The sequence below is a fragment of the Triticum urartu genome, chromosome 6A (genome assembly GCF_056163025.1).
Source record: "Triticum urartu cultivar PI428250 chromosome 6A, HENAU_Tu73, whole genome shotgun sequence".
Lineage (NCBI taxonomy): Eukaryota > Viridiplantae > Streptophyta > Magnoliopsida > Poales > Poaceae > Triticum > Triticum urartu.
In genome coordinates, this window is record NC_141878.1 from 61,241,260 (window position 1) to 61,385,438 (window position 144,179).

The 144,179-nt window shown below is 45.4% G+C and overlaps 7 protein-coding genes and 1 pseudogene across 13 annotated transcripts; 4 read left to right on the plus strand and 4 right to left on the minus strand.

Moving 5' to 3' along the window:
* Positions 1–43,824: 43,824 nt before the first annotated feature.
* Positions 43,825–46,603, minus strand: EIF2 (eukaryotic translation initiation factor 2). The gene is made up of 6 exons (XM_048695304.2): positions 46,226–46,603; positions 45,983–46,062; positions 45,072–45,301; positions 44,482–44,603; positions 44,283–44,396; positions 43,825–44,198 (listed from the first exon to the last, which is right to left on the minus strand). The coding sequence occupies exons 1-6, from the start codon at positions 46,466–46,468 to the stop codon at positions 44,109–44,111; spliced, it is 879 nt and encodes a 292-aa protein (XP_048551261.1). The 5' UTR covers positions 46,469–46,603; the 3' UTR covers positions 43,825–44,108.
* A 3,782-nt stretch (positions 46,604–50,385) lies between these two features.
* On the minus strand, positions 50,386–53,202 carry LOC147963925 (uncharacterized). Its single transcript, XM_087526557.1, has 5 exons — positions 52,957–53,202; positions 51,741–51,805; positions 51,405–51,449; positions 50,820–50,917; positions 50,386–50,719 (listed from the first exon to the last, which is right to left on the minus strand). Exons 2-5 carry the CDS (start codon positions 51,792–51,794, stop codon positions 50,647–50,649), a joined length of 270 nt encoding a protein of 89 aa, XP_087382683.1. The 5' UTR covers positions 51,795–51,805; positions 52,957–53,202; the 3' UTR covers positions 50,386–50,646.
* A 2,132-nt stretch (positions 53,203–55,334) lies between these two features.
* Positions 55,335–58,441, minus strand: LOC125530888 (uncharacterized). The gene is made up of 4 exons (XM_048695306.2): positions 58,117–58,441; positions 56,401–56,496; positions 56,059–56,216; positions 55,335–55,964 (listed from the first exon to the last, which is right to left on the minus strand). Exons 2-4 carry the CDS (start codon positions 56,473–56,475, stop codon positions 55,868–55,870), a joined length of 330 nt encoding a protein of 109 aa, XP_048551263.1. The 5' UTR covers positions 56,476–56,496; positions 58,117–58,441; the 3' UTR covers positions 55,335–55,867.
* Positions 58,442–65,067: 6,626 nt separating this feature from the next.
* LOC125516094 (putative F-box/LRR-repeat protein 9) lies at positions 65,068–67,182 on the plus strand. The gene is made up of 2 exons (XM_048681576.2): positions 65,068–65,546; positions 65,864–67,182. The coding sequence occupies exons 1-2, from the start codon at positions 65,125–65,127 to the stop codon at positions 66,501–66,503; spliced, it is 1,062 nt and encodes a 353-aa protein (XP_048537533.2). The 5' UTR covers positions 65,068–65,124; the 3' UTR covers positions 66,504–67,182.
* A 2,816-nt stretch (positions 67,183–69,998) lies between these two features.
* LOC147963926 (uncharacterized) lies at positions 69,999–70,875 on the plus strand. The gene is made up of 2 exons (XM_087526733.1): positions 69,999–70,218; positions 70,298–70,875. Exons 1-2 carry the CDS (start codon positions 70,113–70,115, stop codon positions 70,858–70,860), a joined length of 669 nt encoding a protein of 222 aa, XP_087382859.1. The 5' UTR covers positions 69,999–70,112; the 3' UTR covers positions 70,861–70,875.
* Positions 70,876–83,032: 12,157 nt separating this feature from the next.
* LOC125516011 (uncharacterized) lies at positions 83,033–100,479 on the minus strand. 6 transcript variants are annotated; one of them, XR_015607201.1, is made up of 6 exons: positions 100,335–100,479; positions 100,025–100,244; positions 96,734–97,425; positions 96,146–96,615; positions 95,760–96,066; positions 94,898–95,684 (listed from the first exon to the last, which is right to left on the minus strand). XR_015607201.1 is itself a non-coding variant. In XM_048681496.2 (3 exons), the coding sequence occupies exons 1-3, from the start codon at positions 100,393–100,395 to the stop codon at positions 83,253–83,255; spliced, it is 324 nt and encodes a 107-aa protein (XP_048537453.1). In that variant the 5' UTR covers positions 100,396–100,479; the 3' UTR covers positions 83,033–83,252. The 6 variants fall into 6 exon arrangements, 1 of the variants encoding a protein (XP_048537453.1); XR_007287205.2 differs by having other exon boundaries at positions 94,899–96,066; XR_015607202.1 differs by lacking the exon at positions 96,734–97,425 and having other exon boundaries at positions 94,900–96,066.
* Positions 100,480–106,235: 5,756 nt separating this feature from the next.
* LOC125513659 (uncharacterized) lies at positions 106,236–108,226 on the plus strand. The gene is made up of 3 exons (XM_048678825.2): positions 106,236–106,480; positions 106,564–106,920; positions 107,843–108,226. Exons 1-3 carry the CDS (start codon positions 106,440–106,442, stop codon positions 108,027–108,029), a joined length of 585 nt encoding a protein of 194 aa, XP_048534782.2. The 5' UTR covers positions 106,236–106,439; the 3' UTR covers positions 108,030–108,226.
* Positions 108,227–122,631: 14,405 nt separating this feature from the next.
* Positions 122,632–124,049, plus strand: LOC147963927 (F-box protein SKIP19-like; annotated as a pseudogene). The gene is made up of 2 exons (XR_015608437.1): positions 122,632–123,034; positions 123,314–124,049. The product of XR_015608437.1 is annotated as an F-box protein SKIP19-like (transcript).
* Positions 124,050–144,179: the final 20,130 nt, after the last annotated feature.

The following is a 144,179-nucleotide window of genomic DNA, read 5'->3' on the forward strand; positions in this document are numbered from 1 at the left end:
AACACTACTATCAGTGTTCGTCTTCCTCTTGAAGATCCATTTATTATCAATGGCTTGCCGATCATCGGGCAAGTCCATCAAAGTCCATACTTTGTTCTCATACATGGATCATATCTCAGATTTCATGGCCTCAAACCATTTCGCGGAATCTGGGCTCATCATCACTTCCTCATAGTTCGCAAGTTTGTCATGGTCTAGTAACATGACTTCCAGAATAGGATTACCGTACCACACTGATGCGGATCTCACTCTGGTTTACCTACGAGATTCGGTAGTAACTTGATCTGAAGTTTACATGATCATCATCATTAGCTTCCTCACTAATTGGTGTAGTAGTCACAAGAACAAATTTCTATGATGAACTACTTTCCAATAAGGGAGAAGGTACAATTACCTTATCAAGGTTTCTACTTTCCTCCCACTCACTTCTTTCGAGAGAAACTACTTCTCTAGAAAGGATCCATTCTTAGCAACGAATGTCTTTCCTTCGGATCTGTGATAGAAGGTGTACCCGACAGTCTCCTTTGGGTATCCTATGAATACATATTTCTCCGATTTGGGTTTGAGCTTATCAGGATGAAACTTTTTCATATAAGCATCACGATCCCAAACTTTAAGAAATGACAACTTTGGTTTCTTGCCAAACCACAGTTCAGATTGTGTCGTCTCAACGGACTTAGATGGTGCCCCTTTTCAACGTGAATGCAGTTGTCGTTAATGCATAACCCCTAAAACTATAGTGGTAAATCGGTAAGAAACATCATAGATTGTACTATATCCAATAAAGTACGGTTATGACGTTCGGACACACCATTATGCTGTGGTGTTCCAAGTGGCACGAATTTGTGAAACTATTCCACATTGTTTTAATTGAAGACCAAACTCGTAACTCAAATATTTGTCTCCGCGATCAGATCGTAGAAACTTTATTTTCTTGTTACGATGATTTTCCACTTCACTCTGAAATTCTTTGAGATTTTCAAATGTTTCAGACTTATGTTTCATCAAGTAGATATACCCATATCTGCTCAAATCATCTGTGAAGGTCGGAAAATAACGATACCCGCCACGAGCCTTAACACTCATCGGATCGCATACATCAGTATGTATTATTTCCAATAAGTCAGTTGCTCGCTCCATTGTTCCGGAGAACGGAGTCTTAGTCATCTTGCCCATGAGGCATGGTTCGCAAGTATCAAGTGATTCATAATCAAGTGATTCCAAAAGCCCATCAGCATGGAGTTTCTTCATGCGCTTTACACCATTATGACCTAAACAACAGTGCCACAAATAAGTTGCACTATCATTATTAACTTTGCACCTTTTGGTTTCAATATTATGAATATGTGTATCACTATGATCGAGATCCAACGAACCATTTTCATTGGGTGTGTAACCATATAAGGTTTTATTCATGTAAACAGAACAACAATTTATTTTCTTACTTAAATGAATAACCGTATTGCAATAAACATGATCAAATCATATTCATGCTTAACACCAAATAACACTTATTTAGGTTCCACACTAATCCCGAAGGTATAGGGAGTGTGCGACGATGATCATATCAATCTTGGAACCACTTCCAACTCTCATTGTCACTTCACCCTTAACTAGTCTCTGTTTATTCTGCAACTCCCGTTTCGAGTTACTAATCTTAGCAACTGAACTAGTACCAAATACTGAGGGGTTGCTATGAACACTAGTAAAGTACACATCAATAACATGTATATCAAATATACCTTTGTTTACTTTGCCATCCTTTCTTATCCACCAAATACTTGGGGTAGTTCCGCTTCCAGTGACCAATCCCTTTGCAGTAGAAGCACTTAGTCTCAGGCTTAGGACCAGACTTGGGCTTCTTCACTTGAGCAGCAACTTGCTTGTTGTTCTTCTTGAAGTTCCCCTTCTTCCCTTTGCCCCTTTTCTTGAAACTAGTGGTCTTGTTAACCATCAACACTTGATGTTTTTCTTGATTTCTACCTTCGTCGATTTCAGCATCACGAAGAGCTTGGGAATTGTTTCTGCTATCCCTTGCATATTATAGTTCATCACGAAGTTCTACTAACTTGGTGATGGTGACTAGAGAATTCTGTCAATCACTATTTTATCTGGAAGATTAACTCCCACTTGATTCAAGCGATTGTAGTACCTAGACAATCTAAGCACATGCTCACTAGTTGAGCGATTCTCCTCCATCTTTTAGCTATAGAACTTGTTGGAGACTTCATATCTCTCAACTCGGGTATTTGCTTGAAATATTAACTTCAACTCCTGGAACATCTCATATGGTCCATGACGTTCAAAACGTCTTTGAAGTCCCGATTCTAAGCCGTTAAGCATGGTGCACTAAACTATCAAGTAGTCATCATATTTAGCTAGCCAAACGTTCATAACGTCAGCATCTGCTCCTACAATAGGTCTGTCACCTAGCGGTGCATCAAGGACATAATTCCTCTGTGCAGCAATGAGGATAAACCTCAGATCACGGATCCAATCCGCATCATTGCTACTAACATCTTTCAACACAATTTTCTCTAGGAACATATCAAAATAAACACAGGGAAGCAACAACGCGAGCTATTGATCTACAACATAATTTGCAAAATACTACCAGGACTAAGTTCATGATAAATTTAAGTTCAATTAATCATATTACTTAAAGAACTCCCACTTAGATAGACATCCCTCTAATCCTCTAAGTGATCACGTGATCCAAATCAACTAAACCATGTCCGATCATCACGTGAGATGGAGTAGTTTCATTGGTGAACATCACTATGTTGATCATATCTACTATATGATTCACGCTCGACCTTTCGGTCTCCGTGTTCCGAGGTCATATCTGTATATGCTTGGCTCGTCAAGTATAACCTGAGTATTCCGCGTGTGCAACTATTTTGCACCCATTGTATTTGAACATAGAGCCTATCACACCCGATCATCACGTGGTGTCTCAGCACGAAGAACTTTCGCAACGGTGCATACTCAGGGAGAACACTTCTTGATAATTTAGTGAGAGATCATCTTATAATGCTACCATCAATCAAAGCAAGATAAGATGCATAAAAGATAAACATCACATGCAATCAATATAAGTGATATGATATGGCCATCATCATCTTGTGCCTGTGATCTCCATCTCCGAAGCACCGTCATGATCACCATCGTCACCGGCGCGATACCTTGATCTCCATCGTAGCATCGTTGTCATCTCGCCAATCTTATGCTTGCACGACTATCGCTACCGCTTAGTGATAAAGTAAAGCATTACAGCGCGATTGCATTGCATACAATAAAGCGACAACCATATGGCTCCTGCCAGTTGCCGATAACTCGGTTACAAAACATGATCATCTCATACAATAAAATTCAGCATCATGTCTTGACCATATCACATCACAACATGCCCTGCAAAAACAAGTAAGACGTCCTCTACTTTGTTGTTGCAAGTCTTAAGCAAGAACCAATCTTACCTACGCATCAAAACCACAACGATAGTTTGTCAAGTTGGTGCTGTTTTAACCTTCGCAAGGACCGGGCGTAGCCACACTCGGTTCAACTGAAGTTGGAGAAACTGTCACCCGCAAGCCACCTATGTGCAAAGCACGTCGGGAGAACCGGTCTCGCATAAGCGTACGCGTAATGTCGGTCCGGGCCGCTTCATCCAACAATATCGCCGAACCAAAGTATGACATGCTGGTAAGCAGTATGACTTATATCGCCCACAACGCACTTGTTTTCTACTCGTGCATATAACATCAACACATAAAACCTAGGCTCTGATACCACTGTTGGGGACGTACTAATTTCAAAAAAATTCCTACACACACGCAAGATCATGGTGATGCATAGCAACGAGAGGGGAGAGTGTGATCTACATACCCTTGTAGATCGACAACGGAAGCATTTGGTTGATGTAGTCGTACGTCTCCACGGCCCGACCGGTCAAGCACCAAAACTACGGCACCTCCGAGTTCTAGCACACGTTCAGCTCGATGACGATCCCCGAACTCCGATCCAGCAAAGTGTCGGGGAAGAGTTCCGTCAGCACGACGGCGTGGTGACGATCTTGATGTACTACTGTCGCAGGGCTTCGCCTAAGCACCGCTACAATATTATCGAGGACTATGGTGGCAGGGGGCACCGCACACGGCTAAGAATATGATCACGTGGATCAACTTGTGTTCCTCTGGGGTGCCCCTGCCTCCGTATATAAAGGCTCAAGGGGGGGGGTGCGGCCGGCCAAGGAGAGGCGCACCAGGAGGAGTCCTACTCCCTCCGGGAGTAGGACTCCCCCCCCCCCAATCCTAGTTGGAATAGGATTCGTGAGGTGGAAAAGAGAGAGAGAGAGAAGGAGGGGGGCGCCGGCCCCCTCTCTCCTTGTCCTATTCCTACTAGGGGGGAGGGGCGCGCGGCCCAGCCCTGGTTGCCTCTCCTCTTCTTCCACTAAGGCCCACTAAGTCCCATATAGCTCCCGGGGGGTTCCGGTAACCTCCCGGTACTCCGGTAAAATCTCGATTTCACCCGGAACACTTCCGATATCCAAACATAGGCTTCCAATATATCAATCTTTATGTCTCGACCATTTCGAGACTCCTTGTCATGTCCGTGATCACATCCGGGACTCCGAACAACCTTCGGTACATTAAAACATATAAACTCATAATGTAACTGTCATCGAAACCTTAAGCGTTCGGACCCTACGGGTTCGAGAACAATGTAGACATGACCGAGACATGTCTCCGGTCAATAACCAATAGCGGGACCTGGATGCCCATATTGGTTCCTACATATTCTACGAAGATCTTTATCGGTCAGACCGCATAACAACATACGTTGTTCCCTTTGTCATCGTTATGTTACTTGCCCGAGATTCGATCGTCGGTATCCAATACCTAGTTCAATCTCGTTACCGGCAAGTCTCTTTACTCGTTTCGTAATATATCATCCCGCAACTAACTCATTAGTTGCAATGCTTGCAAGGCTTAAGTGATGTGCATTACCGAGAGGGCCCAGAGATACCTCTCCGATGATCGGAGTGACAAATCCTAATCTCGAAATACGTCAACCCAACATGTACCTTTGGAGACACCTGTAGAGCACCTTTATAATCACCCAGTTACGTTGTAAAGTTTGGTATCACACAAAGTGTTCCTCCGGCACACGGGAGTTACATAATCTCATAGTCATAGGAACATGTATAAGTCATGAAGAAAGCAATAGCAACATACTAAACGATCGGGTGCTAAGCTAATGGAATGGGTCATGTCAATCAGATCATTCAACTAATGATGTGATCCCGTTTAATCAAATGACAACTCTTTGTCCATGGTTAGGAAACATAACCATCTTTGATTAACGAGCTAGTCAAGTAGAGGCATACTAGTGACACTCTGTTTGTCTATGTATTCACACATGTATTATGTTTCCGGTTAATACAATTCTAGCATGAATAATAAACATTTATCATGATATAAGGAAATAAATAATAACTTTATTATTGCCTCTAGGGCATATTTCCTTCAGCAAGCTCCAGCGATCCATTTATGGACTGGTGGAAGCCTCTCGGAGTTGGAATAAGCGCTTTGATAGTGTGATGAAAGCATTTGGTTTTATACAGACTTTCGGAGAAGCCTGTATTTACAAGAAAGTGAGTGGGAGCTCTGTAGCATTTCTGATATTATATGTGGATGACATATTACTGATTGGAAATGATATAGAATTTCTGGATAGCATAAAGGGATACTTGAATAAGAGTTTTTCAATGAAAGACCTCGGAGAAGCTGCTCACATATTAGGCATAAAGATCTATAGGGATAGATCAAGACGCTTAATTGGACTTTCACAAAGCAGATACCTTGACAAGATTTTGAAGAAGTTCAAAATGGATCAAGCAAAGAAAGGGTTCTTGCCTGTGTTACAAGGTGTGAAGTTGAGTCAGACTCAATGCCCGACCACTGCAGAAGATAGAGAGAAAATGAAAGATGTTCCCTATGCTTCAGCCATAGGCTCTATCATTTATGCAATGATGTGTACCAGACCTGATGTGTGCCTTGCTATAAGTTTAGCAGGGAGGTACCAAAGTAATCCAGGAGTGGATCACTGGACAGCGGTCAAGAACATCCTGAAGTACCTGAAAAGGACTAAGGATATGTTTCTCGTATATGGAGGTGACAAAGAGCTCATTGTAAACGGTTACGTTGATGCAAGCTTTGACACTGATCCGGATGATTCTAAATCGCAAACCGGATACATGTTTACATTAAACGGTGGAGCTGTCAGTTGGTGCAGTTCAAAACAAAGCGTCGTGGCAGGATCTACATGTGAAGCGGAGTACATAGCTGCTTCGGAAGCAGCAAACGAAGGAGTCTGGATGAAGGAGTTCATATCCAATCTAGGTGTCATACCTAGTGCATCGGGTCCAATGAAATCTTTTGTGACAATACTGGTGCAATTGCCTTGGCAAAGGAATCCAGATTTCACAAGAGAACCAAGCACATCAAGAGACGCTTCAATTCCATCCGGGATCTAGTCCAGGTGGGAGACATAGAGATTTGCAAGATACATACGGAGCTGAATGTAGCAGACCCGTTGACTAAGCCTCTTCCACGAACAAAACATGATCAGCACCAAAGCTCCATGGGTGTTAGAATCATTACTGTGTAATCTAGATTATTGACTCTAGTGCAAGTGGGAGACTGAAGGAAATATGCCCTAGAGGCAATAATAAAGTTATTATTTATTTCCTTATATCATGATAAAAGTTTATTATTCATGCTAGAATTGTATTAACCGGAAACATAATACATGTGTAAATACATAGACAAACAGAGTGTCACTAGTATGCCTCTACTTGACTAGCTCGTTAATCAAAGATGGTTATGTTTCCTAACCATGGACAAAGAGTTGTCATTTGATTAAACGGGATCACATCATTAGTTGAATGATCTGATTGACATGACTCATTCCATTAGCTTAGCACCCGATCGTTAGTATGTTGCTATTTCTTTCTTCATGACTTATACATGTTCCTATGACTATGAGATTATGTAACTCCCGTGTGCCGGAGGAACACTTTGTGTGCTACCAAACGTCACAACGTAACTGGGTGATTATAAAGGTGCTCTACAGGTGTCTCCAAAGGTACATGTTGGGTTGATGTATTTCGAGATTAGGATTTGTCACTCCGATCGTCGGAGAGGTATCTCTGGGCCCTCTCGGTAATGCACATCACTTAAGCCTTGCAAGCAATGCAACTAATGAGTTAGTTGCGAGATGATGTATTACGGAACGAGTAAAAAGACTTGCCGGTAACGAGATTGAACTAGGTATTGGATACCGACGATCGAATCTCGGGCAAGTAACATACCGATGACAAAGGGAACAACGTATGTTGTTATGCGGTCTGACCAATAAAGATCTTCGTAGAATATGTAGGAACCAATATGGGCATCCAGGTCCCGCTATTGGTTATTGACCGGAGACATGTCTCGGTCATGTCTACATTGTTCTCGAACCCGTAGGGTCCGCACGCTTAAGGTTTCGATGACAGTTATATTATGAGTTTATACGTTTTGATGTACCGAAGGTTGTTCGGAGTCCCGGATGTGATCACGGACATGACGAGGAGTCTTGAAATGGTCGAGACATAAAGATTGATATATTGGAAGCCTATGTTTGGATATCAGAAGTGTTCCGGGTGAAATCGGGATTTTACCGGAGTACCGGGAGGTTACCGGAACCCCCCGGGAGCTATATGGGCCTTAGTGGGCCTTAAGGGAAAATAGAAGAGGTGGCCTGAGATGGGCCGCGTGCCCCTCCCCTCCCTTGGTCCAAATAGGACAAGGAGAGGGGGCCGGCCCCCCTTTCTCTTTTCCCCCCTCCGCGAATCCTAATCCAACTAGGATTGGGGGGGATCCTACTCCCGGAGGGAGTAGGACTCCTCCTGGCGCGCCACCTCTAGGCCGGCCGCACCCCCCCCCCTTGAGCCTTTATATACCGAGGCAGGGGCACCCCAGAGACACACAAGTTGATCCACGTGATCATATTCTTAGCCGTGTGTGGCGCCCCCTGCCACCATAGTCCTCGATAATATTGTAGCGGTACTTACGCGAAGCCCTGCGACAGTAGTACATCAAGATTGTCACCACGCCGTCGTGCTGACGGAACTCTTCCCCGACACTTTGCTGGATCGAAGTCCGGGGATCGTCATCGAGCTGAACGTGTGCTAAAACTCGGAGGTGTCGTAGTTTCGGTGCTTGATCGGTCGGGCCGTGGAGACGTACGACTACATCAACCAAACGCTTCCGTTGTCGATCTACAAGGGTACGTAGATCACACTCTTCCCTCTCGTTGCTATGCATCACCATGATCTTGCGTGTGCGTAGGAAAATTTTGAAATTACTACGTTCCCCAACAACACCACCCCACAGACAAGACCGCCAGTCGTGCCGGCGCCAAGCCATGGCAAGAACGCTGCAACGCTACCGGACATGCGGGACATCCCTATGGCACAGGATCTGGACATGCATATGGCACAGGATCCGGACGACGACGACAACGACGATGGTACATTTACCAACGTCGATAAGTACTTTGCCGAACATGGGCGCGGTGACGAGTTCTGCGGGCCTCCTTCTCAAGAACCCAAACAAGACGACCGCGATCTAGCTGGTACGGCAGAGAAACCCAATTGCAACAGGCGTCGTCTGGCGTTCAGTTCTCAGGAGACGCCTCCAGCTGCCGCCTTCATTGAGCCTCAGATAGCGGAGGTGCCAAATATTATCAGCCCCAACATGCTCAAGAAGGCGGTCTGTGAGCAGAACTCGGTCCCATTACAGCAGATCAAGAAGAAGGGTCGGAAACGGCAGACTAAAAAGGGTGCCGGTGCGAGCCAGCCGGCACCGAGTACGATCCGTGCTCAGGACGGGCCACCTTCACCTAAGGATATCTCGAGGAGGGTGCATGTGGCGGGTAGGGCGATGCTACCAACAAATATGCTCAATGCTGCAACCGGTGTTATGCGGAGTCTGCACGACAATGTTCTTTCTTTGGAGAAGCGGCGTCTCAGAGAGAATGATGTGGCATACCCGATTTTCGTGGCCAATGTGCCAGAGGGCAAGGGCTTTGTGGATGGCGCCATCGGGGGTACGATCATCCTGCGGTTTGATGACATCTTTGCTATGTTCAACCTTCATCCGCTGCACTACACCTTCGTTCAGCTGTTTTCGCTGAGTATGGAGATGCGGATCATTAGAGACAAGACCCCGGACATCGTGATCGTCGACCCCTTCTACATGCGTGCCAAGCTCTTGAGCAACGCTGGGGACCGCCAAGTCGCGAGTTCACACCTCGAAGACGTCATTCTGGCAAACCCAGATAAGGATAACTTCCTTGTGGCTTACTTTCCCGAGTAAGTCATCCCTTAACCACCCCGTAACATATGATTTCTTAGATTTCGATCGTTCTTTTTTTCTAACATTCCGTGTTCTGTGCAGTGACACACATTGCACACTCATCCTCTTAAGCCCGAAATATTCCATGGCCACGTATTTCGACCCGAACCGTAACTCCAAGATAGACTACACAAATATCAAGAAAGTTCTTGATGATGTTCTCCCCGGCTACGCCAAATCTGGAGGCACCTTCACCAGGGCAGTTCGTAAGTACGGCAAGCACGTGTTCGCCCACAATACGACGTTCTGCTGCGTCAAGCAGCCGCCTGGCGGTCAGAAGGATGCCTACTACGCCCTCCATCACATGCGGGCGATCGTAAGGGACCATCATCACCTTCTGCTACCAAATAATCTCAAAGATTGGGCCGCGAGCTTGTCGGCAATCCAGGACGCGGACATCAGACAAGAATTCTTTCGCATCCAGTCGGAGTTTGCGGACATCATCCATCAAGATGTCCTTCATACCTCGGGGCAGTTCTTCCTCAGATATCAATCGTCCAACATTGAGATAGACGGAATGCTACAAATGCAGGCTGACAACGCCCGCGATTTCATGACCATCACAACAGATGGCGGCTTCATCCACGCTCCTGTCCATGAGTCGAGTCGAAAGTAGTGATGTGTAGTTCTGAAACATTGACTGGCTCATGTTGTAATTAAACTTTAATGAATTGTATGTCTCTTTGGTTTGGACAGTTGTTCAACTTAGATGTAATCGATACTATTTATTAGTAGGACCATGAATCGTGCTATTAATGTCTTGCTTTTCTCTTCCGATCCTTTTGTTGCATACTTATATATTGCTTATGTATGTATTGTCTGTTGTTTGGCTTGTGCATAGAGATGCCGTCGTATGTCGTGTACAAGGGTAAGGTTCCCGGAGTCTACGACGACTGGGAGGAGTGTCGGAGACAGGTTCACCATTTCAGCGGTAACAGTTACAAAGGGTACACCACTAGGGCGGAGGCAGAATCTAGATACGCCCGCTATCTAGCGGGAGAGAGGAGGGAGCATTGGAGGAACCGGATGAAGACCAGTTTCATCGCGATGATACTCATCGTGATGACCGCAGCTCTCTTCTATGTGATGGTAGTTTAGATGATCGATATCGACTTGTAATGTGAAGACAAACTCGATACTCGCGGTCTCGAGACTTGTAATGTTTTATCTTTGTTCGGTCTTTTGAATTCGGAGACTAATATGATGAATTGTATTCGGAGACTAATCGTCTATTGTATTCGATGAATCTGCTGTTGCTGTGTGCTACTGTCTATATTCTGCCAAATAATATATTTTGTAACCTGTGCAAAAATTAGAAAAGTAAAAAAAACCTAATATTCATACTAATGGCGCATCACTACAAAGTGCGCCATTAGTATGCCAAAGTATACTAATGGCGCATCACCAAAGAGTGCGCCATTAGTATGCCAACTATACTAATGGCGCATCCATCCGCAGCGCGCCATTAGTGCGCCAAAGCACATGGTTAAATATGGCCCCTGGGAGGCATACTAATGGCGCATGGTGTTATATACTAATGACGCACCAATGATGCGCCATTAGTAATAAATACTAGTGGCGTGATACTAATGGCGCACTAGTGATGCGCCATTAGTAGGCAAAACTGGTGCGCCATTAGTAGGCCTTTTCCTAGTAGCGAGAGCTTCAAAGTTCTGCGCAGCCATGTTTCCAGCTCTGACAAGTGTCTCACCTCCTGGGCTCTATCAAATCTCGCAATCAGCCAGTTTGCAATTTTCATGAGCATTTTGATATTCCCAGTCTTTTTCTGCCCCCCAAGCTTGCAGGTAGGAAGCCGTGTTTCTGAACAGCGCATCCAGCCTTTTGAACGGATTGAAGATCTCATTGTTGCAAACCCAAGCCTCTCTAACAGCGTCTTCAAATCCCTCTAGCTTTGTCCAATGGAGCTTAAAGCGAAAGCGCTTTTTTACTCCAAATATGTTACTCGTAGAGAGATGAAGTGGTGCATGATCCGACGCACTTGTGGATAGTGCTTGCAAGAGATAATCCAGATGGGCCAGCTCCCACTCCACCGACACCAACAATCTGTCAATTTTGGTTAAGGTCGGAATGTTCCTCTCGTTCGACCAAGTGAACCTATGCCCATGCATGTATAGTTCCTTGAGGTCGTGGTCATCGACAAAGTTTTGAAATTTTGTCATCATCGCTCTGTTTAGGTTCTAATTGCTTTTCTCTGAACCACGGAGGATCATATTAAAGTCACCGAGGCACATACACGGACCGGGGCATAGCAGTCTACGGGCGTAAAGATTGTTGAGGAATTGAGTTTTAAGCTCATCTCCCTGAGGGGCATACACCACCGAGATCCACCACTCGTTACCATCCAGTTGTCTCACTTTGCCTGTTAGAAAATTAGTATCGATCTGTATGCTATCTACCTTCAGACTCGAGGAGTCCCAAGCAAGTAAAATACCTCCACGCGTTTCCACCGCAGGCAAATAAGAAAAACCATCAAAAGATGGCCCAATGCATTGCAAAACTAAAAGGCCACTGCTAGGCGCCGGCGCACCGGCCGAATTTTCGGCCGGTCAGACCCCAGCCGTAGGATTAGGCCACCTCCAGCCGTTGATTTCTCCTGTTATCCTCACGCATCTGATTCACATCTCGTCCGTGTTGACCAGCAGCTTGCGTCCATGGCGGACTCCGCGTTCTCCATCGCCTGCGCTCGTCCTTCGCTACTCGCGCTTGCCGACCAACAACGCCGCCGATGCTCGTTGCCCTGGTCGCCGGCCATCTGCTCTCGTCCCAGAACAGGTCTCCTTCGTTTGCCAGCAGTCCTGTTGTGTCCGATGCGACACGGAGATGTTGCCGTCCCAAGAATATTGCAGGCGTCGTAGTGTCATCGGTGTGGTCATGGCAACCTCCGCTTCCGGTTGTAGCATCCTGAGCTGCTCGTGGTAGCAACTCCGGTGGAGTCGTGTGGCCGTCTGAGGACCGTGCTGGTTCTAGCAAAAATCAATGCCGGATGTAGCAAAAACTCCCGCTAGATGCAGCTCCGTCACATGTCACCGCTTGTTGTAGCATTTGTTGTCGCAAAACACGCCGCTGCTTGAAGCTTTTTTGCTCGCAGGTTCCAACCTTTTCCGGCGCGTGGTCACCGCCCGTCGTAACAAAAATTTCTACACGTTGTAGCACTTTGGATCAGCGGTCGTAGCATATTTTGGTGCCGGTTGTAGCACCGCCAAATCGCTGGGTTGCCGGCTGACGGGGCCACACCTTAGCCTCAATGTAGCACTTGGTTTGCCGGTTCTAGCACACCATGAAGGTGGTTCCAGCATCTCTGGTCACGGATGCAACACCGCGCCAGGCCGGTCCTAGCACCGTAGCCGGCCGGTTCCAGCAAAAAACAATGCTGGTAGCAGCACCGCACGACGCCCGTTCCAGCAAATCCTGTTGCTGGTTGCAGCACTGCATCAAAGTGGTTATCCCTGCCCACCGGTGCTTCAGGTCTAGCAATAGCGGTGCGCGCGAAACACGGGCTGCAGCTCCTCCGGTCCTCACGTTGCAGTTTTTTGACATCTCGCCGCGGTGGCGCGCACAACGACGATGTTCTTCGCTAGGGGGAGTGCCCCTCGTACAATAGCTGGCTCTAGCTATGGAGTCTAACAGAGAAAAGAGGAGCGAGAGCATCAGCCATGGCGGGGAGGTGGAGAGGGAAAAGGGGACAAGATATGTGGACGGGATGTGTGGACAACAGCTCACTACAGAGTATAAGAAGAAAAAGTGGGGGCGGTGCACAGGACCCACTCGAATGACGTGGTCTTGTTTTGTGATCGCGATGCGTGATATTAGCGAGCGGACCGGCCGAAACTTCCGCCGGTCGACCGGATGTAAACGTTTATACCAAACTAAAATCTGATCCACAATGTTCAATTTGGTCTCCTGTGAACACACCACGTTGACTCTCAACGAGGCAATGAACTCTCTAACTACTTTCCTCTTAGCTGGATTGTTTAATCCTCTCACGTTCCAGCATAGAATTTGTGGGTTGTGATCCATGGGTGATCGACAACACCAACACCGAAGGGGAAGACTCAGCGCACTTCAATCGAAGCCTCGGGACCTCCAGCAAAGTCGACGTTGTTGGGGACGCACTTGCCGAACAGCGCGGCAATAACCCTGACGTGCTGCTCACGGAGTGGCGAATCGAACAGCTCCTGGAGCTCCTTTACGGCCTCGTCATCGACCACCATGTCTTCCGGGACCAAGCCGAGCGCACGCAGTAGCACATTCTCCACCTTGCCCGACTTGGAGGCGCCAGTCCCCACGGTTTTCTTGGATGACCGCGTGGTACGCTTGGGTGTGAAAGGCTCGGCGTCCGAACATAGGGTGGAAACTTCGCACAACAGGGGGGGAGGGGGGGCAAGAACTGTTGAGACGTGCGTAGGCGATGGCTTCCTGCGGGGTCATGCCTTCCGACGTACCCGTCTCCGGCAGGGCCTGGGGTTGAATCATTATAGCTGAGGCTGAAGCGATCGTAAGATCAGAAGCAGTGTGTGACTCAGTCTCATGTTTTCATGGCTCGTACTATATGAGATTAAGTCAAACCTGGGTAGGCCTCCACACGTGTGCCCTCTCTCTAGCTGTCTCCTTCACATGCGTGCATGGTAGAAATAAAATAAACAGTCTTTCTCCTCTTCCACACAACAAATCCATCCTTTTATTCAACTTATGCTAATTTAAATCCATCATATCTTTTAAATCATAATTTTGTTTCTGAAATATTATATATATTTAAACTTTTGGCATCAAGATCTTTAGAACAAGATCAATCTTGAATACATTCAAACATGTTTAAAATTAAATGTTTCCAATAAGTGAAATCAGTTTTATGAAATAAGCAAAGTAAGGGTTTTTTAATTAAGTGAAACCTTTTTTTATTTATTTCCATGTATATGAAACATATTTCAATGCAAAATATGCAAAAATTGTTATTTCCAAAATGTGGACCTAGTTATTTCAAACTTGTTTCATACACATGACACATATTTCAGTGTGAAATACGTGAAACTTGATATTTCAAATATACAAAACAGGTTTTTTTTAATATACGAAACATATTTCACTGTGCTTGTCAAGTTGTTTTTTCCAGTGTGTGAAATTAATATTTGAGAAATGTAACTGGAATTGAAATGTGGAAACTATAGAATGTAAAGTATTCAGAATATATCTAAGACCGGTCTTGTTTAAAAGTTCTGATTTTAATAACTGTGTGAAATTGAAATGGTTGTAATTGGTTCTGAAAGATAATTAAAATATGCTTCTCAAAAATAGTTGAAATTGGTTTTTAATGATTGAAACGAGTATTTCAAAGTGAGTGAAATTATATTCCTGAAATGACTAAAATTAGTTTTATGAAATAATATAAATCCACTTTTATAAATACATGAAATGGGTTATTTCAATATGCAAAATTAATCGTTTTATTGTGTGAAATGGATTATTTCAAATATATGAAACTGGTATTTTTCAAATATACAAAACACAATTCACTGTGTTTGTAGGTTACTTATTCCAGGCTGGGTAGAAGCAAGCCGGTAAATCAGCCTCAAGGTAGTAAAGATCGCATAACAATATATCCTCTCCTCTTCTGCATGTATGTCCTATCTAGCGGAGTACACAGTATAGTAATACTATCTCAAAAAGTATGCCCTAGTTTTCTAATAGCTTTTTTCCAATCTTTGATTGATCTAAGTTATGGGACGATGCATTTTCCATATATATTTTACACCAAGTGAAACAGAGTATCAACATTCGCTTCCCGGCTTTTATGTGCAAAACCACTCACATGCTTCCACCCAGCGTTTCTGTGTAGTCCAATCACTCATTAGAGGTCACTTGCTATCAGCTACTCCCAAATACAAAGTTGAGTCATCTATTTTGAAACAGAGGAAGTATGTGTGACCCGAATGTAGGTGCTCCATCCACCTCTGACTGGTTGGCTTTTGACCCATCAGCGGTAAACTATTAGCATCGCCGCTTGTAGTCACGGCTCACTCGAACCAGAGGAGATCAAAGAAAGAGCTTCTGATGGATGCCACAGCGATGAGCTACTCTCATTTGGTCCTGTTTGATGCCATGCAATGCTTAAAAACATTAATTGTTTGTCTGACAACAGACTAAGAAGGCATTCTAAATCTAAAATGAAGGTAGCATTAGTTGCCAAGTAGCAGATTTACATCATTCGGTAGGCATTACCCTCAAAATTCATTTTATCTGTACTTTTTATATTAAAAAATCAAAGCACTTGGCCATACTAGTAATGAAGCACCTGATGCAAGGATTAATGACTGCAAAACATGATGTAAAACTATCGGAAGAGCTCAACTAGTATTGTGGATCAGTTGCCCTGTCAAAATTTCAAATTTTAACACTCCTGGCACCTTCTAATTCAGCCTAATCAGTTAAGCGGGTAAACATTGCTCTGGTTTCTTAGTTTTGGCAGATCTGCACCTGGCATTTGTTTGTCTCTTGTCATGCAAGCTCGTTTTCCGCCTCTGCGAGTATATACAGTGTATTGCTTCTCTGTATGCAAGCTCGTTCGTTTTCCGCTTGTGCGAGTAGTATATACAGTGCGTTGCTTCTCTATGTTGGAACCAAAAGGAGCAATTGACAGCTGATCTAGATGTCCAACATGAAAAAAAATCATGCATATGTGTGAGCCCTCTATATCACCACCGCCGCTTTGCATTTTGCAAGTTTTTTTTTGAAACGATGCAAAAGACTCGCCAATTTTATTGATTAAGAATAGAGTGAGAATTTCTCGGTTAATTGGCGAAAAACCAAGCTAAAACCGATACAACCCAACCCACATAACATGGGCACCACCGGTCAATCTGACCACCAACATGGAACACCGAGCTAAAACAAAGAAGGGGTTTTATTAAGTTATGCCACCGGTTGTGTCCCACTACTCAGTTTTGCCACTAGAAATTTCAACTGCTCAAAAATGCCATCGCTTCATTAGACACATGCTCAAAAATGCCACTAAACACCATTATTGTGATCTCAAATCTCTTTTGCCATGTTATAATGACATAAATGTTGGAAATATGCCCTAGAGGCAATAATAAAATGGTTATTATTATATTTCCTTGTTCATGATAATTGTCTATTGTTCATGCTATAATTGTGTTATCCGGAAATCGTAATACATGTGTGAATATATAGACCACAACATGTCCCTAGTAAGCCTCTAGTTGACTAGCTCATTGATCAATAGATGGTTACGGTTTCCTGACCATGGACATTGGATGTCATTGATAACGGGATCACATCATTAGGAGAATGATGTGATGGACAAGACCCAATCCTAAGCATAGCACAAGATCGTGTAGTTCGTTTACTAGAGCTTTTCTAAGTGTCAAGTATCATTTCCTTAGACCATGAGATTGTGCAACTCCCGGATACCGTAGGAGTGCTTTGGGTGTGCCAAACGTCACAACGTAACTGGATGGCTATAAAGGTACACTATAGGTATCTCCGAAAGTGTCTGTTGGGTTGGCATGAATCGAGACTGGGATTTGTCACTCCGTATGACGGAGAGGTATCTCTGGGCCCACTCGGTAATACATCATCATAATAAGCTCAGTGTGACTAAGTAGTTGGTCACGGGATCATGCATTACGGCACGAGTAAAGTGACTTGCCGGTAACGAGATTGAACGAGCTATTGGGATACCGACGATCGAATCTCGGGCAAGTAACGTACCGATTGACAAAGGGAATTGAATACGAGATTGATTGAATCCTCGACATCGTGGTTCATCCGATAAGATCATCGTGGAATATGTGGGAGCCAACATGGGTATCCAGATCCCGCTGTTGGTTATTGGCCGGAGAGTTGTCTCGGTCATGTCTGCATGGTTCCCGAACCCGTAGGGTCTACACACTTAAGGTTCGGTGATGCTAGGGTTGTAGACATGTTAGTATGCGGTAACCCAAAAGTTGTTCAGAGTCCAGGATGAGATCCGGACGTCACGAGGAGTTCCGAAATGGTCCGGAGGTAAAGATTTATATATAGGAAGACCAGTTTTGACAACCGGGAAGGTTTCGGGGGTCACCGGTATTGTACCGGGACCACCGGAAGGGTCCCGGGGGTCCACCGGGTGGGGCCACCTATCCCGGAGGGCCCCATGGACTGAAGTGGGAAGGGAACCAGCCCCTGATGGGCTAGTGCGCCCCGCTTGGGCCTCCCCTGCGCCTAGGGTTAGAAACCCTAGGGGTGGGGGGAGCCTCCACTTGGCTTGGGGGCCAAGCCACCCCTTGGCCTCCCCCCTCCCCCCATCTAGATGGGATCTAGAGGGCCCCCCCCCCGGCCCCTATATATAGTGAAGGGGAGAGAGGGCAGCCGCACCCAAGTCCGTGGAGCCTCCCTCTCCCTCCGTGACACCTCTCCCTCTTGTTGGTGCTTGCCGAAACCCTGCCGAGATCCCGCTGCTTCCACCACCACGCCGTCGTGCTGCTGGATCTCCATCAACCTCTCCTCTCCCCTTGCTGGATCAAGAAGGAGGAGATGTCTCTCCCAACCGTACGTGTGTTGAACACGGAGGCGCCGTCCGTTCGGCGCTCGGTCATCGGTGATTTGGATCACGACGAGTATGACTCCATCAACCCCGTTCTCTTGAACGCTTCCGCTCGCGATCTACAAGGGTATGTAGATGCACTCCTATTCCCCTTGTTGCTAGATGACTCCATAGATTGATCTTAGTGATGCGTAGAAAAATTTTAAATTTCGGCTACGTTCCCCAACAATAAATACCTATGAACCAACATGCCAGCTCTCCCTCTATCTCACTACAATAAAGTATGGGGCTCACTAGATCCCAACAGCGTTCTTATTTTCCTATAAAATTATTCGCTTGGTTACTCCTGACAAGTGGGGCCACACATATCATTGTGAGATAGAGAGAACTGACATGTGGGTTGTAACGTCCTCGATGCGGCTATATCTCCCACGTGTCGAAGCACGACTTAGAGGCATAACCACATTGAAAGCAATGTCACAAGTGAGGTAATCTTCACACAACCCATGTAATACATAAGGGACAGAGATACATAGTTGGCTTACAATCACCACTTCACACAATTACATGAATAAAGCATTACATCAACCAGTTACAATCAAGGCCCGACTACGGAGCCAAAATAAAAGAAGAACCCCAAATGCGACAAGGTCCCCCGATCGACCCCAACTGGGCTCCACTACTGATCAACTAGAACGAAACAACACAAAGGACAAGATCTTCATCGAGCTCCTCCTGAGCTTGGTTGCGTCATCTGCACGGTCTCATCGGCACCTGCAAGCTGGTTTTGGAAGTATCTGTGAGCCACGGGGACTCAGCAATCTCGCACCCTCGCGATCAAGACTATTTAAGCTTATGGGTAAGGTAAAGGTATGAGGTGGAGCTGCAGCAAGCGACTAGCATATATGGTGGCTAACATACGCAAATGAGAGTGAGAAGAGAAGGCAAAGCACGGTCGATAAAAGTATGATCAAGAAGTGATCCTAGAACAACCTACATCAAACATAACTCCAACACCGTGTTCACTTCCCAGACTCCGCCGGAAAGAGACCATCACGGTTACACATGCGGTTGATGTATTTTAATTAAGGTCAACTTCAGGTTTTCTACAACCGGATATTAACAAATTCCCATCTGCCACAAACCGCGGTCACGGCTTTTGAAAGTTCAAATCCCTGCAGGGGAGTCCCAACTTAGCCCATGACAAGCTCTCACGGTCAACGAAGGATATTCCTTCTAGCGGGAAGACCCGATCAGACTCGGAATCCCGGTTACAAGACATTTCGACAATGGTAAAACAAGACCAGCAAAGCCACCCAGATGTGCCGACAAATCCCGATAGGAGCTGCACATATCTCGTTCTCAGGGCACACCGGATGAGGAAGACGTCGGGTAAGCCAGCCCAGAGTTGCCCCTGGTAGCCTCGGACATCGCTCAGTTGGACCAACACTCAGAGGAGCACTGGCCCGGGGGGTTAAAATAAAGATGACCCTTGAGTCTGCAGAACCCAAGGGAAAGAAAAGGCTAGGTGGCGAATGGTAAAACCAATGTTGGGCCTTGCTGGAGGAGTTTTATTCAAGGCGAACTGTCAAGGGGTTCCCATTATAACCCAACCGCGTAAGGAACGCAAAATCCGGGAACATAACACCGATATGACGGAAAACTAGGGCGGCAAGAGTGGAACAAAACACCAAGCATAAGGCCGAGCCTTCCACCCTTTACCAAGTATATAGATGCATTAATTAAATAAGAGATATTGTGATATCCCAACAAGAATATCCATGTTCCAAACATGGAACAAGCTTCAATCTTCACCTGCAACTAACAACGCTATAAGAGGGGCTGAGCAAAGCGGTAACATAGCCAAACAACGGTTTGCTAGGACAAGGTGGGTTAGAGGCTTGGTTCAATAATATGGGAGGCATGATAAGCAAGTGGTAGGTATCGCAGCATAGGCATAGCAAAAGAGCGAGCAACTAGCAAGCAAAGATAGAAGTGATTTCGAGGGTATGGTCATCTTGCCTGAAATCCCGCAAGGAAGAAGAACGAGTCCATGAAGAAGACAAACGGACATAGTCGAATGGTTCCTCACAAACGCGACGTTACCAGAATCAACCCGAAGAAGCAACACCGGAAAGAAGCAAACAACATAGTAAACAACCATCACATAAACATGGCATGATGCACAATCAAGTATGATGCATGTCTGGTTTAATGAAGCATGGCATGACAAAGTGCACAAGCAATCCTACAAATTAAATGGAGCTCAATATGCAACGAGTTGCATATTGACGAAACACCACATCAATTATTTAGTTCTCTCTCGGTTATGCACTAAACAATATTACATGTTGGTTAACATGGCAAGAGGTGAGGCATAACAAAACTACACCATCTAAACAATTTAAATGGGGCCCGATATAACAAACAACAAATCCGGTAAATCCCCATATGCATTAGTAATTTAATGCAACAACAATTTAAACATTTTAATTGTTGTTATCATGATGCAGATGACATGAACAAGTTTATGCAATTTTTATTAAAAGTTGACAAGAGCATTATGAAGCATTTGTCACTGTGGTGGAAAGGAAAGGGGTGCAACGGCAACGGTAACGAAAACGGTGCCACGGCAACGTTCCGGTTCCGGTAACTCGATTGAGATACCGATGCAAAGGAGAAGTGTGCGGATGCATGCAAAAGATGGTGGGGCGCTCCCGGATTCCGGGTGTCCCACGAGTTGGCGACAAGGAAACGAGTGACAAAGGACACGGTGCAGACACGAGCATCTCAAACATCACAAACATTCATTCACGGACGTCGTCTCGAGGTTATACCTTCGAAGCGTGCAGGCGGCACAGTTCAAGTTCGTAGCGGAAGTAGGCGTTCTCGCAACGGTAGAGGAAGTAGTGGTACACGTCTTGGAGAAGGACTTGACGCATTCGATGTTTCCGAGGGGACGGTAGGGGAACTTGGCGTTAGTGCTACACGGGTTTTCGGTGACGGTCGATGTACATGGCAAATGTAGAGGTACTATGCTTCGGTCGTCATGGTACTTGGCGATAGTAGTGGTACAAGGGTTGTAGCCGGCCTTGGCGGTTCATCGTGTAGTCGTAAACGTTCCATAGATGTTCATGTCGTCGTAGCCGTTCGGATCTTGGAGCGATGGTAGTCGTTCACTTGACGGTCTTGAAGGATTCGAAGGGATACTTGGCGGTCTGTCGTGGTACTTGGCGTTGTTCCCTGTTCAGTGGTCGTTGGACTTGGCGTCAAAAGCAACGACAATTGGAGGTGCATGATGACAGCGGTGCGTCGTGGTCCGGCACGATTGCAGGAGGCCGGGGCGGATGACGCGGATGGGCCTCGCTGGGGAGGTCCATGGCAGAGGCGAGCGCTGGTAGTGGATCGACCCTCTGCCTTCTTGAAGCAGGAACACGGCGGCGCGGCAGTAACTAGCGAGGCGTGAGGGAGGTCTAGCGCGGCACCGGAGATGGGGAACGGGTGCAGGAAGATGGACCCGGCCAGTCTTGAAGGAGATCGAGGCGCAGGAGGCAGCTCGAAGCAAAGGAGGCGGCATCCGGCGACCCACGGCCCTGGCGGCTCGATGTAGGGGCGCGAGGGCGTTCGAGGCAGGGCCGGAACCTGAGGGTGGCGACGTGAGAGGAACCGGGCGGAGGAGACCCGAGGCGGCGGGGCGCTCCAGTGGGGTAGGCAGGACGACGACGGCAGCCATGGGAGGTGGAGCTCGCGGCAGGAGGGAGCAAGATGGGGCTGCAGCGACGCGAGAACGGGGTTGCCGAGGACGGGGTCCGGTGTTGACCGGAGCAGGGGAAGAAGAGGGAGGAGCAGCGCTGCTATCTCTTCCTCTCTAGCGGCGCATCGAGGCAGGAGGGATTGAGCATGGGGCGTGCGCTGGAGGGAGATCGAGAGGGAGGTCAAGGAGAGGGCTACGAGCGCGTGCGTGGTTGGTGGCGGCGGAAAGGAAACGAGGAGGAGCCGATGGGATCGAGCAGAGGCCTTACCTGCGGCTAGGGTTAGCAAAGAGTGGGCCTTGGAGGCCCAGTGTGGAGGGCGCCAGCTGGGCCTTAGAAGGTCACGGATGGCTGCTAAGAGGCCCAGCTGGGCTCTCTCCCTCTCTCTCATCTTATTTTCTTTATCAGAAAACAAGAGAAGAAAAAGAAAGAAAGAGGGGGGTTAGGTAACGAAGTTGGACTCGTGGATAAATTTCCCGGACTCACAAAAATGAGTTTGACCCAATAAAAATAGAAACGACAAGATTGAAAGATATAAATTCAAACTCATTTGAATTTAATTCAAATGGGTTTGAACTGGGACTTGGTAAAAGGAAGGTCCAAAAATGTTCGGATTTTTGGAGGACCCCGGTAAAAGGGAAAAGAAATATTGGGCAAGGTTTGGAGATCAACTCGAAGCAGAGAAGTCATGGGGTTATATTTGCAAGTGTGTTCCGATGAATTCCAACAAATGGAATATTTAATATAGCTCCCTACTATCGGGAGGGTATGTTATAAAGAGAAGTCACCAGGTGAATTCCCTCGGTTTAAATGGATCAAAGGTCCATGCCATTTATTTAGTTGAGTTAAGAAAAGAAATGACATGATGGCATGATGACATGATGCAATTCACATGATGCAATGATGAATGCAAAGAACCAAACAAAACACACGACGAAACCCGGAAACCCTGAAAGGCATCTGCAGTTCCGGTCTTGGGGCGTCACAACGCTCCACCACTACGAGAGGATCTCGTCCCGAGATCTAGAATGGCACCGGAGGGAGAAAGGGAAGAGAAAGAGAAGAGGTAAGGCTAAGTTGCTTCTTTGACAAACGAATGAAACCAAAGAACCTTGAGAGGTTGAACAAATTGAAAGAAAGAATACAACAAAGATGAACGAGGTTGAAAACACTTCGTTAGAAAGGAGGAACATTGCGGGAATCTTGTGGGTTGAAAGACATAAGAAAAGGTTACAATGGACAAGAAGTAGATGCAAGCACTCCGATTGAAACAAGATGCAAGACTTTATAAGACGAAAAGAACTTGAGCAGATGACACAACACTCCGGTTAAAACAAGACAGAGAAGGCATAATAATGATATAATTTGGAGAGCACTCTGGTAGAAAAGAGAAGAAAGCTTGATAAGATGAAAAGAAATTGAAGGGATGACACAACAATCCGGTTGAATGAATTAGCAAAGGAAAGAACATGATCTTGACAAAACAAGATGATGGGTCGAAGAGAGATACATCACAATGCCTCCGGAACAAAAGTAAGAATGGAATGAACGAAGGGAAAAAACGAGAGCACGCTTACAACAAATGCTAGAACGGAGTTTTTGGGAAACCAACAATGAAAAGAATAAGATTGATATGGTCTTATGGAATACATATCAAATTATGAGGTGACAACCTGCCACTCATGGGAAAAAGAATTGGATTGATAAGAACAAGTAGACGAGAAGATATCTCACCGGGAGGATAAATGAAGAACTTGGATCATTGATAAACACCATAAGAGCGACAATCCTTAAAGGAAAGCTTTAGGTGAAATATAGCCCAAGATAACTCCAATGAAGAGATTGGTGGATTTAAAATACCTCATCTTGATAACTTGTGAAACACGAAGCACGAAGGGAAATTATCAAGAATGACATAACACCACCTCAAAAGATATGCGTGAAAGAATTGCACTCCGGATTGCAAGATGAAGAAAACTTGAGCTCCTCTGAAAAGAATCTTGATGAACACTTCTAGAAGGAATTAAATCCTTGATGAAACCATCATGTAGAACCTTCACGAAGAACTCCGGTAACAAAAGGATGATCAAGCGGAAGGAAAGAGAAGTTGAAAACACAAGGTGAATCCTTGCAATGATTAGATGGATCTTCGCGACGAGGTAAAATGGAAACTTGGAACTGCGGAAAAGAAAGATAAAGCATCTCGAACCGAGAATGTGATATGAAGAACCTCCGAAATAAGGAATTGAATTTACTCGATGAAACAAGAATAAGAATTACATTATGCTTATCCTTCACCAATTAAATTGATGACAATCAACGGATTTGAAATATTACTTATTCTCATAGAAAGGATTAAGAGAGATATAGCGCAACCTTGAGAAGGTCTTCAATGAACCACCTATATGATTGAAACAACGAATAAATTGATATGATAAACGAAGGAAGGGAAATCTTGAACGAACCACCGTAAGAATTGAAAATGAACGAAGTAAAGAGAAAGAAAACACCAGGAAGAATTAGCAAATTAACGAAGATGCTTGAGTGAATTTAGATCCATGAGAACGAATAGATCACAAGCTGATTAGAGGATATTTGGGTGATGCACTGGTAAGATTTTTTGAATGATAGCTGAAAGCTAACATGAATAATTTTGAGATGATGGGCTCCGGAGAAACAAACTGAGAAGACTCTTGAATTGCTCCGGATAGATGAAAAGAATCCTCGCAACAAAAACAATTATGAGAGGATGGCATCAAGCTAGAACTTAGAATCTTCACTTAAACGGATATGATTGAAGAGAAATTATTCCTCGGTCTTCAAATGTTGAGAACGATGATGAGAACCACCACTGAAATTTTTTGAGGCGCTCCAGGAAGAAAAATCGAAAAAGGTTGAGCCAACAATGAAAAGAATTTGAGAGATCTTAGAGAAATGCATTTGACTGATGATAACTCATTCTTACGTCAAACTTGAAAAAAGAATTTGAGAGTAACTCCGGTAAAATAAGAAGAGCCAGGTAAGATCCTGGAAAAGACCTGTGGGTTAGGGCCCACTCAAAATAAAACACCGTTGAATGATTTAGAAGATAGATTGCGCCAGTTGAAAAGTGATGGCTTGAATGATACTTGATCTTGCTGATGAAATGATCGGATCCACTTGAAGAGAAACACGCCGGTTGAAAGGATTGACATGACAATCTCGATGATCAAGAAGGATTAGTATTCGCATAGGAGTATGAGAACACCGCTTAGGAAAAGTATGGAATCAACATTTGACTTCGAAGCAACTCGAATACCGCAACTCAAAACAAAACAAAGGATTGGCTTGCAAAATAAGCCGGAACAAACATATGATAGAGATTTCGTCCGAAGTTTTCGTGGTGGGGCCTACACAGGCTCGATCGTACAGCACCATCATGTACAAGGCAGTGCACATGACATAAGAAGCGTCCCCGAGTCGGCATAGCCAAGGACTCTTTAAGACACAACAAGACCACTGTAAAACCAAGCGTGGATAGGCGGACCACTAAACGTCGAACCCCGATTTCATATCATACATCTGTCGGAAAGAAATCCTAAGAGCTACTTGAATTCCCACTTATAAACTCCCGAAACTTTCCCAGTTATGCAATCAGGTGTTGGGGATACAGGGGAAGCATAATATCTCATCCAAAACTAGCAAATCCTACATCCAGCTGTATCCATCCTTCAACACATAACCAAGAAACCTTCGGAAATCATCTACCTCAACCTTCGAAAAGCATCCGTTATACGAGTTATGGCAATACTCCCGAACTCCCGCCCCAGTACTGGGTGGCGTCGAGGTTATCTCACCAACAACTGCATAAAAGAAATTTTCGATGTCGGCGAAACTAAACTCAGGTATTCCAGAACTGCAACGATAAAATTGTGACGACAACACCTCGGAGCTCAACTCCCCGGGACACTGCCACAACCCCTAAATGTTAGGAGGCACCAAGAACAATGTTCTCGTCACAAAACTATCGGAACGATTCCAAGATACCCGCGTGATCCTAAAAAAAATTAGTGAAATTTGAGAAGAGAAGAGTCAAAACTCTACGTCAGGATGCCTTACCAGAGCGATGAGGGGACTGGGGAGTAAAAAGAATTCCTAAACTCTCCGATATATAATTCCTAAATGACTCAAAACATTTTTTTCTAGACTCAACAACGGCTGCTAAAAATGATCAAGCAGTGGGGGCTCCTAAGGTCGGGGAAGGCTCTGATACCAACTTGTAACGCCCTCGATGCGGCTATATCTCCCACGTGTCGAAGCACGACTTAGAGGCATAACCGCATTGAAAGCAATGTCGCAAGTGAGGTAATCTTCACACAACCCATGTAATACATAAGGGACAGAGATACATAGTTGGCTTACAATCGCCACTTCACACAATTACATGAATAAAGCATTACATCAACCAGTTACAATCAAGGCCCGACTACGGAGCCAAAATAAAATAAGAACCCCAAATGCGACAAGGTCCCCCGATCGACCCCAACTGGGCTCCACTACTGATCAACTAGAACGAAACAATACAAAGGACAAGATCTTCATCGAGCTCCTCCTGAGCTTGGTTGCGTCATCTGCACGGTCTCATCGGCACTTGCAAGCTGGTTTTGGAAGTATCTGTGAGCCACGGGGACTCAGCAATCTCGCACCCTCGCGATCAAGACTATTTAAGCTTATGGGTAAGGTAAAGGTATGAGGTGGAGCTGCAGCAAGCGACTAGCATATATGGTGGCTAACATACGCAAATGAGAGCGAGAAGAGAAGGCAAAGCACGGTCGATAAAAGTATGATCAAGAAGTGATCCTAGAACAACCTACGTCAAACATAACTCCAACACCGTGTTCACTTCCCGGACTCCGCCGGAAAGAGACCATCACGGTTACACACGCGGTTGATGTATTTTAATTAAGGTCAACTTCACGTTTTCTACAACCGGACATTAACAAATTCCCATCTGCCCATAACCGCGGGCACGGCTTTCGAAAGTTCAAATCCCTGCAGGGGAGTCCCAACTTAGCCCATGACAAGCTCTCACGGTCAACGAAGGATATTCCTTCTAGCGGGAAGACCCGATCAGACTCGAAATCCCGGTTACAAGACATTTCGACAATGGTAAAACAAGACCAGCAAAGCCACCCAGATGTGCCGACAAATCCCGATAGGAGCTGCACATATCTCGTTCTCAGGGCACACCGGATGAGCAAGACGTCGGGTAAGCCAGCCCAGAGTTGCCCCTGGTAGCCTCGGACATCGCTCAGTTGGACCAACACTCAGAGGAGCACTGGCCCGGGGGGGTTAAAATAAAGATGACCCTTGAGTCTGCAGAACCCAAGGGAAAGAAAAGGCTAGGTGGCGAATGGTAAAACCAATGTTGGGCCTTGCTGGAGGAGTTTTATTCAAGGCGAACTGTCAAGGGGTTCCCATTATAACCCAACCGCGTAAGGAACGCAAAATCCGGGAACATAACACCGATATGACGGAAAACTAGGGCGGCAAGAGTGGAACAAAACACCAAGCATAAGGCCGAGCCTTCCACCCTTTACCAAGTATATAGATGCATTAATTAAATAAGAGATATTGTGATATCCCAACAAGAATATCCATGTTCCAAACATGGAACAAGCTTCAATCTTCACCTGCAACTAACAACGCTATAAGAGGGGCTGAGCAAAGCGGTAACATAGCCAAACAACGGTTTGCTAGGACAAGGTGGGTTAGAGGCTTGGTTCAACAATATGGGAGGCATGATAAGCAAGCGGTAGGTATCGCAGCATAGGCATAGCAAAAGAGCGAGCAACTAGCAAGCAAAGATAGAAGTGATTTCGAGGGTATGGTCATCTTGCCTGAAATCCCGCAAGGAAGAAGAACGAGTCCATGAAGAAGACAAACGGACGTACTCGAACGGTTCCTCACAAACGCGACGTTACCGGAATCAGCCCGAAGAAGCAACACTGGAAAGAAGCAAACAACATAGTAAACAACCATCACATAAACATGGCATGATGCACAATCAAGTATGATGCATGTCCGGTTTAATGAAGCATGGCATGACAAAGTGCACAAGCAATCCTACAAATTAAATGGAGCTCAATATGCAACGAGTTGCATATGCAACGAGTTGCATATTGACGAAACACCACATCAATTATTTAGTTCTCTCTTGGTTATGCACTCAACAATATTACATGTTGGTTAACATGGCAAGAGGTGAGGCATAACAAAACTACACCATCTAAACAATTTAAATGGGGCCCGATATAACAAACAACAAATCCGGTAAATCCCCATATGCATTAGTAATTTAATGCAACAACAATTTAAACATTTTAATTTTTGTTATCATGATGCAGATGACATGAACAAGTTTATGCAATTTTTATTAAAAGTTGACAAGAGCATTATGAAGCATTTGTCACTTTGGTGGAAAGGAAAGGGGTGCAACGGGAACGGTAACGAAAATGGTGCCACGGCAACATTCCGGTTCCGGTAAATCGATTGAGATACCGATGCAAAGGAGAAGTGTGCGGATGCGTGCAAAAGATGGTGGGGCGCTCCCAGATTCCGGGTGTCCCACGAGTTGGCGACAAGGAAACGAGTGACAAAGGACACGGTGCAGACACGAGCATCTCAAACATCGCAAGCATTCATTCACGGACGTCGTCTCGAGGTTATACCTTCAAAGCATGCAAGCGGGACAGTTCAAGTTCGTAGCGGAAGTAGGCGTTCTCGCGACGGTAGAGGAAGTAGTGGTACACGTCTCAGAGAAGGACTTGACGCATTCGATGTTTCCGAGGGGACGGTAGGGGAACTTGGCGTTAGTGCTACACGGGTCTTCGGTGACGGTCGATGTACATGGCAAATGTAGAGGTACTATGCTTCGGTTGTCGTGGTACTTGGCGATAGTAGTGGTACAAGGGTTGTAGCCGGCCTTGGCGGTTCATCGTGTAGTCATAAACATTTCGTAGATGTTCATGTCGTCGTAGCCGTTCGGATCTTGGAGCGATGGTAGTCCTTCACTTGACGGTCTTGAAGGATTCGAAGGGGTACTTGGCGGTCTGTCGTGGTACTTGGCGTTGTTCCCTGTTCAGTGGTCGTTGGACTTGGCGTCAAAAGCAACGACAATTGGAGGTGCATGATGACAGCGGTGCGTCGTGGTCCGGCACGAGTGTAGGAGGCCGGGGCGGATGACGCAGATGGGCCTCGCTGGGGAGGTCCATGGCAGAGGCGAGCGCTGGTAGTGGATCGACCCTCTGCCTTCTTGAAGCAGGAACACGGCGGCGCAGCAGTAGCTAGCGAGGCATGAGGGAGGTCTAGCGCGGCGCCGGAGACGGGGAACGGGTGCAGGAAGATGGACCCGGCCAGTCTTGAAGGAGATCGAGGCGCGGGAGGCAGCTCGAAGCAAAGGAGGCGGCATCCGGCGACCCACGGCCCTGGCGGCTCGATGTAGGGGCGCGAGGGCGTTCGAGGCAGGGCCGGAACCTGCGGGTGGCGACGTGAGAGGAACCGGGCGGAGGAGACCCGAGGCGGCGGGGCGCTCTAGTGGGGTAGGCAGGACGGCGGCGGCAGCCATGGGAGGTGGAGCTCGCGGCAGGAGGGAGCAAGATGGGGCTGCAGCGGCGCGAGAACGGGGTTGCCGAGGACGGGGTCCGGTGTTGATCGGAGCAGGGGAAGAAGAGGGAGGAGCGGCGCTGCTATCTCTTCCTCTCTAGCGGCGCATCGAGGCAGGAGGGATTGAGCATGGGGCGTGCGCTGGAGGGAGATCGAGAGGGAGGTCGAGGAGAGGGCTGCGAGCGCGTGCGTGGTTGGTAGCGGCGGAAAGGAAACAAGGAGGAGCCGATTGGATCGAGCAGAGGCCTTACCTGCGGCTAGGGTTAGCAAAGAGTGGGCCTTGGAGGCCCAGTGTGGAGGGCGCCGGCTGGGCCTTAGAAGGTCACGGATGGCTGCTAAGAGGCCCAGCTGGGCTCTCTCCCTCTCATCTTATTTTCTTTATCAGAAAACAAGAGAAGAAAAAGAAAGAAAGAGGGGGGGTTAGGTAACGAAGTTGGACTCGCGGATAAATTTCCCGGACTCACAAAAATGAGTTTGACCCAATAAAAATAGAAACGACAAGATTGAAAGATATAAATTCAAACTCATTTGAATTTAATTCAAATGGGTTTGAACTGGGACTTGGTAAAAGGAAGGTCCAAAAATGTTCGGATTTTTGGAGGACCCCGGTAAAAGGGAAAAGAAATATTGGGCAAGGTTTGGAGATCAACTCGAAGCAGAGAAGTCATGGGGTTATATTTGCAAGTGTGTTCCGATGAATTCCAACAAATGGAATATTTAATATAGCTCCCTACTATCGGGAGGGTATGTTATAAAGAGAAGTCACCAGGTGAATTCCCTCGGTTTAAATGGATCAAAGGTCCATGCCATTTATTTAGTTGAGTTAAGAAAAGAAATGACATGATGGCATGATGACATGATGCAATGATGAATGCAAAGAACCAAACAAAACACACGACGAAACCCGGAAACCCTGGAAGGCATCTGCAGTTCCGGTCTTGGGGCGTCACATGGGTCTAGGCTTATTTTTGTCATAGAACATGGTCAACGGGTTTGACATAAAAATAACAATGTCTAATGACATTTTTGAGCAAACCTCTAACAGAATGATGGCATTTTTGAGATATCTAATGGCATTTTTGAGCAAGTATATCATGGATTGATGACATTTTTGAGCAGTTGTAACTTCTAATGGCAAAACTGAGTAGTGGGACACGACTAGTGGCATAAATGATAAAAACCCAAGGAAGAAAGATATCCACTGAGGAGTCGCAGGTGTCACCATCATCAGGGCCGTCCATGGGCCTGTGCGGGCTGTGCGACCGCACAGGGCCCGGAGCCAATGTATAGTATAATTTTTCGTTTTGGGCCTTTTTTCACAGCTAGCGCAGGCCCATGGCTCTCCCGAACTGGGCTAGTCCTCAATTTTCGGAATGAGCCTTTCCAGAGTCCTGATCGACACAACCTGTCTATCGATCGATCTATCAGCCCTAAAAAAAAGTCGATCGATCTACCGATCTTCCCGAGACGAACTTACCGAAGAGGGGCGCCGCCGCACAGAGACGGAGGCTAACGGCGTTGTCTCGATCGTTTCGTTTCCTGCCCGGAGGCACAACCCATAGCCCTGCTCGCATTAAGATTTTCCTTATGGCACAGCAAGTCGTCAGCACACTGCAGCGCAAGAAGGTGCCTTCTCTGATGCTCTAACCTTTTTTTTTGAAACAAGTGATGCTCTAACCTGATATAGCTCATGCTTTTGACTCTGGCCGTTCCCCGTTGAAATTATGCGGCGTTTCGGTCTTGGGAACAATTAGATTCGATGCACGGCTTTAGTCCTCTCTTCTGCTATTACAAGGGTCATGGTGACTCAATCTGGCATGTATCAAGTTTCGGCAGTGTAGGGCGTACCAGTTGTGACGGACTGCCCGTTCTTCTCTATAACACCATTCTGTAAATACTCTTTTTCATTCTTAATATATGACACGCAAATCTTTTGCATGTTCTGAAAAAAAATATGCATTTGTAGAAACAGCCGATGGCCGATGCCAATTTGAGGGCATCACCGATCTGTCCACCAGGTGTGCTTAAACCAGGTGCGGTCGACCAAATTTAGACTTTCTTGTTATATTGAATAACATATTGGTGAGTATATTGTGTGCATAGTTCATCGATCAAATTATTTAGGGAAGATAAATAGTAGGCCAGTTAATCAAGTTGTCACACACCAAGGTTTCCTATATAGTTGCTCATTTAAAATTGAGGTTCGGTCCTTTTTTTTGTTTTAGTACCTTGCAAGCCTATAATTTATGCAGTGTTTAAATTTATTCATTCTTCTTTTACAGAAAAACATGTATCCTATTAATTTTAGGATTCCAATTTGTATTTCACACTAGGGCCCCAAATTTTTGGAAACGGCCTTGGGCAAGGCCAATGGCCGAGCGTGGGGCGTGCCGAGAGGAGCAGCACAGGTGCCAGGAGGAAAGGCCGCACCTAATAGGCGACCAGGGAGCGAACCGGGCTCCATCCCCGCCACCGCAAGCCCTGCAGGAGATCATGAGTAGGAGCTCAACTGGGACAAGGACCCGATTACAATCTTTATTTTGCTTGTAGAGGGTTTTATGCTACTCCCTCCGTCTCGTAATATAAGATGTTTTTTGACACTATACTAGTGTAAAGAAACATCTTATATTATGGGATAGAGTAGTATTTTGCAAGGTTTTTATTTTGCTTATAGGAGGGTTTATACGGGATCTGTTGTGCCGATAAGCAAATCATACATTAAAAGTGTTTTGCGGTATTACCCTGAAATGATTTTTCAATACGAACTTTTACAGGATCCGTTGGAGCTGCTCTAACTGGTGATTTCATGGATATACACTGCGTGATGTAGGTGCTACATCCACCTCTGACTGGTGGGCTTGTGACATGTCAGCGGTAATCTATTAGTGTCATCGCTTGTATGTCACCATTGAAGCCCATTAGCGATCCCCCGCAAAAGAAAAAGCCCATTAGCGATGATCTGTACCATCGAAGAAAGAGCAACATAGTGGCATATGAGCGGCAACTTATACTATGAATCTCCACTCCCACATATTCTTTATGTTGGAGCAAACCAACCTGTTTTAGATGGTTAGAGGGGTTTAAGCCTGGTGCTCGCATTTATTTTTTAATTTATTTCAGAATTTTTGGCAATGCGCATTCAGTGGAGGGAAACATTCCCGTCGATGACGAGGTGCCTACGGTGACTTAGTAAATTCAAGATGATATGACGGCTCAGACTTTCAAAAGTGCTCATTGTGACGCCCTCAATTCAATCATACATTAATCATACACGCAAATGTGTACGATCAAGATCAAGGACTCACGGAAAGATATCACAACACAACTCTAGACACAAATTAAAATAATACAAGCTTTATATTACAAGCCAGGGGCCTCGAGGGCTCGAATACATAAGTTCGAATACACAAGAGTCAGCGGAAGCAACAATATCTGAGTACAGACATAAGTTAGACAAGATTACCTTAAGAAGGCTAGCACAAAAGCAATATCGATCGAAAAGGCAAGGCCTCCTGCCTGGGAGCCTCCTAACTACTCCTACTCGTCTGTGGTCTTCACGTAGTAGTAGGCATTCTCCGGGTAGTAGTAGTCATCAATGGCGTCGTCTGACTCCTAGGATCCGTCATCTGGTCGCAACAATCGGGTATGGGGGAAAAAGAAGTAGCAAAGCAACCGTGAGTACTCATCCAAAGTACTCACAAGACTTACATCAGATCTAAACTAAGTATGCATCTGTATCAAAGGAATGGGTTGTATCTGTGGACTAAACTGCAGAATGCCAGAAGAGAAGGAGAAAGCCTATCCAATCGAAGACTAGCATCTTCAAGTATCTTGCAGCATATAGAAGAGTACATATCAACATAATGTAAAGTAGGCAGTGTTATCAACCTCGGCCAGAGATCCTTTCTCGACTCCCTGCGAGAAAGCAATCCCAGAGCCATATTATCCATTTCTCATCACAATCAATTCCTCATCACCATCCATTTCTCATATCCATTCCTCATCTCAAGTATCCAGTTCTAGTTGTATCGATCGGGATACAACTCCAAGTGTCCGTTACCGTAGGACAGGCTATCGATAGATGTTTTCTTCTCTACAGGGGTGCACCAACTTACCCACCACGCTCGATTAACTCCGGTCGGACACACTTTCCTGGGTCATGCCCGGCCTCGGCCAAACAATATGCCGCAACCCGACCTAGGCTTAATAGAGAGGCCAGCACGCCGGACTAAACCTATGCCCCCAGGGGTCATGGGCCATCTCCCCGAGAACTCCTGCACGTTGCATACGCGGCCGGTGAGCAGACCTAGCTACCTCCTTCAACAAGGCAGGAGCTTACGCAGTCCAACCCGGCGCGCGCCGCTCAGTCGCTGACGTCTATTAAGCTTCAGCTGATGTATACGACGCAGAATGCCCATACTATGCCCACGTGATGGTTAGTGCTATCAGGCCAAAGGCCCCTCGGATCAAATATCCAAACCGTAGTGGATTAGGAGCACGCGGTAACGAGTAGAGACTCACGATCGATGTGACCCCGTCGCCCTGTCTCGAGTACTTGCGGCAAGGGATAAGAATGCCCGGCCACGCCTCGTAAGTATCTCGCGGGCACCTTCCAAGTCAACCCGACTCCACATCACTCGCTATTAAGCTCGCGCGGGTACCCCTCAGGGCCGACCCGTCTTTAGTAACATGGTTCAGTGTAAAGTCATAGTAACCATAGTAACTGTGTGTCTAACACCAAGGGGAAAACCCGAGGAATCACCCCTCGGTGAATTCCGCTCGATGTTATCATCAAGGTGAACGTAAGAGGATTCACCCTCGAGGTTCACACTTGAGGGGTTGCACGACAGAGCGGTAACGAAAGTGGTTAAGGAGGAAATCACCCTCGATGACCTCGACCGTATAGCTACACTACAGAGATCTCATCAGGAGTGATGTAAGAGGTTCCACCCTCGGCACTCGATGGTAACTCTGCAGAGTTGTACAACTAGGGGGGTGATGTGCGGTGTCGAGGCCTGGACGTCGATCACGTTGATCGAGTCATCGAACATAAAGCGGGGCAACTGGGACAAGGTGGGGTCACTGATGGATCTCTAACCAACCTATACTAAGCAGTTTAGGATAAGCAGGTAAGGTATAAAAGCAGGTAACAACAACAGGCTATGCATCAGAGTAGGATCATATAGAAAGCAGTAGCAGTTCTAATGCAAGCATGAGAGGGAAAGAAATGGGCGATATCGAAATGCTCAAGGGGGGGGGGGGTTGCTTGCCTGGTTGCTCTGGCAAGGAGGGGTCGTCGTCGACGTAGTCGATCACAGGGGCAACATCGGTCTCGGGGTCTACCGGAGAGAAGAGGGGGAAGAAACAATAAATACAAAGCAAACAATGCATCACAAGGCATAACATGACGATAGGCAAAGCTAGGGTTGTCCTAACGTAGTACTACACATTGCAGACGGAGGGGATAAACATCCGAGGATGAATCCCCGGTGTTAGATGAATTCCAAAGAGAGGGGACGGTTCCATGTTCCGCATGCTAGGGGCGTATGACAGGTGAATGGACCGCGCATTCGGATTCGTGGGATTTTTCTGAGCAACTTTCATATAGAAAACATTTTCATCGGAGTTACGGTTTAATTTCTATGAATTTTCAAAGATTAAAGCATTTCCAGAAATTAGTTAAATTGACAGAAAAGGAAAAATGATGTCAGCATGACGTGTTGATGACGTCAGCAGTCAACAGACTCGCTGACCAGGTCAAACCTGACCTGTGGGTCCAGTAGGACCCACTGGTCAGTGAGAGTGGCTATAACAGTGAATTAACTAAACTAACTAAACTAGTTAGGGGTGCGGGGCCCATATGTCAGTGATACATTAGACTAATCTAATTACTTTAATTAAGAAAAATGTTTTAGTTAGTGCATTAAGTGGCGGGGCCCACACGTCAGCGTCACAGAGACGCCCAGTCAGCACAGTTGACCAGGTCAACTGGTCAACAGGGGGCCAGGGCCCATGGGTCAGTGACCTAGGTGGTGGCCCGGGGGTGGCCCACATGGCGCCAGCTCAGCGGAGCTGCCGGAGTGGCTCCTGCGAGCTCGTGTGCGGCGGCCGAACGCCGACGAGGTCGGAAATCGCCTATGGTTCACCATTTCGCGTGCCACGACTTGCGCTCGAAAGCTAGGAGGGAGCCGCGTCAGTTGGTGTTGCTAGACTACGCCGGGGAGGCCGGAAACGTCGCCGGCGTCGAGCTTGGCGGCGGTGGCTTTCGGGCGTGCTCGCGCTCGTCGCTGCAGGGCACGGCAAGGACCATGGAAGGTGGCGTTGGACTGCTGGGAGCGTGCTGAGCACGATGCCGTGCTCGTCCGAGCTGGACGGAGATTGTGAACACGACGACGAGTACGGCGGCGAAGGCGCGCTACGGCCAGGACGGTAGCTATGACTAGGAGCGCGGTGAGGCGAGGAAGGAGAGGGGAGAGGACGGAGTGGAGCTCATCGAGCGGTCAAGAAAGACCCTTGGTGGCTTAGGAGCAGCAGAGCTCGCCGGGGAGGAAGGGGATCGCTGGCGGCCGTCGAGGAAGAAGATGATGCGTGCGGCGACAGTGGAGCTCCCCGGCTCGCGTTCCTGGGCATAGAGGAAGTAGAGGACGGCGGGGCGTCTTCTGAGCAAGGTCTTGACGCGTGGGGAGGATGGTGGCCGCAGTGACGACGGAGGACGGCGGCGAGCCTGCTCGGAGGAGCTCGGGCGGAGGGGAAGAGAGAGCAAGGGAGAGGGAGAGCTAGGAGGTGGCTCTGGTGCAAGTGGAGGCGGGGATCGAGGAGCCGAGGAGGCGTAGACCTTATCCCCTCGCCCGGGCGTCGCCGGCGAGGCGGATCCGGCGAGGACGGCGCCTGTAGCGACTCGAGTCGTGGAACAGTGCGAGGTGGGGAGACAACCGGGGAAGGGGGATGGGCTGGCCAGCTGGAGTGGGCCGGTTGGGCCTGCCAGGCTGGTTGAGGCCCAGGGGCTGGGGGTTTCTCTCTCTCTCCCCCTGCCTTTCCTTTTCTTTTAGTTTTTCTTTTTTTTATTTTCAGCAACTTTTGCATTTTCCTTTTAGCCAAAAAATGACTTTGCAAAATTATGCCACTGGACAAAACAAATTCCTAGAATTAAAGTGCACTGCCACAAAAAGGTTGGGAGGCTTTTGGAATAGTTGCCGATTTTATAAATTAAAAAAAGCATTTAATTTATTGCTTAGGTCACTGTTTTAACTAGTTTAGGCCACTTAAACCCTTTGCAAAAATGTTGGTCCACCAGCAATATTAGTTATGGAATATTTGGCACACGATGAACATTTTAGTTTTCATGTTTGAGCATTTTGAATTTCACTCATAATTTGAAAATGAATTCAACTGGAATTTGAAAGAGAGAGGAGACAAAGATGATCAAACACTTGTTTAGGAAAATGATTAACTTAACCCCAGGGGTTACTGTAGCATCATTACACTGGGGTGTTACACTCATAAGGGTAGGGTGTGCGTGTGTGCGTTCATATGGGTGAGTGGGGAACGTATCTGATGCACCAAGGCAATTGGTGCTACCGGTGCACCGGACCCCGTAGCACATTCAAAAATGTTCAAAACAATCTAGAAAAAAATTGGTGTATCGATACAACATCAATGTATGTTGTCATAAAAATTCAAAACAATGCTCAAGATACAAAAATGACAAATTTGATGCCAATGTGCTAATGGACCAAAACTGAACCCCAACTTGTGTTATGTACTATTCAGTGTGAAATTTGTTATTTTTGTATCTCGGCCAATGTTTCGAATATTGATATGAATTTTTGTGACAATGTATATTCATATTGTGTCAATGCACTAATTTTTTTCTTGTTTTTGAACATTTTGAATGTGCAACGGGCGACAAATTGCTCCGGTGCACCAAATACATCCCTGGATGAGTGTATGCGCGTGTATACGAGCACTTGCGTCTGTACTGTGTTCAAAAATATTCTTTATGTTGGAAAACATGTTCATTGTGGACCAGATGACATAGTGATCTAGATATGCAAATGCAACACAGTGAAAATCAAACGTATGCATAAAAATGCTTTCTACCGCAGCTGACTCCAGCAAATTTGGATTTCCACTGCCTCCCAAGCTGTACCCATGAACATGCGAAGAACTACCTTTGGCCGCCTTTTCTAGTAGAAACCATTCCCCCACTTTAATGGCTGGTAACATTACCTCAAATTTAATTTTATCTGCATTATTTGTTATAAAAACATCAAAGTACTTGACCATGTTAATCTACGGAACATGGTCTACAAAACAGGGCGTAAATCTACGGAACAACTCTACTAGTACTATTGATCAGTTGCCCTATCAAACTTTCAGGTCTTAGCACTCATGGCACCTGCCAATTCAGCCTAATCAATTAAGCACGTAAATATTGTTAGTGGCCGATATGCACCTGACATTTATTAATGTCTCTTGTCTTGCAAGCTCATTTTCGGCTTCTGCAAGTATTTCCAGTGCCGCTACTTCTCAGAGTTGGAACCATAAGGACCAATCGATAGCTGATCTAAATGTCCAACACGAAAAAAATTACGCATGTGGGAAACCCCTCTGTATAATCACAGCTGGTTTGCTTTTGGCAAGTATCATTATGTATAACTAAATCTTTGATGGCGCGCGTTGTTGCGCCCGTCTATTTGGCACTTAGTTGTTAGGAATATAAGGCAACTTCTATACATTTGTTTATATCTCCACCCAAAAATTAAGTGTCGTGGTTTTAGTTCAAATTTGTACTAAAACCACTTATTTTGGGACGGCGGGAGTATACAGGATTTTCTCGCACAATTTTGCAATTTAAGTGATATGCTTCCATCTACGTTCATGCCATAAAGGTTTATGAAATATAAGTACATCATATAGAATAATAATCAAATCATATAACAATTGTTTTCATAGTTGCTTATCATGAAACATTTGTCCAAGAGTAATATTAACAATTTACCATTTTAGGCGAACTTAGAATTTTGCATTAATTCCTTTACACAGGAGAGGTTTAGATATTTTGCAATAATAAATGGATCACTACGCCTAAGAAATGAAGATATGTAATTCACCATATCAAGATTGAATCGTCAAGTTATAAAAAAGTTTGCCAATACGTAGATAGCTATGTAGACCCTAATCTTTAAATAACACATGCTAGTACAATTTTATTTTCCAAAAACAGAACCAATGTGCCCAGTTGCTCATAATGTAGAGAGATTTCTAATGTAGATGCCACGACATAGCCAAAATACAAAGTTACTGTAAGAATGGAGAAAGCCCACGCATTGGTACTACTGTTGTCAAAAATTTAATCATTTTCCATGTGCAGCAGCCCTTGTCTTCGATCAAGTAGACTGAGCACCACAAATCAGAAAGCTATCTAATTTTAGCAGTTAAACAAATCCGTAAATTCACCAAACCAAATACACACAGGATGGGATATAGCAGCAAACTTACAACTTGTGCATCAGAAAACGGGATCCAATGATCATACACGCGAATAATTTGAAGTTAGAAAACAGAAGTCATGAAGAGAAAATTAAATAGCATGTAAGGAGAGATCACCTGAGGCAAGCAGACACAAAATCACCTAGCCACCCAGGTACAAAATAGTTGAAATCATCATACCGGAGAAATTTCTCATGAGATACAGATCATCTTATTTTCTGACGATAACACAAAGGGATTGATCCCTCGAACTGGTCATCCATGTCCAATATGATCTCACGTTCTTGCCCAACCAGGGGTTGAAACCTGAAACATCATCTTATCAGATAAACTTATTCCTAGTCCATTGAAACAACCACAAAGCTACCAAAAATATAAGGAGAAACGACATCACTAAATCGCGCACAGTACAAACCAAGGATCAGAGGCAACTTACAGCCTAAATTAGAGGAGGAAGCACCTGATCAGTAGTTCAACTTCAACAACTCCTCATTCCTTCCTCCATGGTTGACGCATAGTAAAGAGGAAATTGGAGTTTCTGTTGGGGATGTTGTAAAACGTATGCATGTCTACATGTTAAATATGAAGACAACTTCTCCGTACATGTCAATTCAACGTCGGATGAAAGAGGTATCGTATACGCTACTAATACCACATAAGATAATTCGAAATTGAGCATGCATACTGTTCTATCACCAGTATAGTAAATAAGTTAAGATAGAGGAAGTCTCTCTGATCTGTCGGTGCAGCAAAGAGATTGCCACAAATTAGAAACTTCATGAATCACGAGCCATCTGGATTCAAGAGAGAGAGAGAAAGAGAGAGAGAGAGAGAGAGAGAGAGAGAGAGAGAGAGAGAGAGAGAGAGGAGGATGAGGACGACTGGCAGAACAGGCAAACAAACCAACGACCAACACGTCGACCATGGCTTCCGGAGGAGTTGCAGATGTAACCACGGGAACGGGGAAGGAGCAGTTGCCCGATGCAGATTATCGAGGGTCGAGTAAATGAAGAAGATGAATCGGGGGTAGTAACCGACCTGCAATTATTGCTTCGCTTGCCAGTAATGGTTGTAGCAATTATGATTTGCATCTCTTGTGTTGTCCTTATGGCATGCATTGTCTTTGTGGATTTGGTGGTGCTTGTGGTCGCTAGCCAAGTTACCCTTGTTTGGGGTGTCTTTGTGATGTAGCAGTGTTGGGTTAGATGATCGTTACGTGTTGGATATGGTTGTCGAGTGAGTAGCCCACATGTGGTTGATTTGTATCAGTTTTTGCTCGGTTTTCCGTTAATTAACTCGGCAATTCTCTTCTGCTTAATTAATCGATGAGGCAAATCTTTTGCCTCCGTTTCGAAAAAAAATTATGATTTGCATCTTCAATCCCCGACGAATCGACTCCAATCGCGGCCGATGCTTGGTTTCCCGCACCACCCCGTTGCTGCATTGCTCGGAGACAGAGACCCGTATAGCTCATGTGGGTCGGACTGTGGGTTCGGCCCCAGGCGAGGCGCGACGTGTCCGCCGACACGCAAGTGTTGCGCTCCTGCGCATGTGCGGACGATGTGTTAATACTCTTTTTTCACGTTCACATCTAGCCCATCTGGGCCAAATTGATGACAAACATCCAATTAATTATCGGACCAGCGGCCCAGTACCATCCAACGCTCTTTGGTCAGCGTAACAAAGCTCAAGCGGGAGAACAAGGGGCATCTGACAGACAGGAACACCCACAACAGTGCATCCAACGGTTAAAATTGCTAATGGCCTGGGATGGCTGGAAAAGTGCTCGGTTATAATGTATCTAAATATGGTTGTCGAGTGAGTAGCCCACATGTGGTTGATTTGTATCGGTTTTTGCCCGGTTTTTCGTTAATTAACTGGGCAATTCTCTTCTGCTTAATTAATCGATGAGGCAAATCTTTTGCCTCCGTTTCGAAAAAAAATTATGATTTGCATCTTCGATCCCCGACGAATCGACTACAATCGCGGCCTATGCTTGGTTTCCCGCACCGCCCGGTTGCTGCATTGCTCGGAGACAGAGACCCGTATAGCTCATGTGGGTCGGACTGTGGGTTCGGCCCCAGGCGAGGCGCGACGTGTCCGCCGACACGCAAGTGTTGCGCTCCTGCGCGTGTGCGGACGATGTGTTAATACTCTTTTTTCACGTTCAACACATCACATCTAGCCCATCTAGGCCAAATTGATGACAAACATCCAATTAATTATCGGACCAGCGGCCCAGTACCATCCAGCGCTCTTTGGTCAGCGTAACAAAGCTCAAGCGGGAGAACAAGGGGCATCTGACGGACAGGAACACCCACAACAGTGCATCCAACGGTTAAAATTGCTAATGGCCTGGGATGGCTGGAAAAGTGCTCGGTTATAATGTATCTAAATATGGTTGTCGAGTGAGTAGTCCACATGTGGTTGATTTGTATCGGTTTTTGCCCGGTTTTCCGTTAATTAACTGGGCAATTCTCTTTTGCTTAATTAATCGATGAAGCAAATCTTTTGCCTCCGTTTTGAAAAAAAATTATGATTTGCATCTTCAATCCCCGACGAATCGACTCCAATCGCGGCCGATGCTTGGTTTCCCGCACCGCCCCGTTGCTGCATTGCTCGGAGACAGAGACCCGTATAGCTCATGTGGGTCGGACTGTGGGTTCGGCCCCAGGCGAGGCGCGACGTGTCCGCCGACACGCAAGTGTTGCGCTCCTGCGCGTGTGCGGACGATGTGTTAATACTCTTTTTTCACGTTCAACACATCACATCTAGCCCATCTGGGCCAAATTGATGACAAACATCCAATTAATTATCGAACCAGCGGCCCAGTACCATCCAGCGCTCTTTGGTCAGCGTAGCAAAGCTCAAGCGGGAGAACAAGGAGCATCTGACGGACAGGAACACCCACAACAGTGCATCCAACGGTTAAAATTGCTAATAGCCTGGGATGGCTGAAAAAGTGCTCGGTTATAATGTATCTAAAACATCCAATTAATTATAGGACCAGCGGCCCAGTACCATCCAACGCTCTTTGGTCAGCGTAACAAAGCTCAAGCGGGAGAACAAGGGGCATCTGACGGACAGGAACACCCACAACAGTGCATCCAACGGTTAAAATTGCTAATGGCCTGGGATGGCCGGAAAAGTGCTCGGTTATAATATGTCTAAATATGGTTGTCGAGTGAGTAGCCCACATGTGGTTGATTTGTATCGGTTTTTGCCCGGTTTTCGGTTAATTAACTGGGCAATTCTCTTTTGCTTAATTAATCGATGAGGCAAATCTTTTGCCTCCGTTTCAAAAAAAAATTATGATTTGCATCTTCAATCCCCGACGAATCGACTCCAATCGCGGCCGATGCTTGGTTTCCCGCACCGCCCCGTTGCTGCATTGCCCGGAGACAGAGACCCGTATAGCTCATGTGGGTCGGACTATGGGTTCGGCCCCAGGCGAGGCGCGACGTGTCCGCCGACACGCAAGTGTTGCGCTCCTGCGCGTGTGCGGACGATGTGTTAATACTCTTTTTTCACGTTCAACACATCATATCTAGCCCATCTGGGCCAAATTGATGACAAACATCCAATTAATGATCGGACCAGCGGCCCAGTACCATCCAGCGCTCTTTGGTCAGCGTAACAAAGCTCAAGCGGGAGAACAAGGAGCATCTGACGGACAGGAACACCCACAACAGTGCATCCAACGGTTAAAATTGCTAATGGCCTGGGATGGCTGAAAAAGTGCTTGGTTATAATGTATCTAAAACATCCAATTAATTATAGGACCAGCGGCCCAGTACCATCCAGCGCTCTTTGGTCAGCGTAACAAAGCTCAAGCGGGAGAACAAGGGGCATCTGACGGACAGGAACACCCACAACAGTGCATCCAACGGTTAAAATTGCTAATGGCATGGGATGGCTAGAAAAGTGCTCGGTTATAATGTATCTAAATGGCACATATTGAATTCCCGCTGCCTCACAAGCCATACCCATGAAATGCAAAGAAATCATATAGAGTGAAGATTTGTATGAAGCAGACATGCATGCGTGGAGTATCACGTACTACTGGTGTGCTCCACCTCTAGCTAGAGACACTAATCGACCCATTGAGATATCGATGACATATGGTTATCCGGTTTGCATTCCAAACTCTCTCGATTTGGGTACATATATGGAGCTATCACCATGAATGCAATAATTACTAACTCGCTAGTAGTACCATATAGTAGTTGAGAGCAATTGAGATGCATGATAGAATTGTCCTTGCCTAATGTTGTATGCTCAAGTCCAGATGCCTCTGAGCCTATAACAAGGTTTTGTTTTCTTTTTCGTGTGGTTATATCTATAAAATGGAGAAGTGAGTTGAAGACTTGACCAACTGCAAAATTCAAGTAAGTTATGTGCCAACTCATGACATTGAAAATTTACGTGCTAATTGCCTAGGTCAACTTAGTAGCCGGCTTGGTCGTATTATGTATTAATTCCTTCACATCATTACACAGGAAGGTTAACAAATAAACATGTACAATGCAAGTTACCGAACCATTTAAAGAGCATCAAAGGCTGGGGGCTATGTCAAGTAGAACTCAGGTTCTAAGATGAACATGGCATCGAAACAACTTTAGATCGCTCGAGGTTTGCGACGATCAGCCTTACATGTTTGCGGGGACTTGTAAATAGCAATGCAAATGCTCCAAATTGACCGCTGCTAACTGCATAAATTTATGGGGCAGACTATTACAGATTCACCTGTAAAAAAATTATTTTAGTTCCAGTCAAGTCGCTCTCGACCACTGGATCATGATCCAAGGGCATTACAGCTCATCTTGAACGTCAACCACATCGAACATTTGTTTCAGCCAGTGGTTGAAACCGTATGTAATCAAATGGGCGATTCTCTGACTAAAAGGGAACCAAGAAAAACGAAGCCAGCATATACTGCTCCTCAGACAACTATCAGACATTACAAATATTCAGCCAGAAACAAACTACTACAGTACTATACTAAATCCAATGGAAAGGTCTAGGCCCACATTAGTGGAAACATTAGGATCTCAAGTGCGGAGAATTGTTTTCTTTAGAACTTGGATAACAGGTACAAAAATGCATATTCTGACAACATATTCTGATCTCTCATTCAAGCAAACGAAAGCCAAGCACAGACGGCATGGAATAGGCAGCTACCCGAACAATACATATTAATCACAGGACTTGGGCGGCGGTGTTCAGCTTCTCGGCTACCGCGATCTGAGTCCGTGTGATGCTTGACAGGTATACCAGCGCAAGATTGTCCTGCAACAGTAAGGAAATATGGCCAACGGTTAGCCGTGGGAGAAACCAAGATAGCCATTTATCAGCACAGGAAAAACTAGTTACCTGAATCTTGTCATTGAAGAGCCTGTCAAAAGATGCTGGGGACAGCTTTGGCATGGAGGAGACGGTGTCAGCAATGAACCTGCCTATCTTGTTGTCCGGTGCCACACGAGCTTCCTACAAATGATTCAACAAACTTTCTTAAGAACCTACGGTCAAGATACAAAGTACATGACTGACAAGTGGCAGGACAATTTCTTACCACCACATCATCAACATATTTGTAGATCTCGTCAATAAGAGCATATAGCTTTTGCATTGAAGACTCCATTCCTTCCAAATCGTTGGGGAGCTTCTCCACCATTGTAGATTTCAGCATTTCAACTGTGTCAAACAGCAAGAGCAACATGTAAAAAAAATGTTTTCCTTGTACAACAGATATTATTTCTGAAGATGCCAGAATAATAATTACAGAATACTTTCAATAAGCATTCCAAATACTAATGTACAAAACTAATGCAAATGAAAAAATGAATTATTTTCTTCCAAGAACAAAGAATCCTTCCACTAAAATTGCCAGTCGCCACTATTTTTACACAAAAACAGAAGAGTTCAGCAGCATAAGCTATTTTCAAATTTACTGGCAGACAAGTTATTGACCTTCTCATCAGGATTTTGTTGCTCATAGATGCTTACAACACCTCATTTAGTTCAATGCAATATATTCATCATTCTAAACAATTTATTCTATGTTATTACTACAGAAAAAAGGTTCTGAAAAGTAAGCTACCAGATCAACAGAGTCAATTTACATATAGTACATAATGGAACCATTCTAAACGTGAAACTTACATCCAACTTTCTCTGCATCAAGCATCTTCAAGTCCAGAGGAATTTCCTGAAATTGTGCGGCAAGGTGCCTATCTCCAAGAGACAGGTTGGATGAGACATAGGCTTTGATGGAAGCCTCCCCCATGGTGAAGCCAGTGTCAACAGTAAGATGAATAGGGCTCTGTACTTCTCTTGAATAAAATTCGTGGATAAGCGTACTACCCCCTGAAACACCAAAGCCAGTGGAGAACCTGCATGCAGATAATATGATATCACCATGCGAGCAAGGTGGGGTATTTGTTTGATTCCATAGCTACTTTCTTTTTTATGAATATAAATCTCTCCTCTTGCAAAATTAAAGACTAGTGACCTCGCTAGATTTGCTTTTGCTGCTACCCTTAATCGTTGGTTAGAGTGACCCTGTCTACAGCACCATACAGAACATGATTCAATGACAACAACACCAAACATAACATTTCATACGACTGGACAAATATCCAACTGGGTGTCTATGCAAAACACAAATACATGGGCCATCATATGTATAAGCTCAAATCAATTTGTGTTATCAAAAGAAAAACTCAAGTCAATCTGTAAACAATCGTAAATTTGCACTAACATATAACCGGCATTCAAGTCAACAAGAACAATATCAATCGGACATAAGAACTAGGCGCTTCCATCCATTGTCAAAATTACAGTGACAGGTGCTATCAAACAAACTCATAAAGTTAAGAATAGTTGTACAATTTTGTCATTTGATATGTCTCACAAGTTCCATCTACTCAAGACCTAACTGTCTATGCGCACATGGACACAGAACCAATGTCAGCCTGTGTAAAATATGCACCAACCAATCATAATGTTGCACTAGCATATAAGACGGTATTTCAAGGCAACAGAAGAACGTTATGAAGAAATACAAAACATACCATCCCACAAGCACTTCCTTGGGGTTCACCTTCTGGTGCGACGCATACATGTTGTGGTGGTACTCAATGTCGAGAGCAACCTGTTCACACACGCACACATCACCAATAAACGTCAGAACCGCAGGCTCAACTAACAAACCCTAGATCTCTGGCTAGAGTTCGGCAGAGGCTACAGTAAAAATCGCATCGCTGAGAGATTTTAGCCCAGCTTCGGGCTGGGGGGTACGGGGAGGGGGAGGTAACCTGGTCGGCGGACTCGCTGTGGGGGACGACGTAGGCGTTGCGGACGTGGACGGTGCCGTCGGGGAGGACGGAGCCGAGGAGGGTGCCGATGACGCGCTCCGCCTGGTCGGGCCGGCGCACGAAGCTGTCGCAGATGGTGAATACGACGACGGCCTCCACCCGCGCGGACGAGGAGGAGGAGGACGACGACGGGAAGAGGAGCGCGGGGCCCGCGCCGCAGGTGGAGGTCTCCGGCGCCGCCATGGAGCTCGGTGAGGGCAGCGAGGCGAGGGGGGAGGAGCGGCGGCGCGCGGCGGTAGAGGAGGAGGACGAGGGAGGAAGGATGGGGGAAAAGGCTCGCACTCGTTTAGTCAGCTAGGGTTTTGTTTGTCTTTGAGATTCGGAATTTCAGATGGACAGGGGTGCGCTTTGCTTGTTTGAGAACGTAGCGGGTGTGCTACCGGTTCTTCTCTGGCCTTGTACTACCATGAAAAAAAATGTATCTGTCATGATATAAAATGTCCGACTTATATTCGATTTATAGGTTTAGAACAACCAAGCAGGAGGATACGTCAACTGGTTCAATCAAGTATGACTAATTGTACCGGATATTTTTTAGTCTTGCAATGTTTATTTTTGCACAAAAAATTTCGATCTATTTATCTCAAAGTTCAAAAAAAGCACTAGCCGTTAATTATGTGTTTGACCACCTACTTATGCTTTTCTAGCTTAGCCACAATTAACGCAATTAGGCGTTAGTACCGTAGCATGAAGAAAAAAGCTATATGGGATGGCCTAACTCATTAAACCACATGCCCATCTTCCTATTCTCCTACTAAAGCTCCTGTGTGTGCACAACCGACAAAAAAATCTAGATTTCCTCCTCACGCCGTCTATCCCCCTCGCCCTCTCTCTCTCTCTCTCTCTCTCTGCGTGCATGATGTCGCTCTCTCCCTCTTCCTAGGTGCCTAGGCGAGCGCCTAATAACGGCGAACTATGATTCATCTTCAATCATGGTATTACAACGAAAATCAAAAATAATAAAAATTACATTCAGATCCGTAGACTACCTAGCTTAATAGGGTCAAGCATAGGGCCAAGCATGTGTCCACTAGTTTCGACATTCTGGCTTAATAGGAATTATAGACTACTCATATCAATAAGGATTTTTTTTCAGGAGCCCATTCGCAAGCAATCAAAGTTAATCGTGATTGACTTGGAGAAATTTGAGGATGAGTGACCAACTGGAAGTTGATCTTGAAAGTGCACGAATGAGGACAAAATGCGTGGAAAGACTAGTGTTGGGCCTATGGCGCCAATATAGATTCCGCCAGGAGTAACGGTCGGGAACCCGGTGGCCATGAACGGGGTGTTACATTTTTCATAGACTTGAAACTTCTAGCCTTCAAGGCACACTACCGATTATCACCGACACTTGCTTCATCTACTCGATTGGGCTCTCGCTTTTGCTTCCTTGAGAGGGCGGTATGAAAAGGATCGGATCTATAGTCTTGGTTTACCATAGATGTGGGAGAAGAGAGTTGAATGGGAGGTACTTATCTTCTAGTCATGTTTTCGAAAAAGGCTTTCGCCCCGCTTTATAGATAAAGCAAATCTAGTCATGTTATGGTCTACCAAGTTCGCAAGCAATTTAGGGTCGCCGATGACGTACACTTCCTAGTATTTTTTAGGCATGCTCACTATCTAACCTAGCTAGGTTCCCTGGGCTTAGCGTAGGGCTTCTAGATTAGGTATGTGCAGGATTGGTTTTAGCAGGTGTGTGTAGGTGGTACGAGGGGGAGCTATGTTGGGAGGGGGTACCTATGCCCCACAAGACAGTGAGGGGAAAGGTAGGGGTTATGCCCGATTGGATATGTGTGGGCCATGGGCGGGGTAGGAAGGAGCTATGCCTCTTGGAATATGTGCATGGAGGGAGGGTTCGAGGGTTTATAAATCTGGATATGGCATCTCGTGCGTTGCTACGAGAATTAGTTACAACTATTTTGATGAGATTTGGTTGTATGGGATATTAGTATTTGGGTTCACAATACGAGAACTGAAACTACATATAATTTATTAACATTTTATAATGTATACTTGTAGATTATTTGTTGAATGTGAGTAACATGCATGTTAATGATAGTCTTTTTACATGCATGGTGGCACGATGAGGTGGCATAGTTGCATGCTGAGAGAATTAGAATTAGTGAAGACGGTCAACTATTTAGGCATAGGACTAGATTCTTAAGCACGAAGTATTACTCCTTAAATAAGCAAAGGAGTAAAACAGTTCGTTAAGAAACAAAGAAATTGAATATTGAATACGAGCACATTCCTAATTTGCATCCCGAAGCTACCTATTTTATGCTAATAAATATACTTGAATCCTAGCACTTGAAGTTTTTGCATTGCCCAACAATTGAAATGTTTTTATTAGAGTTAATTGCATGAAGGCATCACAACTGTGGCACCGTTTGTAGAGAAGATGATTTTGCAGTTCTAGATACATTCCCTTTTATCTATTTTGATGACAAGTTTTTCTAGACGGAGTGGACGGAGGGAGTACAAAAATAACAAAAAGGAGGGCCTACTGTTTGTTGGGCGGGGATATATAGGGCCGAGGCCCACCGCCAGCCCAGCAAACTCATCCAAATGTCCCTAGGAGGAGTGGCGCCGGCGCAGGGCATATGTGCTTATGTTATCAAGGCCAAAGCACACAGATTCTTAAGCACGAAGTATTACTCCTTAAATAAGCAAAGGAGTAAAACAGTTCGTTAAGAAACAAAGAAATTGAATATTGAATACGAGCACATTCCTAATTTGCATCCCGAAGCTACCTATTTTATGCTAATAAATATACTTGAATCCTAGCACTTGAAGTTTTTGCATTGCCCAACAATTGAAATGTTTTTATTAGAGTTAATTGCATGAAGGCATCACAACCGTGGCACCGTTTGTAGAGAAGATGATTTTGCAGTTCTAGATACATTCCCTTTTATCTATTTTGATGACAAGTTTTTCTAGACGGAGTGGACGGAGGGAGTACAAAAATAACAAAAAGGAGGGCCTACTGTTTGTTGGGCGGGGATATATAGGGCCGAGGCCCACCGCCAGCCCAGCAAACTCATCCAAATGTCCCTAGGAGGAGTGGCGCCGGCGCAGGGCATATGTGCTTATGTTATCAAGGCCAAAGCACACAGATTCTTAAGCACGAAGTATTACTCCTTAAATAAGCAAAGGAGTAAAACAGTTCGTTAAGAAACAAAGAAATTGAATATTGAATACGAGCACATTCCTAATTTGCATCCCGAAGCTACCTATTTTATGCTAATAAATATACTTGAATCCTAGCACTTGAAGTTTTTGCATTGCCCAACAATTGAAATGTTTTTATTAGAGTTAATTGCATGAAGGCATCACAACTGTGGCACCGTTTGTAGAGAAGATGATTTTGCAGTTCTAGATACATTCCCTTTTATCTATTTTGATGACAAGTTTTTCTGGACGGAGTGGACGGAGGGAGTACAAAAATAACAAAAAGGAGGGCCTACTGTTTGTTGGGCGGGGATATATAGGGCCGAGGCCCACCGCCAGCCCAGCAAACTCATCCAAATGTCCCTAGGAGGAGTGGCGCCGGCGCAGGGCATATGTGCTTATGTTATCAAGGCCAAAGCACACAGGGAAACAAGCCTTTCGTTTGGAAGGACATACCCGCGCGTCGACCTCCAAAGAGGCAGAGGGAGCGCGTAGGTTTAGGGTTAATAACGCGCACTTGGCAAGTGCAGCTCATTACGCTGACGCCACTCGCCCTAGGACTGGACCAACACTTCACCCTCGTTATTGCTCCGCTGGCGAACCGCGAAGGTATATAAGCTGGTCTGGTTTCGCTCCAGTAAGCGAGGTGGGACTAAAGAGTGGGTGGGTGAAGATGCTAGCGCTGTGCCGCTGTGTGCGAGTATGGCTGTGGTGGGCTCGAAATGGCAACAGATGGATGGGCCTCCTGGTCTATAACTAGTGATAGCCGGCCGGTCAGCACCTGGCAAAAGGCCTACGAAGCTGATGCAGAGTCCGGATATCCTTAGAGATATGTCCCCGTAGTTTGCTCAAAAAAAAAAGATGTCCACGTAGAAATTAAACATGATGAAGCTGCCTCAATGCATCATCAGAAGGAAATTCCCCTAAAAAGATCAGAAGAAAAAAATATTGCACGTGTGTTTTCACACTGACTGGAGCATTAAAATTTGTTGAAGATCTTCATCTCCACGCTTGGAAGAGACCTAAAGATCAACCAAACCAGCTAGCGCTAAGCATGTGTGGGCCAATTACATCAAAAACCAAAGTAAAAGTGCAAAAAAAAGGTGAAGCATCAGCTGGTCATATATTATTCATACAGTGTATGCCGAGAATAAAAAAGGAAAGGAACATCCAAGAACTGAACTGTCTTAACCCGAGAACTTGCGCCCTGTCATCTTCTCGGACTCGTATATGATGTGATTGATAAGGCCCCTTGCCGCACTGCAAAGCAAGAAAGAGTTTCAGAGGACATGTTGCGGCGAGAATAAAAAAAGGAAAGGAACATCCAAGAACTGAACTTGTCGACGGAGCAGTGACTTACTCATCCTTCATTTTCTGTATCTTCTCTGGATCAGTTTCGTGCATGTTTTTCTTGAACTGTTGCCTCACCATGGAAACGAGAAGCCCCGTGTTGTGTTGCTGGGCCAACAAAAACAACAGCTCTGTCAAGCGTGTGTGTTCATATGGTCATACGATGCCATAACATCAAGGGTGAAAAGGACTTTGGTTCTAGTTGCAATGGCATTTTATTCTATGCTATGGAACTGATTCTCCTTCATCATGTAGATAAAAACACAAAATATGCCTGTTCCAGGCGCATTATAAATATGAAGATCATTTCAAGTGCCTTAAAACAAATACACCCTCTTACACGTAATACTGCCACAGAAACATTGATACCTTGGAGAAGTTTTCATCAAAAGAAAACAGTGCGGAGTAATTAAAAAAATCACTTACATGGATACTTAAATGGCAAAGGAGCTGATGATGGTGCAATTAAACTGTTAGTTCTCACAGAACACTATCAGGATTAAATATACTTGGTCTGTTGAGGAGAACCGCGCGAGCTGGGTTTGTGTTAAGAAGTAATAAGATAACAAGGTAGTTCATGAGAAAATATGCATACCTGATTACCAATGAACTTAGCCCTCCTTAAGCACTCGCGGAATAACTACAACACGACAAAAACAGATTATAAGAAGCAATTAAACATTTTCTTACTCAGATTCTATGATTTCATTTTTTTCCTTTTTCATGAAAATTTCTTGTTATAAACATAATACTGCAGAGTTGGGCAGCACGGGGAGTACCAGATATGATTTGCAAAAGCTGAAGCTAAAAGGATAAAGTCATGGATGGTGCTACTCTGACTCGAGAAGTGAAATTTCAGAAGTGACTACCATGTACAACTCATGTTGAGGGTCAGTTCCTGTCTATTACAAAGGTGTGAAAGGAGCCTTACTCTGAGTGCATTATCAGCAAGTTCTGGAGGCAGAGCTTTTTGCAGTGAAGGCATATTCCTTTACTCTGCGATAGTCAATGAACAGAAAAAACAATTGCTTTACTTAAACATGTAGATCTAAAAGCTTTATTGTTTGGCTACGGCAATAATGGAATTACTTTCCAGGCAATTATTCGATGCAAAAAGGGTCAAGGCACACACACCGGTATACCATAGAAAAGAGTATATACAGGAAGTCAGGAACCTACCAGTGTGCATGTGCAATACCTATATGTAATAAAACTTTACAATCACCCCACGGAAGTATCAGCATTCCAAATGCCGGGACCATCCAGATCGTAAGTGGGCCTCAGTTGCCCCTCAATGATCAATGCAAACATACCAGACTAACAAATCTCATCATCTATAAAATTATCTTGGGCTTGGCTGTGCTTCAAGAATAAAAGAGCAAAACTACAAGACCTTGTGTACACTTCTTCAGGAAGATGCCTATCTTCCTCCGTGTGTGTGTGTGCGCGCACGCGCGGGAAATCCCTTGTTTACATGGATAAGATATACCTAGATGAGAAATATAAACAAGCAACCAAATTTAACATGGTCCTCTTACCTCCTCTTTTCACATGGGAGGTAAGAAGGTAAGAGTTACTCCTTCCGATGAATATATGCCTAGCTTAAAACTTCTATCTGTCAAGAACTGCTATGTATAACCTCAACATCTCTGCTTTGTAAAAGAAGCTGTGATCAGACTTGACAGTTCATTGTTAATGTCCCTGATATGAGGCAGGGCTACTCATCTTTTAATTCGTAATGAGTTGGGAGTACTTGGCTCAATGGCTCTGGGGCTAAGCTGCAGACAGATTGCAGTGCCCAACCGCACATGCCCTCGCAGTCTCACACCCTCTCTAGGAAAAAAACTGGAATATTAAGCAATTACAGCGCGCATAGATTGGGTAATTAGCTCCAGCAGTTTCAGGAATCGTATGAACTTTCTGACGGTCTACACTTTACAGCAAACAAATCCAGTATCTTAACAGACATTCGCAAATCTAGTATCTGCACATTTATCACATCCCTATTTTTCACCGCATCCCAAGCAAAAAATTTGTGGAACTTAACAGATCCAATATGTGTACATTATATCCATGCATAAACCAACATTTTGCCCATTGACAAACCCAATATAGTGCTTTACATAGATAGGTAGATATGGCCTCACCTTGCCGCTGGATGTCTGGAGGGGAGGTGGACGGCGGGGGCACAGGTTGGAGTCGGGTGCAGAGGCCGGCGGCGAGTGCACAGACGCGTCGATGACGGCGGCGGCACGGAGACGGGGGCGCGGGGTCGGGTCTCGGAGCTCCTTTCCGGCCGTGGGCGGGCAGAGGGAGGAGGTAGGCGGCGACCTCGTTTCCGGCAGCTGAGGATTCGAGGAGGGGGATTCCGTACGCACGTAGCCCGTAAGTATGGCATTATTTCAGATTATACCTGGCATATCTCGGGCCGGGCCTAGCCAAGCCCGACGCAAAAAACCCAGGCCCGGGCCCGGACCGGCCCGGTCATCGGGCCTGTTTTCTGGGCCTGAGCCCGGCCCGAACATGTAAAAGCCCGTCGGGCTCTGGGCCGGGCCGGCCCGACATTCAGAAAAGTGCAAAAATGACAGGCCCGGCCCGGCCATCGGGCTCAAAATCTAGGCCCTGAGCCCGGCCCGGGAGCAGCATCGGGCTGGGCCGGGTCGGGCTTTTTTGGGCCGGGCTGGCCGGGCCAGGCTTCTCATGGCCAGGTATATTTCAGATATACCCACCGCACACGGAGACCGTATTTAGCACATTCTGCGTTCATAATTTATTTATTTATTCAAATTACACCCAACATGTGTCCCTGATCTTTTCCTTTTTTCATACAAAGTTGTGATTGTATGTGTCCCGATTCAGGACTGTTAGAGCATCGCCACCGAAAGACGCCATCAGGCGGAACCCGTGTGACCGACGGCGTGGCCTTTCCTCACAGCTTCCTTGGGTCTGTGGGGGGCAGCTCCCAGCGGGATTCGGCGGTGCTCCGGGCGTGCGTGTGTCATGGCGTCCAGCCATGCCACGGCGGAGCTCAACAAATGGTAGTAGGGCGTGGTTGCTGGTGCTTAGCGGTGCATCGGCGTGCCCGTGCCGGGCATGGCTGGCGGGATGGGTGCTGGCCAGGGGCGACAACATGTGTGGCGTTCCTCGATCTGGCAGGTGCATGGTCTGTCCTTTGGCGGCACTCGGGGATGGGTCGTCCGGTCATGCTCCGGTGGCCTGGCCCCTTCTCGTCGGCGCGCTAGACAAGATGGCCTCGGTCATGATGCCTATCTCGGCTTCATGTCATGAGCAGTGACGACGACGCCTCTAGGCGTCGTAATCCTTGTTGAAGACGTCCCTGCAATGCTCCTCTCCTTCTTTCATGGTCTTTGCTCCGGAGGGAACCCATGCTCCCCTCTTGGGACAGACAATGGCGGCGATTTCCTCATCGTTGACCTTCTTGGAGGCATTGTCTTGGAGCAGACTCGATCACCGGAGCTAGAGCTCTAACTTATTCAGTGTTACTCCGAAGTGAGATCTATGGAAGATGGCTTGAGGCAAAGGGCATGGATGTGCAGCGGTGGCGTGGATTTCCTACCCGGGTCGACAGTCTCTTATAGTGAGACATCAATGGTCACGATCCCATCTACAGGTACGCATGCGACATCATCATCCTGATGCTTCCTGGTACGATGATTCTCCTCTCCAGGGGTAGGCAAAGGTGTGTTCCTGCGCTACTAGGTGATTGTCGAGACGGGATCGAGAATCTTGGATCTTCATATTCGCGCAATGATGAGTTTGTTTTGTTGCCTGATTCTGCCTCCACGGATGAGGACGGTGCGAGACTGTCGGGTGTCCTAAATTGGGATTTGATTATGTCGTTTACTTTCCTCTCTCTCGATCTCTATTGCGAAGTGCGACGGCAACCTTCGTTGTTCGAAGCAGTTGGTGGTGACCGACTCTTATCGTGGCATGGTTGTCCGCTTGTGCGAGCATGGTCTTCATTTGCGTGGTACCTCACACCAAGACTATGTTTGTGTATGTAGCTGCGATGACCGCGGGAAGTGGTGATGGCATCACAGTTGTTGTCAAGAGATGATTGGTGCTGATATGGTTGCTGTTGTAGATTGTTGTCAAGAGATGATTGATGCTGATATGGTTGCTGCTGTAGATTGCTGATAATTGGTTTGATCACTTCTGAGTTTTTTCTTTTTCTTTACTCCACCAAGGCATAGCTTCGATCTCTTTTGTTTCGACTTTGTGTGTGTGTTGGTTATGTACATCTTATAATTGCAAAGGCCGGGTATATGCTCATTGTATTTGTATCCCTTATGCTCCATTTTAAGCTAATAATAATCCACCTTTGTCAAAAAGGCAACCAAAGGATATTCTTTCCGTTTGGTAGCGAGGCATGCAAGAACTGTTCACAACTTCAAAACCACTAGCAAAGGTTGCAACTCCAGACTTGGCTTTTTTCCTTCCTTTTACAGAGGGTAACTCCAGACTTGTGCTGGCTTGAGAATGGTTTTATACTTTGCAGTTGATATATTATGGTAAAAAGCAGATGGAACGATCGTCACGATTACTTGCCGACAAGTTCCTCTCGGCACAACAAGACATGAAATTAATCGCACAAACCACTCCACACACAAGAAAGCACCACAATCTCCACCGTCCCGTGATAACATAACCAGCCAAGCAAGGAATCAACACGCTAGTATATTTATCGGCCGGATGCAGACCCGCCTTCAGCAACACACCAACGCACACAACAAACAACAGCATCGGCAAATCCCATCCCAGACCAATGAAGTTCCTGTTCCAGTTCCCCTGCTGCTCGTGCTTCTGCTACATCAAGAAGAAGAAGAGCGGCAAATCGAAGGACTGACGACGCGGCCGACCGTATGCCTGACGAAGCTATTCCACTCTAAAGCATCACTGCACTTAACAGATGTACACCTGTGGCTGTGGATGTAGCTTCTGCTGAACTTTTAGATGTATAGTATGTGTGGAGTAGTTGCACGCTCTGTTTCATCATCATCATCATAATGTAATGTAAAAAAGTCGGGCCCAAGTGGCTCAGTTGCTCTTGTCTTTCTCTGTGGCTTCTGGTTTGTGGATCCCTATCTCCTGCATCTGCTGTTCGACAGGGACGAAGCCGGTCTCCGCGAGGAACCTGCAACGTGCAGAAATTGCAGCTCGCTAAGATTGTTCGTCGCAATAGAGGGTAGATCGCGTGTGGGGAGAGGGTAGGAGAGGGCAGGGGAGACCTGTTGAGGAGCACGAATAGAACCGCGCCGATGGTTATGAGCAGAAGGACGTGCCCGACGATCACAAAGTCGCTTGAGAAAAAGGCTAGGTAAAGCATCGCGGTGAAGCAGAATGCCAGTAGCAAAAATGTGATCTGGAGCACGACCCACGTGGGAGCCTACACCAACAAGATAAACATCGGTTAGGGTACTTTACAGTTATTTGTGCATTCCATAACCACATAAGAAAAGGGAACAATATTATGACTAAATCTGAGGCTGAATACAGGAATATATCATAAAGCACGAGGTCAAATTAAATTTAACGGTGAACATAATAACGCACATTGCAGTATTTCTTACATTAACACCAGAGGACAAGGCTCCCACCAAGATAGCTTCAGCTGATGATACTTGATTTGGCGATTGTCCTGCCATTCTCACCCAAATTTATAGGCACTGGCACAAATAACAATACGTTATCACCTATATGCTTCTGCGTGAAACAATAATGGTTCTAGATGACACATAAATGTAGAATGATATGTAACATCCCAGGTACTAATTCTGCCTTAAGTGCCGCCGCACTACACTAAAATCCGATCAAGTCAGTATTTATTCAGAAAAGCCAACACAGTTTCTCTTGTGGGCATCGACAGCCTCAAATTCATACTATATCATCACTTGTAAGCATAAAAGCAGGTATAAAGCTCGATGTTACTGCACATAAACATATGATAATCACAGCACCATGCCAACAATCTGTAACACTAAGCAAGATATACGATGCACTAAGTATATGTTAAGTCATGTGAGTTTCCAAAAGTTGTAGGAGTGCTACACCTATATCCAAATGCATGCTATTTGCTTAGTGCCAAAAAATATATGCAATAATGCAAGAGTGAAAACATAAATACAGACCCATTTGAACATAAAACCATAGCAGGCAATACTCTGGGTTATAACATAAGATCCTGCCAATAACTTCGTCGGGTAAACCAATACTTCGAATGAGCATCCCAAACTATTTACTGTTCACTTTGTTACCAACCTCTCCAAAATAGATCAACTATGTGAATTCTGACCAACCTAGGTCAAGGACACCGGTAGTCACAAGCTAACTTACTAATCCATCTCACTGTCCTAGCTGCGTTTTTTTTTTACTTTCTTACCAACCCAGCTTTAAAACAAATCTCTCAAAATACATGGTGGTATGCACGATTACTGAACAAAACACTAGCTCCAAATAAACAGCAGCTCTAAATAAACGGCAATATGCAACCATACAAAAAGGGGAAACTCATGCACCTTGCCATAACCATGATGCCACAGTTAAGAAGTTACTCTACGATAAGAACAATATTGCCACCAATTGCAGCTAAGCCTCACACAGAACTCCCTAAAACCCCAAATTTGCTTATCCAGTTTTCATTTACCATATCCCCTATTTTCTGTGTCTTTAATGCCACTCTTATCTAAAAGGCTACCGTCGCCGTAACTCCCCAATTTGTATCTTTGCTGTTTAATTTTCTCCCGTCAACCACCGGCTTGCCTGCAGGAGCGGCTGGCAATGCCGGTGAAGGTTACAAACGGTTTGTTGCACAGGAGTGGTGCAGCTCGGCGGGGTTGTCCGGTGGATCTGGGACCCCTAGGCGGCAGCGATGCTTTTGTTTTAGCAGTGAGGTGAGACATGAAGGAGAGAGAACAAGTAAACACAGTTTGGACCATTGTGATTCCAGGTTTAAACAGATGTAGGATAAATCTAGACAATATAGCATTTATAGTGCACATAGATTTAGTTATTAGCTCTAGCTGTTTCAGGAGTGATATGAACATTCTGATGGTTCGCAGAAAGCATACACCAAACACCATACACATCTTAACAGACATTGGCAGGTTCAATATCCGCACATTATTACATCCCTATGGTTTACCACATCCTAATCAAAATAACTGGAACTTAACAGATCCAATACATGACCTCCAAGCAGCATACCGATATGTGCCCACTAACAGATCCAAGAGACGGTAATATAAACAGAAAGAAAGCATGAAAGAGGGAGGGCGGAGATGCCTCACCTTGCCGCTTGAGGGGAGGTTGGTGGCGGCAGCACGGGTCGGAGTCCCTGCACGGGAGGATGCGGAGCTCGTCACAGACGGGGTGACGGGGATGGCACAGGTTGGAGCGGCTGCAGGGGCCGGCGGCGGCAGCGCAGAGGCGGGAACGCGAGGTCGTGGACGAACTCGGAGCTCCTCTCGGCGGCGGAGGCAGCAGCTTCGTCGGCGACGGAGGGAGGGGTTAGGCGGCGACCTTGATTCCGGCGGAAGAGACTCGGAGGGGGAATTTTCTTTTGGTGTTCGGGTGCGACCTGCCCGTGTGGCAGTCTCTTTTGCCACGTCGACGTCCAGCGAAAATGCTTAATCAACAGGGGCCTTTTTTTTAGGATAACAGGGGTCTTTCACCATGACTTTGGTGTGTCGCTGGCTAAATACAGGCAAAAAAAAAACATGTTGTGTTCAGAAATTGCTTTTGAAGGTCGAGCTCCACGGAGAACTTTAAATGCAAAATTCAAAATTTATGAAGATTCATATTTTTACATTTAGAAAATTCAAAAAAAAATACAGAGATAGATGAAGGCATGATGCACAAATGTGTAAAATTTTCAGGACGAAATACGTTGAAATGAGGTAGTGAGAAGAAAAAAAAACAAATCTAGAGTTTTTTAATATATGATACTATTTATCCTCCCAGACAGGCCATGAATTTGTCTTTTTTTGTATAGGTCGCATTTCAATGTAGTTCATCCTGAAATTTTACACACATACACCTCACATCCTTATTTATTTGTACAATTTTTTTTCAAATTCTTTAAAACCGACATCTTTGAATTTTATTTTATTTTTCAAAAGTTCGGCCTTCATAAAGACCGAGATCCAAAACACCACACTCGTTGTGTATGTAATTTGACAAGGTGTATGAAGGTTGGCTGTGCTAGCAAAGCGACTTTTTTTATGTCTGGTGGCCTGTGTTAGGCTGGGCTGATGCACTACCTAGTGTTTGATTATGCATGGTCTATGTTATGATCGTTCATTCTTACTAGTGGTGACCCTACCTTACATGACACTAAGATATGTAGTTTGAAATAAACATTGTTTGAGTACTAGCTAGTAAATAAATGACAGTTCATTCTAACTACTAATAAATTGCGGTACAAATTAATAGTCATTTAGATATATTATAACTGAGCACCATCCCAGTCCTCTCAGGCCATTAGCATTCCTGACCGTTCGATCGTCAGTTTCAGTCATTTTCGGTCGTGCGATTAGCTCGAAATCTCGCGCCTGGTAGCTTCGATCGCTACCACCAAGCGCTAGCCTATTGGGCCGCTACTCCCGTGACAATTTGGGAAGGCTGACATGGTCCGATGCTCAGTTTCTCGCTGACTGGGCCGCTGTCCTAAGGGGCTGCTACTCCGGTAGAAAAAACGGTGGCCTCTGGTTAATCGGGCCTGTTTACACTCGAAGCCCATTCAACCCCTTGAAGCCCGCAAGCACGCCCATCTCGTTTTGTCTCTCTTTCCCCGACCTCCCCTCGCCGCCGCCGCCACTGTCGACGCCAACCTCCAGCGACGATGTTCCTCTCTCACCCGAGCGACAAAAGGCACCCCCGCCGGCAGGTACACGTCTGACACGCACGAGGGGCCGGCCGACCGTAAGAACAAGAAGGCGATGGTGGACGAGTCGCCGCCGCCGACGCACGTCCCAAACCAGTGGGTCGCCTTCTGCACCAACCACTCCTGGTCGCAGCGCGTGCACGACGTTCTCCTACATCTCAGCGATGCGGGCATCGCGGCCTTGCTGAGGGAGTTGAATTGGTGCGCTCCCCTCATCTCTCTTTTTCCTCTTCCCCCGTTCTCTTCTCTTCATCATTGCTCCTCCTCCTCCAATCTCTCCCATCAGGAAGGTTGGAGGCGGCGCACACGGCTAGGTAGCTCATGAGGGTCCGATGGGGTGAGCAGCGAGGGCGCTACCTGCAGAGGAGGAGAGCTCGAGACAAGCAACATTGAGGAATGATGGCGACTATCGGTGCAGGGACTCCTAATCATCCATCCCCTATTCTTCTTGGCTTCAGGGACTACCATTGGGCAGCCTCTTCTTCTCCATGGTGCTCCAGCAACTGCACAAAGAGGTCAGTTATCTCGATCGGTGCCCCATAACTCAGGCCGGAGATGATGGAAGGATCTGCACAAGAGGACATGTCTCTGGACAGCCGCCAAGTGTTCTTCGTGCTATGCTACTGCATGAATCGCCTCCTGGCCAGGTAATAGTTACACTATAAATCTGAAATGCATAAGGAGCACTAAGCATAAGACATTAGGGATGATTAGGGTTGGTTTGTTCCGTGTTAAGAAAGTAAGGTTTTTCTTTTGGCTTGGCATATGCTTCTCAGGTGGTTTTATCTGCCCAAACAAGGTGCTCAAATTGTGAATTGAGATCACTCCTCCAAGAAGACAAGAAACTAAATTTTATGTGTCCAAAATCAAATGCTAGCTCTTGAGTTATTCTCTACCAGTCTGCATATCCACTCCTTTGTATGTTCTAATGCACCATGGTTATCACTTAGTTGAACTTGCTATTTTAGTGATATAATTTTTCAATATAACTTTGTTTATCAAGCTGATCAAATTTCTCTTTTTTATTACACTTCTTCTCTTTTTTTCTAAAGAACATAACTAACATAATTTGATTGTCCGTTCTTCAAGTTTTGAGCATAATTGGGTTCTGACTGTGAGAGCATCATTTACAATGTAAAAGGAGGCACACACAACTAGAAATATACAACGAATTCGCTTAGTCTGTGTCACACGACATCCATCCCATCAGTCACTATAGTCACAAGACTACCCCGCGGATGGATGTTGCAGTCAGTGGCCATGACGAGGCTTATGCCTGAGTGGAGGTGCAGTACCGGATGCTGAGAGAAAATGTTACCCACCCGGCTACAAGGATAGCTGGGAGGAGGAAGAACCGAGCCACATGGGTAACTTGAAGGGAAAAAATCAGTGGCGCCACCGTCCATTTTCTCATGCCTCCCCTTCTACAGATACACAACCACTGCCCTTGCTGCTTCTCAACTCCACCTTTGCCCTTGGCACCATCGGCATTGACGTAGTCATCCATCTACATGCCGCATCAGCGAAGAAGTAGGCACATCAACTATGTGCTGATGCCCAATTTGCATCCAGGCATCATGTATGTTGCTTTGTTTCTCCTGTACTACTGCTCGCATAGTTATTTCTGTTTACTTTGTCATCTTTTTGCTTACTATTGGATCTTAGTCTGGATTGCGCACCCTGATTCCACCTGTTTTTTACATGTGATTTGGTTTGGTGGATTTGGAGCAAGGATTTGGTTGCTGCTAAAATTAGAATGCTTGGGAGATTCATGGAGCAACAAACATGACATGATCAAATCAAACCATTTAATTGGAGACAAGGATTGCTGAGTAAAAAGGATTGTAATTTTGGCCTTCAGTACTATTGATGTGTGTCCTTTTCAATTTTCAGTGTTTAATTTTTTTATGTTGTGCTATCTGGTGGTTCAATAAGGGAAAGGTCATCGTGCCCAATTAGGAGGAAATCCATTGCCGTCTTCTTCCTGCTTCTTCTTCTTCTGTTGCTTCTTCTTCTTTAGATCTTTGCGTAACTTCTATTTGCCCACATTGCATCAAATCACTCCAATATTTTGCTCTTCCAAACTTCACTGTCAAATGCATCCACACTATGGCCAGAGGTATCACCATCATCAGCCATCACATATTCCTCCTTCGGCACAAACTCATCACAACCCTGTTATAGGATTCAGTTATGGAGGATGCAAAAATGCAAGAACAAGCCTAATATGGGTGGTAAAATGGTTAAATGACTTCTGACTCAGGATCTTAAATCTATTCTTCAGAACTCCAAATGTCTTCTCAACCATAACTCTAAGGCTAGAGTGTTTAAAATTGAAAAATTCTTGTGCAAACCCAAGATAGTTCATGAAAGAGAACTCATTCAGATGATACTTCATTTTCGTGAAGGGTGGAAGAACACCAGGCTGACATGCATAGCCAACATCTCTTAGGTAGAACCTGTCATCAGGGATAGTGTGACCAACCAGTCAAGTCATGCCGTCAGCAAGAATGTTAGCATCATGGTCCGACATTTCCTAGCCAGCTAACACATATCTGAACTTCGGATCAAAGTCAATAGTAGCAAGCACATTCTGACATGTGTAGTGCTTTCTACCCTTGTATGATGCAGCCTATGACCTCGACATCTAGCAGTCGCATGAGTACCGTCTATTGTGCTAATGCAATCCTCTGATGGCATGAAAATATGGTGTTATGGCTGTACAAAAACAATACAAGCATGTCAAAACGTGAATTGTAAGTAGTGCTTACCTTGAAATACAGGTACCATCTTGGGTTGTTGAGAATCTTGTTAGGAGTTTGCCCAGTTGGTGCCTTGATCATCTCTCATGTGAGCACCCAATAGCATACAAGACTTGCTTAGAAAATACCTATAAATAGTCTCCATTGATCTCCCGGACGTGTTGTGAATAACCAGGAACCTCTGATTATCACTTACAACAAGAAGGAACAAGAAAACTTGCTATTCCACATAGGTGTGGGTGCTATCTTGTAGCAGCCCCTTGTTTCTAAACGTCTCCACAAGCTTTGCCAAAGGTGATCTTTTTATTCGAAGCATCCAGGGAGCCTCTACACCATTGCAGTTGTAGATGTAGTCCAAATTTGCCATCCTCTCCCTATTTCGGATTAACATTGGACCATAATTAAGGACAGTCGTATCACTCCGACGAACATCTCCCATATGGACCAACATGACCCAAGACTGGATCACAGTTATGGGTGTTGCTGCCTGAACAACCGGCTTCTTTCGTTCGTCCATAACCTAGGGGACATCGATCCTACACCGTGGTAACTTTTGACCTTAGGAGAAAATAAGTTTTAAAAAATTACACCAGTAACTCACGCATAAATAGCATGATAATATATGAACCAAAGACTTGATAACTTATGTTCAAACACCGCGATAACTTTTGATCTAAGATAAAAACAGTTGTTGGGAAAAAATTACCCCGACAACTTCTGTAAATAGCATGGTAATGTATGAACCAAAAATTTGATAACTTATGTATAAACATCACAATAACTTTTGGAACATGGGATCTAGTATGTCGAAACTTCATGTCCCGTCGCCCTCTTTTTGGATGCCACCACCTTCGTCTCAAAACCATACTTCTAACCTACGCACAGAACACCATGGCAACTTTCAACAAGGGAAGAGGAATTTTTAAACATACCCCGGTAACTTTTGTGCAAAGTTACCATGTTGCACATGTTAAAGTTACTGTGTTTCTCACGTTATAGTTATCGTCCTTCTCACGACATAGTTACCAGCTTTATCATGCCATTTTTGTTACCGGGATGCTAATGTTGAAGTTAGTAGGATGCAAATGTCATAGTTATCATCCCGCTCATACCAAAGTTACCAAGACTAAAATTAACATTTTTGTTGACATGGTAGAAAGAAGAAGGGTTCAAATGAACCCGAACAAGGAGCACACGCCAACGCACCCCTCTGTAATAAAAGTCACTCATGGTTCGTTTGGGGATCGGTACATGTTTTCATTCAATTGGAAGTGAGATCGCAATACAACGCGCTTGTGTATTTGCAAAAAGTAAAGAGTTGTCTATACTCATTTAATCCGAGATAGTGTGCCTGGCAAAGCATAGCAAAGATTTGAATGAAGCATTGAGTGGTAAAGATTTTGGGTACATGTCTATTTAATAAAAGCAAGCACTGTAAACTATAAAGATAGAAACGGTAAACACAACAGTTTGTTTGTGTGCATGTGACATGATACATTAATTTTGATCACGACGATTAATTACACCTTTCTCAGAATTTGCATTACTAAATTCTCAGATCTTTTAGAAGAGAATAATTCCAAAGATCATGAGATTGTTATGAAAAAATTTCTAGAATTATTACCATGACGTCCTAAGTTTTTCATTTATTATAAAAACAACATGAAATGTGTTAAAGATCGCTCATATTTATTTACATAATTTCCTAGGAATTATTATTCAAAGATGTTTCCTGGGAACTTGGTACAAACAAAATATTACATGTGTTATATGGTACAAACCATATGGCTCAATCAATCCAGAGATTATTATTAAAAGGTTGATAGAATTATTACCATGCCGCTCTCAGTTTTTTCACTTACGATAAAAATAACATGGAATATCTTGAATTTTTTCTCATATTTATTTACATAATTTCCTAGGAATTAGTATCATAAGAAATTTATGGTTTATTAGAAAGGTGTAAATTAGCAAAATAGCTTTGAATTTGAAGAGATGACGTTGATTGGCAATGTGACCATTACAAGAATAAATGCATCTAGAACAAGAGGGTGCTACAAAGTGGGCTAGATGGGACACTTTGTGCAGTGAATACAACCCTCTACACCATTCCTAAATCAAAGCATAAATAAAAAATACCCTCATACTAATATAGCAGTACATATCCCTATGCTTGTTTATTGGTCAGATATGAGGGGCTGTGTGCCCGCATGTGCTCCTATGCATTTTCGGTGTTTGAATTCTCTTTTTCATAACACTAGGAGAACCAGCTGTGACAGCTAGAGTTTTCCTCTCTCTTTTTCATAACTGTTGATTGGATAATTAAATTGTCCTGTTTTTTCTTTTATTAGGAGCATAGCTCAAACCATGTATTTTTTTCTCTCTTCTTAGAGAAGAAGGTCAAATATTGGCATACATCAGCCCGTTAGTACAGTAGGAGGCTCAACATGTAGGCCTGGCCCATCACAAACGGGCTGTGAGAAAATTGATGCTAACCAGCAACCGACCTAACACAGCCCAAGAAAACAGGAACCGACCTGCCGCTCGCACACTATAAAACCACATCGACCGATCGGAGCGAGTGCCAGCTCGGTCAGACGATCAGCGACATGCTCGCTCGTCGTTAACGCCCACCACAATTCCGCATCTCGATGCCGTCGTCACCGCCGGCGGCGGCACCACGAAGCCGTCGATATTCCAAGAGAAGAGCACGGACGTTCCACGTCACGGTGTTCAAGTACACGCCCGTGCCGCTGCCGGAGAGGGACTGGGCGGAGCTGCACCCGGACCTGATCTCGCGCATCTTCCGCAGGCTGGACCAGGCCGAGCTCCTGCTCGGCGGCGTGACGGGCGTGTGCCGCTCCTGGCGGCGCGTCGCCCGGGAGGAGCCGGCGCTGTGGCGCCGCATCGACCTGAGCGGCGGCCTGTGGTACGCCCCGGGGTCCTACCCACCCATGTTCAACCTGGAGACGAGGTCCATGGTGCGGAAGGCCCTGCGGCTGAGCGCGGGGCAGTGCGAGGCCCTCGTGTGCGAGCACGTCGACGACGACACACTCCTCTTTCTCGCCGAGCGGTACGGGATTTAATTTCCTTCCCCTATCACCCTGATCTCTTTCGTACTTTTGTTAGGCTTCCCTTGTCCGATTAGCTGGGACTTCAATTCGCATAAATCGAAGGGTAAAGGGAGTGCTCTTCTCATGGCCCCTCCAATTGCCATTGTCTTTTGAGATATTTTTATTGCATTATTCTTTAAAGGAGGAAAGGTCGTTTCTGTATATATTTGAATGTCAAATTTATTTCGAAGGACAGAAGGTTGCTTATGCATTTTTGAATATCCTACTTACGTACTTGTCACGAATAATAATAGTCATATCTAATGCAAACTTGCAGGGCCCACTCGTTGAAAAGCCTTCATCTCGTTGTGACCCATATCTCTGACAAAGGATTTGCAAAGGCAATCAAGATGTTGCCTCTTCTCGAGGAGCTCGAAATTACGCTGCTTTCAAAAACGTATACATTGAAGCTGGTTGAAATTGCTGCTAGAGCCTGCCCACTATTGAAGCACTTCAGACTTGTCACAGGAAGGTACTACGAAAATGGTAACAAGGTAGCATTTGCGGTTGCCAGGATGCGTAAGCTACGTTCCTTGCATCTTGTCGGTTTTGTCCTCGACAAAGAAGGGCTAACAGCCATCCTTAACAACTGCCATGATCTAAAGTACCTAAACATGCGAGATTGTGGCTCTCCTATGGATTACAACCTACGAGCAAGGTTTTCCCGGATAACCTTTGATGACCATGAGTACTGGAGTGACTATTACAATGACACTCATTATGCGTATTACCGCTCCAAGCCTACTCTATGTGATTGTTGTGATTACGTGCCCTCTTCAAAATACGACGATGATGACTATGAGGCTTATCACTACAATCTTGGCGATGGTGATGGTGATGACGTTGACGATGCAGATCTCGACAAGCACGAGAAGATACTTGACATCAAGAGCATGCGTAGGTACCTAAGTAGATGAAACGATATAGATGTGTAATGTCTTGCTGAAACTGACCCCTTGTGGAATGCGTGCACACTCACACGATGGTGGTTGAAGTTCTGTTGCTTTAGTTCCGTCCCATGGGACTTGCCCATTATTAATCGATCAATGTTCCATCATTCAAATATATGTAGTAATTAACAAAAATGAGAGATAGCGACAGTCATTTTATCTGAATCGCTAATTTTAGGTGCTTGTGAAGTGAACATGCTAAATGAGTGTTCTTCAATTTTGTTTCAAACTTTCTTTACCATATGATATGATCAATTGTAACCTTTGTCATCTTCTTCGGGTACAACATTCATTATTTGTTGTTCCTAGCACAAACAAATGTTGTTCCGGCGGTGTGTCTAGCACTGTTGGTGGGCGTGTGGAGGAGTGTCTCTGGCGGATCTATTTATGGTGGATTTGCTCGGATCTTGCCATTGTTCGTCTACGTTCGTGTGTCTTCGGGTTGGATCCTTCTGATCTACATCATTCTTCATATGCGGCGGTTTCTGTTTTGGTGCGCTGGTCCTACGGGACCTTAGCACAACGACTTCCCCACTGTCTACTACAACAAGTTGTGCCCGACTCCGGCGATGGAGGGGCGATGACGGCCGCACGCCTTCAGCTCGCTTCAGTGTTTGTAGTCGCCGCTAGGTGGTCTATGGATCTGATGTAATTTCTATTATTTTTGGTATTCGTTATACTGACATGATTGAAGATGAATAGATCGGAAATTTTCTCGTAAAAAAGGCATATAGCATCGACTGAGACATAACGAAGTCTCAATCGACTAAGGCCCTGTTTGGTTCATAAGTCCTAGGACCTTTTCTAGTCCCAACTAAAAAGTCCCTAGTCCTTAAAAAGTCCCTCCCTATTTGTTTTCAGGGACTAAAAAGTCCCTAGTCCCTTCTTAAAGGTTATTAAATGACATGTAAAAGGCCATGTTACCCCTAGTATACAGAAAATAACAACCAAACAACACCATGGGGCGGCGGGGCAACGGGTGCAGGGAGGGGCATTGTTGGAAAAGTCCCGAAAAGTCCCAAAAAAGACTCTCCTTGAGAGTCTTCTTTATTTAGTCCCAAAAAGCAACTTTTAGTCCCTATTAGTCCCTTCTGTTTGGTTAAAAAGTCTTTAAGAGGGATTTTTTCTAGTCCCTACACCAAAAAGTCCCTAGAAACAAACACCCTCTAAGACTTAGCAAAACTGCTTTTCTTAAGGGAAACAGGAATCTCTCTTAGTTACTACTCCCTTCGTTCCGAATTACTTGTCGCAGGTATGGATGTATCTAGATGTATTTTAGTTTTAAATACATCCATTTCTACGACGAGTAATTTGGAACGGAGGGAGTATATATATAAGCTCGCGTGAAATAGATTATAAAAAGGGCGCTGATCTGCGCCGGCGCACCGGCCCAAGTCGCATCCGCGCCGTACGATGCAAGGCATCTCGTCCGCCAGATCAGCTTTCCCGCTTCGTTCCCCACCCATCGTTCCGAGCGAGTAGGAGAAAAATTCCCCTCGCCCCATCAAATTGACCCGCCCACCACGACCACTTGCCCTGCCCACCACGCAGATCGCCGCCCCCGCCGTGGGTCGGAGTTCACTGTCGCCGCCCCCGCCGCGGGTCGGAGTTCGCCGTCGCCGCGTCTCCACTCCCCCTCCTCGTCTCCCCCATGTCCATGCCCAGCAACCATGCACCTCCTCCTTCCCCCCCCCCTCATCCTTCGCATGCTTCTACTGCAGCGCTAGCCAACTCGCCGACGGCATCCCGAGGACGCCCCCCACGGTCGCAACTCTGAATATAGTGCCCAAAAAGACAGAACATGGTGGAAGCAAAAATAATGATAGGATCCAGTAAAAACAGAACATGGTGGAAGCAAAAAAGTAGAATCAGCTGGGGATTCAGTGGTCAATTGTAGCAAAAAAGTAGACTAGTTCCAGCAGAAAAAACAATGAGGCCCCGTTTGGTAGCGAAGTATTTTTTAAGCATTTTGAGAATACTGCAGTTTTTGAGATTACCACAGTTTTATTTACAACGAGCTGTTTGTTTGCCCCTAATAACTGTTGTTTTAATATTGTAGTATTTGGCAAACTGTAGTTTTTTCTCTGTTTAATAAAAAGAACCACCGACCTGTTTTTAAAAAACAGAGCGGCGAAAAGAAGGGAGTCCCCTCGTTATCCTTCCCCGCTCCTTGCTCTGGCTCGTTCTCACGCCGCCGCCGCCGCCCTGTCATCTTCCATTGGCGGCCATGGGGAAACAAAGAGATGGCGATGGAGAGACCAAAGGTGATTACTCTGCCCTCCATCCTCCCTCATCGCTCCTTCCCGCCTCTCCCCGCCAACCGCCGGCTCCTTCCTCTGCACGGCCGTGCCGTTCTCCACTGTGCATGCCGCTGGTATCTGCGGACGGCGCCGCGACGCACAATCTCCTCGATGCCGTCCGGCCTTGCTGACGAGAAGGCCGTCCCCGATTCAGGGGCAGAGTAGATTCTCCTTGGATAGATTGAGAAGCAAGATTTAGTGGCTTAAGGCTAGATGCAACCTAGATGATCTTAGCTTGGTGATAGCTTTATGTAGTAGCCCGAAATATGGCGTAAGACAGTCTGCATCGCTGCGATTTTCAGAAATATGTGTGTTACAAAAGCATTGGCTATCTAGGTCGGCTTATATCTGAAGCCAAAAGAAAGTAGACAGCCAAGCTGCTGCTTGGTCGGCTTATATCAGGCTGCGATTTCAGAAATATGTATGTTACAGAGGCTTTGACTATCTAAGTTGATGCTTGGTTACTAGCTTACAAATTTTGACAGCCAATCAGGCTGTGGAAGTGTAAATAGACTGTCTAAGACAAGCAGTAGAACCCCAATCTCGCTGCTGAAATGCACAACAGTCATACCATAGGCAATTTTGCTGTTTTTCATTCAGACAATTCAGATTCCAGTATACCTATTCGAATCTGATTCTCAAAAAAGACAAACCACATCTGGTACTTTTAGCAGGGGGTAGGGGCTAGAGGTGACAGTTCACTAATTTGTAGTATGCATTTTGTAGCTAGCGTGGTTTCGGCCCACCCATAACAATTTTGTTCTATCATTAGCAGTTGCTCACTACAGATTTTTGCCTAGCTCCACGACAGCCTACAAGCCTGCGTACATTAGGATATAGTATTTTGTTTTGTCAATGTAATCCATGGTGTGGCGTCATGCACGAGATATTAGGATTTACTGAAGTTGATTTGTTTTAACCAGATATTTATGATAACTATGATATTTGTTGCTTTCGAGTAGGGTCCTTGTCTATTTTCCTGATGTTTTGCTTCCCAATTGCAGACAAGAGAAACAGAGCATCATGGACAACTGCTCAACTAGACCTGCTCGTTTCTGTGATGAAAGAGTATGCAGATGCTGTTAGATTTCGCGGTCAGAATGGATGGACCAAAGAAGGATGGAATAGCATGACTACACGCTTGAATAATCAGTTTCCGAGAGCTAATTTCATTGTTTCTCAACTAAAATTTAGAGAGCAGCGGTTGAAGAAAGAATAGTTTGTTGTCAAATCTATTGTAGAGAAGAGTGCCTTCAGTTTTGATCCTACTACAAAAATGCCAACAACCATTGATGAAAAATGGGATGAATTGAGCAAAGAACAGCAGAAGTGGAGATACAAAGCTTTCCCTTACTACGATGATTTGCATGCAATTTATGATGGTACGTTGGTTTCACATGTAATGAATTTAGCATATGATCTTGCTTGCTTGTAGTTTACAATATATTCCTATGTAGGCAGGTAAAACAGCGGAGTGGAAGGGTTGTAAGAGGACAACTGATCAGGTTGAAGAGAAGTTCAGTCCGGCTATAGATTTGTCACGAGGGGAAACCTTCACCCAACAGGTTCTAAATGCCGCTGGGCGTAATTCACCTAGTCCAACATTACCTGCTCCAGGCTTTGAAGATCAACATTATGAGTGGAGTAAAGGCATACATGGTGACGATGTTGAAGTATTTCTTGTTAAAAGAGCAGAACATATGGAAAATAATAGTAATCATTTTCTGACGGAAGACATGAACACACTTCCTGACCCACCACCTATGAAAAAGGCTAGGACTTCTAAAGGCAATGATGAAGGTAAGCCTAAGAGAGGCAAAGACACAACGATTGAAGATCTGGTTGCTGTTAGAAATGAGGAGCTTAAAACTTATGTGGATGTGAAGACGAAGCAAATTGAGAGCTATAGAGAAATGAAAATGGTGCAGATGGAAAAAAAGATCCTGACAAAGATCCTTATTGCATTGCCAATTGCATTGTCAAGCTTAAGAGCATACCAGATCTCTCAGCAAGTGAACATCTGAAGATGATCCAGCATCTGAAAGGAGAAAGAGTTGTCCGTGAAATCTTCATGACAGTCGAGCATGATGTCGTTCTGGAGATCCTCAAGGAAGTGCTTGGCCGTCAAATTTAAAGTAGAAATTCGTTCTAGGTATTTTCATCTGAATAGGAAAAATCTTTGATACTCTATTATTGGTTTATTGGTTCATACTACTCTAGGTTAATTTTTTTGTTAAAAAGATGTCATTGTGCACTGTACCATGAATAAAAGGAGGAGCACGAATGTATCTCAGCATAAATTTGTTTCAGCACTAAACTTGGTTTTGACGGCACCATGTTTCCTTTCATAAAAGCACAGTCCTTCAAATTTTGTTAGTTCCGCCATGTTATTTGTACAGGACACAAAAACTCATATTTGCTGCACTAGTTGATAGTTGCCTTTTACATTACATATCTTCTCACAGAAATGTAAAGTACATTATTAATGAATGAGAAAGCTACTACAATATTTTGATAAAAATATTCTACTGATCGTTTTATTCTAGCTTCAACAATTGCACAAGTCATGTGCTATTTCTTCTACCGCGCTCCTGCAGATACTCACAGTAGTCTTTCCACATTGCTTCAGCAATTTGATCCCTTTTTGAACGACCCAATGCACGCCGCTCATTGAGAGATTCTACATCACTTCTGTATTTTGCATCCCCACTTGGAATATCAACTATATGTTTTGGGTCAATATTGGAGCCAACCTGATCAAACCATTGTTCTCCCCCCTCGTGATTGCGAATAAAGTTATGAAGTGCACAACATGCTATGACAATATCAGGTTGAGATTCAATTGGGTAATGTGAAGCACACTTCAATACTGGGAAACGCTTCTTCACAACGCCAATTATACGCTCGATGTGATTACGTAGTTGTGCATGCCTGAGATTGAATAGCTCTTTAGCATTTTGTGGCCTTTGGTTGCATCTAGCTTGCTCGTTTAAATGGTACCTGAAATTTCAGAAAGGTAATGAAGATGTGTGTATTTGCATTATAGTAGTTGGCCTAATAGAAGAACTTGGCTGTACCTGACATTTTGGTAGGGTGCAATAAAATTAGGTGTATTTGCATATCCTGCATCAACTAAATAAAATTTTCCCTCTGGCACATAGAAATTGTTTTCTAGTGCATCTTGTAGAACTCGAGCATCAGAAGCTGAACCTTCCCAGCCCGCACTAACATGGACGAATTGATTATCAAAATTACACGCCACCATGACATTTTGTGATAATGTTCCTTTTCTATTGCGATATGGGTCTTGTAGTCTCAGAGATATGCTAATCGGAACATGCGTCCCATCAATTGCTCCGATACAATCCTTCATAAAGACAGGAAATACTGATGACAAATATGTAACAATATTTACAAATGATATGAAGAACTACAAGATGCATACCTCAAAGTACGGCATAAATTTAGGGTTGCTTGAAACCTTTTGAGGGACATTTATTGGTGGCAACTGTATGAGCTGTCCAGATAGTGACATAATACTTTGTAGCACTTTATTGAAATATATACTTATGGTTTGACCACTATGTTGAAATCGCCCTTGCAGAGTACGGTTGCTTGCATTCGCCGAAAGGGTATATAAGAATATTGCTACTTGCTCTTCCACGGAAACAAGCCTCTCATCTTGTAGAAGTTGTCTCTCTCGGAAGCACTTGACCAAATTATGGAATACATATTTTTCCATTCGAAAATCTCTTTTACATCTCAATTCATGACCCTCCAAAACTTCTCTCAGGTACTTATGTCCCGTAAGGATGGAAGTGTGAATACGTTGGCGATTGGTTGAACCTCTCTCGCCTGTGTATACGGCTTTGATGATGGCTAACTCATCATCTTCTCGGTGTTTACGCTTCAAAAAATTCCCCCACATTGATGGAGCAATTAGGAGGACTTACAGAGGACAGAGACGATGCAAGTATCAATTGAATGCGCCGACCGTGGCCATGCGATTCAAGTTCTCGCGCAGCTCTTCGTGCCTCTCGACAGTGACGCAGATGACTGGCCAACAACGGCACGCGGTGGGTCGCCGCCTGAACGCGTAGCTCCGCTGCGCCTCAATGGTGGCTCAAAGAAGGGCAAGCCGCTCCGTCTAGGCGTAGCTTCACCAGCAGGTGAGTCACAGGAGACGCCGTGCCATGGGTGGTCTTCTTTGTATACACAAGCTAGCCGTTGGGTTGTTATGCACGAGTAAGGAATATCCAGCTAGCTAGCTACAATAGCTCAACAGAAATACTATTCAAACGGCCGGCCAGCTGCATGCATTTGCACTGCTAACGGCTAGGTAATACAGTGTTTTGCAGCAATAACCAAACATGTTCTATGTATTGTGAATACTTTAAAATTACTCTGTTATGATAAAACCATGTTATCTCATACCTATAGGTAAAATTACTGCAGTTTTTGATACTTTGTTTTTTGTAATACTTTGCTACCAAACGGGCCCTGATTGTAGCAAAATTAAGCACCGGTTCCAACAGAAAACAAACTCAAACTGGGAGAGATTCAGTGGTTGATCGTAGCAGAAAAAGTAGACTAATTCTAGAAAAAAAAATGGTTGTAGCAAAATTAAGCAATTTAGAACCGCAGGATCTCCTTCCTTCTTCCCCTGTGTCTTCTTCCCTGGGAAGCAGCCCCATAGCGCCGCCATGGACGAGCGACGCGCCCGGCCTAGAAGCACCGCCTGGCACGTCTCGCTGGTCGCCGCCGATGGCTGCCCTCACCACTGGGCGGCAAGGGTCACCGCCGTCATCTCATGTGTTTCTCGTCGGCTCCGTGCGTGCAGCAGCATGTCCCCGTAGTCTCCCCCTGATGATGGTCGCAGCTCCGATGACGACAGACACAACTCCGGTGTGCTGTGGTTGCAGGTCGTAGCACCTCCGATGATGAGCTCGCAAGAAACTGTACTCTCCGTCGGGGTGTCGGTAGCAACAAAAAATGAACGGTTGTAGCAAAAAGGGTAACACTTCCAGCAAATTAAAAGCTCGCTGGCGCCGCTCGTCGTTGCCGTTGTAGCAAAAATGTTAACCGATTGTAGCTTCTGTGGCTGCCGATTGCAGCAAAAATATGACACAATTGTAGCAAGAAAAAAATTGGTCGGCCGGTCGCTGCGTATGGTGGTAGCAAACCATGTCGCTGGTGGTAGCAAAACAAAACACTAGTTCCAGCAAAAAAAAGAATCAGCGACAAATACAGTAGTTGGTTCCAGCAAAAAAGTTTATGGGTTGTAGCATCCCTCACGGTGGATGTAGCATCTCCCATGACTGGTTGCAACACTCAGTAAAAGAAAAAGCAAAGCTGTGTGGGCACGTCCATGGTGATGCTGTATCGTCATGAGCGTTGACCTCGCAGCGGTGTGTGCGCGGGCAACAACAAGGAGGAGCGGAGGCTCGGCCGTGAGGTGGCTGCCATTCAGCACCACCGCCTCCAATGCAGAAAACCAGCAGCTTGCGAGGGGTTGCTACGGGAGGAAAAAGAAGCAGAAGTGAAGTATAGATGCGCACGGAGGAAGAAGAAGGAAGAAGAAAAGGATAAGGAATGTTTGGTGGAGAGTGGGCCACATGACCTAGTCCAGCTATACCCCAAGTAGAAAAACGATTTGTTGGATCCCACTCGATCGAACGCGTCCTGTGCGACCGGCTGAAGCTTCGGCCGGTGCGCCGGTTGGAAACTTTGGCTAAAAAACGTGATAGAGCGTTCACAGCGCTCCAGCGTTTTTTTTTGAAAATCAGCGCTCCAGCGTTTTACTTTTGGGTTGGGCCTTGTCTGTCAGAGCAACCGATGTTTAGACCCTAGCTCTCGTGGAGTTTAATTGTCTGGGTGATTGGAAGAGGGTAACCCAAGGGGGGCCTTGGCACTTCCGGGGGAACCCGGTGATCATCGTCCCTTATGATGGCTACTCCAAGCCTACATCCATTGAGCTCTTCAAATTTGAGATATGGGCAAGAATTATTGATCTTCCAATTGCATACCACGGAAAAATGAAGGCGTTAGCTGCTAAGATCGGAGAGTTTGTAGACTCAGAACCGTCTTCCTTCGACTTCGAAGGCAATTTTTACAGGGTCAGAATTCGCCTGGACGTCCGCAACCAGCTCAAGAAGGCAACTTCCATAGTCCGTGGGGGCCAGAGGGAGATATTTGCTATGAAATACGAGCGGCTCCCGGACTGGTGTCAGGTATGCGGAATGATGGGACACGAGTTTAAAGAACACAGTGATGGTGTGCATCCTCCCTCGGCCCTGGTTTTCAAAAACTTGAGGGCGCCTGCCACTACAGCATGGGGCACGAGACGTCGAAACAATGGGAAGAAACAGCCCAACCAAACGGGAGGAGGAACTACCACTGACTTGGAAGTGGATAAGAGAGCAATGGAGGGAGAGGATACGGATATGGAGGAGAATGATCTGAACCGGAAAAGATCAAGTGATGAGGCCGCGGTTTCTGCAATGACCACGGCCCCCAAGGGGAATCTGGAGCTTGCACTCACAGCAAATCAAAGGGGAGGGACGTGTGTGATCCCAGTTAGCCCCCCGCCGAAGCAGGATCCCAAGCGTTCCAGAACGGCGCAGCTAGCAGAGAAGGCGGGAAACACAGGGGTGAGGAAGAACTCGGTTGGTCTCAAAAATCAAGATGCAACAGCGGCGTCCTCCTCGTCGGAGGACCGCCGAGCACAATAAATCTATTAAGTTGGAACTGCCGGGGACTAGGCAATGCCCCGACAGTTCAAGAATTGCGCGAAATCGCGCTAAAGTTTGCCCCTAGAGTGCTTTGTATTTTGGAAACACAAATTAGCCAAGAGAGAGCTGAAAGCTTAGCAGGTACTCTAGGATATGATTGTTCTTTTGTTGTTGGTTCCACCGGTCGTAGTGGTGGTTTAGTTTTGTATTGGAATAATGAAATAAAGGTTGAAGTTTTGGGTTACTCGCAGTACCATATTGATGTTAAGGTGTCGGACCTGGGAGGAAATCCGTGGAGGCTCTCGTGTTTCTATGGTGAAGCCCAAACACACCTACGACACAGAACTTGGGACACAATGAAAAACTTGGCTTCGCTACAGAACATGCCATGGGTATGTATTGGCGATTTCAATGAGGTCCTCTGGTATGATGAACATGATGGAATAGACCAGAGGAGCCAGACTCAGATCCAAGGATTCCGTGATGCGGTTGACGTTTGTGGCCTGATCGACCTTGGCTTTCAAGGGCATAAGTGGACGTTCGAAACAAAAGTTGCAGGAGGTTCGTATACTAGGGTAAGGCTTGACAGAGCGCTCGGTTCAGCATAGTGGTGCGCACAATTTCCCCTTGCTGCGGTACAACACCTGACAGCTGCAACATCTGATCATTCCCCTCTTTTGCTAAAGCTCAACCCAACATCGGAAAGGCCGACAAAGGAGAAGTTGTTTCGGTATGAATGCATGTGGGATACGCATCCTGAGTTGATCCCCACGGTCCAGCATGCATGGGAGGCCAACGGTCCTAATCTAACGGTGGCTGAGGTTCGTGCAAACCTAGAATCCTTGTCTAACAACCTGGTAGAATGGAGTAGGTCAACGTTTGGCAATGTCAAGGCTGAAATAAGGAGGCTCAAAAAGGACCTACAACGGCTCAGATCTGACCCGCTCAGAGTTGGCCCGACCCATGTAGAGATAAAAATTAATGACCGTCTCATGGAGCTCTATCTACGTGAGGAGCTGATGTGGCGCCAAAGGTCCAGGGTGGAGTGGCTATCAGCAGGCGACAGGAATACACACTTTTTCCATCTTCGGGCGTCGATGCGACGGCGAAAAAAATCTGATTAAAGCTCTACAGAAACAAGACGGGCAACTAACAGAGGATCTCACGGAGATGCATCAACTTGCACAAGAATTCTATAAAAATCTCTACACTTCCGAAGGAGTGGAAGGAGTAGATGATGTTCTACATCATGTACCCTTGAAAGTGTGCTATGAACGAGTCTCTCATGGCACCTTACAAGGAGGAAGAAGTGAAGAAGGCGTTGTTCCAAATGTTCCCTACTAAGGCGCCCGGTCCTGATGGGTTTCCGGCGCACTTTTTTCAGCGCCATTGGGATATTTGTGGAGCTTCGGTTACAAAAGCAGCGTTGAGTATAGTCAGGGGGGAGGAGAGTCCGGCTTGTGTTAATGACACAATTTTGGTTTTAGTCCCAAAGGTATCGAATCCGACCCTGTTGTCTCAATTTCGACCAATAAGCTTATGCAATGTCTTTTATAAGATAGCCTCAAAGGTATTAGCCAACCGCCTGAAGGCAATACTACCAGACATTATCTCAGAGGAACAGTCTGCCTTTGTTCCTGGGAGGCTTATCTCTGACAATATTATCTCAGCTTACGAATGTCTGCATTTTATGAAGAGGAACCGATCAAAGAAAAACAACCACTGTGCGCTCAAGCTCGATATGATGAAGGCATATGACAGAGTTGAATGGAATTATCTGGAAGCAATAATGAAGAAATTGGGCTTTGCTGCACCATGGGTATTCATCATCATGAACATGGCCAGGACAGTCTCTTTTTCAATCTTGTTTAACGGGAGTAAGTTGGAGGAGTTCCAACCAACATGAGGTATCCGTCAGGGAGATCCTATCTCTTCATACCTTTTCTTGCTAGCAGCAGAGGGCCTTTCGTGCCTCTTGAGATCTCAAAATGAATCATCCCAGCTCAGCGGCATTAAGGTGGCGCCATCGGCACCCTCGGTGAACCATCTTTTATTCGCGGATGATAGCCTGCTGTTTTTCAAGGCTAGTGTAGATGGAGCGGATGAGGTATCACGCCTTTTGGATACATATTGCAGGGCATCGGGCCAGAGAATTAATAAGGACAAATCTTCTATCTTTTTCAGTAAGGGATGCCCCCAGATTGTTAGAGATGCAGTTAAGGGATGCTTACAGGTCCCTAATGAGTCTTTGAGTGACAGATATCTTGGCATGCTCACAGATGTGGGACACTCAAAGAGGGGCACGTTCAAATATTTGAGTGACCGAGTATGGGACAAGGTAAAGGGATGGATGGGAAAGTGTTTATCAGCTGGTGGCAAGGAAGTACTCATCAAGTCAGTTGCCCAAGCAATCCCTGTTTATTCGATGTCTTGTTTCAAGTTGCCAAGAGGCCTATGTGATCACATAAACTCCATCATTAGAAATTTTTGGTGGGGCTGCAAACAGGGACAAAGGAAACCATCTTGGGTTTCATGGGAGGTAATGACTAGGCCAAAGTACTTGGGAGGCCTGGGTTTCAGGGACCTGGAACTTTTCAACCTATCACTTTTGGCGCAACAGGCTTGGAGGGTGTTGCAAGACCCCTCGCCGTTGAGTGCTAGGATTCTCAAGTCATCCTACTTTCCCAACACAGATTTGCTCAGTGCTGAACTCGGCTCTAGGCCATCACAGATTTGGCGAGCAGTTCTAGAGGGACGGGATATTCTAAAACAAGGCATCATCCGGAGAATAGGCAATGGTCAGTCGGCTAACATATGGACACACAACTAGTTACCAAAGGAGGGTGCGCTCCGGCCCGTTATTTCTCTGATCCCAGATCCGCCCCAGCTTGTTTCAGACTTGCTACTCCCAGCAACGGCGTCCTGGAATGTGAATCTTGTCCGTTCTTTATTTCTTCCAACCGATGCGGAGGCGGTTTTGAAGATACCAGTTTGCACGAGCAATGTTGATGATTTCTGGTCATGGCACCCAGACCCTAAGGGTAGAACTGTAAGTTCAACGTACAAGTTCATAATCAAAACCAAAATATCAAGGGAGAATTGGCTAGAAGGAAGAAGCGGGTCATCTAGTAATGACTGAGAGGAGAAGGATTGGTGCAAACTCTGGTCGCTGACTGTCCCATCAAAGGTCAGAGTATTTTTGTGGCGTCTAGCTCGGCATTCATTACCAACAACAGACGTACTCAATAATAGAAACATGTCTACAAGAGATGCATGCCCGTTGTGTGGATCGACTGATTCATGGCGACATGCGCTAGTTTCTTGTACTGCAGCAAGGTGCACCTGGGCGCTGTCGGATCCTGAACTGGTGGCTACAATGGCAGCAAACACCGAACCTCGAGCGAAGAACTGGCTATTTCAGTTGCAGGATGTACTTGATCACAAGCTTTACACAAAGATGGTAATAACACTCTGGGCAGTTTGGTATGCGAGGAGGCAGGCGATCCATGAAGGGATATTTCAGTCCCCGATGCAGACTTCTTCATTTGTGGAATCATACATCCGCGAGCTGGAAGAAATAAAAAAACCAGAGGCCACTCGCGTTTCTGGTGGGATCAGAGGAGAAGCTCCACGAAAATGGCTTGCTTCACCGGCCGGGATGGTGAAATTTAATGTTGATGGAGCGGTGGCGAGACGCAGCCGTGGCGGTGCTGTCGCCGCGGTCTGCAGAGATCATTCAGGCCTATATTTGGGGTCCTCGGTGGTGGTTTACCACGGTGTTTTTGATCCAACTATTTTGGAAACCTTTGCTTGCAGGGAGGCTTTGGCACTTGCCAGCGATCTTCAGGTATCACATATGATAATAGCTTCAGATTGCCAAGGAATGGTGAACGATATAAATCAAGGGACAGGAGGACCGCACTCAGCTATCATTCGGGAGATTTTAGACCGTAAAAACAATTTTATTTCTGCTTCTTTTATTCATGAGCGTAGAAACTTTAATTTTGAGGCTCATAGGCTCGCCAAGTTTGCTTGTAATCTTCAGCCAGGAAGACATGTATGGTTGGTCACTCCCCATGACCATCGCATTGTACCCATGAACATTCCTGTAAATCGCGAATCAACCTGTAGTTGAGTTGGTTAGGTGGACAGTGGTATCCTCAACCCATCAGGGTTTAAATCCTGGTGCTCGCATTATTTCTGAATTTATTTCAGGATTTCCGGCGATACGCTTTCAGTGGGAGGAGACGTTCCCATCGACGACGAGGCGCCTACGGTGACTTCGTAAATCTCAAGATGATATATCGGCTCAGTCTCTCGGAGGTGCTCATAGGGGTAGGGTGTGCGTGTGTGCGTTTATAGAGGTGAGTGTATGCGCGTGTATATGAGCGCTTGTGTCTGTACTGATGCTAAAAAAAAAACATTCCTGTAAATCAATAAAGTGGCGAGATTTCAAAAAAAAAAAAAACTCTCGTGGAGTCGTGGTCTCTCCGTTTTTCTCCCAGCCGCCATCCCCTCTTCCCGTTCGGTCGCGCCGCCGCCCTCCCCTTCCCTTGCTCCGCCTCAAGCCGTGCCGCCCGGCCTCCTCGGCGGCGCATCAACGCACCAGTGGCACAGGCGCACAGCCTCGGCCGCATCTTCTTGATGTGCAAGATATCCTTCTCTTAGCCCATGTATCCATGGCATCTTGATCTGATAGCACCCAGGCCTGGCCGACTGAGACTGGTCGTCTCCGACGTCGACCGTGGGCTCACAATCCTAACTACAGGTCTTGCCAACGATCTCGACCAACAGGTAATTGATGCAATTTTCTCGATCTGATCAAGGTGCCCTATTTTGTGTGATTTAGTCTTGCGGGCAGCTCCTGGCCTCCTGCATGATGGTCTTGAGCTCTGAACTGAACTTGGTTGGAGGCTTGGAGCTGAGAAGATCCGTTTGTGCTTAGAATTAATTTGTATTGCGGAGCGCTGTATGTTTGTCCAGCAGGAGAGGCCGGTTAGTTAAGTTCAGGATTTGTGCCTTTTGTTCCTCAGGTGTACATGCCAATAATTTATACTAATGTTTAGTTGAAATCTGAGAATAGGGAGCGGCCAACAGGAAGGTCACGTCTGAAGAAAATCACCTGATTTTTCAATTTGAGTATGGATAGTATGGAGGTGTACTCGAGTTAATTGATGCTTCCAGTCGACATACATGGCAGCATATATGTAGTTCTACCTACGGCACAAATCTGACCACTACAAGGGAGAATCTCTACCGGAACATCAACGGTGGCAGGAAGAGTTGGAACCACCAAAGGCGGTGATATGGACTGACGTTTTCACAGTTGTCATCCTCATGCTCTTCTCAATCACGTCATATGCTGCCATGAACTACATGTATATGTTGCCCCATTATTAGTTACATGCATGATACACTCGTAGGCATGCACATATATACTCATTCATCATATTTTATCATGCAGGCAACAATGCTATTATATTGTCTATGATCTATTTAGTTCGTAATAACATACATTACTAAGAAAAGGAGCTTTTCTGAAGAGCTTCTTTTTCTTATCTTAAATAGTTATAAACTCCATTGCTGTAATCTTTTTACACATGTGCTTACTGTTAAAAGAATGGGTCACTTCACAACCTATCGTAAACTGGTGGCCACATAAGACTCTGAGCAAGTTCTAGGGTCTGGCCATCCACAATTGATCCTGATATTTGATGTTAAAATGTAAATTGTATGTGTGTGCGCTTTGGAGGTTGGTGATCAAATAGGAGGTTGTTTGCTTCCCTTTTATATCATATAGTTCACAAATAATTTGAGCGCACAAATTTCTCTTTGAGACTTATGTGAGTTGCTTTCAAGGCTATGCATGCTGATCCAGTATATATTGCAGAACTACTCAAAGTCATATCGGAGGAATGCTCACACTTTGGTGTACAAATCGGTATGTGTAGCATGTTATCGTTTCCCTTTCTCCTTTTTCTCTGTCAAGAATGAAATATTATGTGGTGTGGTCTCGCAATCTATCATTCTAGATGCTGTCTGCAAATAATGTTGTGATCTGATGTGTTTTATTCTTTCAACTTATCAAGTTTCTAAGTATGTTTTGTGTGCTATTTATCTTGTCCTTAACATGAAAGAGAAATCCTGTAGGTCAAAGAATAATCTCAATTGTTGTACTTTTTTAAAAGGTTATTTTTCATTTTCTTTACTTTACTATGTTTCATATACTTACAGTACGTGCTTGTAAATGCATGGTAGCATTTGTTTTTTTTGTTTGTTTCCTTTTATTCAAAATTTTGATCGGACTATGTAGGATGTTAAAAGAATGGGCCGCTTCACAACCACTCGTAAACTGGTGGCCACATAGGACTACTCAAATCAGCTCGGAGGAATGCTCACACTTTGGTGTAGAAATTGGTATGTGTAGCATGTTATTATTTCCCTTTCTCCTTTTTCTCTATCAAGAATAAAATATTATGTGGTGTGGTCTCCAAATGTATCATTCTAGATGCTATCTGCAAACAATATTGTAATCTGATGTGTTTATTCGCCCCCGTTCCAACTCAGCAGGTGATTCCCAGCTAGCATGGGGGTGTGAGACAGATATTGCTAGTTTGTAGTTTGCTTTAGATTTGTACTTGCTAATTGCTAAACTGGTGCTGGGTTAGTTTAATCCAGGCTGTTAGATATAATTAGGTGGGATAATCTGATGGTACTTATCAACCTGGGTACACCAAGCGTGTGGGTTTAGGAAGAAAAGGTTCTTTTCTTCTAATAGTAGTAATAGATGTAGTCAACAAGAAACTTCATACATATAAGACAAAATATTGTCTGATTACAATTATCTTATTCAAAAAAGAGGTAACTCCCTTAGTAGCTTAATAATAAATTCCTTCCTCCCCCTCCCTGTTTGTCGGAAAATGTTGGTACCGTCTTCTACTTTATGTAATCAAGAAGAAAACGCATTTTCACTTAATTTGGTTATTCTATTCAGGAACACACAAAAGTAAATCGGCACGTTGTCAGAAACATCATGAGCATGAAAGATTAATTTGGATCATCTGCGAGGGAGAGAGGAAGATCGAGGGGAACTTGAAGATTAAATGTAATGAAAGGTACGTGCCATATAACCATCATATTTTTAAGTTGAATATTCCCTGGCTGGTATCTGATGATTTCTGATGAAGTAAACCTCGTATCATATAGCAGTGCGTGTATGGATGGAGTTATACGTTAGGATGAAGTATAGAATGCGAGGCACAACACGAATGAAAACCTCGCAGACTGGATGCACAACTTGCCGGTCTTTGAGTACCATATTCTCAGGCATGGTCCACTCCAAAACACACCTGGTTCACTTAGACCACTAAACCGGTCTAGTTTATACACTAATAAAATATACATAGAAGACAAAATAAATAGATAGAACCAAAATAAGCAAACAATATTGTAGCGAATACGAAGGTAGTGGGTGCCAAAACCAATAACTTTTTAAACTTCATACATAGAAGACAAAATGTTATCTAATTATTTGATGTGATCAAATAGTATTCCCTAGCGAGCAGCTTGATAAGTAATTATTTTTCCAGTATTTATTCATGCAACAGTCCACCTTAGCCACTAATGACTCAATGCTGCTCTAACTTCCTCTAGAATGTTATCAAGTGCTTCATTGTCCCTGACCTTCAGCATCTGGACCATGAGGCACTTCTTGATTTGTTCTGGATCCTTGAAAATGTGCAAAACCAAAGTCAGAACATATATTTAGCAAATATATGACAAGCGAAAAGGTGTGTGGATCCAACAAAGTCAATGCCTATGTCCCTCTTTGCTGCGTCGCTAGTAATCTTACGCACTGCAAGATTGAAGCAAAAGGATGGACAAGTCCATCATCTCGGAGTGTTGGATCATCCGGAGGCTAATCTCGATCGGGAATGGTCGAGAGTTCCTTATCCATATTGTGTTGGAAAAAGGCACAACAGGGTTTAGATAAAATGTAATTTAAAATAAACAAAAATTCAAACAGGACAAAGTGTCTTGTGTCTATAATATATGAATATTTTCGTAGTAGTAGATATCATCTCAAATGACCAAAAAGAGCTTGTAATATCTATAATAAATAAGTATTTTCATAGTATGCATAGGCAAGAACTTGTACGATTTACCATGTTTTCATAGTCTCTCTTGCTGCATCCAGAGACTATGAAAACATGATAAATTGTATAAGTTCTTGCCTATGCATACTATGAAAATACTTATTTATTATAGAGATTACAAGTTCTTTTTGGTCATTTGAGATGAGATCAACTAAGGTGAAAATATTCATATATTATAGACACCAAGACACTTGTCTAGTTTGAATTTCTGTTTATTTTAAGTTACGTTTTTTCTAAACCTTGTTCTGCATTTTTTCAGTGCAGTATGGATAAGCAACTCTTGACCATTCCCGATCGAGATCAGCCTCTGGATGATCCAAGACCCCATCTGAGATGATGGACTTGTCCATCCGGTTTGCTTCAATCTTGCAGTGTGTAAGATTACTAGCGACGCACCAGAGAGAAACACATGCACTGAGTTTGTTGGATCCATACACTTTTTTAATTTGGAATTCCATGCCCAAGCAGGGGCGCCCGAGGCAGACTCGGTTATCTCAAGAAAAGCGCACCAAGGCGCTGATTGACACTGGCGTGCTCGAGACTTTTCCAAAATACGATGTGTTCCAAACCCCTACAATGGTAACTATTCTCATTCTTATGAATTAGAATGTTTACTATGTTTGCCATTTACCTGTGCCTACCCATTGCAGTATCTACTGCCACTGGCTCTCGTGGATTCCTCCTAGGGGCTAATTGTATTGAATATGAATATGAAAAAGAGGAGGACTCTCTTGATTGGTTATTCGAACGAGACATTATTTCATTTAGAGGACTTTAATGGTAGAGAACCGTAGAAGGAAGCCCTATTAGTGGAGCAAGAGTTTAGCAGCATGTTGCAACAGGAGGTCCTTGGTAGGAACACCCAATTTGTGGAATGACCCGAACAAAAGAACATACATGTTACACCTCAACGGTAATATTTTAAATTGGTCATGCACATTAGAAGCTCACTCATATATCTATTAAAATATGGATGTATTTTTGTTGATAGCATGGACCCAGGATTCAAAGTCTTACAGAAGATGCCCCACCTGTACGAAACTCATTACACATGTGTTCCTGAATAGAATAATCAAATTAAGTGAAAATACGTTTTCTTGACTACATACAGTAGAAGACGATACCAACATTTTCTGACAAACAGGGAGGGGGAGCAAGGAATTTATTATTAAGCTACTCTCAGGGTGTTATCTTTTTCGAATAAGATAATTGTAATCAGACAATATTTTGTCTTCTATGTATGAAGTTTCTTGTCGACTACATCTATTACTACTATTTGAAGAGAGAACCTTTTTTTTCCTAAATCCACATGCTTGGTGTGCCCAGGTTGATAAGTACCATCAAATTATCCCACCTAATTATATCTAACATGGATTAAACTAACCCATCAGTAGGTTAGCAATTAGCAAGTACAAATCTAAGCAAGTACAAAAGTAGCAATATCTGTCCGGCACCCCGATGCTAGCTAGGAATCACCCGTGGTGAACACATCAGATTACAACAATTTTTGCAGATAGCATCTAGAATGATACATTGTGAGACCACACCACATAATATTTCATTCTTGATTGAGAAAAACGAGAAAGGGAAACAATAACATGCTACACATGCCAATTACACTCTCCAAGAGCGAACCTCTTGGAGCCCTCTCGCGATGTCCACGACATCACAAGAGATGAGCGATTTACTGTGCAGACGGTCGTACACGCATTGGATATCAGGAAAAAGAGTGGCCAATTGGGCACACCTTCTTTCGATGCCCCATCGCCGCTCGTTTGGTTTGTCCAGAAGGGATAGAGAAGAGAGAAACGGATCGCCCCCATTCCCGATTCACCACCGTCCCAATTCCTCCCCCTCTCCCTCATCTATCGCCGCCACCACTCACCGGCGCCTTCCTCCACAACCTACAACCCAACCCTTCTCTCCTCCGCTCGCCTTAACCCCACCACCGGCGCGCTCCTTCCACCCCCTCGTCCAGATCGAGCAGCAAGTCCGGATCCACGACCACGGCGGCGCGAGCGCTCCGATGCAGGTTCAACCCACGTGAGGTGGTTGCTCGCTGCGGCTCTTGCCCTTGTGCCGATGCCATGGAGAAGGTGCCCTCTCCATCACTTCTATGTGCTGGTTGTGTAGTGTGGCGCGTTCCGCGGGCAAAAATGTTGGATAGAACCATGGTGCAGCCGCACCTACGCTCAAAGCCACACATCTGTTGGGCCCCATCCCTGGGATTTGTGCCTGACGGCCAAGGTAAAACATGGCGGGAATGTAGCAGGCCTATAGATTCTAATAAGATCTACCGCATGCTAGAATAAAATAATCGCTAAAATAAACAAATTTGGTCCATACACTTTCTTTATTGCTTCGTGATGCACAATGGCTATGGGCCCAGACTTGCATGGATGCCTGAACAATCGCTGCAGATAGTAGTATATCAAGCTAAATCAGTTTTTTAATGTTTCAATTAGACAAATTTCTGTGCATCACAGCAAAGAAAAAAAGGCAGCAATAGTTTCCAGAGAGAATCAAAACTTGAGCATGGTAATGTAGCTGCTCCTGTTGCTATTCTTCTGTTTTCCGGTTTTTTTTTCATTTTTCTTCTTTTTGTTTGTTTATTTTTCCTTTATTTTTTCTTTTCTGTTATGTTTTTATTTTTTCGTGCATACATATCACCCTGAGCTACATTATTATTGGGAAGCCTGAACATGACTCTTTTTTAATTTTCTTTCTTGGTCTTGTGAGCTACAGTGTTATTAGAAGGTGTGCCACATTGGAAGTCTAGCCTGAGAAGGCCTACAAGCAATATGAAAAAAAAACTCACTGTTTGAATGCCAACGTAAATGATGGGTTAACTTAAAGAGTACTGAATCATAAAAATTTGAATGCTAATAGGGCCCATATCCCAATGGGAGGTGTACTACATCCAAGGGTGTTGACCGTAGGTGCGGCCGAGCCATGGTCCTAAAACTCAACTCTCACTCCGCGGGCTGATGGGCATGTTGAGCCAAGGAGGGGCGAACGCTAGATGCTGGTGATATTGATCGGGTACTGGTATGAGGACGAACGCTGGATGCTGGTGTACGAGTTCATGAGCGCCGGGAGTCTAGAGACGCACCTCTTCAAAAGTGAGTTCTTTACTGCTTTCTATTTTCACACTAGTAGAAAAGGGGGCTTTGGTCCAGGCCGGGTAAGCCCATTAGTCCCGGTTCAGTCCAGAACCGGGACCAATGGATGCATTTATCCTGATTCGTGCGGCTAAGGCATTAGTCCCGGTTCACCTGGGCCCTTTAGTCCCGGTTCGTGCCACGAACCGGGACTAAAGGGTGCGATGCCCATTAGTCCCAGTTGGTGGCACCAACCGGTACTAAAGGTTAGACCTTTAATCCCGGTTGGTGCCACCAACCGGGACTAATGGGCTTTGAGGCAGTAGTACCGGTTCATGGCACGAACCGGTACTAAAGGTCCCATTTTCAAACGCCCCCCCCCCCCCACGTGGACCGCCTTTTCAGTTTTAGAAAAAACAAAAGAAAATGGTGGAAATGCCAAAAAAATAAAATAAAATAAGTTTCCCATGTGATATGTGGTCTAGTTGTTGGGAAAATTTACAAATATGAATTTTGACTTTATTTACAAAATCTCTCTGGAATTTGTAAAATGGGCATAACTTTTGCATACGAACTCGGATTAAAAATTTTTTTATGTGAAAAATCATCTACTCGAAAAGTTAAATCCGATGGAGACCGCCTACGGCCTGTTTGCAAATTTGTAGAATCCTCAAATTCCAAAAGGAAAAAAAGTTATGCTCAAATTTTAGTTTTTTTAAATTTTCATTAAATCTGGTCAAACTATGGTCAAACTACTTATTCAAGAAGTATTAGTGTTACTAAATAATTATTCAAGAATATTAGTGTTATTAAATAATTATTTCAGTTTTTTTTGAATTTTGGTCAAATCTGGTCAAACTATGGTCAAACTGTGGTCAAACAATGGTCAAACTACTTATTCAAGAAATATTAGTGTTACTAAAAAATTATTGTTTTTTAGAACAATAGTTTCAAACTCAAACAGTGAAATATGTGACTTCATGCTCAAGCTAAACTCCTAAGGGTTAATAGGATTGACATCTTACTATTGTCAGGAAAACAACGAGTGCAGACTTGGAAACGAAGGAGAATAGAACCCGGAAGTTAAGCGTGCTTAGGCTAGGGGAGTGTGGGAGGATGGGTGACCGTCCAGGAAGTTAGATGATTTGGAATGATGAGGGGTGATTAGAGATTAAATTGAGCAGTGATGAGGGGTGATTAGAGATTAGAGGTTAAAATAATTCAGAAATTTGAAAATAAAAAAAAATCAAAAAAAATTTCAAAAAAAATCAGAAAATTTCCTTTAGTACCGGTTGGTGTTACCAACCGGGACTAAAGGTGGACCGGCCACGTGGAGGGCCTTTAGTCCCGGTTCTGGTTTGAACCGGGACTAAAGGGTCAGGGCATTAGTACCGACCCTTTAGTCCCGGTTCAAGAACGGGACTAAAGGCCCTTATGAACCGGGACTAAAGGCCTTTTTTCTACTAGTGTCAGTTGATCAGTCTAAGGATTAGTACATTTGGTGGTTTTTGAGACCAGCAAGATAGAGACAAATGTTAGTGATTTTGGTCCATTAGTGATGAGCTGTTCTTGTCCCTGAAGTTTCTTTTCTGCAAGTCAAGTAAAATAAAAAATGTATATAAACTATAAAAATGGGGAAGTAACATCACAGCTGAGCCGACAAGTGGGCGCTGGGGGCCGTATGTCATCGATTAGTATTTTCCAACTCAAATGGTCTTTGCAATGGTAGGGTTCAGTTCAGATTTTGTATGTTTTATGTGATGCTCAGTGTCCTGCATTCTGTGTCTAAGCAAGTATAGAGTGGAAGCCTGCCATGGTTCAGTTTGAGAGTCATAAGGGGTTTATGCAAGAACAAAGCGAGAAGAAACAAAAGAACTTATTCCCTTTTGCACCGCAGAAAATTTAGTAGTAATTAAGAAGATAAGTACAACTGGGGTATTAATTAACCAAAGCTAAATTTTACCCATGATGATCGAATGTGCACTATGGGGAACCGATTCAATGTGAGATACCCAGAGCTATATGTGCTCTTCCTCTCCTATCATGGATGGATAATATGCTACTCCGACTGTTAATTGGATGTTACTGAATGTTAAATATTCGCATTATCTAGGGCGGCACGCTATCATGGAAAAGAAGGTTCATCCCACAATCTATAAGCCTGTCCTAATCAAAGGGAACCTGGCCAAATAAAAAATGTGTGGCTAATTTAGTGTGCAATCAAGTTACCATTTAGGGTAACTGAGTACTGGCAAGTGTTCAAATTCCTCTCTAGCTAGATGCATGTTAAAGAAAGATTGATTTACAGGCCATGCGGTTGACCAGGATATTATTACCGAATGAAATTGGAGCTAATCATTCTGTGCCCCATCATGGAGTTGTGGCTGGAAATTCCATGCTACCCACGGCCACATGCCACGCAACATAAAACACAAGGAACCGATTGCTCTCTGCCTTCCAAAGGGACAATTCTTTCTCTTTTTAAAGTCAGACGAATGTAGATATTGGATATTTACTAAAAAAACTGGATATTTTGGATTAAAAATCAAGTATCCAACCAACTTCTTGGTGCTTATAGTTTACAACTCTTGGTTAATGTGGAGTAGGAAACGGACCTGAAACATCCTATTTCCTTCAGGTATAAATGGCTCCCTCCCATGGATGACAAGGATGAAGATCGCTGTCGGTGCGGCCAGGGGTCTTGCCTTCACAAACCCTGAAACACCCAATTTTCGTCAGCCTTGGGTGTTCAGGTACCTGCTTTAGGCCCTGGTTTCCTTTACTTAAGTTTTGTAGATTTATTTTTCTTAGTTTGATGCTATGCATACATTGTTTGATGTCTCTTGGGTTCAGGGTTGGTGTATTGGGCACAAGAAAAAATAGAGGATGACACACGAGGTGAGTTTACTTAGCAAGTCAAAAGCGTTGCCTTTTCTGTAAATACCCATGGCAATACAACACACATGCAGTTTTTTCTGAAACTCTGAAAATGCAACCGTAAACAACAATTTTTTTAATCTTAATTTCCAATTTGATCTCTATTGTTCTTCCAGTTGCTTAGTTGGTTAGAATGGGATGGTGTAAATGAGAGAACCCTGATGTGTGTGTTTATTAAGAGGAGGCACTCGTTAGGTGGGGATTTAGAAGAAGCTAGCAACTGATAGATAACAATGAGCCTTCAGTATTTCTCAAAAAAAATATTCTCACTGTAGGCCTTGTTTTTTTTTTTTCCTTTTGAGGTTCTTTTTACATTTGTTTGTATCCATGTTAAATTAGCGGTTTCGTTATTGCATCATGGGATACTCTCTGTGGTAGACATTTTTTAATTATTATACTCTGTTTCAATGAGCTAAGAAAAAAGAAACCTGAGAGGTCCTGATATTCATGGGCATTTGTTCCTTGGAGTTTAGTCATTCCTTTTTTTCTTCAACTCCGCCTATGTTGTCTCAACATAGTCGGTCCCAAGCCCGGGTAAAGGAGGAGGGTTGTGATAGGCTTGGCGAGCCAACGTAAAAACTCAGCCACTCTTATGGAGATGAAACCCAAAAGATTTTCGTTGGGGCGTAACCCTCTCAGCGACGCGCTACATCGGAACCCGGGTGTGGTGGAAAATGGGCAAGGGCCGGGCCGTCACCCCCAAGGTGGCGCGCTGTATCTTGATCCGGATACGGTGGCAAGTGAGCGAGGATCGGGTGTCGCATCCTTAGTGGCGCGCTACATCGGTGCCCGGATGTAGTGGAAAATGGGCAAGGGTCTTCGCATTTGACTCGACGAGTGTGAAGGGTAAGGAAGCTAGCCGGGCCTAGGAGGATTCGCTTAGGTAGCTGGAACGTAGGGTCTCTGACAGGGAAGCTTCGGGAGCTAGTTGATGCAGCGGTGAGGAGAGGTGTTGATATCCTTTGCGTCCAAGAAACCAAATGGAGAGGACAGAAGGCAAAGGAGGTGGAGGATACCGGCTTCAAGCTGTGGTACACAGGGACGACTGCAAACAGAAATGGCGTAGGCATCTTGATCAACAAGAGCCTCAAGTATGGAGTGGTAGACGTCAAGAGACGTGGGGACCGGATTATCCTGGTCAAGCTGGTAGTTGAGGACTTGGTTCTCAATGTTATCAGCGCCTATGCCCCGCAAGTAGGCCACAATGAGAACACCAAGAGGGAGTTCTGGGAAGGCCTGGAAGACATGGTTAGGAGTGTACCGATTGGTGAGAAGCTCTTCATACGAGGAGACCTCAATGGCCACGTGGGTACATCTAACACAGGTTTTGAAGGGGCACGCGGGGGCTTTGGCTATGGCATCAGGAATCAAGAAGGAGAAGATGTCTTAAGCTTTGCTCTAGCCTACAACATGATTGTAGCTAACACCCTCTTTAGAAAGAGAGAATCACATCTGGTGACTTTTAGTAGTGGCCAACACTCTAGCCAGATTGATTTCATCCTCTCGAGAAGAGAAGATAGGCGTGCGTGCCTAGACTGTAAGGTGATACCTGGAGAGAGTGTTGTACCCCAGCATAAGCTGGTGGTTGCTGACTTCCGCTTTCGGATTCGTGTCCAGCGGGATAAGCGTGCCAAAGTCGCTAGAACGAAGTGGTGGAAGCTCAAGGGGAAGGTAGCTCTAGCGTTCAAGGAGAGGGTCATTAAGGAGGGCCCGTGGGAGGAAGGAGGAGATGCGAACAATGTGTGGACGAAGATGGCGACTTGCATTCGTAAGGTGGCATCAGAGGAGCTTGGAGTGTCCAGGGGAAGGAGAAGCGAAGATAAGGATACCTGGTGGTGGAATGATGATGTCCAGAAGGCGATTAAAGAGAAGAAAGATTGCTTCAAACGCCTATACCTGGATAGGAGTGCAGACAACATAGAGAAGTACAAGATGGCGAAGAAGGCCACAAAGCGAGCTGTTGGTGAAGCAAGGGATCGGGCATATGAGGACCTCTACCAACGGTTAGGCACGAAGGAAGGTGAAAGGGACATCTATAAGATGGCCAAGATTCGAGAGAGGAAGACGAGGGATATTGGCCAAGTCAAATGCATCAAGGACGGAGCAGGCCAACTCTTGGTGAAGGACGAGGAGATTAAGCATAGATGGCGGGAGTACTTCGACAAGCTGTTCAATGGGGAGAATGAGAGTTCTACCATTGAATTGGACGACTCCTTTGATGAGACCAGCATGCGTTTTGTGCGGCGAATCCAGGAGTCTGAGGTCAAGGAGGCTTTAAAAAGGATGAAAGGAGGCAAGGCGATGGGCCCTGATTGTATCCCCATTGAGGTGTGGAAAGGTCTCGGGGACATAGCGATAATATGGCTAACCGAGCTTTTCAACCTCATTTTTCGGGCAAACAAGATGCCAGAAGAATGGAGACGGAGTATATTAGTACCAATCTTCAAGAACAAGGGGGATGTTCAGAGTTGTACTAATTACCGTGGAATTAAGCTGATGAGCCATACAATGAAGCTATGTGAGAGAGCCATTGAGCACCGCTTAAGAAGAATGACAAGCGTGACCAAAAATCAGTTTGGTTTCATGCCTGGGAGGTCGACCATGAAAGCCATTTTCTTGGTACGACAACTTATGGAGAGATATAGGGAGCAAAAGAAGGACTTGCATATGGTGTTCATTGACTTGGAGAAGGCCTATGATAAGATACCGCGGAATGTCATGTGGTGGGCCTTGAAGAAACACAAAGTCCCAGCAAAGTACATTACCCTCATCAAGGACATGTACGATAATATTGTGACAAGTGTTCGAACAAGTGATGTCGACACTGATGACTTCCCGATTAAGATAGGACTGCATCAGGGGTCAGCTTTGAGTCCTTATCTTTTTGTATTGGTGATGGATGAGGTCACAAGGAATATATAAGGAGATATCTCATGGTGTATGCTCTTTGCGGATGATGTGGTGCTAGTTGACGATAGTCGGACCGGGGTAAATAGGAAGTTAGAGTTATGGAGACAAACCTTGGAATCGAAAGGGTTTAGACTTAGTAGAACTAAAACCGAGTACATGATGTGCGGTTTCAGTACTACTAGGTGTGAGGAGGAGGTTAGCCTTGATGGCCAGGTGGTACCTAAGAAGGACACCTTTCGGTATTTGGGGTCAATGCTGCAGGAGGATGGGGGTATTGATGAAGATGTGAACTATCGAATCAAAACCGGATGGATGAAGTGGCGCCAAGCTTCTGGCATTCTCTGTGACAAGAGAGTGCCACAAAAGTTAAAAGGCAAGTTCTACAGGACGGCGGTTCGACCCGCAATGTTGTATGGCGCTGAGTGTTGGCCGACTAAAAGGCGACATGTTCAACAGTTAGGTGTGGCGGAGATGTGTATGTTGAGATGGATGTGTGGCCACACGAGGAAGGATCGAGTCCGGAATGATGATATACGAGATAAAGTTGGGGTAGCACCAATTGAAGAGAAGCTTGTCCAACATCGTTTGAGATGATTTGGGCATATTCAGCGCAGGCCTCCAGAAGCTCCGGTGCATAGTGGACGGCTAAAGCGTGCGGAGAATGTCAAAAGAGGGCAGGGCAGACCGAATTTGACGTGTGAGGAGTCCGTTAAGAGAGACCTGAAGGATTGAAGTATCACCAAAAAGCTAGTTATGGACAGGGATGCATGGAAGCTTGCTATCCATATGCCAAAGTCATGAGTTGGTTGCGAGATCTTATGGGTTTTACCTCTAGCTTACCCCAATTTATTTGGGACTAAAGGCTTTATTGTTGTTGTTGTTATCTTCCTTTCAATTATTTTTTTGCTTTGTCTTCGCCTTGACACTGTATTGTTTCGCAGGTGCTGATCTTGGTGTCGATTGCTGCCTCGCTTTCCGTCCGCTTCAGTTGGTTACATGTTTCTTGGGAGTTCAGGTAGTTGATTCACCCCTAATTTACACGATCTACTCGGGAATAAGCGAATGATATAATTATAATGTCAATTTGGTCGGCAAATACTGCTGCTTCTAGAATCTGAATGTACACCCTCTACGTTTCTTTGGATAAGGCTATTAAAGAAATTGTAGGCCTTGTATTATTCAAAGAAGCGTTACAATAGCTGCCTGAACTATTTCCCTAGCTGTACATGACCATTAGTCATTTGTCTTGCTGTAGTTGAAAAGTTCCTAACATGCTGGCATATTTGCCCTGCAGGATTGGGCAATGGGATGATAGTGCAGTATCCCGCATTGCACATATAATGGTGGGCATGCTAGCCGGAAGTCTAGCTCACGTAACTACCAAGGTATTTTTGCATAAGGCTCTTATATGTACTCCCTCCGGTCCTTTTTACTCTGCATATTAGGTTTGTCTGAAGTCAATCTCATCCAACTTTGATTAAGTTTATACAAAAAATTATTAACAATCACATAACAACACATTTATTATTAGATCCATCTCGGAATATATTTTCATATTATATTTATTAGATGTTATAGATGTTAATATTTTTTAATATAAATTTGGTCAAACTTAGCAAACTTTGACTTCAGACAAAACTAATGTGCAGAGTAAAAAGGACCGGAGGGAGTAGTTTTCCAGTTTTAGTTATAGTCCCACTGTCCCAGCATGTTGATTACTAAATTCATTTAGGTTTAGATTTGATGTGCAAAGCTATATTCAGTTGTCTTGTCTTCTACTGCAAGAGCCTTTTTGTGTTGTTTTGCCACCTCATCTTCGAAGTCTCATTCAGAACCTGAGTAATAACAGTGAAACCACTGAGAAGATTGTTCATATTCTTACATGATACTCTATATCTTGGATGTGAGCTAATAGAGACTGTTGCAGCACGCAAGCTATCTCTTCATGTTTTATGTGTTTTGCTTATATACTTGGCTGTTATTATGGGAAGTAACCAATGGTATAGTGTTGCTTCACCGAAAACTCATAGGCGCGCTCGTCCTCGCCTGGTCACGATATCATTCACCGTTAGATGCCATGCAGATCTGACACAGCAAGCTTTTGTGGGGCATAGCCGATTTTAATAATGTAACGGGTTGGACAACGATACCGTGACGTCGTTTGGATGCTGACGGCCGCATCCGCCTCGTACCAGCGGGCCTCCCTGCAAATGGATCGTTGTTATCCATTGTACGCTTCAGTAGGTGCAGCAAGTGCGCCAAGAACCCACATAACTGCTCACTGATTGGTTTTAAGCTAGAAGTCGTCGTTCCGAGCTAGCATCACTCCAGTGTGGAGGTTCCATCTCGCCGCGTCTTCTGCTACAGGCGGCCACTCAATACTTCAGCTAATCACCGCGGTAGTACAGGCACCGCCGGATTTCCCTCCCAAGCAGCTTTGGAAATCAAGCATTCGACATCTGAATGAGTTCCTGCTCCTCCTCCCAGTACACAAACTCCTACAGTTTTATTCAGGCGGCTCACTACGACATTGTTTGCTCTTAGAGGAAAAAATTCAGTACATCCCGGTGTACAGGAAAGTTTGTTTATTCAGAAACAAATTTTTTTTTGCACAATCTTCAAAACTGCAGTATCAACTACATCAACCTCATGCAGGCAGCACCTTGTGAAGCGCGATGTTAGGATTGTGGCAAGTGTTCCTCCGGTACCCAACCAGCCAACACCACAATTTGTTCATGTCAGCTCTTTCCCCAACTTCTTTGGCATGTCGACCCGGTCAGGGCAGGTCGTGCGCTTTCCTCCATTTCTTCCTACATATGGTACATAACCGGGTTTACTTGCTTGAACCACACCCAACTGTCTCCCCAATATTCTCGTTCTGTTTCTTCTTTGAGCTCTTCAACGCTCTGTCATCGAACAGAGGCTTGTCTCGACTGCTAGTTGGTCTCTCTGGCTTGTGTTTCCGAAGCGGTGCCAACAGGCCAGCTAAATTACCGATGGCACTCCCCTTGACCTGAGCAGTACATTTATCGGTGGAGTAACCACCAGCAGAATTCAGAACCAAACAAAATAGTTTTGTGCGATGTACCTTCACAGCATGCAACACAATAGCCCGCTATGCTCGAATTTTCCACATTCGTAGAGAAACTCTGATCTTCCATGCGCACCTCATACATGATGTGGCACCATTTATCATGCTTCTCTGGATGGTGTCGTCCGCTTCACGGGTTATTTTACGCCTTTCTCTGCCTCTTCAATCTTGTATTGCTGCCTCCTACCAAACTTCTCGAACATTGCCCGAGTGTAAATCTCTTGCATGCTGCTCCAGAGACGTATCATTGCAGGGCACTCACATCAGCACGATCTAGTATTGCTCTTCTCTTCTTTGGCATCCCCTGGAGCAGACATAAGTAACCATTTCCACAGTCAGGAAATATACACAACGGGTCAAAAAAACTTTCTGCTGGCACTTACCGAGCAGCTGCATACAATCTCTTCCATACATTTTGTGGGCTCAACATTCAATCTCTCTTGCTGTATCGGATACCAAATCTAATTTTCCGAGAGTACACCTGTACAAGTTGTACAGGTGTTGCTCCGGGAGCAACGGCCGCCCAGTCTATCGAGAGCCTCTGCTACGCCTCGAGTGCAGGCCTGCCTGATCCCCCCCCTGCGGTCCACCGTCTGCATCGCTATCCTCTGAAACATCTGGAAGAGCAGAAACGCCAAGGTTTTCCGCAATCAAGACCTCCCTCCCCCCGAAGTAGTGCGCTGCATCGCTGCCGATGTCTCTCTACAGGTCATACGCCTGACCAAGCAGAGTCGAATGTAGCCCCAACTCCATGAACAACTAAATTGCGTCTCTTCTTCTCTGCGAATCCTTCAAAAGTCTTCTCTGGTGCACATACCCTCCCGGCGCACAGCAGCGGTGTTCAACGCGAACTCTGCATTCAAAGTTTCAAACAGTAAATCATCATATCGACTCGCTTGTAATCGCATCTCAAATCGCCGGCACCCCTTGACATGGGCAACAGGACACCATCACTGCGGGTGGAAGCTCACCTTTTGCGTTCATCCTGGTGACTGTGGGTCGTCTTTGCTCGTCGACTGGCCGGGAGTCCACTAATGCGTTGCAGCTGTCTGGCAAACCATTTAGATCAAGAATCGTCGACACGACATCAGGACAAACTTCTCGGCACGAGTTGCTCGCGGCCACTGACAGCCCTTCACTGATCCATGGAACAACGGCAGGAATGTGTGTTGCTTCTTTTGGGGACCCCAAATTTTTAGGCAAAAATAATAATATTAAAACATATAGGTGTGAGTTTTTTTTAGTTGACATTATACAAAAGATACGCTAGGTGTGGTGTTACATTGCCAACAATTTTGAAAACAGTGCGTACCGAGCAACCACAAACGATCTTCTGCATGCATTTTGTTCTCTCAACATGGGTGTTCTTGCCGTACCTTATCCTGAACCTAATTTCCCAGAAATACAGATTGTAAAAGACACATGTCACGGAGTTTCTCCTATAAAGAAAAGCCAACGAGGGTTAGCCTTTGGGTTGGTCTCATTTTTTTTTTATAGAAGTCACATGCCTCCCCGAGTGAATTGAATTTGTTTCCAACAGCAGGGACCAGGGACAATGACTGTGGCAGTCTTCTCATTTGCATAACCTCTCAATGCTTTCTCCAGGGCACTTATCCTGCCAGCACATGGTGGACGTTCAGTTGGTGCATGCCCAACGCGAACCCTGTAACGTTTTGTAGGTCCATTTTTTAGTGATGCATAATCAAAAAATCTGGGAATAATTGACAGGTTTTTTTGGAACAAAGACGCTAGAAGCGTCTGGCTTTAAATTAATAAAGCCCACAGACACCAAGTTCAACAAGATACAACTAAGGAAGATTAAAAGTAAACGTTCGGTCCACGACCGTCATCCAAACCGCTGCATAAGGTTCAACGCGAAGGCAATATTACATCCGAACAAAGCATCCATCACGGAAGACCTAGCTAACATAAACTCCCACGAAACCTCCAAAAGCTTCAGCTGCTCGGCGGAGCTTGCCTTGCCAACACCTGGATAGTCTTGATGAGCGTCATGACCTCCGACATATGCTCAGCATCGCGCTCCTTCCCCAGCAGAGTCCACGTCTGTCACGTCCATGTTTTTGTCTGCAGCACGGATCTTGACGCTTTCCATGGAGGTCAAGTCCCCGAGCTTGGCCTTGGCGCGCACGCTAGGAGCCCGAGTCGCCACCGGAGTCGCCCTGGATCTATTGGCCTTGGATGCCGGCCCTGGCACCTCCAGAGCCGCTCCTAGCTCACCCCCCAACGCCTCAAGCGAACCCGCAGTCTCCTTGGCCACCGTCTTGCTCCCAGGCTTACTCCCAGTAGTTTTCATGGCCTGCCGACCGGAGCCGCTCGACATGCGCCTGCCCGAGGCCGGGGTGAGGTCCGAATCCACGTTGAGAACGTAGCCCGCCACCGAACCCCCACCGCGCGCAGGGGAAGCAGGCAAGGTGCCTGTCTCTGTCGACGCCACCGGCAGAGGCACGATTTGAGCTGTCAGGTTGGAACCATACTCGTCGAAGGATGGGTCCAGGGAGCGGGCAAGGGGAGGAAAGCTAACAGCAGTGTCTTGAGTTGCAACCAGTCCCAACTTATCCCATGTCTCTGTATCAACAGAGGTGTCTTGAATACTGTCTTCTGGCTCCTCCGCCATCTCGCCCATCACCACGTCGCGACCAGCCAAGGCCGCACCAGGGCCATCCGCCTCCTTCCGGGGAGCCACAGCCGAAGATTTGGCCACTTTCACACCATTGGCGGCGTCCTTGGAGGGGAAACCCGTAGATGACCCAGGCTTGGGCGGCCCGCCTTTGCCTTGCTGGCCCTCTGGAGGGGGAGCGGAGGGGCCCGCCCCAAGAGCCCCACCGCCGTCTCCCAGACGCCGCGGCATCCGCTCCAGCTCCACTTTGATCTGGTACCCTTCGTGATTAAACCGCACCTCAACTGTGCCATTAAGTTTTGGCGGTGTCTTGCAGGCGAGTTTCATCCTCACAGGTCCCAACTTAATGAGTGAGAGCTCGTCGACCACGATCGGACGGCCCAACATCTTGAACGCCTCCTTGATGCGCTCCATCTTACGGTGTTTCTCAGGAATCCCGTGGAGCCGCACCGAAACTTCTGGCATCACCAACAGGGGGATCACCTCATTCACCACATCACGCACCCTAGCAGTGATATCATTGATAGAAAGGAACAGTTTGCCACTAGTCCGAGCCATATGGAGGAGATCTGCGGAAGGAAACACCACCATAAAATCGTCCTCTCCCACTTGAGTGACTTGCCAGTCCCAGTCCCCCGTGACCATGTGCTTGAGTTCTTGTTTGAGGACCCGCAGGTTCAGACGGCCCGGCTCGGCAGAGAGGATAGCAGCGTTGCCAGAAGATAGCTGCCGCGGCTCCTCGGGGTCCTCCTCCTCTTCGAACTGAAGGCAGAAGAAACCTTCCCCTGAAATAGCGCTTCCCATAATCTGCACGCACGGCTGCCGACCCCTTATCGGGCAGTGCGCAGAAGCATGGCTTTCTTCTTTGCACAACACACACAAGGGCAAGAACGTGCACTTAGACCGGAAATCTCCAAGTCTCCCACACTTGAAGCATTCCACGTCCGGTGCCTCCGGCACGTCCTCCACCGGAATGGGTGTGCTCGCCGTGCCCTTCGAGCCAAGGGGCACGTCACCGCCATAGGTTCGGCAGCCGTCCTGGATCTCTTGGCCAGAGGATCCCCGTGGCCACCACCACAGTTGGGGTGTCCCATCGGCTTGCGCTCGAGCTCCCGTCGACGCGCCATCTCCTTCTTCTTCTTTTTTCTCTCTTGCTGTTGGATCCACCATGCGGGAGGAGGACCCCAATCCCCCTCGCGCCCTTCTTCCTCTTGGAATCGCTCAGATCTGCCACCTTGCTTTGCACGCATCGCCTTCTTCGCCTTCTCCCGCAGGTCTCGCTCACGCCGCCGCTCCCCATCCAAGTCCGAGGCCTCCATAGGCCGCTTCTCCGCTCGCCGGCCGCTCATCACCGCCGCTGCGAACGAGATGTCGAGGGGGGGGGGGGGGGGGGGAGGGGGAGGAGTGGGCCGAATGGATCTGGCGAGGTGAGCTAGGCGCCACACCTCTTTTTTGGATGCATAATTGACAGGTTTCACTAAATGTTATTATACGCCATGACTGCAGGCTCACATGAGGCGAGTTTCAAATACGTTTTCAGCAGAAAAACAAGTTCAGATAGTGACATAATGCAATCTAGTTCAAGGGATATAAGAACTACGGATTCAGTATCATATTCACAAACCTTTTGGTCCAGCCGGGCGTCTGAGGATCATCTTTGCTAGTTGACTGCTCTGAGGTTGGAGCTGACAGTGTCGCGCCCCTGCAAGCGCTGTTGAAATCTGCTTCCAAGCGCTGCCTCACCCGCGTCGCCGATGCTAGACTCGGAGGGTGTGCAGAGGAGAGTTCCAGTGGGTTCGTTTCGGAGTATGGAGTCGCCGCCGGTAAGATCCCACAGGGGAAATCTATGGAAAAGCAGAGAGCATACCAATAAACTGATCTGCTACATACAGCGTGCCCAACTACAAAGGATGAAGCAGCGGCATGGAACATACCTATCAAGGGGATCTGATAGGAACTCGAATCCATCGTGTTCCACACCTCCGCCATCGCCATAGCTATGAGCTCTGGAGCATTGTGTGGCGCCGCAAGGGATATGTTTGGTTTTTCCCTTCAAGGGCCGAGTAAAGAAGGGGAGAGGTCGACATACGGCGTCCCATTTGCATATCGATTTAAAAAAACGGCGTTACTTGTAAATTGTAATGTTTTACGGACCGTCAGGTTGCATCACGTACCAACAGCACAGAAGAAGGGCATCGTGACGGTTCCCCCATTTTGCATGGCGCCGTTCTCGTATCATACTTTTCTCCATCCGATCGCATTGATTTCGTACGTGGATGGGGCGCTGTCTCATTGGCGCACGTTCCAGGAGCAGGCGAGCCCGTCCTCTCTATCGCCCTTCTTACTATGCTATCAGCCATTTTTTGACTTTTTAACTTCGCTACCAAAGGTATACGTAGGCCTTAGATATACGCATTATAGCAGAAATATGGAATATTTTGTTAAAGCGTTGCAACATCAATGAGATGATTGATGGAGAACTCAAGCTGCCTTTTCCCAGTAACTTGTTGCCATCCATGTCCATTTTGACGCCTTCTGCCTCTGAACATCATGTTGCTTAGGTGCTCATCTTGGGAAAACTAATCCTGGGAAGCATCTCTTTGAATATCAGTAGTTCAATACAAACATGTGCATTTTTTAGATTGATGCTTCCTATTGCTCATTAATATAGGTTGTTTTGCCTCTGTCTATGGTGTCTTTTTTATTTATGTGACTGAAACTTGAAGTATATTTATTATTGCCCTCTTTGTTTTTTTTTAATTTGCCGGCTGAATAATTAGAGTTCATAGCATATTACGATTTCTTACTAATAACATTGCCAAATCTTTACCCATCTAAAGTAGCTTTTAGAGTGGTCAAAGAGACTGAATTTGTCCTTCACTATTATTTGGTGCTTCTCCAATTCAAGGCGAGTGATACAACCTGCATTTTTCATGTTAGTCCCCTAGCTTTTACTATATGCTACTGCTAATGGTTCTTGTGAAGGCTAGATACATTAATTATCTGTGGGCTAATTCAATTTTTCCAAGTGAATTAGGTCACACGGAGAATCAGTTCGATTGGCAATTGTTGGGGTACAGATTGCAAAATGCTTTTCCAGATGGAACCATCAGCAAAAAAATCAAAGCAGGTAATTGTTGCCTTCAGAATTTATTTATTTCTCCCTTAACTTGCTGAACAATCATCATGCATCTTATCCTAATAGTTTGTGTATATATGTTAGCAAATGAAATTCAAGGACTCAACCAGCAAAATATGGAGTTTTGATACGTCATCTAATTATAGCCTTGATTACCGTGCTGCATTCTGTCATGCTGTTTTTTTATGCGCCAGGCGCTGCAAAGCTGAATTGTCTATGCCGTTTTCCTATCTTTTAGACATGCATTCAGCTGCTTAGTTTGTTTCTGTTACTTTTTATGGCATCTATGACATGTAGGCATATACAATCCTTAACCGAATCTTGCTGAATCTTCTACATTTTCCATACAGACATGTCTTTTCTTTGCCCAAGCAACAAGACAAGCTGGTAGCACCGATTTGCAGGACATTGTCGATTCATGAATTTTATTGTTTGCGCTTTGATGTGCTAGCACGAGGTCTGTCCAAATTTTAGAACTTGCATTGAGATATTAATTTTAGAGTTAATTACACTTTTCATACATAAACCTGTATTCGTTGTACAGATTCATACATAAATTTGAAAAATAACACAAACCGATCCTACAACTTGCGTTTCGGGTACGTTTCAGTGCATTTCCGTTAACTCTCCGCTAAACACCGCGCGTTAGTTCGTCCACGCTCCATGCTTACATGTGGGTCCCATCAGTCAGTGGCTAGGAAAGAAATGGAAAAATAATAAAAATTAAGGCGCGCAGCAAGTTTCAAACCCATGGCGCACGCTCTGCTAGCCACTGTACCACGTGGTCATTCCTGTTAATAGCAGTGATATAATTAATTTGTTCACTTGAGGATACTAATTGATTTGGGACCAAAATATGCGCTGCACGGGGTTTGAACAACTATTTTTTTTCTTGATTTTTTTTCATTCATTCAAAAAAATACGCGTCAGCCAACCTTCTCATAAAAAACATGGCAAGACACATTTTGTCAGGTAGGTGATGAAATAAATCATATTTTTATACTATAATTTTTAATTCAAAATTCATTTGAAAATTTGAAACAGAAAAATACCAAAAATTCAAGATTTTCCAGAAACTGGTTTTTTTGGTCCCTCCGGGAAAAAACTCAAATCGAGAAAAAAGAAACTTGTTCAAACCCGTGGCACGTATTTTGGCTTCCAATCAATTATCATATGTTTTTTTGCGGGGAAAATCAATTATTATGCTAAAGAATATACTTTTTGAACAACGAAAGATACCGAGATTGACGAACAAAAACCTTGTTCACAAGTCACAACCCTGTGCAGTCAATTATTATTGTCAAATGTATAAATAAAGTATATCTCTGTCATTAACAGAAGTGACGTTGTGGTGCAGCGGATAGCGCCATGTGCTTGCGTTGTAACGTCCTGTGTTCGAATCTGGTTGGACATGGGGAGTTAACAGAAATGTATTGAAACGTACCCGAAATTGAAGTTGTAGGGCCGGTTTGTGTCATTTTTCAAGTTTATGTATGAATTTGTACATTAAGTGCAAGTTTATGTATCAATAGTGTAATTAACCCTTAATTTCATTTGACCTTTCTGAATAATATTGTACCAAAATCATGCTTCTTCGCTAAGCTGTTTTCTTTGCTATAGTTAAATCTGAACAGGCTTAGTTGAAACTTGAACCTTCTAGAGAATCATACAGCTATGGCATTGATTCCTTTTACATTTGGTTATGTAATGATCCCTTTTTCATTTTTAATTAATGCAGGAGTGACCGAGGAAGATCCAGATAATGTAAGTTTATTTGTATTCATGTAAAGGCAATTTATTTTATCTTCATTTATGCCATCCAGATGTAATCACATGCTCAAGCTACATGGAAAGCCAATAAGAGTAAACAAGATAAGGACTTCAGTTCAATATATACAAACCGTCTATCGTCTTAGCTTATCTCTAAGACTTGTTGATCCTGCGTTGTGATGGTCCGACGAACTCTGCTTCTCTTTTGGAGATCCCCTGCCTTTTGGAGCATCTAAGGCTTCGATTTCAGTTCAATGTTGTGCTCTATCATCCACCTTGTAAGACTAATATGCACCTACTACAGCTATGTCTGATGATTGAACACTTTTCTAACAAGCTTGTGCTAAATGTGATATTTTAACAATTGAGTTACTCTGAAACGCATATGCACGTGCACAACTGCACCACCAAGGCAAGTGCGCACAGGATCGCATAAGAGACGCGCCCCAGCCTCTAGTTTCTACACCAAAGTGTGAGCATTCCTCAGTTCTGACTTTGAGTAGTCCTATGTGGACCAGTTTACGGTTGGTTGTGAAGTGGCCCATTCTTTTAACATCCTACACAGTTTAGTCAAAATTTTGGATGAAAGAAAACAAACATAAAGAAAAAAGAAACAAATGCTACCATTCATTTACAAGCACCTACTGTAAGTATTTGAAACATAGTAAAGTAAAGAAAATGAAAAATAACCTTTTGAAAAAGTACAACAGTTGAGATTATTCTTTGACCTACAGGATTTCTCTTTCATGTTAAGGACAAGCTAAATAGGACATAAAACATACTTAGAAACTTGATAAGTTGAAAGAATAAAATACATCAGATTACAACATTATTTGCAGATAGCATCTAGAACGATACAGTGTGAGGCCACACCACATAATATTTCATTCTTGACAGAGAAAAAGGAGAAAGGGAAACAATGCACTACAGAAAAAACTCGGCAAAGACTTTGCCGGTACTCGGCAAAATCGGAAATTCCTACCGAGTACAGAATGAAAGAGAAATAATGTTGCTGGCGGGGACTCAGCAATGATGTATCCAAGAAATCAGGTTGCGCCATGTGGCATTATCGCCGAGTGTTACACTCGGTAAACATGTTTCGTCGAGTATCGAACTCGGCAAAGCATCTGGCAGTGGAATTTTTTTTGTTTGCCTTGCAACAAATCACTTTTAAATAATATCTCACATATATACAGCAACAATATCACTTCGCAGATGACTCAACCATTGCTACATTATAGTCAAACAACATATGATCTCAAATATGGCACAAACACATTGCCTCAAGCACACAAACACAATGTTCTCAAGCATAGCAAGTTCAGAAAAGCACAAGTGCATGCATAGGAAAGCACAAAGTTCATGAAGATAACTAGGGTTTTTTTCACAACGGGAACATTGAAATTAGCTATTGGGATTACTTGCTCAACTCCAGGATTGGCTACCGCCACATTGTTAGACCCAGTTGAATGAATGACATGTAAGCACATGAGAATGAATGACATGTAAGCACAAGAGACGAATAATATGAATGGTGAGAACTAAGATGGTGATTGAATTAACTCAAAGAGAACTCACCATGTCCAAGGCAGGATCATCTTTACGGTGGGTTGGTGATATTGGCATAGTTTTGCCACTCATGGCATAAAGTTGTGCAACCATCTCTTTCAATGTGTACAATTCATGGTTCTATTTCTCTATGATGGACCAGTCTTCAGCCCCCGATCTCTGCTGGTCCTCCCACAGTCCCTGTTCTGCATCCAGTCAGACCTACAACATGCCAACGCATTGTCATCAGTGTTGCAAGGCAAATATGCATGACCACTGTATTGATGAATGAAGAAGAACTGGCGTGAATTGCCTCATACATGACCTCGAAATGCATAGGGCGTACCTCTATGCTAGGACTTGAGCCCATACTCATAACCCTCACTGCATCTTTTCTGGGTAGGCTTGAGCCCGTACTCATAACCCCCATCTGCCCATTCATCCTACTGTTGTTAGCAATAAGAGCCACCTTAGGGTCGGAGGGCCCATCCACGGGATCAGGCTCCTCCCCGTGCGTTTCCTTGTACTTGGTGATGTATTTCTTCCCCTTGTAACGAGATTTATTTGAATTACCGAGGTAACCTCACGCAACGGATATGGCTTGCGGTTGGACTACTGACTCCTGATGCAGGACACATGCCGGTCAAGATGTAATTTGGACATATCCCCCACTTAGTCTTGTTGCATGCACATCTTAACAGGTATCTTCCATTGCATAAATTAAGATCAAGATGATCCCGATCACAAACATATGGTTATAAGAATCAAGTCCTCATACCCATGCCTGCTTTAATTCTAATGTTTACGTTCGTCAGTGTTAATGATCGTGTCTCTGAAAACTAGAATTCAACCCTCTCGCAAAAGCTTGATAGAAACCCTTGTTATAGTGCATGTCGTCTCGTTGGTTCGATAACTCAGGGTCACACTCGGGAAAAAGGCGTGGAACATTTCTACTACCCGTACCAAATCGCTAAATGGACTCACCACGGTCTCACGTCTTGTTATCTCCATGTGATGGACTCATTCTAGAGGTTTTAGTCCTAACACAACTGGATTCTAGAGGTATTAGTCCTAGAGATCGGCCTTTTAGCACCCGGGAGTCTGGACTCCCTCTTATCATGACCATCCAAGCACAATATGAAACTTTGAGATCTATGCCATGTCTAAAAACGCCAGTTTGATTAGCAACCTCGTACTGAGTGCGGCCGTCCTGCACGCAGTGACAGATGCACGCAGCGCATCGACGGCCCTGCTGCGCGAGGTGATCTGTGCAAAAGAAAACGTCAGATTCAGTAAAGCATGCATACATAGCTGGATACAAGCAAATGCATCCCCTAAGTCGCCCCTTGTGGGCTCGCCGAGGTATGTTCGGTCGTACGATTGGGCCGGTCCGGTCAGAAAGTGCAGGGCGCACATTATTGCATTTCGGCTCACGGGCCCTCGCTTCGGCTGGGTGGCGTGTACGTCTAGCACGGCCGCTCTCAGGTCCTACGTCTAGCACGGGATTCCTTTTCGGATTTGGGGGAGGACTGCGGCGAGCCGGAGGCAGTGGCGCGCGCCCGTGGTCAGTCAGGCTCTGCTCATGGCGATTCCAGCTGCGGAGGCGCCGGCGCTCGACTTTGGGTGAGTGAAAACTCTGCTCTTTTATTTTTGTTCTTCGATGGAATCTGTAACTTACGAGCTCACACCGCTCGCCGGTACTGCAGATCGACGTCGACTGCCAACGATTCAGCAGCGCGCTTGGGGGCTTCCGTTACGGCCGGTGGCGGCGCCACGGCGGCCGCGTCAGGAGTAGGCCCGCCGGAATCAGTCGTCCACCCGTTCTCTCCTGATACGCGCCGGTCGGATGAGGGTGGGGCACAGCCGGCGGCGGAGAAGGCTTTGTCTGATGTTGAGTTCTCCGGGGGGATCCTGCACCACGTTCAGCTCAGGCGGTGGCGATGTGGCTGTCGGACGCGCCCATGGCGCGGCGCCGCCTGTCGTCTCGCGCGGCTCGATTCAGTTCTTACCCCACAGTGCGCAAGCATCCGCAAACACCACCATCCGAGTTGCTGGAAGCGCAGGTATCTCGTTGATTTCTTTCGCTGGTGCCTAAGAGGCGTTCTTGCTGATTCCCATTCATATGTGTAGCTAGGAATTAGCAGGCTGCCAGGATTTATTTTTTGCAGCCATCTGAAAATCTGGCTAGGTCGACTAAGTAGAGTCTGAATCTACTTTGGTGGATTTTTCTACAGCTTCGATCCGGTCATAATATAAGGATTTTTTGTAAAGCGTCATCAGCCAAGTGAACTTAGGGCGATTAACGCCTTTGCCTAAACATAGACAGTGTTGAAAATTCTATTGCCGCAAAAAGCTCAGAATTTGCGAGATACCAATCGCTAGTGGTCTTGCAGGAGTGACTGGCCTTGGCAATCCTAGCCTGTTCCAATTTAGTTTGTGGTCCAATGTACAATGCAAAGAGGGGGAAAAGAGCTTTTCCCATGCGTGCCTTTGTTTTCCCTTAAGTTTCTTCTGATTTTTGGTGGTAATTAGTTAGTTACAAGGCCACGGGCGGCAGACGATCGGCGATGCGGTAGCAGTGATCGCGTGCCGTCGCGTTGAAGCTTCTCTATGAGGATTCGCTGGCTTGGGATTTTTTTCTAGCAATCTGATTCTTGTCTAGTAGGAGCAAGTTGCCGAATTGGTGCATTATGCTTGTTTGTATTTGTTTTTTCCCAGCTCGAACCGTAAAAATGCCCAAGCATACTCTAGTTGATTTTCAGAAAAATCGTCCGAGGGCAGCTAACGTCCCTGGTCAAATTTACATAGGTTGATTCTATTGCCACAAACCCGTGAATTTCGTGTAGTAAGCATAGTGGGTGGCACACAGGCAGTACAATCTTTATTTGTCAATGTTCATAAATGTAAAATTAGAGAAAAAAATGGTTTTCCCAACTACAGGCATGCTTTCTGTTTATCTTGTTTTCCTTCTGCTTATGTTGGCAGGACAAGAGGGCCGCAAGCACCAGATGAGCGGGCGGCGGTGGTTGATCGTATGCCGGCACTTGAAGCTGCCATACAAAGGTTCGCTGACAGGGGGACTGAGGTAGTTGTCAACCTGGCGCTTGGCACAATTTTCGATTCTCTATCAGAGGCGTATGAATTCTACAATCTTATTCTCGTCGCTGGTTAATTTTCTTGGTTAATTTTCATTGACAAAAGAGCTTGAATTGCTAGTAAAAATAACCACCGGAGTTGCATGATTAGGTCCTTTCTCCAATATTATTCTCGTCGCTGTTTCTCTGTTGGGATGGTGACATTTTTTAGTGTTCAAACATTGCAAAGGGAAAGCTATACTTCAGTATAATCCAACTGTAGAAGTTTGGTGAATTTCGTGCAGCAGTCTGAATGTAGAGTGGGGGAGAGAATATATTTTGGATCAGGCTTGGCAGAAAGTGGTCCTTACTCGTTTTCTTAATCATGACTCGGTGTTTGGTTACAGTAGTACGCGTGCCCCGACATTATGTACACTGGTTATTTTTCATTGACTAAAAAAATGTACATCTTTCATGGCGCGTCCGATACCAAACATCACGTTGCTTCCACCTCCGACCGCCTCGATGAGAAGGTTGATGCCAACGCCGGTGATGAAGAACGCGTACTGGTCCTCCCACAACCAAAAGTCGCACGGGCCTCCGTCCTGTGTCAGTTTCAAAACTGAAAACTGAATGATGAACAAGAAAATACAAAGCAAACAGAAGAAAACTGCAACATCTGATAGATGGGTGTACAGATAACAGACTTACTCCCTGATTCGGGCATTTGTAAAAATGAACGCCGGGATTCCGGTCTATCCCGGAGACAAACCATCTAGTCCTCGTCCCGGCACACCTCGGGCACAGGATCAATGGCAGCGGGGGCAGGGGTGTCCGGAGACGATGAGCGAAAGATGAGCTCCGGGACATTGCGGCACGGCGACGTCGACGGATCACGACAACTCGGGGTGCTTGTGTGCGTGTTTGAAGCAGAACGTGCAAAACGATCGGTCCTGCACGCAGCGGCTGGTGCATGAGCCTTAAATACATGCAGCTGGGTAAAGTGTTTACGTTATACAGTGTTCGGTGCAAGGGTAATATTGTGTCCTTTCGCCTATACATGTGCAGTGCTTGCAGCAGATGAGTCAGTCCGGCTGTCAGTGCATAGTACAACGGATACAACGAATACGAAACATTACGTTAGTTGGCGGCGCTCTATACTCGAAGTAGCACTTCCAGCTAGTCCTAATCGCGATGCTCCGCCAGCCGTGGATGCGCTGCGTGCAGCTGCCGCTCCGTGCAGCGATGGACTTCTCACCTCGTACTTTTGTATATGCAGCAATTTTACCGTGTTTGGAGCGCCACATATCATGCATCACTAGGTCTAGCCACCTACTGTTTGTAGGATGTGTACCTAGCATTGACAGATGTGACCAGTCATCTTTACCTCCAACTCTCTCTTTCTCTCTCTACTCATTGTCACTTCTCTCTCAGCTAGATGCACTGATCCGACTCTACGAAAAACGCATGCGTAGCCACACCTTTTAGTGAGACTGTGAGAGAGAGCTTTTGTCTAATATTTTTAATTAGAGAGAGCTTGTGAGAGACCTGAGAGAGACTGACTTGTGCTTGTGCATGCACGTGAGAAATAGAGATTGACTTGTGCTTGTTATGGAGAAAGACTGATGTGCATGCATGTCAGAAACTTTAATGGGAGAGAGAATTGAAGTGCGGGGAAACAGAGAGCGCATGTCTACCCCTATGACCTGCTGCCTACCCCTATAGACTACTTGTCCTATAATTAAAATAGTCAAATGGCTTAGATAAGTACTTCCTCCATTCTAAATTACTTATCACCGAAATGGATGTATCTAAAACTAAAATACATCTAAATATATTCATACCTGCGACAAATAATTCGGAACGAAGAGAGTAATATGCAACAGAATAAGCATACAGCAGCTGCAAATGTTCTGCCGTAAGACAGAACACTGCACGAATCTCAGCGGCTCCAGACGGTAGGATAAGAGGGGGTCTGGACCCCCGGGAGCTACAACAACTTTCCGATTAGTCCTAACACAACTGATGAACAGGTCTAGATATCTGCAGTAATGTGTATTACTCGTCTGAATGGCAGATTTTGCTTTGGACATGTCATTTCGCTGCGGACCAAGAGACTCATGGAAGCTTCTGTGCTTCTCCCAGTAAAGTTCATACATAGACATCGCTCGACCCCTCTTCCCTCTAGATTGTAGAGTGAACGATCAAACTACAGTACCTTGGCTAAGAAACTCCAGGGGAAAATGACCCATCCATGAAGGGTTAGCTAGCGCCCAGTCCACACATACGTGGCAAAACGAGCCACCAACGACTTTTTTCTCGAACTTCTAGCTCCTCTCCTGGTATCCGAGGTACATGAGACCACACACGTTGACCGCATCTCTGAAGCCAACGATCTGGCTTACACATCTTTGACCAATACCAACATGTACATCAGTTCTCAAAACCTTATTGAAATCACCGACACACAACCAAGCTAAACAGGTGGTTGTAATCAACAATTTCATTAGATCCCATGTTCTATACCTTGCACTAGTTCGAGCCTCTCCGTAGAAATAGGAGTCTCTAGTCTATGTCACCTCCGATGAAGACTTTAGCATCTATGTGATACTCTATGTAACCAAGAACCTCAATGTTTATATCATTTTTTCCAAAACTATCCTAAGCCTCCACTTCGGCCATTACTACTAACAACATATCATTTATCAAAGCCTAACATACCAGCTAAACCTTCGATGCATGTTTTTGAAATTTGCGTTTCTACAATGCATAACACCGTTGGGGCAAATTGCTAGGTCTTGAAGCCCTCGAACTATCGCTGGCTTGCCCACACCGCTTCCAGCAGAGGACACTCATTGGGATTGACGACTCTCCTCATGGGAGGTCACCAACTTTGCTTCATTAGTCTTGCCTTGAGATGCTATTATTGGTGCACTCTTGTCCGCACTCATACATGTCTTTGTTCTCTTGAGATCACGCTTTGACGACATGCTCTAGGGTATCTTTGGCGGTGGAAGAGCTAGGATGCTGCCCTTAGTCACACCATTATCAAGTGTTGCTGTAGCCGCAGTAATAGATGCACGGTCTATTGGAGCTGCAAGTTCAGAAGTGCATTTTTTGTTGTGATCGGCTTTACATGGTTGCATCAAGGTCCTCGTAACCATCCATAAACTCGTCCGGACCACCATCCTTGGAGTTCCTCCCTGCACCATGACCAGAGCATCCACCACCACGTCCATGTCATTGGCCTTTGCCGCCGCCTAAGCCACGACCAACACCTCTAAACCAAGAGGTGCACAAGTTTGTAAAAACTAGAGCTACGAGAAGGTGAAGTCCCTCACCATACTCCTTGTACACATGACCCAGTAGAAGCACACTGCACACCAATCCGGGAAGTGTTCATATTTTACCAGAAATACCACATGCATTTTCCCGTTGACAAGTGTCACCTCATCCATGAGTGGCTTGTTTACGTTGATCTTGACATGCAACCTGAAGAAATTACCTTTAAAATCCCCTGACTTTGGCTCAGCATACACAAATTCCCCTACCTTCCCTGCTAGGGATTTGATCAATGGAAATACCCATCTGGAAGATCATGGATTTGCATCCAAATTCCAGGGTGTCAAGGACAAAGGAGGATGGTTTGGTGAAGCCATCATAGGGAGACAACATCCATCACAAAGTCCATGGCCCCTCCCCCATCATTCTTTCCCAGTCACTCAAGCACATGAATTGGAGAGTGTACAAATTGTCATTCAACGATCATCTTTACTTCCTTGTCCAAGTCCCATGCGACCCTCATGTTTCTGTAAAACCAATATTGGCAATATGGCTTCACCATGTGCACCCTTGCTATGGCCATCCAATGGATTGCCTCCTCCGATATTGCTTCTTCTTCCTCCACCATGACATAATCGATATCCTCCTCTGAGATCCCCCGTGCCTTCATCGTTGCCTTGATATCACCAGAATTCGTGCTCAAACTCGGATCGCCTATCTCCATCTTGAAATCCTAGCCCGGTGAGATTGGACCGCGGGGCGTAAAACCAAAAGCCATTCACCAAATGCATGTGGCAAAGCCGGGAAATGATCCAAGGATCGTCCCTTTGTTTGCTTGAGCCATTCCCGACGGAGAAGAGAGGTGGGGAGGGGAGAGCTCAATGGCGTCTGTCGGTGTCAAAACCGGCGGATCTCGGGTAGGGGTCCCGAACTGTGCGTCTAGGCCGGATGGTAACAGGAGGCAGGGGACACAATGTTTTACCCAGGTTTGGGCCCTCTTGATGGAGGTAAAACCCTACGTCCTGCTTGATTGATATTGATGATATGGGTAGTACAAGAGTAGATCTACCACGAGATCAGAGATGCTAAACCCTAGAAGCTAGCCTATGGTATGATTGTATGTTGTGGTTGTTGTGCTATGGACTAAAACCCTTCGGTTTATATAGACACCGGAGAGGGTTAGGGTTACACAAGGTCGGTTACAAAGGAGGAGATATCCATATCCGTATTGCCTAGCTTGCCTTCCACGCCAAGTAGAGTCCCATCCGGACACGAGACGAAGTCTTCAATCTTGTATCTTCATAGTCTAACAGTCCGGCCAATGGAGATAGTCCGGCTGTCTGGAGACCCCATAATCCAGGACTCCCTCAGTAGCTCCTGAACCAGGCTTCAATGACGATGAGTCCGGCGCGCAGTATTGTCTTCGGCATTGCAAGGCGGGTTCCTTCTCCGAATACATCACAGAAGAACTTGAAAACGAGGATAGTGTCCGACCCTGCAAAATAAGTTCCACATACCACCGTAGAGAGAATAATATTTTCGCAATTCTAATTTGCTGACTTGTCTTGACAGTATGACGTTATGTCATGGCCCGGTGATTATTCGAACCGTTCCCTTTAACCAGCCCCGCACATAACGCGAGGCAGTTTTTCGACACGTCTTGTCAAAGCAGAGATCGTGTCCCCTTATTACGGGATTCTCATCAATATGGGCGTGGGTAACCCAACTGCGCCATCAATTACAGCGCTTGGTGGATAAGCGAGTTTTACCAGGCAAGTGGGAACGCTTAGTTTCGTCCGCCCATATAAAGGGATAAGGATTCACCTTCCTATCCACGCCTTCTTCCTCCTTTGCTCATCCGTTTTCGCACACTCGAGCTCTAGCGCCCAAGTCCACACTTCCCACCTCAACCTTCTCCAACCATGTCCGGAGCGGGAGGCAGGTGGATGGTCTCCTCCGTCATGGAGGGAGACATCAAGAAGCCGAGGAGAGCCGGATACCTGCCCGACGACATCGCGCACCGGCTCCCAGATGAGGGGCAGCTCATCCCCACCCCCAGGCCCCATGAGAGGGTAGTATTCCTCACCCATTTCCTCTGTGGACTGGGATTCCCTCTCCATCCATTCGTCCGGGGGCTCTTGTTCTATTATGGCCTGGATTTCCACGATCTGGCCCCGAACTTCATCCTCAACATCTCGGTGTTTATTGTCGTGTGCGAGGCCTTCCTCCGCATCAAGCCCCACTTCGGCTTATGGTTGAAGACCTTCAATGTCAAGCAGAAGGTGGTGGGGGGCCGCCAGGTGGAGTGCGGAGGCGCCATGGTGGGCAAGATGCCCAACGTAACATGCTCGAGGGCTCCTTTGTGGAAACCATAAAGGGGTGGCAATCGGGGTGGTTCTACATCACCGAGCCACGCGACCCTGTATGGGCAGCGGCCCCCGAGTTCTGATCTGGCATCCCCACGCGGCTCACCTCCTGGAAAGAGAAGGGCTTGTCCTGGGGTAGTTCGGAAGAGCTGACCGGACTCCAAACATGTATTCAAAACATGGTGAACAAGAAGCTCAAACTTGTCAACGTGGTCCAGGTCATGCTCCACCGCCGGATTCTCCCGTGCCAACAACGGGAGTTCAACTTGTGGGAGTTCGACCCGGCGCGACACCGAACTCTGAACAGGCTTTTCGACACAACTCACGAAGATGCCTGGAGGGTGCTGTTCAAAAACGCCGAGGTCCCCCTCCCATTACTGAGGATCGTGGATTCAGCGCGAAGCACCAAGCCAAAGCGGTAAGTTGCTTTACCTCTTGCAGGATACTTATTTTTTATAGGTTGACTCCATGCAGGATCTAAACTCCTCTACCTTTGACAGGACTGGCAGGAGACGGCCGGACAGATTGATTGTCCGGCTCCTTTGCCCGAAGGCCCAGCAGACGCTCTTCTAGCGAAGATGCTGACTCCGGCTCCTTATACGGTGCCGGAGAAGACCAAGAAGGCCAAGGGAACCCGAAAGAGTTCCCGACGCCAGGCGTCGTCGGACTCACCGCCCGATGACTCTGCGGCGCACTCCTCCCCCAAAGACGAGGAAGAAGAAGAAGATGCTCCCCCTCCTGCAGGGGGAGATAAGAAAAGGAAGGCCGCCCTAACTGGGGGGGGCCGTAGGGTCCAAGAAGGGAAGGACTCTCCTTCCGGATAGCTCCACCGCCGCCGACGAAGACAAAGACGAGTGGTTGCCCAGGGCCAAGCCCCTGGGGAGATCGTAAGTATTCGGATACCAGAGTAACTCGTAGCATTCCTTTGTCGCACTGCTTTCCCTAACGCCGAACATGATTATGCAGGCCGCCGCGAACCAGCATCGATGTATCATCGGACGGCTCCCTGGGCTCGTCGGACATGGATAGCGATCCAGTCCCGACCGCCACCTCCCCTCATCCTGCTGACGACGCCGAGGTGCTGTCTCAAGAGGCACCGAGTCGAGGGGAGACAGTCCTGGAGGCGCCTCAAGGCGACCTTCCGGACTTCGGGAGCCGAGGGGACAGGGCCCCTGAGAGCTCCGAGTTCGGCCCTCAGCCGAACACCGCGCCGGACCCTCCAGCGGTTTCGGGCTCGGGCAGGCGGCCTCCTTCTAAGAGGGGCAAGACGCCTGTGCCGGTGACCTCTGTCCATCCAGAGGCGCCGGAAAATCTGCTGGAAGCGCTTCGCAGCGCTTTCATCGACAAGGAGCACCGCACTATCATGAGTGCGGTGATCCAGAAGGTTCAGTCCGCCAAGAGCGGATTGACTGAAGCCTATGCTAGCCTTCTAACAGGCTTTGAGGTAAGTGTTTTAAAATGTAGTAGAAATATTACCGCATAGACAGTAGCCCCTGATGCTTTGTTCGGTGTTCACAAAGAAAAGCCGAACAGAGGATCAAATAATATCGCAGGAGTCTAATATAAGTATGTCAATATGCATATGCAGGCTTCGCTGTTGGCGTCCGCCGCACTGACTGCGGAGGTCGCCGTACTGAAGCAGGACCTCGAGCGGTCCAGGAAAGAGCTCGGCCTTGCCAAGAGGCAGCTTGAGGAGAACAAGGGTAAGTAATACCCTGTCTATAGATATGTATATATAAAAGAAGACGCGATTGCAAAATGACAGGATCAACGTATATTTGCCAGGGGCCACGACCGTGGTGGCGACCCTGAAGCAAGCGCTAACCAAGGCCGAAAATAACATGGCCAAGGAGCGCACCGAGCGAGAGAAGCACGAGGCTCGGGTGGGCGAGGTGCAGGAAGAGCTCCAGACTCTCGTGGCGAAGCACGAGGCATTGGAACTTGACTCAAAGACGCGGGAGTCTGAGCTTGCCGCGGCCCTCGAGAGCGCAAGAAGTGCCAAGGCTGAAGCCCAAAAGGCCCTCCAGGAGATCGACGCAATGAAGAAGATAGCGGCGGGTAAGGCTTTCTATATGCAAAGCAAGCATGTAAAAGTAAATTACTGATTACTTACCCGAATCCGGAGCTCTCCAGGAGCATTCGCAGATTTGCCCTGCAACGTGCCCGATGCCGCACAATTTTACCAGGCCGAGGATGGATGCTCAACGGAGAAGCTGTTCTGGTCTCAGTATGCTGAGGCCGAACACCCGGTGCCAATGAGCGACCAGCTGAAGCAGATGGTCGAGCTACATAAGGCGGCCGATCAGGCCATGAAGAGCTTTATAGTCCAGATGTGGCCTGGCGACACCCTTCCGAACAGCCTCTTCGGCCTGGTGAGGCGGCTTGTGGATGCCTGCCCGCGGCTGAAGGTCGTCAAGCGATCTGTCTACATTGAAGGTGCACGTCGGGCTTTCGCTCGTGTGAAATTGCAGTGGGTCAAGCTGGACGCCGTGAAGCTGATCAAGGAGGGGCTGCCGGAGGGCAAGGAGCATCGCGACCCCGAGATGTATTACGAGGGTGTTCTGCCGGGTGCCCGTCTCATAGCGGACGAGTGTTCCAAAGATGTAATATTTGAGTGAGACTTGCTCATTTTATCCTGTATTTATGAAAACTTGTTTCATATGCGCTTTGCAACGCTTGTTTGAATTTAAAATATTACCTTCTGTTTGGTTGTTTATCCAATCTGAGAGATGGCTAGTCCTCGGCTTCTGCCCCCATGCCACGAGTGCTGGGGTGTTCGGGATAAACCTGAGTACTCTTGTTCCCATGTTTGGGTCCTTCGAGGGAGGTGCTCAGCACAGCGAACAAGGCAACCTGACTAATAATGCTTTATCACTCTCACTTAGCCATAGAATTCTATAATTTTAAATTTCGGCGAAGCCCCTGGTATTCGGAAGGCCGAATTTGGGGCGCGATACATGCCTTTAAGCCGGACAGGGCCGGCCCCTCGCTCTAAGCGGCATAAGTCTTTAGGGACTCGAAAACCTCGCCGAACAGCGACCAGTCTCTTGCCTTATCATGAGTCAGTTTTAGCTTTCTCTACTGAGGTGCGGAACCCAGCAGAACCGGGGCACAATCGCAGTAGTTCTCCTAGCGCTACATTAGCCGATAGAGCGGAACGTAAGGTACCAAAACATAGGAGCCGGGCAAACCCAACATTTGACCAAAGACATGATTCGAAGCTGATGCATATAATGCTATAAGTTCGGGGTGCCGCACTTGTGAAAGTGTTCGGACTTTTCACACCGTATTGTGAGGTACGTAAGCCCCTGGTGTATTAGCCGTACCAAGGTGTATGGTTGCAAGGCGTTATTAATGAACACACACACACACACACACATATATATAACAAGAATGCAATAATAGTCGTAATGTCATGCATTGTTTATTAGAAAATTGCGTTAAAGCAGAGTGATACAGATAGTGCGAAGCAAAGAGTAGGACTATGTCCCTTCCAAGGGCAAGCTGAGGAATGATATTAAATCGAATATTTCGCTCGTTACTGTAATCAACCTAGGAATTCCATGGTATGACGTAGCTGTCTGCCTCCTTGGTTGCTGCATCATGTGTTCGGCAATAGTGCTGCCGGACAGTGTTTTCAAAGATTAAGATCCTGAAAAAAGAAAAATAACCAAACGAGAAGCCCCTAGTGCGGTTTAAGCCGCGTCTTGAGGCGTGCCGCAGTTGTGCCCCCCTCCCCACTTGTGCCCATGCTATTTTTAATGCGTAATTATGTACGCGCGGCACGATTGGGCTGGATTTGGGGTGGCCGCCGTATTGCTACGCGAGCTCAGATCGCTCCAGGCGGTCTATTTGCCGATTGCCCCAAGCGCGCTTGAAGGTGTCCGGGCTTTGAAGCGCCGAACTGGTTGATTGCCTTGAGAGGCTGCTTTGCGCTTCTGCTGCGAGGGCCGCGGTGTGCTCCTCCGTTCGGAGAGAGCGCTCTGTGTTTCGATTGACTGTAATAACTCCGTGAGGTCCTGGCATCTTGAGCTTGAGGTATGCATAATGCGGTACCACATTGAATCTAGCAAATGCGGTTCGCCCGAGCAGCGCGTGATAACCACTGCGGAACGGGACTATATCGAAGATTAACTCTTCGCTTCAGAAATTATCCGGGGATCCGAAGACCACTTCCAGTGTAATTGAGCCTGTGCAATGAGCCTCCACACCTGGAATGACGCCTTTAAAGGTCGTTTTTGTGGGTTTGATCCTTGAGGGGTCTATACCCATTTTGCGCACTGTGTCCTGATAAAGCAGGTTCAATCTGCTGCCGCCATCCATAAGGACTCGAGTGAGGTGGAATCCGTCAATGATTGGGTCTAGGACCAGTGCGGCAAATCCGCCATGACGGATACTAGTGGGATGGTCCCTGCGATCGAAGGTGATCGGACAGGAGGACCAAGGGTTGAATTTTGAGGCTACTGGCACCAACGCATATACGTCCATGAGCGCACGCTTCCGCTCCCTTTTGGGGAAGTGGGTTGCGTATATCATGTTCACCGTCCGTACTTGTAGGGGCAATCTTTTCTGTCCTCCGGTGTGCGGCTGCCGGGGCTCCTCCTCGTCATCGCTATGCGGCCCCTTATCCTTGTTTTCGGCAATTAACTTGCCGGCCTGCTTGAACACCCAACAATCCCTGTTGGTGTGATTGGTTGGTTTGTCTGGGGTTCCGTGTATTTGACACGAGCGATCGAGTATACGGTCCAAGCTGGACGGACCCGGCGTACTTTGTTTGAATGTCTTTTTCCGCTGACCGGGTTTAGAGCCTTTGAATCCGGCATTGACTGCCGTATCCTCGGTATTTTTGCTGTTAATGCGGCACTTATGTTTATTGCGACGTGACCTGCTATTGCCGTCCTTGGTATCCGGGGTACCATGGTTCTTTGATATGTTATTACTGCGAGCCAGCCAGCTGTCTTCTCCCGCACAAAAGCGGGTCATGAGCGTCGTGAGAGCTGCCATAGATTTCGGCTTTTCCTGACCAAGGTGCCGGGCTAACCACTCGTCTCGGATGTTGTGTTTGAAAGCCGCTAAGGCCTCTGCATCCGGACAATCGATGATCTGATTTTCTTTGTAAGGAACCGAGTCCAGAATTGCCTGGCCGACTCTTCTGGTTGCTGAATTATGTGGCTCAAGTCATCGGCGTCTGGTGATCGCACATAAGTGCCCTGAAAGTTGTCGAGGAATGCGGCTTCCAGATCTTCCCAACAGCTAATGGAGTCCGCTGGCAAGCTGCTAAGCTAATGCCGCGCTGGTCCTTTGAGCTTTAGTGGGAGGTATTTGATGGCGTGTAAGTCATCACCGCGGGCCATGTGGATGTGGAGGAGGAAATCCTCGATCCATACTGCGGGATATGTTGTGCCGTCGTATGATTCAATATTTACAGGTTTGAAACCTTCTGGACATTGATGTTCCATTACTTCGTCTGTGAAGCATAAGGGGTGTGCTGCGCCTCTGTATTGGGCTATATCGCGACGCAGCTCGAAAGGGTCTTGCCCGCTGTCTTCGGCCCGGCCGGATTTGTTTTTACTGTATCCGGCGTGAAGTTTATCGTCTCGCAGAGTAGTGCGCCATCGTTATCCGTAGATCGATCTTGCATACTTTGCTTTGTCCTTGAATATGTCTCGCAGGTCTGGCGTATCTCCCCATGCCTTTTTATTTTAATGGCGTCGGGGTGGAGGCTGAGCTTTTGGCTGGAATGTCTCTCTATCGCGGCCACGAGGTGGCCGATCAGCCGTATCATACGCTTCCTCCTCCAGTCGGGGTAGTAACCTGCACTTTGGGTAATTCTTGGAGGGGCGCTCGAGTTTATATTCCTCGGCCGCGAGGGCTTCAGTCCATCTGTCAGCTAGCAGATCTTGATCAGCTTGAAGCTACTGCTGCTTTTTCTTCAGGCTATTTGCCGTGGCCATAAGCCGGCGCTTGAAGCGCTCTTGTTCGACGGGATCCTCTGGTACGGCAAATTCATCGTCGCCGAGGCTTGCCTCGTCTTCGGAGGGGGGCATGTAATTGTCATCTTCCTCCTCTCCATCCGCCGCTCTCTCAGGAGAGCTGGCTCCTCCATCCTCCTGCTCTGAATCTTGCTGGAGGGGAATGTTGTTGTCTTTGGTACTATCCGGAGTGTTATTATCTCCTGTGCCGGTATCACCACTTTTGCTTTGGCGGGACCTAGAGCGGCGCCGTTGACGTTGGCGCTTGGGTTGCTTCTTGGAGGGGTCACCCTCCGCTATCTCATCGCCATTGCCTTCTTTGGGTGTATCCACCATGTATATGTCATATGACGAGGTGGCTTTCCAGTGCCCTATAGGCGCTGGTTCATGTTCGTCTCCTACATCTCGTCCATACAGTCGATGTCTTCGGAGTCGAAGTCGAGCATGTCGGTTAAATCATCGATAGTGGCTACGAAGTGGGTGGTGGGTGGGCGTCGAATTTCTTCGTCGTCCGCATCCCAATCCTGTTGGCCATAGTCCGGCAAGGGCTCTCCTGACAAAGAGAGAGACCTTAGTGAATTCAGAATGTCGCCGAAGGGCGAGTGCTGAAAGATATCCACGGCGGTGAATTCCATGATCGACGCCCAATCGGATTCGATTGGCAGGAGCGCGGACGGTTCGGAGTCCGGAAAATAGTCCGACACCTTGGAGTCACGGGCTTCGCAGAGGATTAGGTTAGTGTTCGGCTCGATCGCCGTTGAGACTGCAGCCCCTGAGGCGGTGTCTAGCCACCCGTCCTCGATTGGCGCAGTTGGCTCCGAGCTAAGGGTCGGAGCTGATGCGGGCGCGGCCTCTGGGGTACTGTTCGGCGGCAGAGCTAGGTCATACCCGTCGTGACAGTGCGGCGCGCCCGGCTGTAGCTCGAATCCGTCGAAGATCAAATCTCCACGGATGTCGGCCGTATAGTCCAAACTTCCAAATCTGACCCGACGGCCAGGGGCGTAGCTTTCAATCTGCTCCAGATGGCCAAGTGAATTAGCCCGCAGTGCAAAGCCGCCGAATACGAAGATCTGTCCGGGAAGAAAAGTCTCGCCCTGGACCGCATCGCTATCGATGATAGTAGGAGCCATCAAGCCTAAGGGCGACGACACAGAGGAACTCTCAATGAAAGCACCAATGTCGGTGTCAAAACCGGCGGATCTCGGGTAGGGGGTCCTGAACTGTGCGTCTAGGCCGGATGGTAACAGGAGGCAGGGGACACAATGTTTTACCCAGGTTCGGGCCCTCTTGATGGAGGTAAAACCCTACGTCCTGCTTGATTGATATTGATGATATGGGTAGTACAAGAGTAGATCTACCACGAGATCAGAGAGGCTAAACCCTAGAAGTTAGCCTATGGTATGATTGTATGTTATGGTTGTTGTGCTACGGACTAAAACCCTTCGGTTTATATAGACACCGGAGAGAGTTAGGGTTACACAAGGTCGGTTACAAAGGAGGAGATATCCATATCCGTATTGCCTAGTTTTCCATCCACACCAAGTAGAGTCCCATCCGGACACGAGACGAAGTCTTCAATCTTGTATCTTCATAGTCTAACAGTCCGGCCAATGGAGATAGTCCGGCTGTCCGGAGACCCCCTAATCCAGGACTCCCTCAGCGCTGCTTGGTGCTGCCGAGAGTATGTCTAACCCTAACAAGAGGGGATGGATACGGGTGCGGTTGAAGTGGTACTTATGTGTGTCTATATATATATATATATATATTTATTTATATATCTGAAGTTACATAAAGAAGGAACCGAGAACAACCGGAGGAGAATTACTTGTCGAAAAAGCAAAATCACTAGTTAAGGGTTATCCTTAAAAAGGTCACTCACATCTTCTCAGGCGTCACAACCTGAGAGTTTTTTCTTTTTTTTCATAGCCGTTTATTAAAAACGTTTTCTATTGAACCATACGTCTAAATCCTGAACCATTTTCATCATTGAATTTCTTGCGCCGAGATACTCAAAAGATCCCATGTTAATATATTTCGACAAAATATTTTTTTAACGAGAAAATGCAAAAGAAAACACCCGGAGCTAAAAGCTCTTTTTTTTACCTTTTTCCCTTTTTGTACTTCTTGCGGAAGTAAATCTGTGCCTCCACGAGAAGCACAAATCTCATTTTCTTTTTTACCTTTTCGAGAAGCACAGAGATGTACTTCCCACAGAAGCAAATCTATGCCTCCATGAGAAGTAAATATGTGCTTTTCATGGAAGCACAATCTGTTTACCTTTCCAAGAAGCGCAATTGTACTTTTCGTGAAATCAAAATTGTGATTCGTGTGGTAGCACTTTTTTTTTTCTGGAGAAGCACAACCATACTTCTCGCGAAAGCAAATCTGTGCTTCTTATGGAAGCACAATTTTTTCGTCGGAGAAGCAAATCTATGCATTCACAAGACGCAAATCAATATCTCTGCATCTCATGGAAGCACAATCTTTTTCCGCGCACAAAAGAGTTCACTATTTTTTCTCCAAAACCTAGAGAAAACAAAAAAGGTGAAAAGAAAACCCATCTAAAACCCAAAAAACATGTACGAAAAGAAAAAATGAAATTTAGTGGGAGTGCAGCACGCGACATGTGGCGGCGGATAGAGGCATCCCTTGGCTTGCTCTCAAAGAATCAAAAATGACCCAAATGGTTGTGTGCATCAATTGATGTGAAAGACGGGGTAATCCTCCTTTTCATCATAAAAGAAATAAAAATTATGACCCCCGGAGTTCTCTCGCAAGGGTATTTTTTTTCATTTGTTTTTTAGAACAAAACGGCCACGACCTTTATTGATCTATAACTATGTTCATTGGAATTGCATCAGGATCACAAGAAAATACTAACCAGGTTTATTTTGAGCAAATAACTAGTTTTTTTTTGACAATTGCTCTCTCGAAAAAACCCAGTCGAGAGCTCAACATGTGGGCCCATCCCATCACAAACGGGCCGTGACGGGGTCACGCTAACGAGCAGCCGACCTACCGCGCGCGCGCGCACTATAAAATGATCGATCGAAGCCAGTGCGACTGCGCGAGGCCAGCTCAGTCGTCGTTAACGGCGCCCTGCGCGATCGCGATCGCGATGGCGCCGCTAGCGAGGGCATCACAGCGAAGCCGGTATTCCAAGAAAAGGGCGCCGCCGGAGAGGGACTGGGCGGAGCTGCACCAGGACTTGATCTCGTGCATCCTCCACAGGCTGGACCAGGCCGAGCTGCTGATCGGCGGCGTGGCGGGCGTGTGCCGCTCCTGGCGCCGCGCCGCCCGGGAGGAGCCGGAGCTGTGGCGCCGCATCGACCTGCGCGGCGGCCTGTGGTTCGTCCCGCCGTTCTGCCGCGAGTGGAGCCTCGAGACCATGGTGCGGAAGGCCCTGCGGCTCGGCGCCGGCCAGTGCGAGGCCTTCCTGTGCGAGCGCGTCAACGACGACATCCTCCTCATCCTCGCCGAGCAGTAACATTTCGTTCTATCCTAAACCCTGAACCTTAGTACTATAAATCATCTGCTAACTGTGTCCTGTTCCTAGGTTTTCTACAAACCGTACCACAAACAGGGTTCTTCTTTCTTGCTCCCTTCAGTTATCACCATTTTCTGAGAATTGTTACAAATTTATTTGAACTAGGAAAGGTCGATCTGTCAATTTTGAATTAGTGGTCTACTTGAATTTTTTCGAACCAGAAATTGCATACTTAATTATTCGAATCATTATTCGTATCTCATGTTACCTTGCAGGGCACCCTTGCTAAAGAGCCTTCATCTCATTAGCTCATCTGTCTCCGATCAAGGATTTGAAAAGGCGATCAAGATGTTACCCCTGCTTGAGGAGCTCGAGATTTCCCACTGTTCAAGTATACATAGCATGAGGGTGTTTGAACTTGTTGCTAGAGCATGCCCCTTCTAAAGCACTTCAGACATGTCGCGGGAATGTACTTCGCAAATGGTAACGCGGTAGCATTTGCGGCTGCAAGTATGCACAAGCTACGTACCTTACATCTTGTCGGCCATACCTTCCATAGTGAAGGACTGGTAGCCATTCTTGACAACTGCCACGACCTAGAGTACCTCAACATGCGAGAGTGCAAACCTATTGCCATTGATGACAGGCTACAAGTGAAGCTTGCTCGGATCAACATGGATGATCGTGAGTACAAGAGCGACAATTATGATGACTATGGGTACTTGGCTGGTTGTACTTACTACCATCCCTATTCCCCTGCCTGTGGATATCGTCCTTGTTGGCGGTCTGATCCAGAATTAGCCGAGGTTTACTTTGATTATTATATGGACTCCCTTAGATATGATGTTGATGATTATGATACTGGTGATGATGAAGATCTCGAAGAGTATGAGAAGATCCTTGACATCAAGAGCATGCGTAGGTACCTAAGCTAATGAAATAATGTATATGTAAATAATGTTCCGATGAAAAACTGTGCCTTTCTCAAACGCATGCACACCCGCACGGCAATAGCCGGTGTTTTGTTGATTCGATTTTGCAGTGAGATTTCTACATTATTATTTGTTCAATGGCTGATCATCCGAATGTATTGTAATTCACAGAACTGAGATCTCAACTACTCCCCTGTCCCAAAATAAGTGTCTTTGATTAGTATAAAAGACACTTATTTTGGGATGGAGGGAGTATCTTTTAGGGTTAATTATCCTTTTGCCCTCAGTGGTGTTCATGTGCTCAATTTTGCCCTCAGATGCGAATTGTTCTCAGTTTTGCCCCTAGTCCGAGCACAGTAACTATGACGAGGCCAAACAGCCATATTTGAGTCCATTCCGTCTGCCGGCGTTAGTGGTTGTGGGTCCGGAGCTTACACGTGGGACCGCATGGACGTGGGTCCGGAGCTGACATGTAGGCCCGTGCAACTAAATCCCCAAATCATTCTAGCTCACACCCATTCGCCCGGTCGGCTGTCCTGCGCCGCCGCCGCCGCCACCTGCGCCGCGGCCAGCACCTGCCCCGCCACCAGCTGCACGGCCTGCTCCGCCACTACCTCCCTGCGCCTACGCTCCACGGCTACCTGTGACGCCCACCACCTTCCTGCGACGCCACGGGTGGGGCGCCCGCCACCTGCTCGATCCACGGCGCGGCCTCCTTCCGTGCGCCCGGCCGGAGCGCTCAAAGATGGGGGGGGGGCTGCTGGAGCTATTTGAATTAGGAGGAAGAACCCTAGGGCGAAATGGTGAGCAGCGGCGACCCCAGAGTATTTGGCGAGGCAGGCATCGGGCCGGAGATCCGCCGCGTCCACGACTGGGTTCTCGAGGGGTAAGTCTCGCCTCTTGTTTAGATTGAGCTTAGTTGTGCATTTGAACACTCGATTCGAGTAGGTTTGCCCAATTAGTGTGCTGATTGCGTCTCTGTTTTTCGCCGGTTAGGATGGAGTTGCGTTTGCTTTCATGGTGCACATTAGAAGGGACCGGTACATGTTCGATGCAAAGGATAAGAAGAAATACCAAGGAGGTTTTGATTATCGGTTGCCAATGGCTAGTAATTGGAGTTTCAGACAATTTGGGGAGGTAATTTGTAGCCAATATCTTTGGGGTTTGCTTCATGAAGTGGTATATAAATACTATGATGGGGAAAAGAATTGGGTGACAGTTAGTAATGATGAAGAGCTAGCTATCATGTTTGTTAGGCATAAAGAGAAAGATAATTTTCATGTGAGGCTGCAAGTTGATGTGCTTGAGCAGGCATTTGGACTTAGGATGGCGGGTGCAACATCTCGGGGAGAACCAAGTCGTCGTAATGGCATCTCTAGCCAGAACAGTTCAGTTGGTGCACGGCGACGTGGTGGCTCGACAAGTGTGGGCAACAGCAGTAGGGTCCCCCTTGAAGTGGAGCCTGATGGCTACAATTCTGGGGTTGATGAAGAGAAGCTATATTCTGATGTTATTCGGAATTTACGACGGGCACCTCGAACTGAAAACCAAGATGAGGCTCACAATGCAGTCTGTGTGGATGATGACGCGATGGGTGAGGACGAAGACCTTGCAGCTGTTGAATGGGACCCTTTGAACCCTCATATGGAAGAAGGTACAGTTTTTGCTTCCATGAATGAGTGTAGAAATGCACTTGTGACATACTGCATCAAGGTAGAATGTACTTTCAAAGTTGACAAGAGCGATCAAGTACGTTACAGAGTACACTGTCCGACTGAAGGTTGTCCATGGAGGCTGCTTGCATCTAAAATGCGGAATAGCACTAATGTTCAGGTCAAAGTGAACCCTGTTAAGCACACATGACAGGAATCAACCCTTAGGAAGGATACAATCAGTAGAGCCAAGTCAAGATGGGTGGCAGAAGAAGTAAAGAAGTGAGTGAAAGAAAACCAGCAAGTGGGTCCAACGGAATTGCAGAAGAACATCAAAGATAAGTTCAAGATAGATTTACCATATATGAGGTTGTTCAATGGTAAACAACATGCTATGGATTCTATTTATGGTAACTGGCAGGGAAGTTTTCAATTGTTGTATTCATTCAAAGGTGAAGTGGAGAGGACAAGCCCAGGTAGTATTGTAGATATTGATCACCACACCGTGGAGTACACATTCAGGGGAGTGACAAAGACCAAGGAATGCTTTAGGAGGGTTTTTGTCTGCTTTGAGGCTTGTCGCCGGGGTTTTTTGGCAAGCTGCAGGCCTTATTTGGCTATTGATGCCACTTTTCTCACAGGGAGGTTTAAAGGACAGTTAGTAGCAGCTTGTGCAGCTGATGCACATAGTTTTGTATTTCCAGTTGCCTATGGTTTGCTGGAGACAGAGTCTGAGGAGAGCTGGACTTGGTTTTTGCATAATCTCCGCCGGGCTATTGCACATCCCAATGGGTTGGTCATTCATACAGATGCCTGCAAAGGTTTAGAAGTGGCCGTGGACAATGTGTTCCCTGGAGTAGAGCATAGGGAATGCATGCGTCACCTTGCTGCAAATTTCATGAAGAAATTCAAAGGAAAGGTGTATACCGATAATTTATGGCCAGCATCTTTGACATGCAGTGTGAAGAAGCACAACTACCACTTGAGACAGTTATACATGAATCCCAAAGTGAAAGAATACTTGGAAACACACCACTCCAAGTTATGGGCGAGAAGCCAATTCAGTGAAGTGAGCAAAGTTGACTATGTGCACAATAACCTAGCAGAGTCTTTCAACTCAACGATCCGGAAACTAAAGGGTCATTATGTGGTGGATTTGCTTGACAGGATAAGGATAGAATACATGCAGAAATTTCATTATCATGCAGGAATAGCCGAGGCAAAATTCATGGGCCACATTATCATCCCTGTCGTGATGAATGAACTGAAGCAAAAGACAACATGCTTGGAAATGAACATGACTCTTTGCTCGGGTATCACAGCAGAGATATCATATTAGGATAAAGAGAAGAGGGAATGGAGATATCCGGTGGATTTAGAAGCTAGAACTTGCAGTTGTAGGCAATGGCAGATAACTGGGTTGCCATGCATTCATGCCTTGTTTTTCATCACTTCTCTCCCAGGTCCAGCAGGAACATACAACAGTATGTGCATGATTACTACTCTGTTGCAAGGTTCAAAGCTACATATTCTTATGCCTTGCCTGCTATGGAGGGAAAACAACAATGGGACATGGTGTACCCTGGATTCTGTTGGGGAACATAGTAATTTTAAAAAATTTCCTACGCACACGCAAGATCATGGTGATGTATAGCAACGAGAGGGGAGAGTGTGATCTACGTACCCTCGTAGACCGACAGCGGAAGCATTATGACAACGCGGTTGATGTAGTCGTACGTCTTCACGGCCCGACCGATCAAGCACCGAAACTACGGCACCTTCGAGTTTTAGCACACGTTCAGCTCGATGACGATCCCCGGACTCCGATCCAGCAAAGTGTCGGGAAAGAGTTCCGTCAGCACGACGGCGTGGTGACGATCTTGATGTTCTACCGTCGCAGGGCTTCGCCTAAGCACCGCTACAATATTATCGAGGAGTATGGTGGAAGGGGGCACCGCACACGACTAAGAAAACGATCACGTGGATCAACTTGTGTGTCTATGGGGTGCTCCCTGGAGTGGAGGAGGGGAGGGCCGACCCTCTCTATGGCGCGCCCTAGGGGAGTCCTACTCCCACCGGGAGTAGGATTCCCCCTTTCCTAGTCCAACTAGGAGTCCTTCCATGTAGTAGGAGTAGGAGACCAGGAAGGGAAAGAGGGAAGAGAAGGAACGAGGGGGCGCCGCCCCTCCCCCTAGTCCAATTCGGACTATTTAATGGGGGGGGGCGCACGGCCTGCCTCTCCCTCTCCCCTAAAGCCCAATAAGGCCCATATACTTCTTCTCCCGTATTCCCGTAACTCCCCGGTACTCCGAAAAATACCCGAACCACTTGGAACCTTTCCGATGTCCAAATATAGTCGTCCAATATATCGATCTTTACGTCTCGACCATTTTGAGACTCCTCTTCATGTCCCCGATCTCATCCGGGACTCCGAACTCCTTCGATACATCAAAACTCATAAACTCATAATATAATTGTCATCGAAACCTTAAGCGTGCGGACCTTACGGGTTCGAGAACAATGTAGACATGGCCGAGACACGTCTCCGGTCAATAACCAATAGCGGAACCTGGATGCTCATATTGGCTCCTACATATTCTACGAAGATCTTTATCGGTCAGACCGCATAACAACATATGTTGTTCCCTTTGTCATCGGTATGTTACTTGCCCGAGATTCGATCGTCGGTATCTCAATACCTAGTTCAATCTCGTTACCGGAAAGTCTCTTTACTCGTTCTGTAATACATCATCTCGCAACTAACTCATTAGTTGCAATGCTTGCAAGGCTTATGTGATGTGCATTACCGAGAGGGCCCAGAGATACCTCTCCGACAATCGGAGTGACAAATCCTAATCTCGAAATACGCCAACTCAACATGTACCTTTGGAGACACCTGTAGAGCTCCTTTATAATCACCCGGTTACGTTGTGACGTTTGGTAGCACACAAAGTGTTCCTCCGATAAACGGGAGTTGCATAATCTCATAGTCATAGGAACATGTATAAGTCATGAAGAAAGCAATAGCAACATACTAAACGATCAAGTGCTAAGCTAACGGAATGGGTCAAGTCAATCACATCATTCTCCTAATGATGTGATCCCGTTAATCAAATAACAACTCTTTGTCTATGGTTAGGAAACATAACCATCTTTGATTAACGAGCTAGTCAAGTAGAGGCATACTAGTGACACTCTGTTTGTCTATGTATTCACACATGTATTATGTTTCCGGTTAATACAATTCTAGCATGAATAATAAACATTTATCATGAAATAAGGAAATAAATAATAACTTTATTATTGCCTCTAGGGCATATTTCATTCAGTCTCCCACTTGCACTAGAGTCAATAATCTAGTTCACATTGCCATGCGATTTAACACCAATAGTTCACATCATTATGTGACCAACACTCAAAGGGTTTACTAGAGTCAATAATCTAGTTCACATCGCTATGTGATTAACACCCAAGGAGTACTAAGGTGTGATCATGTTTTGCCTGTGAGAGAAGTTTAGTCAACAGGTCTGCCATATTCAGATCCGTATGTATTTTGCAAATTTCTATGTCAACAATGCTCTGCACGAAGCTACTATAGCTAATTGCTCCCACTTTCAATATGTATCCAGATTGAGACTTAAAGTCATCTATATCAGTGTCAAAATTTGCATCGACGTAACCCTTTACGATGAACCTTTTTGTCATGTCCATAATCGAGAAACATATCCTTATTCCACTAAGGATAATTTTGACCACTGTCCAGTGATCTACTCCTAGATCACTATTGTACTCCCTTGCCAAAAACAGTGTAAGGTATACAATAGTTCTGGTACACAGCATGGCATACTTTATAGAACCTATGGTTGAGGCATAGGGAATGACTTGCATTCTCTTTCTATCTTCTGTCGTGGTCGGGTTTTGAGTCTTACTCAATTTCACACCTTGTAACACAGGCAAGAACTTCTTCTTTGACTGTTCCATTTTGAACTACTTCAAAATCTTGTCAAGGTATGTACTTATTGAAAAACTTATCAAGCATCTTGATCTATCTCTATAGATCTTGATGCTCAATATGTAAGCAGCTTCACCGAGGTCTTTCTTTGAAAAACTCCTTTCAAATATTCCTTTATACTTTGCAGAATAATTCTACATTATCTCCGATCAACAATATGTCTTTCACATATACTTATCAGAAATGCTGTAGTGCTCCCACTCACTTTCTTGTAAATACAGGCTTCACCGCAAGTCTGTATAAAACTATATGCTTTGATCAACTTATCAAAGCGTATATTCCAACCCCGAGATGCTTGCATCAGTCCATAGATGGATCGATGGAGCTTGCATATTTTGTTAGTACCTTCAGGATTGACAAAACCTTCTGGTTGCATCATATACAACTCTTCTTTAATAAATCCATTAAGGAATGCAGTTTTGTTTATCCATTTGCCAGATTTCATAAAATGCGGCAATTGCTAACATGATTCGGACAGACTTAAGCATAAATACGGGTGAGAAACTCTCATCGTAGTCAACACCTTGAACTTGTCGAAAAACTTTTTGCGACAATTCTAGCTTTGTAGATAGTAACACTACTATCAGCGTCCGTCTTCCTCTTGAAGATCCATTTACTCTCAATGGCTCACCGATCTTTGGGCAAGTCAATCAAAGTCCATACTTTGTTCTGATACATGGATCTCATCTCAGGTTTCATGGCCTCAAGCCATTTCGTGGAATCTGGGCTCATCATGGCTTCCTTATAGTTCGTAGGCTCGTCATGGTCAAGTAACATGACCTCTAGAAAAGGATTACCGTACCACTCTGGTGCGGATCTCACTCTGGTTTACCTACGAGGTTCGGTAGTAACTTGATCTGAAGTTACATGATCATCATCATTAGCTTCCTCACTAATCGGTGTAGTAGTCACAGGAACAGATTTCTGTGATGAACTACTTTCCAATAAGGGAGCAGGTACAGTTACCTCATCAAGTTCTACTTTCCTCCCACTCACTTCTTTTGAGAGAAACTCCTTCTCTAGAAAGGATCCATTCTCAGCAATGAATAACTTGCCTTCAGATCTGTGATAGAATGTGTACCCAACATTTTCTTTTGGGTATCCTATGAAGATTTACTTCTCCGATTTGGGTTCGAGCTTATCATTTTGAAACTTTTTCACATAAGCATTGCAGTCCCAAACTTTAAGAAACGACAGCTTAGGTTTCTTGCCAAACCACAGTTCATACGGTGTCGTCTCAACAGATTTAGATGGTGCCCTATTTAATGTGAATGCAGCTGTCTCTAATGCATAACCCCAAAATGATAGTGGTAGATCGGTAAGAGACATCATAGATCGTACCATATCTAATAAAGTACGGTTATGACATTCGGACACACCATTACACTGTGGTGTTCCAGGTGGCGTGAGTAGTGAAACTATTTCACATTGTTTTTAACTGAAGGCCAAACTCGTAACTCAAATATTTTACTTCTGCGATCATATCGTAGAAACTTTTATTTTTGTTACAATGATTCTCCACTTCACTCTGAAATTCTTTAAACTTTTCAAATGTTTCAGACTTGTGTTTCATCAAGTAGATATATTCATATCTTCTCAAATCATTTGTGAAGATCAGAAAATAATGATACCTGCCGTGAGCCTCAATATTCATCGGACCACATACATCAGTATGTATGATTTCCAACAAATCTGTTGCTCGCTCCAATGTTCCGGAGAACGGAGTCTTAGTCATCTTGCCCATGAAGCATGGTTCGCAAGCATCAACTGATTCATAATCAAGTGATTCCAAAAGTCCATCAGCATGGGGTTTCTTCATGCGCTTTACACCAATATGACCTAAACGGCAGTGCCACAAACAAGTTGCACTATCATTATTAACTTTGCATCTTTTGGCTTCAATATTATGAATATGTGTATTACTACGATCGAGATCCAATGAACCATTTTCATTGGGTGTGTAACCATATAAGGTTTTATTCATGTAAACAGAACAACAATTGTTCTCCAACTTAAATGAATAATCGTATTGCAATAAACATGATCATATCATATTCATGCTCAACGCAAACACCAAATAACACTTATTTAGGTTAAACACTAATCCCGAAAGTATAGGGAGTGTGAGATGATGATCATATCAATCTTGGAACTACTTCCAACACACATCGTCACCTCACCCTTAACTAGTCTTTGTTCATTCTGCAACTCCCGATTCAAATTACTAATCATAGTAACTGAACTAGTATCAAATACTGAGGGGTTTTTATAAACACTAGTAAAGTACACATCAATAACATGTATATCAAATATACTTATGTTCACTTTGCCATCCTTCTTATCCGCCAAATACTTGGGGCAGTTCCACTTCCAGTGACCAGTCCCTTTACAGTAGAAGCACTTAGTCTCAGGCTTAGGATCAGACTTGGGCTTCTTCACTTGAGTAGCAACTTGCTTGCCGTTCTTCTTGAAGTTCCCCTTCTTCCTTTTGCCCTTTTCTTGAAACTAGTGGTCTCGTCAATCATCAACACTTGATGTTTTTCTTGATTTCTACCTTCGTTGATTTCAGCATCACGAAGAGCTTGGGAATTGTTTCTGTTATCCCTTGCATATTATAGTTCATCACGAAGTTCTACTAACTTGGTGATGGTGACTAGAGAATTCTGTCAATCACTATTTTATCTGAAAGATTAACTCCCACTTTATTCAAGCGATTGTAGTACCCAGACAATCTGAGCACATGCTCACTGCTTGAGCTATTCTCCTCCATCTTTTAGCTATAGAACTTGTTGGAGACTTCATATCTCTCAACTCGGGTATTTGCTTGAAATATTAACTTCAACTCCTGGAACATCTCATATGATCCATGACGTTCAAAACGTCTTTGAAGTCCCGATTCTAAGCCATTAAGTATGGTGCACTAAACTATCAAGTAGTCATCATATTGAGCTAGCCAAACGTTCATAACATCTGCATTTGCTCCTGCAATAGGTTGGTCACCTAGCGGTGCATCAATGACATAATTCTTCTGTGCAGCAATGAGGATAATCCTCAGATCACGGATCCAATCCGCATCATTGCTACTAACATCTTTCAACATAGTTTTTCTCTAGGAACATATCAAAATAAACACAGGGAAGCAACAACGCGAGCTATTGATCTACAACATAATTTGCAAAATACTATCATGACTAAGTTCATGACAAATTTAAGTTCAATTTAATCATATTACTTAAGAACTCCCACTTAGATAGACATCCCTCTAATCCTCTAAGTGATCACGCGATCCAAATTAACTAAACCATTTCCGATCATCACGTGAGATGGAGTAGTTTCATTGGTGAACATCACTATGTTGATCATATCTACTATATGATTCACGCTCGACCTTTCGGTCTCCGTGTTCCGAGGCCATATCTGTATATGCTTGGCTCGTCAAGTATAACCTGAGTATTCCGCGTGTGCAACTGTTTTGCACCCGTTGTATTTGAATGTAGAGCCTATCACACCCGATCATCACGTGGTGTCTCAGCATGAAGAACTTTCGCGACGGTGCATACTCAGGGAGAACACTTCTTGATAATTAGTGAGAGATCATCTTAAAATGCCACCGTCAATCAAAGCAAGATAAGATGCATAAAAGATAAACATCATATGCAATCAAAATATGTGACATGATATGGCCATCATCATCTTGCGTCTTTGATCTCCATCTCCAAAGTACTGTCATGATCTATATCGTCACCAGCATGACACCATGATCTTCATCATCTTGATCTATATCAATGTGTCGTCACATGGTCGTCTCGCCAACAATTGCTCTTGCAACTATTGCTATCGCATAGCGATAAAGTAAAGCAATTATTGGGCACTTGCATCTTATGCAATAGAGAGACGACCATAAGGCTTCTGCCAGTTGCCGATAACTTCAACAAAACATGATCATCTTATACAACAACTTATATCTCATCATGTCTTGACCATATCACATCACAACATGCCCTGCAAAAACAAGTTAGACGTCCTCTACTTTGTTGTTGCAAGTTTTACGTGGCTGCTACGGGCTTAGCAAGAACCGTTCTTACCTACGCATCAAAACCACAACGATAGTTTGTCAAGTTGGTGCTGTTTTAACCTTCGCAAGGACCGGGCGTAGCCACACTCGGTTCAACTAAAGTTGGAGAAACTGACACCCGCCAGCCACCTGTGTGCAAAGCACGTCGGTAGAACCAGTCTCGCGTAAGCGTACGCGTAATGTCGGTCCAGGCCGCTTCATCCAACAATACCGCCGAACCAAAGTATGACATGCTGGTAAGCAGTATGACTTATATCGCCCACAACTCACTTGTGTTCTACTCGTGCATATAACATCAATGCATAAAACCTAGGCTTGAATGCCACTGTTGGGGAACGTAGTAATTTCAAAAAATTTCCTACGCACACGCAAGATCATGGTGATGTATAGCAACGAGAGGGGAGAGTGTGATCTACGTACCCTCGTAGACCGACGGCGGAAGCGTTATGACAACGCGGTTGATGTAGTCGTACGTCTTCACAGCCCGACCGATCAAGCACCGAAACTACGTCACCTCCGAGTTTTAGCACACGTTCAGCTCGATGACGATCCCCGGACTCCGATCCAGCAAAGTGTCGGGGAAGAGTTCCGTCAGCACGACGGCGTGGTGAAGATCTTGATGTTCTACCGTCGCAGGGCTTCACCTAAGCACCGCTACAATATTATCGAGGAGTATGGTGGAAGGGGGCACCGCACACAGCTAAGAAAACGATCACGTGGATCAACTTATGTGTCTATGGGGTGCCCCCTGCCCCCGTATATAAAGGAGTGGAGGAGGGGAGGGCCGGCCCTCTCTATGGCGCGCCCTAGGGGAGTCCTACTCTCACCGGGAGTAGGATTCCCCCTTTCCTAGTCCAACTAGGAGTCCTTCCATGTAGTAGGAGTAGGAGACAAGGAAGGGGAAGAGGGAAGAGAAGGAAGGAGGGGGCGCCGCCCCTCCCTCTAGTCCAATTCGGACTAGTCAATGGGGGGGGGGCGCGGCCTACCTCTCCCTCTCCCCTAAAGCCCAATAAGGCCCATATACTTCTTCTCCCGTATTCCCGTAACTCCCCGGTACTCCGAAAAATACCCGAACCACTTGGAACCTTTCCGATGTCCGAATATAGTCGTCCAATATATCGATCTTTACGTCTCGACCATTTTGAGACTCCTCGTCATGTCCCCGATCTCATCCGGGACTCCGAACTCCTTCAGTACATCAAAACTCATAAACTCATAATATAATTGTCATCGAAACCTTAAGCGTGCGGACCTTACGGGTTCGAGAACAATGTAGACATGGCCGAGACACGTCTCCGGTCAATAACCAATAGCGGAACCTGGATGCTCATATTGGCTCCTACATATTCTACGAAGATCTTTATCGGTCAGACCGCATAACAACATACGTTGTTCCCTTTGTCATCGGTATGTTACTTGCCCGAGATTCGATCGTCGGTATCTCAATACCTAGTTCAATCTCGTTACCGGAAAGTCTCTTTACTCGTTCTGTAATACATCATCTCGCAACTAACTCATTAGTTGCAATGCTTGCAAGGCTTATGTGATGTGCATTACCGAGAGGGCCCAGAGATACCTCTCCGACAATCGGAGTGACAAATCCTAATCTCGAAATACGCCAACTCAACATGTACCTTTGGAGATACCTGTAGAGCTCCTTTATAATCACCCAGTTATGTTGTGACGTTTGGTAGCACACAAAGTGTTCCTCCGGTAAACGGGAGTTGCATAATCTCATAGTCATAGGAACATGTATAAGTCATGAAGAAAGCAATAGCAACATACTAAACGATCGAGTGCTAAGCTAACGGAATGGGTCAAGTCAATCACATCATTCTCCTAATGATGTGATCCCGTTAATCAAATAACAACTCTTTGTCTATGGTTAGGAAACATAACCATCTTTGATTAACGAGCTAGTCAAGTAGAGGCATACTAGTGACACTATGTTTGTCTATGTATTCACACATGTATTATGTTTCCGGTTAATACAATTCTAGCATGAATAATAAACATTTATCATGAAATAAGGAAATAAATAATAACTTTATTATTGCCTCTAGGGCATATTTCCTTCAGATTCAAGCTTTGCGCTCCAATTCTGAAGAGAGCAGCAGGTAGACCAAGGAAGAGTCGAATCAGACCTCGCAGCGAAGGAGCTGGACTTGGAGCGAGGAAGCGTAAGTGCACAAGGTGTGGTGGGTCTGGTCATTTTGATAAGTATTGTGATAACACAGTAGATCCAGCGTTCGGAGAGAGTTTCGATGAAGGCTTCGTTGAAAATGTTGGTCAGCAGCCGGTTGCCTCAACAGATGATAAAAATGATGGTCAACAGCCGGTTGAATCAGATGTGGATTTTGACGAGGTTCCAAATGATGATGGTCAACAGCCGCATGATTTTGACGATGATCCAAAATATCCTCCAAATAATGATTCAAGTGAGGCTCCAAATGGTGATCCAAGTGAGGCTCTAAATGGTGATCATGGTGATCCAAGTGAGGCTCCAAATGATGATCCAAGTGAGGCTCCAAATGGTGACCAACCTTCTATTGTTGTGAGTTCTACTACGTATGTAAATCTTGCAAGGGTCAAATACTACTGTACATCTATCACTTGACATGATCTCATTACCATTTATGTTTTGCACAACTCTATGATAGGTTTGAAGAAGACGCGCAAGGTACCGACAACCAAGAGAAGAAGAGAAGAAACAATGAGCACAAGGTGCACGAGGAGCAAAGTGATGGTAAGAAGCTCAAGGAACAGACAGAAGCCCCAACGCTATCTATGAATAATTATGAAACATTATGAATAAGGGATGATGTTGTATTATGAAACATTTCTCACTTGACATATTGTATTTCTGTTGGATGATGTTGGACCTATGTTAGAAGTATGTTTGACATGATGTTTAAATATCTGTTGGATGATGTTTGAATGAGCACATGGTTTTTCCTTTTTTTGATTTTTTTGAATTTTGTTTTGCTCATTTAAATTCTGGTCAAACCTAACTTTGACCAAGATTTAAACAAGTCTAAAACATCAAAATGAAAAACTAAGCCTGAATACTTCTTAGTCAATCCAAAATGAAGTTGTGGTGAGGTTTTTGAAATTTTCATGAAAAATGTGCTAAAAAGAGGGGTCCAAAGGTAGGGTAAACGGCCTCATTTCTAAGCAAGGTTTTTTTCGACCTTGTCTAAATCAGCCAAATAACTTTCCTATACATATATTCTATATGTACAGACTATGTGCGCTGGTTTTTCCATTTTTTGATTTTTTTAATTTGTTTTGCTCATTTGAATTCTGGTCAAACTTAACTTTGACCAAGATTTAAACAAGTGTAAAACATCAAAATGAAAAACTAAGCATGGATCCTTCTTAGTCACTCCAAAATGAAGCTGTGGTGAGTTTTTTGAAATTTTCATGTTCATTTCCCCAAAACACTTCTCTTCACTTCATACAAGAGAGTTTGAGATACTCGAGATATCATACAATACACATGAACTTATCATTTAAATGTATGTAAAGATTGTTTATCAACTTAAATCGTTAGTATATGACATAAGAAGACTATGTGCGCAGGTTTTTTATTTTTCTGATTTTTATTTAATTTATTATGCTCGTTTGAAATCTGGTCAAACATAGCTTTGACTGCTCCAAACCCCTCCCAAACCCCGCTAACCCTAGCGCTGAACAAGGACCGTTCATCTAACCCTAGCGGCGATCAAGGGCCGTCGATCTAACCCTTCTAGAAGGAATCTGCGGGGAGGAGGGGGGCGATCCGCGAGATGCAATCTGATTGGCTGGAAAATTGTTTTTTTAACAAATACCGGGCGCGCTGGATGGACCGTTGGGCCGTCTCGTTGTCTAGGCCTGAGACCGTAGTAAATAGCCCTTCTCAGCCTTTCCAGGCCTTGCATGCATGGAAGCGGCGACGTGGGTTTGCATGCGTGGGAGGCGGCGACGTGCATGCATGCGAGCGAGGCGAGGGAGGCGCGCTAGGCGAGCTAGGCTAGCGATGCGAGCTAGGTGGTTCAGGGCAGTGGTTCAGGGCAGCGATTCACATGCACCGCCCGGTCAAAGAGCTATGTAGTGATTCAGATGCACGCACGCGCCCCATGCATCGTTTTCGTGCAAAAATTTAAGTGTGCAAAACGTAACGGATACACACACGCGTCCGGATTCACACACACACCGTTCTCATCCTTTCTCTCTTCCTCTCCCACCCACAGGCCTATAAATGGGGTGCCTCTCTTCCTCTCCCACCCACAAGCCAGATCTGATCCTCTCCAACTTCAAACACCCAAGCGACCGAGCCCTCCCCAAGCGAGACCAAGTGAAGATGCAGTTCAACGGGCCGACCTTCAATCGTCCGCCTGTCGTGCCGGAGCTGCGCTACCCACCGGGCGTGCTCGTGGAGAGGGAGCTCCGTGTGTGGGCTATTTCAAGGTGGAGGGGTTCCGTCGAACTCACCCGCGCCTTCCTCAGAGCCGGCTATGCCCACCTCCCACGGGGCTCGCCGAGGATGTTCACCCTCAACGAGGTTCGTGACCGCGGCGGCATCCTCCTACTGCTCACGGTCACCTTCACCAACCCGTTTGACGCGCGCGAGCTCCTCGGCCAAGTCTTTTGGTGCGGCTGCGAGGCCATCTTCTTCACCGTCTACAACATCTACACCAACTACGAGCGCATCTTCCCCGCTCTAGGCCAGATGCACTCCCTTCCCTACGACGAGGAGGAGGAGGTGTGAAGATGAAGACGGTGTTGAAGGGGCGCGCGCGGCCAAGGTGGAAGAAGGAGGTCAAGATGAAGATGTTCAAGCCCGGAGTCAAGCTCGTCATGTTTCGTTTTTTATTTTGTTGCTTTTCTATGTCATGTCGTGTCGTGTCATGTTTCGTCATGTGTCCGTGAACTTATCTAAGTTATTGTAATGGTACGGTGTGTTTCACCTTATCTAAGTTATTAGGGTTTATTATGTGTGTTAAAAAATGTCTGTGCCCAAACATATCATTTCTTCCCTAAACATGTCATGAAGTTCGAGAACTTGTGGTTTTCATTAATGAAAATCGGAGGGGGTGAGAAGCCCTCGGTTTCATTCAAACAAAAAGTCATGAACTAACATGCAAATTTATTCCCTTTAAATCCTAAACCAAGTGCCACTCTAATCCTAAACCAAGTGTCACTCTGACCAAAATCATGTGGTAGTGCAACATACATTTTCAACCTTCCAACCCTCCAAAATTTAAGTGCAAAACAAAGGAAAACCACTCTCACGCGTGTGCAAACATTCACGGTCTCACTATTTTTTTTAAAAAAATTCACAGTCTCACTATGTATACCTTCCTTCCCTACCCATGTCAAAGTCTTGCCATTTGTCCTAGTAGTTACCAGCGCAGCCCTAAACACCACAAACCCACGCGGTCCTGGGTTCGAGTCCCCAGCCGCACCAATTTTTTGTGCATTTTTCACCCTTCATTTTTTAGAAAAATTATGTTTTTCTCAATGTAATGCCCTTAAAAAATGTTCATTTATTTTGGCACCTGGCGTAAACCTCTACCAGAGCTGAGGCACATTTTCCATGACATTTTGGTCTTTGATTTAAATCACGGTGTATTTGAATTGGATTAATTAACAGCTTCAAAAAATTTCTAACCCTAATTGTTTGGCTCCGGAATAATTCAATTAGCTTCCACAAAAAGTTTCAGCATTATGATTTACTGCCTAAATTAAATCAGAATAGAAAACAGAAAAATACGCAAGAGAACCCCCGAATGGGCCTAATCGGATGCAGTTGGCCCATTAGTCTAGCCTGCACTTGGTTCTACGCTCTGAATTTGGCCCAAGAGCAACCTTTTTTTGGACAGAAAGGCAGAGCAGAGAGCTGCATTTCATTGATCAAAAGTTTCTGAATTCCTAATTTCTTCTTTTTTTTCCAACATATTTAAATGTTGGTCCCTTCTTCTCTTTTTGTTTCAACATTTAAACAACTTTAACCAACATTTAAACTAGGTGAATTTCTCAAACAATTTCAAGATTACAAATTCCTCCATAATTCATCAATTTCCATACATTTTCAACATTACAACCAGTGCGATTATCATACCTACAAATGCCCAAAAGTATTTGCAAATGGGTATTGGTAGTGCTTGATCTTCAAGCTTCCTAACCTTCTTCTTCAACATCCTAAGCTTAACAGCTAGCTCTCTGTCAGTGCGTGCTTCGCCCTCCATCTCTTCTTCCGGAGCTCGTGGTGCGGCCACTGCCGTTCGTGGCAGCATGCGCAACCATTCTTCATGCTCTTCTTGCAGTTCATTCATCAGAGTCTTGGCCAGAGCATCGACCCAAAGAAAGAAGCATGTCACTTGCATGAACACCAAACAGATCAACCCATTGCTCAAAGATCTCGACCACGAAAATGGTGCAATTGCCCCGATTCTTACCCCATTCTCGCTGCACACATAGAACGGACGATTCTGGTTCCTCGGTGTCTGAGAAACCCTCCGATCAACACCCGCCCGGCACCGCGGATAGACGAAGACAGGCATGTCCACACGCGCCCGGCTCTGCATCCGCGAGGTGGCGCGGGAGCTTGAAGAAGACATGGAGCTCGGAGCCGAAGGGGATCTCAACGCCGCCGCGCCCTCCACTGCTAGCTTCCCACCGCTGCGCCCTCCACAGCTAGCTTCCAGCCGCCGTGCTCTCTCTCTCGCAGTGGTCACTGCGGTGCTCTCTGTCGCCGTGGTCACCGCCACTGTCGCCCGCTTATATAGCACACCCGCCAACCGCTCTCTGCTCAACGGCTCTCTGCTGGGTCCCACAAGCCATGCGTGCAACGGTCTGAATAAAATTGGCCGTCTCTGCCGCCTGGTCCCACCTGTAAGGGCTGAGTCAAAAGGTTGACTTGACGGAGACGGTAGAGTTCACGGAACGAGTCGGTGCGCACGGACTAGGGGCAAAACTGAGCACAATTCGCATCTGAGGGCAAAATTGAGTACATTGACACCACTGAGGGCAAAAGGATAATTAACCCTATCTTTTATTACGGTTTGCTATAAACAAGTTTAGTTGTTGTCAACTGGACATGCTAAATATATGTGTTATTTATTTTTGTTTGTAGGAGTACTATTTTTACGTATGATAGACTGAAACATTTGTGAGCTTCACCGAGTACAAACCCACATCTTGATGTTCCTAGCACAAGCAGATTGTGATCTTAGGTTACTTAAAAATCTCACAAGACATTAGAGCTAACTTTTATGTTTGTAGTTACTTAATTCAATAAGTTGTACAGTCTTGCCATGGCTCAATCTTCTAACAACGAAGTTGAACACAAAACATCCGCCATCCGCTTGTGCTAGGAAAAACATGTGGATTTTGCTGTTCAATGTAAATATTTCAATGCCATTAAATTAAATCTTTAAAATTATATGGTCGCAATGGAGGTAGAAAGGGGGAATTGTTTACGGGATCATTGAATCTTTACAATTGCATTTTGTTTCCTTCTGCACCCCAAATAGCAAGTCTTTTACTCCATGAGCACACGCTAAAAATGAGAGTCACAGGGCCTAGCTGAATATAGAGCAAAACTAATCGCCATGTTGGACCAAAATAGAGAAAGCGGAGAGGATTTTTGACAACAAAAAAGAACTGAACTATCATATTCCAAGTTGGGAAATGAAAATATCAACATGCATTTGGCCCAGTTCTTAAAGAAACATACCTTTTCCATTTCTCATCAAAAAGAGAAACATTAGAAGCAATTAAAGGATTGGCCCAAGTGTGTCTCATATTTCGAAAATATTTGTTTATTCAAATTTTCTTCCACAAAAATTATATTATATTTTTTTTATTTTTCTACTTCGTAATGATTTCTCAGTTCATTTTTTCTCAAAATAAGGTCCATGTTTTTCAGATTATTTCATACTACTCCATCCATCTTTATTTACTCCTCATATAGCGTTTACCTAAGTCAAACTTTCTAAAGTTTGATCAAATATGTAGAAAATACTATAAACCTTAACAGTAACAAATGTAATGACGTGAAAATATATTTAATGATGATTCTGATGGTATTGAATTGACAATATGGATGTTAAAAAAACTGTACATATTTGGTACAAGTTTATAAAGTTTTACTTGAGTCAAAGCTAATGTGCAGAGTAAATAAAAACGGAGGGAGTATTTGACAAGTTTTTTAATATAGTTTTTTTATCATCATCCCCTTGCATCCTCCGCTAAGAAAGCATACTCTTTCCATTTTGTTTGTTCATCGTATATTTCTATGATTGAATTCTAACTTTATGCTTGTGACAGTGTGCCCGGTAATAACCCCCCACTAGGGAACCTACAAAAATTTCCAAGAGCGGTGTTGCTGTTTCCTTTGTCACCGGCGAGGGGAAGATTCTGCCCACGCATGTCTTCTACATAGAGCTCATGTATGAGCAAACAGATAGTGGGAAGAGGTTTTCTTTTTTTTTGGGGGGGGGGGGGGGGGGGGGGTAGAGGTATTGATAGTTTGTTGTGGTTGTGTCTAGGTGTTCATATTATGTTGTCGACAGAAACAACTGAAATTTTATATTCATTGAAACAAACTTTGGACAGGTCAATAGACCGTACAGAACTCTCATGTTTACCATCTACTTTACAAGCATAATGTGATACTTGACACATGATAAACTACCTCTTGATGGTATGGAGCTCATGTAATTCTTGGAATCTATGCCTTCCACTTCCAACTAGAGATAAAACATGATGTGCTCCCATCACTAGAAAACTCTCTTTTCGTTACTTCAAGATACAAAAGCTTTGTCATTTTCATCATTCAACAACTTCTCTTGTCTTTTTTCTCTTGGTCAATTTCAAGCGAATCATGCTGGAGCACAGGCATAAAGCAACCAAGTCCCACTTGAAAGAATCCAACGACACAATCTACCCATGGTATTCGCATGACCAACGGATCACAACCTCGAAAGTTGTGGGTTAGCAGGAACAAAACACCGGAACCTCCATGGCATTGGCCGCATCGGCAATGAAAACCACCTTGATGCAATTTGCCGGTGATAATCACAGCCTCGGCGGGACAGTGACATCACGTGGTGTATTGTCTGAGTTTTACCACTGACAGACACTGGCGATGGAAGTGTGGGATTGCCGGTTTATCTCCAAGGTGGAATTTCGGTGCTGGTGATTTTCTCCTATATGGTCAGTGGCTCCGTGACTGGCTATATTGCTTGTTGTGCGTATGGTTTTTAGTTCTCATGGATATCACACCTCGACCATATGCGCTTACATAATTTTTTGTGTGGCTACAACAGCTCGACGAAATTCAATGTCGCTCTTTTTTTCTTCTTGCCTTTTTGTTTTCCATCCGCCTATGCATAGCATAATTAAGTCTTCTATTACTTTGCTATTTACCTACATGATCCACTCCCTGTGTATTAATGTTGGTTGTGTGCATCCTAACTATGCAGAGATAAAGTGTATGCCAATTATGTTTTGTATCCTCTGATGCTTCATTATGAGTTAATAAAAAAATCCCTTTTTCAAATAAAAAACTTGTATTATTAGATATTGGGAACGCAGAGCATGCTTTGGTCCTGCGAGTCGACCAAAGATGCTCCCATCATCTGTCGGCAATATGGGAGTAGCCGACGATGATGTTGCCACACAGTCAAGAACGTCGAGACGACGTGCAAGCAAAAGTGTTGCGCCATCGACTACCAAAGGTGATGTGACGGTGACAAACGAATGTTGTGACGATGACGACAACTTGTGTGGCCAAAATTTCTACTAGTCGAAGGGCTACACCGATACTACGAGTGGGGTGACGACTAGACATGGGGGCGGGGAGGCTATGCCGATGTAACAAAATGAGATATGTCAGGCCTCTTGTTTCACTGTTCACGCACATGATGTGATAATAAGGGTGAACATCGAGCGACCACGTGGGAAGGCGATACCTATTTCGCACATAGGTCACTGAATAGTGACCTACCGCACGCTTGTCCTTTGTATGGCTTGGCCCAATCCGGCTTTTACATTTAAATTCATAAACTTTTTTCTCAAATACTCCCTCCGTCTCAAAATAAGTGTCTCAACTTTATACTAACTTTAGTACAAAGTTGTACTAAGGTTAAGTCACTTATTTTGGGACGGAGGAAGTACATGTTTTTATGAAATACAGGAGCAGTTTTTAAATTCATGAAAAAATTCCATAAGATTTTCTGAAATTTATGGACATTTTTTTTATTTAAAAACACAATTTTTTCTGAATTTATTAACATTTTTTATAAATTTCTGAACATGTTTTTTAATTCATAAAAAAATGGATCCCAAATTTTAATTTATTCACGAACATTTTATGATTTCAGCAACATCTCTTGAAATCATGAACCCTTTTTTAATTCATGAACTGTTTTTGAATGCATGAACCATTTTTGTATTGGCGAACTTTATTTGTACTTGGCAAAA

Coding starts and splice junctions, on each gene's coding strand:
- LOC125530888 (XM_048695306.2), bottom strand. CDS start 56,475: ATGGCAGGACAATCGCCAAATCAAGTATCATCAGCTGAAGCTATCTTG. Junction 56,217..56,400: donor CCTTGTCCTCTGGTGTTAAT/GTAAGAAATACT, acceptor TTGTTGGTGTAG/GCTCCCACGTGGGTCGTGCT. Junction 55,965..56,058: donor CTATTCGTGCTCCTCAACAG/GTCTCCCCTGCC, acceptor TGCACGTTGCAG/GTTCCTCGCGGAGACCGGCT.
- LOC125513659 (XM_048678825.2), top strand. CDS start 106,440: ATGGCGATTCCAGCTGCGGAGGCGCCGGCGCTCGACTTTGG. Junction 106,481..106,563: donor GCGCCGGCGCTCGACTTTGG/GTGAGTGAAAAC, acceptor CCGGTACTGCAG/ATCGACGTCGACTGCCAACG. Junction 106,921..107,842: donor CCGAGTTGCTGGAAGCGCAG/GTATCTCGTTGA, acceptor TTATGTTGGCAG/GACAAGAGGGCCGCAAGCAC.
- LOC125516011 (XM_048681496.2), bottom strand. CDS start 100,395: ATGGCGATGGCGGAGGTGTGGAACACGATGGATTCGAGTTCCTATCAG. Junction 100,245..100,334: donor CTATCAGATCCCCTTGATAG/GTATGTTCCATG, acceptor GCTTTTCCATAG/ATTTCCCCTGTGGGATCTTA. Junction 83,296..100,024: donor ACGCCCGGCTGGACCAAAAG/GTTTGTGAATAT, acceptor CACATTTTCAAG/GATCCAGAACAAATCAAGAA.
- EIF2 (XM_048695304.2), bottom strand. CDS start 46,468: ATGGCGGCGCCGGAGACCTCCACCTGCGGCGCGGGCCCCGCGCTCCTC. Junction 45,302..45,982: donor AAGGAAGTGCTTGTGGGATG/GTATGTTTTGTA, acceptor ATCTGCATGCAG/GTTCTCCACTGGCTTTGGTG. Junction 44,397..44,481: donor AATATGTTGATGATGTGGTG/GTAAGAAATTGT, acceptor AATCATTTGTAG/GAAGCTCGTGTGGCACCGGA.
- LOC147963926 (XM_087526733.1), top strand. CDS start 70,113: ATGCCAACAACCATTGATGAAAAATGGGATGAATTGAGCAAAGAACAG. Junction 70,219..70,297: donor TTTGCATGCAATTTATGATG/GTACGTTGGTTT, acceptor CTATGTAGGCAG/GTAAAACAGCGGAGTGGAAG.
- LOC125516094 (XM_048681576.2), top strand. CDS start 65,125: ATGCCGTCGTCACCGCCGGCGGCGGCACCACGAAGCCGTCGATATTCC. Junction 65,547..65,863: donor CTCCTCTTTCTCGCCGAGCG/GTACGGGATTTA, acceptor GCAAACTTGCAG/GGCCCACTCGTTGAAAAGCC.
- LOC147963925 (XM_087526557.1), bottom strand. CDS start 51,794: ATGCCTTCACTGCAAAAAGCTCTGCCTCCAGAACTTGCTGATAATGCA. Junction 51,450..51,740: donor TTGCTGATAATGCACTCAGA/GTAAGGCTCCTT, acceptor GTCGTGTTGTAG/TTATTCCGCGAGTGCTTAAG. Junction 50,918..51,404: donor CTAAGTTCATTGGTAATCAG/GTATGCATATTT, acceptor TTGTTGGCCCAG/CAACACAACACGGGGCTTCT.